Here is a 115,791-nt window from a genome sequence, read left to right as displayed (position 1 = left end):
GACTTATCTGACTTTTTGTCCAATTATGACATGGTTTGGAGACTTTCCTCATATTTTACTCTCATCATTAGTTATTCTGTTGTATATATATATATATATATATATATATATATATATATATATATATATATATATATATATATATATATAAAATGTATTTGAGTCTCTGACATCAAAAATCCAAAGATTTCAAAATGAGTTGTTTTTACAATTTTGTTTCAATAGATGGTCTTTTTGAAATAAGGAGAAAGTTTTGAATTCTGAAAGTACTGCATGTCTTCATAGCACAATGAAACAGTTTTATTTAAAAAGATCAAGGACAACTTGATTTCTCATGATATGACCCCCTTAAGAATGTAAAGCAAGTCTTCATCGCCAAGATAGTACAGACTAAAGAGCCTCATTACTGTATAATAATGAAAAATCTTAATGCTTAGTGTCCATTATGGTGTCATACAAGTGCTTGTTAGTGCAACTTAGTTACTTTAAAATGCCTTGCATGACTATATTTATTGTCAACAGTTTAATTCAGCATGCATTCACTTCCAATATGGTACAGTACACAATTGAAGATGTTAAAGTTTGGTGGCAGGCGTTATGTACAGTAAATCACTCCTTTACAACAGAATGCCTAAACCTTTTCTGGCATCGAAAAACTTCGGCAATCCCCCTGTGGGGAGTATGGACTGGAATTAAATATGTGCCTCTTAGGCAGCTCTCCAGCAGGTCATTAGGTAGCACAGACTGGCTTGTGAAAGAGCTTTGCTTAACATCTCCTGTTTCCATCCTTGTCTCCTCCTCTTCCACTCTTCTGTCTTTATCAAAAACTGTCTGAGGGGTGGAAAGAAGGTCCTCAAGAACATTCAAGGACCTGAGCATCCCATCCATAGCTAAGAAGCTATTAAAATGCCCATGGATCACAAGAATGCTGGTAAAATCCCAACCGAAGTCATGAAGCACAAGTGATGGAGACACCAGCAAAGGAAATTGGTCGTCCTCCTCCTCCGCCTTTACCACTTCTTCTGTAGTCTCTTCTTCCATTTTCAGTTAAATATTCAATAACTGAGGTTTATAAGGACAATCTATATCAATTTGCACAACCACTGGTGTTTCTGTGACATCCTCATGAAGCACAGTTGGATAAGAGTCTTGCCTCTCCCAAGATAGAATAACTTCCTCAATGGGAGTTAAGGGGGAGTCATTGTTCTCAGCGAGAGGTCCCCAGTTACCATAGCTGTTGTCCTAAGAGCAAAAGAAAAAAAGCTGTTAGCAAAATTAGCTGAAGTGTGAAGAAGTTCTAGTCTAGCAATTCAACATTTAAAGAAATAAAATTAAAATGCTGTCATCATTAGAATGAATGAATGAATGAATGAATGGATGGTAACAATCCCAATCTCCTTTTCTGTTCCACGGAAGGAAAAAAAAGAAGCCTACGGTCTTAGAACAACATGGGTGCGTAAATGATGACAGAATCTTTATTTTTAGATTAACTAACCCTTTAAGGTTGCAATATAATAAAAAAGCAAAACAAATATACAGTACAGTATATAGAGTGTGATCAAGCGTGTTAACTCTCTAGATGGAAGTATTTGAACCCTTTTATCTTTACAAACTGCTTTAAAGGAATAGTTTACTAATTTAAATTCTCTCATCATTTACTCACCCTCATGCCATCCCAGATGTATATGACTTTCTTTCTTCTGCAGAACACAATGAAGATTTTAAGAAGAATTTTTCAGCTCTGTAGGTCAAAACTTTGAAGTTCAAAAAGCATGTAAAGGCAGCATTAAAGTAATCCAAATGACTCCAGTGGTTTAATCCATGTCATCAGAAGTAATATGATAGGTTTTGAAACAGATAAAAATTTAAGTCCTTTTTTTTTTTTTTTAAAACTATAAATCTCCACTTTGAAACAGCCCTCCTAAAGTGCTCTTCTCTCATTAGAGTTCTGTTTTTGTATTTGGTGATTCACATCGTTAGCACATATCACCACCTACAGGGCAGGGAGGAAAATTTATTGTAAACAAGGACTTAAATATGGAACCTTTTCACACTTCCGGTATTTGGAACTCAGAGGTAAACGACTGGAGGGTAAACTTCGATAGTGGTGAATGGGAGTGAATGGGAGACCAATGCAAATATAATTTTTGCTTACACATTTGCTCCAAGATAATAATAATAAAAAAAACTCCACTATAACTTTTTTACAACTTCCCAAATGAAGAAAAAATTAGAGAACGATGCATTACGACATTCAGAAGAGAGAAGATGGCAAATTTACTGTTACTCTCTCAGCAGCTGTGTTAGAAACCTCACTGCATCTGTGGTAACTCGTTTTTTAAAACTCATTTCAAGGTAGTATAAAATTAAGTTTAATGTTATAAAGTTACAATAAGTAATTTTAAAATTGCAAATATAAAAAAGTTTGCTAGATTTACGTTGCTAAATAAGGTGGAAATGTGTCATCATCACAGTCTGTGAAGAGGATCCATTGATCTGTTTCTCACCCACATCTACCATATCGCTTCTGAAGATATGGATTTAACAACTGGAGTCGTATGGATTACCTTTATGCTGCCTTTATGTGCTTTTTGGAGCTTCAGAGTTTTGGAGCTTCGTTTGTGACAGAAGGCAAAACTGCAAAACTCTTTTCCAGATCTTTTTTCACAATGACAAATATAACAAAGCTGCCAGAGAGGTACACATTTGTTGCTGATTTGTTTTTTCTGCTTCAGCTATTGTAGATAGGGGTTAGAGTCATGCTTGAGTAAGCCATTTTTAGGTTGATTTCATCCAAAAGTGTAACACTTTTCGATGTCCCTAGACTCAGCACGGCCACGACATGGTGTGGCACCTTGAGCTCCACCCCGCCGCGAGGCCCCACCTGCCAGTACGTCTGACGAGATTGTCCTTTTGGTCCCCCTCGCGTGGAGCTTGGATGCATGGCTTGTGCTTTCCAATCCGTCGCGATGGCTGATCCGGACCGTCCGACTTGGCTACGCGATTCAGTTCTCCAGGCATCCGCCCAGGTTCAGTGGTATCCACTTCGCCTTGGTGAAGGACGAAAACACTGCTACCTTGCGTGCGGAGATCGCCACCCTCCTACAGAAGGGTGCGATAGAACCTGTCCCTCCGGCTGAGATGAAGAAGGGGTTTTACAGCCCCTACTTCATCGTACCGAAAAAAGGCGGTGGGTTGCGGCCAATCTTGGACCTGCGAGTACTGAACTGGGCTTTACACAGACTTCCGTTCAAGATGCTGACGCAAAAACGCATGCTGGCGAGTGTCCAGCATCAAGATTGGTTCGCGGTGGTAGACCTGAAGGACGTGTACTTTCACGTCTCGATTCTACCTCGACACAGACCCTTCCTGCGGTTTGCATTCGAGGGTCAGGCGTATCAGAACAAGGTCCTCCCTTTCGGTCTGTCCTTGTCCCCTCGTGTCTTCACGAAGGTCGCAGAGGCAGCTCTTGCCCCGTTAAGGGAGGTGGGCATTCGCATTCTCAACTATCTCGACAACTGGCTAATCCTAGCTCACTCTCGGGACATGTTGTGTGCACACAGGGACTTGGTGCTCTCGCAACTCAGCCGATTAGGGCTTCAGGTCAACTGGGAAAAGAGCAAGCTCCTCCTGGTTCAGAGCATCTCTTTTCTCGGTTTGGAGTTGGACTCAGTCTCATTGACAGCGCGCCTCAAGAACGAGTGCGCACAGTCAGTGCTGGCCTGTTTGAAGGCATTCAAACAGAAAACAGCGGTTCCACTGAAACTCTTTCAGAGGCTCTTGGGGCATATGGCATCCTCAGCAGTGGCCACCCCGCTCGGGTTGATGCATACGAGACCGCAACAGCACTGGCTTCAGACTCGAGTCCCGAGATGGGCATGGCGCCGCGGGACACATGGCGTGGTCATCACACCGGTCTGTCACTGCCTCTTCAGCCCTTGGACCAACCTCACATTTCTACAGGCAGGTGTTCCCCTAGAGCAGGTCTCCAGGCACGTCGTGGTCATGACAGACGCCTCCAAGATGGGCTGGGGCGCCGTTTGCAATGGGCACACAGCCGCTGCCTTGTGGATGGGCCCGCAGCTGCATTGGCACATCAACTGCCTCAAGTTGCTGGCAATTCTGCTTGCCCTGTGGAGGTTCTGGCCATTGATCCAGGGCAAGCACCTGTTAGTTCGGACAGACAACACGGCAACGGTAGCATATGTCAACCACCAAGGCGGTCTGCGCTCTCATTGTATGTCACAACTCGCCCGCCGTCTCCTCCTTTGGAGTCAGCAGCACCTCAAGTCGCTGCGAGCCACTCACATCCCGGGTGACCTCAACACTCCAGTGGACGCGCTGTCACGGCAGGTTACCCTCAGGGGAGAGTGGAGACTCCACCCTCAGGTGGTCCAGCTGATCTGGAGTCAATTTGGACAGGCACAGGTAGACCTGTTCGCTTCCCAAGAATCCTCCCACTGCCCGCTCTGGCACGCCCTGACCGAGGCACCTCTCGGTATAGATGTCCTAGCACACAGCTGGCCCCCAGGCCTGCACAAATATGCGTTTCCCCCAGTGAGCCTACTTGCATAGACTCTGTACAAGGTCAAGGAGGATGAGGAGCAGGTCATCCTGGTAACACCCTACTGGCCCACCCAGAAGTGGTTCTCGGACCTCACGCTCCTCGCGACAGCCCCCCCCCCCCGGTGAATTCCCCTGAGGAAGGACCTTCTTTCTCAGGGATGGGGCACCATCTGGCACCTGCGACCAGACCTCTGGAATCTCCATGTCTGGCCCCTGGACGGGACACGGAAGACCTAAGCAGTCTACCACCCACAGTGGTAGACATGATCACTCAGGCTAGGGCCCCCTCCATGAGATGCCTGTATGCCTTTAAGTGGCGTCTGTTCCCGACGGGAAGACCCCCGGGGATGCGAAGTCAAATCGGTGCTTTCCTTCCTGCAGGAGAGGTTGGAAGGGTGGCTGTCCCCTTCCACCTTGAAGGTGTACGTAGCCGCTATAGCGGCACACCACGACACAGTGGATGGTAAGTCCTTAGGGAAGCACAACCTGATCATCAGGTTCCTGAGAGGTGCCAGGAGGCTGAACCCCTCCAGACTGTGCCTCGTTCCCTCATGGGACCTCTCTGTAGTTCTTCAGGGTCTACAGAGCGCCCCCTTTGAGCCTTTGCAGTCAGCTGAGCTTAAGGCACTCTCCTTGAAGACTGCCCTCCTGACTGCGCTCACCTCCATCAAGAGGGTAGGAGACCTGCAAGCGTTCTCTGTCAGCGAAACATGCCTGGAGTTCAGTCCAGGCTACTCTCACGTGATCTTGAGACTCCGACCGGGCTGTGTGCCCAAGGTTCCCATGACCCCTTTTAGGGACCAGGTGGTGAACCTGCGAGCACTGCCCCAGGAGGAGGCAGACCCAACCCTGTCGTTGCTGTGTCCGGTGCGCGCTTTACACATCTATTTGGATCACACGCAGAGCTTTAGGATCTCTGAGCAGCTCTTTGTCTGCTTTGGTGCACAGCGGAAAGGAAGCACTGTCTCCAAGCAGAGGATCGCCCACTGGCTCATTGACGCCATAGCTATGGCATATCACACCCAGGACGTGCCGCCCCCGGTAGGGCTATGAGCCCATTCTACTAGGGGTGTAGCGGCCTCCTGGGCCGTGGCCAGGGGTGCCTCTCTAACAGACATTTGCAGAGCAGCGGGCTGGGCAACACCCAACACCTTTGCGAGGTTCTACAACCTCTAGGTGGAACCGGTTTCATCCCGGGTAGTGGCACGCAATACAAGCGGATAAGCCCGGGATAACCGGCCGGGTGTATCGCTTGTACATAACACCTTTCACCTCCTCTGAGCTGAAGACGTGTGCCATTAACTCCCAGTAGTGTTCACAAACTATGTTCCCTGGTTGACTTCCTCCGAGCCCTGTGGCAGTTGAGTTTTCGGAGAGACTCACTACCGGCCCAGTACAAGTGCTAACTAAGAGCCCTGTTCTGAGGTAGGTGCTGTGCATGTGGTGGTTCCCTGTATGTAACCCCATGCGATGTATATCTTCCGCTAATTCGTTTCCCTGTTGGCAAACTGCGTCTTCCTTGGGCAGAGGCCACTCTGCCACAGTCTCCATGTTTGTAGTCTCCATGTTTGTAGTAGGATCTACCATAAGACTTCTCCACATGACATACTTCCGACATAGTTCGGCAAGACCATGTGACGTATTTTCCACTTAAATATCCCCCCCTCTCTCTAGGTGAGGTGTGGTCTCCGCGGTTCCCCCTTTTGGGTAGTCGACTTGTCCCCATAGGGCCGTTCGACACTCATAACTATGTTGGGGGAGGTTACGTATCGGCCTGGTGCGCTGGCTACAAGGCACAAAGTTGTCTGCCTGTCACACACCGCCAGTTCACGTGACACAGTACAGCCAGTTGTGGCCTTTCGTATAGGGACCCCTAGTGTCACTACATCGACACAACGTCGAGTGAGTGACAGATAGGGAACGTCATGGTTACTTGTGTAACCTCCGTTCCCTGATGGAGGGAACGAGACTTTGTGTCCCTCCTGCCACAATGCTGAACTACCCGCTGAAATGGCCGGACCTTGTCTCGGCTCCTCAGCATAAAACCTGAATGAGTGGTTGCACGCCAGCTCCTTTTATAGCCGTATGTCCGGGGGAGTGGCATGCAAATACCACTTGCCAATTTTCAGTAGCCTTTTATCAAAGACCAGAGGTGTCTCGGGCTCCCAGGAGTGACCCCTAGTGTCACTACATCGACACAACGTCTCGTTCCCTCCATCAGGATAATTTTGTTAAAGGGTTCCATTGTCAGCATGTGTCCGCAGTGCAGATCACTTAGGTGGTTCTTGGCAAACTGTAGTAATGTTGAAATGTTCTTGTAGAGAGCTATGGTTTCTTCCTAGGCATACTTGTTCAGGGTGTTCCTCTGTGGATTCTTGGACTCTGATTTTAGCCAACAGAATCAATACCTGTAGATCTTTAGCTGTAATGTTGGTGTTCACAGTGATTTCCTATAAAGTCCAGAAATGTTAGTTGAATGACATCTCCAGAAGATTGATAATGGATGAATATCCAACCTTGTGGTCACCAGCAACTCTTTTTTGTGGTCTCAAATCTTCTGAAATCACGGCATGATTCACTTAATAACCTTATGTCAAAATAAGCATTATCCAAGATAATAAAAGACATTGATTGCAATAGACAAAAGCCCCAAAATCACACCTTTTTTATGTTGATTGCACTAAATTAGATCATTTTGAATAAAATATTCCTTTATAGATATATATATATTTTTACCTTCAGAAGTTTTATAGCATTGCTATTGTCAAATTTAGGTACATTTACGAAAAGCCAAGTGACTCCCATCAACATACACATCTTCATCATTCTGTAAAGAGATTTTTTTTTTTAGTTATACAGAAATTCAATATGTTCAATATATTCAAGGTTATATTATTTGGTATTTATTATCCGTAAAATAAAATGCCATTTTACCACCTTACAACAGGTTGATAATTCAGAACGCTTTGCATACACTTTGACATTACATTATGACTGACTGTAACATCATGAAACACTGCAGACATAAACCACATTATGAAACTGTCAGCACAAATGAAAGTGCAAAGTGTTTTACACTTAGTAAAATCATAACCCCCTTGTTCAGCGCTTCACCTTTGCCGCATGCATTTGAGGTACATCAGATTGGAAACAATCACCATTAGAACAGCAGCTGCCAAACAAAGTCCAGCTACCATTCCATCTGGAAAGAACACAATAACACAAGTGTCAGTAAATACTGAATTTACTCTGCCTAATATCAGTGTAATTACTTTGTAAGTGCATAAATACATATAAATAATGCATTGTGTATGCACTCTGAATGCAAAATTAACCACAATGAACTAGTTCTAAGTGGCCTAACGCTTAAAATTAGTTTGTTGGTGTAACCTAATGTAGTCCGGTTGATTCAGATGTGTATTTTTGACTTGAATCAAACCAGTTAATTTAGATGTCACCACATGAAGCACATTTTTTAGGTTAACATTTCTTTCAGTGTAGTCTAACACCATAACATTTAATCTACAGGTTACTATATTGTTGTTAAAATGTGCACAGCTAGAACCAAATGCCTATATGCTGGTAATAGAATACTGTAACCTTTATGAAAACATATAAATGCACAACTTATTCCTATAAAAATGTATTACATTCCCACTATTTTCTTTTTGGTTTAGCCAAATATTGTACTTCCAAACCCTCTTGCTCTGTAGTACAGCTTAAAAAAAAAAAAAAATTCCAGATCCATATGTCTGTTTGTGGTCAAACTGATGTAATTGTCTCAAGGCAAGGAGCTCTACTATCTCATGGAGCTCTACTGTCTCCCATAAATGTTCTTTATTGCACACGAAGGCAAGGCACCTGTCGTGTTGTCTGGAAGAGGTTGATATGTTTTAGCTATATCCCCACACATCAAGCTTTTTTGACAGTAGCAGTTGGCAGCTTTTCCTTTGGGCCCTTCGCGGAGGTGTCCCTTTGGTTCCACGTGGAGATCAGGACATCAAAACTTTTCTGTGGACCCAGCAGTTCCCAGCTGAAAGATCTAGAAAAATTGTGAGGCACAGTTTCTGCAAGCAGAAAACACACAAAATATAAACAGATGATTGGTGTTTCATCAATTATCAAGAATTCTTTATAAAACATGTATTTGCTTAATTTACACTCTGTTTAGTCTACTTTAGCAAACAAGTTTGACAACTGTTTGATTGACAGTTTCTATTTAAATCATGCTCTGTGCATACTGCATAAGTCTTGATGTGAATGCTATTAAATAAAAAACATGGTTTCATGCTTAAGTGTCCGATAACTTAGAATAACTGAAAAATTAAAAAGTAGCATTTATTGCTTCACATGGCTCTTCGGAGCAGCAGCAGTACATAAGTCTTGGTGATAGATCTGCTTGGCGTTGTGTGGTTGTGTTCGTGTGTTATGCGTTTTGTGCAGCTCCCCTGCTTTGTTGGGGGATTGTTTGTGTGTCGATTTGTGCAGCAGCATGTCCTACGTGCTTAATGCAGCATGTCTTGCATTTTGTCTAATTGTGTGGGAGCAGGTACATGTCCACATGCTTAACTCAGTATGTCTGTGTATTTTCTAGCAGTACCAAGTCTCAGTATTTGCTCTGCAGCAGCACCACCAGCATCAGCAGCAGCATAGCACACCTAGTCCACCAAGACCAATATCCTATCAATATGTCATAACCACATTAACATGTCAAATCTTTTCAAAAGTTGTCATGACTAAAATGACAATAGTTCAGCCATGAAACTCTATGGGCCCAATTTTAAGAGTGCTAGCGCTAAGCGCAGTACTATGCCATAAGTCATAAGCACAAAGTCAGTGGGCATGGCCATGAATTTTTGGTATTTTCGGGCAAGCATATGTTAAATCTAGGTGCATGTGGGTTTGGTGAAATAAGGCATGCAACGCACTAATGGGTTGGGCCAAGTGCAAATAAATTCTGAGGTTCTTTTCTGGTTATTGCATCATCTGCATTCCAATTATATAGTCCACTCCCTGTCAAGCACTAGTGATATAAACAAAGACAGCACATTCATAAGAAGTTTGTAGTGTAAATGGACTGTATCCAATGAATCAGAAGAATTGAAAATTAAGTTCTTTTGTGTATTAACTGTGTCCTTGATCAATGTCAGGCATATTTCTATGACAGTGACCCCCTTCTGTGGAAAATTTGATTCTGGTCAGTATTTGCATGTACGCTCCATTAAATTATAAAAAAAGTTAAGTATTATGAATATTTTTTTTATCTACTGACACACAAATCACGGCTAATATTAACAGTGATTGTATCGGCACGCACTTCACTTCTACCCATCGATTTTGATTTTGAAAATTTTAATTCATTTATTGAAACACAATTTTGTTTAACCAAAAATATTTCTAAATTCAAATTACACTTCAACCGAGACCAAAATATAATCAAAATAACAAAGTCGTCAAATAAATCATACCAAATCCAAACATTTTACCTTTTCCAACTTCTTTCACCAGCCCCATTTGCAGTGACTTAAAAATCACTCTATGACAACAGGTGGAAAAATACCAATACAAATTAGATCATAAATACAATTGTAAATATAAACATAATAATAATAATTGAAATATAAACCATGACCTATAGATAGTTTAACACAAATCTTATTCAATTTTGTTTCATAAAACGACTACGACAGTGATTGTCAGGGACTTAATTTGATGTCCCACTATATTTTCAGAGTTTGGACATTAACTTATTCTTTATCACCTACTGGTGAACCTCCAAACTGCAAATGTAGGAACTGAGTTTGGATTTTGCACTGAAAACAGACGTGGTATTGAAACATCTTAGCGCAATTACCTATTTCTCAGGAAATTAGCAAACTGTGATTTGCGGCACTTCATTAACATACAATACACCCACAGTTTGCTCACATTCACCTTCAGGCAGCGCAAACACTCCCACCCACAGCCACTTGTGCTGGCACGAAAATTGTGCTTAGAACTAGAGCTCTCACGAAAACTGAATAAGATATAGCGCCCAGTCGTTGCACATAGTGCTGTGCTTTGCGTGCTAACGAAAATAGAGCCCTATTTGGTGCAAGCTGAAATGTTTTTTTGAACTTGCTATCTGTTAGCCAATTGACTCGTTCACGTGTGAAATTTTAAGCCAATCGGCTCGCATGGTGTAAGCTGATTGGTCCTTTGAAATGCAATTAGGTAGCAAATCAATTTGGGTCTCTCTCTTTGTCTAACATTTAAATTGCTCAGTTTTGCAGATAAGCCAGTTTTACTGTAGTATGCTGCAAGAGTTTTTCTCTGAAACCAACCTCTACCCAGATCTGCTACATGTCTAGATGTGCTACATGGGCCTTGTTTGTATATCTGTTTGTGCAGTAGCATGTCCTACATGCTTGATGCAGTATGTCTTGCGCTTTGTCTAATTGTGCAGCAGCAGCATGTCCACATGCTTTATATCTGTGTGTTTTCTAGCCGTAGCAACAGCAGCAGCAGCAGCCAAAACCAATATCCTATGAATATGTCATACCCACATTCACATGCCAAATCTTTCCAAGAGTTGTCATGGCTCTAATTCTGTCATCATTCTCTAGCCCTTATGTTGTTCCAAAAACTTGTATGATCGCAAAATGAGATGTTAGGCAAAACAGACACCATTCACTTTAATTGGAAAAAAGATGCAATGAAACTGAAAGGTGAGTCTAACATTCTGTCTCTTTTTATGTTCCACAGCAGAAAGAAAGCCATAAAGTTTGGAACAATATTTTAGTCAAAGAAAATATGAAAGTCAATTTTATTTTTGGGTGAACTATCCCTTTAATGTTAAACAGTCCCATAGCACTGCTCTTTTAACACCAGGAGGGTGGAGATATATAACACTGGTTAAAAACTGTTATGGTGACTACTTTTTTTGGTTCTTCATCGTTTTTACTGTTGTTACACCACATGATAATAACAGACATTTTCTGGCCACGTTCTAACCAAGTTACAAGTAACTAATGTCTGTTTCACAGCTTGGTTAGAGTAGCTTTACGTTGGAAGAGACAGAAACATTTGCACATAGCCGAATCTTCCGCTGTTGCCTGTACTTCCTGTCATGCCTCAAGCCACAAGTTAAGAATAGCTGTAGGGTCGCATTTGTCCCAGCCTGATCTGTAGCTCTAAGAAGGTACGTAAATAACATAGAAGACAGAGGACATTCATTTTTTCACTCTAGTAACAAACACATTGGCTAGCCTAGTCCATTCTTAAAATCATTTAGACAATGACACTGATCTACGCTGTCACTAGAATGTGTGACTACAATGATGTGCCAAGCAGGTCTAGGCAGGTCATAAACACGCCCGCTCATATAAAATCCACAGTTTACTCTCTAATAATTTTGTGCCACCACAAGTTTTTTTTTTTATAAAATTAGAAATCTAAAGTTATTGTCATCTATTGTAGTCCTGTGAATGTGGGGCCCATCAATGAATAGTTTTCAGTTTCAGCTTAGTCTGACATGTGGGCCTGTCCCTTTGAGTGTGATATCTTTTTTCCACCACCCATATGTTTTGTTTTGGAATAGTAAAATCTAAGAACAATCTAAATCAAACTGTGCTGTGGAACAAGTTAAATTCAAACGGATTTTCAAGGAAACATCTTGTTGAGAACATGAGCTTATTTATATACGCATAGTTATTCTGACCTAAAATAAATGCAATAGTACATTATTTGGGGATTTTCAATTATCTGTATGCAACAAGATATGAATCTGGGCCCAGTTGCATGCCTTAAAGGGATAGCTCACCCAAAAATAAAAAATAATTTACTCACCCTCATGTTGTTCCAAACCTGTGTGATTTTCTTTCTTCCATGAAACACCTAAAAAAAGATGTTAGGCAATATGTAAAGCCCAAAGTATACTTTGATTTTGACACGAACACTCGGTGTCTGCATACAGTCGAACGCGAACCTGTCAAAGTGTACTCCATCTGACTGTGCTACACAGGCTGTTGTTACATGCATGCTACGACTGTACAAGACACCAGATTATTTCTCTTCAGGAGTTTAGACCCATAAAGATGTCCTTATAGTCCTTCAGACTCGAGTTATATAAATGCAGGTATCTCCTGACCTCCTCACACACGTGTTCTTGACGTGCACATCCACTGTTGACGTTTTTACCTTCGTCTCCTGTTGCTTTCTGGCGATTTCATCTTCTTCTAGCGCATCTTCATGACAACAAAGACTCAAATGTGAGTGTTGCCACCTTTTGGACCCACTAATTAGTGCAAATAATTCCAGGCACATGAGCATTCTGCATGTTCAAAGACGCACTGTTAAAAAAATTGGGCTGCGCGCGTTCAGTGCTCGAGCACTCTGTTGATGACGAGAACTGCATTGTGCGTCCTGTACGGCATGCGGACGCTCAGCGTTCGTGTATGACAGAAGTATACTTTGGGCTTTAGTCTGTCTGACTGAGTCTGTCATTTTGCCTAACATTTCATTTTGTGATTCACAGAAGCAATTACAACATGATCACAGGAAATCAACATGCTGCTTCTGAATATTTATGTACCGTAAAATCAACCCCATACTGCCGAATTACAGACAGGCGCCATCCCACATCAGGCATCAGTTCAAATGTGTTCACCTTACCCTGTGGCGCTACCAATGTTGGGTAAGTAACTGTAATCTGACAAGAATATAAAAACGAATTGCCTAGCATGAATTGGCTAAAAAGTAATTTGATGACAGTAACTAATTACTTTGTAATTGGAATATACCCAACAATGATAGGACTATGCGTGCAATCCATACAATATTAGTTCTTATCCCAGGGAAAGAAGGAGGTAATCACATTCACTCCAAGGGCGAATTCCAATCGAAAGATATCATCCCTATGCCCTCACTCCAAAGGACAAAGCTCCTGACGTGGGCACAAAGGAGCATTGCATTACTGTGTGAATGTACCCTTCGCAAAAAAAAAATGTTTCTTACTTTTGTTTGGAACAACACTTTGAGTGGCGTTCCCTTTCCCACAGTGCCCTTCAAGGGCGCAAAAATGCTGTTTGGAAAACGCCCCAAGACAACAGGAAACGAGGAAGTAATCATTTTCACATAAACAACTAACTTGCTTTTGGTGCCACCCTGTGAACATTTCACCTTAACAACATTTCTAGCTTCAGCCACTGAGGGCAGTGGTTTGAATTTCAATAAGTACTGACCGATTTTAGCAACAGAACATTTAACCTCCTGCTGCCAAATTCACAGTGTGATCAGCCTGGAAAGAAATGTTTTTTTTTTTTTCTTTTTTAAAGTTAAGAAACCCTTAGTTATAATTGCAATGGTTTGGACACTAAGGGTTTGCTGCTGAAACATAAAAAAAAAAAATTGGTTCCCATTGTCTTTAACAATTTGACAGACTTTTTAAATAATAAAAATTTTGCAGTGTAAGCTCAGAACAAGCTCTCGAAATCATTTTCAGACTAGTGATGTAGACGTGTAGGGGAGTGGGGTTACTGGAAGAGGATGTGAAGTAAATGGTGGAAAACCCTGCTGTCAAACTGTGGGTATGACAGTGATGAGTGTCAGCCAAAGACAGGTAGAGTCTTTCCACAGAACTAAATGCATAAAGGTGCAATGCATCACTTGTGGGATGAGGTTAAAGACACCTGAATTGTTGTGAAGTGAAACCAATCCTGCTTGAGAGAGTGATGTTAATGAACAAACAAAAGTTGTGATTCTGTGTGCACAAACCATGAACTGCATCGCTCTCCTCACCCCAGTCGCACACACAGATATTTACAGACACAAACCACAAGCTCTATACAATTACAAACAACCGTTTTACTCACTGTTCTCAGTAAGTCTCTTGTCTCAGTGTCTCTGAATGTAGATGGTATAATTTGCAATAAATCCTCTCTGTTTTCCTTGGTCATGCTGTTCCCATTGGATCAGAATTTGCTTTTCCCCAACAATGGTAATTGATACATCTGGACCAGTCAGTGCACCTGAAAAAAAAATAAAAAATATCGGATTGAGGGCCCTTCAGTCACTGACCAGGAAAATGCTGAACAATTAAAAACTGCTTGATAATAACCTTAACTGCTACTGTATTAACTTCTTAAATAGACATGCAAATTCCCTAGTGGCAACTTAACACCAATCCATCTGCACTCTTTATTCACTCTATAAAATGATCTGCCCCCTTGTGGTAACTTACTAAACTTAACAGGATACAACGGGGCTAAAGGCACACCCTAAGGAAAATTAGCTTTTTTTCTGGTCACAATGTGTATCAAGATTCAAGAAATAAATTTATTTGTATTGAATATTGATGGAGCAACATAATTTCTGTGAAAATTAATAACAACAGAAGGTTGTTTTGAATAAAATTAAAAAGGGGTAAAAGGCTCTCTCACAGGCACGTGCACACATAGACATCAACGGGGCTTGAGCACCTGCCCTTTTTCTTCCTCAAGAGAAAGTGCCCTTTTTTCTGGGGTGCTTTTTTAATTTTTTTTATAAATGAATATATATATATATATATATATATATATATATATATATATATATATATATATATATATATATATATTCCTGTTTGCGCACAGCTTCCCTGTCAAACAAATATATTTATTGAATAAAAAATCAGAATATCAGGTCTGGAGATGAGACTTTGTCGAGTTCCGATGCCCGCCCACCCTCCCTCCCTCTCTCTCTCTCTCTCTCTCTCTCTCTCTCTCTCTCTCTCTCTCTCTCTCTCTCTCTCTCTCTCCCTCCCTCTCAATTTTCAATTTCAATTTTAAAGTACTTTATTGGCATGATTTTGTTTACATACAATATTGCCAAAGCATTAATACACAAAACAGATAATGACAAGACAAATAATAATAATAAAACAGTAACAAATAACAATAAAAATAGAATGAAAATAAGGTGTCAGGTTTAACAAGACATTATGAACATAAAAAAATAAAAATACTGTGACTGAAGTACATTAAGGTAGTGATTGGTTTCTGAGGGTGTGCATCTCAAAAATGAATTTAGCTGCAACTGATGCATGATTGTCCTCTCCAAGTAACACCTGCATTTGATCTGTTTCTGCTGAACTGGATAACTGTGGCATGAGGTTTGAGAGTTTGTCAAAGTATTTCTCTCTCACCTCTGTAAATTTCTCACAGTGAAGGAGAAAGTGAGTCTCTGTCTTGACCTCATCAGTGTCACAGTGAGCACAGACTCGTTCTTCCTTTGGAAGCCATGTTTGTCTGTGTCTGCCTTTTTCTATGGCCAGACTGTGATCACTGAGTGTGTATTTGGTGAGGATCTGTCTGTCTTGGATCTCTTACCGTGTGGAGATATTCTGCCAGATTATACATTCTGTTTAGGGTCCGATAACATTCCAATTTGCTTTGGTTTTTACTTTCATTTTCCCGATGGTCCAAATAGGAATTTTTGCTTTCTTTTATGATTTGGTTTGTTGTGATTTGGTTTTGTTCAGCAGTGCTGGTCTGAAACTGGTGTTTGTTAGTTGTTAGTGGGTTTGTGAATTTCACAGCCAGCTGACAAAGGGGACTGGTTTTAGGCTTCAGCTCTTGGGTTTTAAGGGTTTCATGTTGCAGTGTGTTAGGGGAACTTGAATTTAGGTGTGTCCAAACTTTGAAGGATCGTTTTTCAATATGTTTAATTAGGTGGTATCTTCCTAGTTCGGCCTGGCATGCATTAGTATGTGTTCTTCTCTGAACTCTTAGAATGCTTCTACAGAATTCTGCATGCAGGGATTCTATGGGGTGTTTGTCCCATCTAGAGTAATCTGCCAGACAGAGTGGACCCCAAACCTCACATCCGTACAGAGCAATAGGCATAATAATACTATCAAAGATTTTACTCCAAATTGTTACAGGAATGTCTATTTGGGTAAATTTGCCCTTAATAGCATAGAATGCTCTTCTAGCTTTCTCTTTTAGTGCATTCACTCCCAGACCAAAACCCCCTGAAGCACTGATTTTAAGACCGAGGTAGTCGTAGTGTAGGGTGTGTTCTACTGCAATGTTTCCCAGAGTGAATGTGTATCTGGTTCCCTATTTGTCACTCACTCGACGTTGTGTCGATGTAGTGACACTAGGGGTCACTCTTGGGAGCCCCAAACACCTTGAAAAAAGGCCAATGAGAATTGGCGAGTGGAATTTGCATGCCACTCCCTGGACATACGGGTATAAAAGGAGCTGGTATGCAACCACTCATTCAGATTTTCTCTTCGGAGCCGAGCGGTTCTATTCATTGAGTTGAATTCACCTCTCTCTGCTGGATTTTACGGCGCATTTCAAGATCGTGAGAGGCACCTTTTACTGCCCAGTCCTGGTCTTTCAGCTCCCCCGCTCTTGCTACCCTCGATGTCGGAGCAGCCAGGGGGTATTCGGTGATCCCCCAGGTGGACAACGCGCTTGCAGTGCACTTGTGTCCGCAGAGCAGTGCCACCTGGCGCGGGCGCCCGAAGCTCCTGTCTGAGGCCTGTAGGTTTACGTCATCCCTGACGGCTAGAGCCTACGGTGCCACTGGACAAGCCGCCTCCGCCCTGCATGCCATGGCTCTCCTGCAAGTACACCAAGCGAAGGCGCTAAAGGAACTGCACGAGGGTAGTTCTGACCCGAGATTGATGCAGGAACTGCGCTCGGCGACCGACCTCGCTCTCTGGGCGATGAAGGTCATGCCGCGGTCTCTCGGGCAGGCGATGTCCACCCTGGTGGTCCAGGAGTGCCACCTTTGGCTCAACTTGGTCGAGATGGGAGAAGCAGACAAGGCACGGTTCCTTGATGCCCCCATTTCCCAGGCTGGCCTGTTTGGCGATGCCGTCGAGAACTTTGCCCAGCAGTTCTTGGCGGTGAAGAAGCAGACGGAGGTTTTTCAACATATCCTGCCCCGGCACGGCTTAAGACCCCGCACCCTGTCTGCTCGTCGGCAAATGCGTCCTCCTGCAGCAACAACACCGGCTTCGCCGCAGCCCGCCCCCATGGCTCGGCTCCAGCATGGAGCCCTCCGCAGGAAGCAGACGCCACCCGTCTCACGGCCGGCCGCTAATAATCCGAGGAAGGCTTCGAAGCGCCCCCAAGATGGGTGACACAGGGGCGAGGAGATCCACTTCTCTGGGGCTGATCGACAGACCAATCCATCCGCCGGTGGAGGGCCGGGAGGAGAATCTTTTGTCAACGCATGCCCAGGAGGCTGCGGCACCCAAAAGCCTGACAAAAGAATGGTTCCCTTGTCTCCTGGGTCACATATATGGTGCGCACGGCCGTTGTCACGTCCACATCCCATTTTGGCAGGTATGGCACTCCAGCGGCGGACCCCCCGCCCCTGTACACCCAGCTGTGGCACAAACACGCCCACACAGGATTGGTTCCAGTGGACTACGGGGACGAGATTCCTCCTACTCCCTCCTCGACCAATCTTATGGTGGGCGGCAGGAGCCAGGTAAGTGCTTCGATGTCCCTGGACTCAGCACGGCCACAGGGCTCGAGTCCCCTCGACGAGTTGAACTTAGCTCACTCTCGAGAGTTGCTATGCGCACACAGGGACCTCGTGTTCTGGCACCTCAGCCGACTGGGGCTTCGGGTCAACTGGGAAAAGAGCAAGCTCTCCCCGGTTCAGAGCATCTCTTTTCTTGGTCTGGAGTTGGACTCAGTCTCGATGACAGCGCGCCTCACAAACGAGCGCGCACAGTCAGTGCTGAACTGTCTGAAGGAGTTCAGATGGAGAACAGTGGTTCCACTGAAACACTTTCAGAGGCTCCTGGGGCATATGACATCCTCAGTGGTGACCACACCACTCGGGTTGATGCATTTGAGACCGCTTCAGTACTGGCTTCGGACTCGAGTTCCGAGATGGGCATGGCACCACGGGACACATCGCTTGACTATCACGCCGGTCTGTCGCCGCCTCTTCAGCCCTTGGACCGACCTGGCATTTCTACGAGCAGGGGTTCCCCTAGAGCAGGTCTCCAGGCACGTTTGGTTACAACAGATGCCTCCAAGACGGGCTGGGGCACTGTATGCAATGGGCACACAGCTGCCAGTTCTTGGACTGGCCCGCAGCTGTGTTGGTACATCAACTGCCTAGAGTTGTTGGCAGTACTGCTCGCCTTGCGGAGGTTTCAGCCGTTGATCCAGGGCAAGCATGTGTTGGTCCGGACGGACAACACAACGATGGTAGCTTACATCAACTGCCAAGGTGGTCTACGCTCCCATTGCATGTCACAACTCACAATTGTCTCCTCCTCTGGAGTCAGCAGCGCCTAAAGTCGCTACGAGCCACTCACATCCCAGGCGACCTCAACACCGCAGCGGACGCGCTGTCACATCAGGTTACCCTCAAGTGGTCCAGCTGATTTGGAGTCAATTCGGTCGAGCACAGGTAGACCTGTTTGCTTCCCAGGATTCTTCCCACTGCCCGCTTTGGTACGCCCTGACCGAGGTACCTCTCGGCCCACCCAGACACGATTCTCAGATCTCATGATCCTCGTGACAGCCCCCCCTCCCCGGTGAATTCCCCTGAGGAAGGACCTTCTTTCTCAGTGATGGGGCACCATCTGGCACCCGCGACCAGACCTCTTGAATCTTTGCATCTGGCCCTTGGACGGGACGTGGATGACTTAAGTGGCCTACCGCCCGTGGTGGTAGACACGATCACTCAGGATAGGGCTCCCTCCACGAGGTGCCTGTATGCCTTGAAGTGGCGTCTGTTCGTTAAGTGGTGTTCTTCCCGACGTGAAGTCCCCCAGAGATGCGCAGTCGGATAGGTGCTTTCCTACCTGAAGGAGAGGTTGGAGGGGCGGCTGTCCCCCTCCACCTTGAAGGTGTATGTAGCCGCTATTTCGGCTCATCACGATGCAGTAGATGGTAAGTACTTGGGGAAGCACGACTTGATCATCAGGTTCCTGAGAGGTGCTAGGAGGTTGAACCCCTCTAGACCGCGCCTTGTTCCCCCGTGGGACCACTCTGTAGTCCTTCACAGTCTACGGGGAGCTCCCTTTGAGCCCTTGGAGTCAGCTGAGCTTAAGGCACTCTCTTTCAAGACTGCCCTCCTGACTGCGCTCACTTCCATCAAGAGGGTAGGGGACCTGCAAGCGTTCTCTGTCAGCGAATCGTGCTTGGAGTTCGGTCCGGGTTACTCTCACGTGATCCTGAGACCCCGACCGGGCTATGTGCCCAAGGTTCCCACGACCCCTTTTAGGGATCAGGTGGAGAACCTGCAAGCGCTGCCCCAGGAGGAGGCAGACCCAGCCTTGGCATTGCTGTGTCCAGTGTGAGCTATACGCATCTATTTGGATTGCACGTAGAACTTTAGAAGCTCCGAGCAGCTCTTTGTCTGCTTTGGTGGACAGCGGAAACAAAGCGCTGTCTCCAAACAGAGGATCGCCCACTGGGTCATTGACGCTATTGCTATGGCATATCAAGCTCAGGACGTATCACCCCCTACAGGGTTACGAGCCCACTCTACCAGGAGTATGGCGGCCTCCTGAGCCCTGGCCAGTTGGGCAACACCCAACACCTTTGCAAGGTTCTACAATCTCCGGGTTGAGTCAGTTTCATCCTGTGAAGTAGCAGGCACAAGCAGGTAAGTTCCGGGACAGCTGGCTGGGTGTACCATTTGCACATAGCGCCATTCCCCTCCCTTGAGGGGAAGACGTGCGCTCTTGACTCCCAGTAGTGTTCACAGACTGTGATCCCTGGATAACTTCCTCCTTAGCCCTGTGGCAGACGAGTTTGTGGAGAAACTCGCTTCTGGCTCAGTAAGTGCGCTGGTAAGGCCCTTTTTAAGAAAAAAGAGGGAAAAGAGGCCTCGGCTGGGCTAGCCTGTCCCTATAATTGGGAAGTCGACTTGTTCCTGATGGACCATTCGACGCTCATAAGAGCATTGGGGGAGGTTACGTGACGGCCTGGTGCACTGGCTACGAGACACACAGCAGTCTGCCCATCACACACCGCCAGTTCACGCAACACAGTTCAGCTAGTTGTGGCATTTTGTATAGGGACCCCTAGTGTAACTACATCGACACAAGGTCGAGTGAGTGACAGATAGGGAACGTCCTGGTTACTTTCGTAACCTCTGTTCCCTGATGGAGGGAACGAGACGTTGTGTCCCTCTTGCCACAATGCTGAACTGGCTGGGACCTGGTCTCGGCTCCTCAGCACAAAATCTGAATGAGTGGTTGCATACCAGCTCCTTTTATACCGTATGTCCGGGAGAGTGGCATGCAAATTCCACTCACCAATTCTCATTGGCCTTTTTTAAAAAAGCAGAGGTGTTTGGGGCTCCCAAGAGTGACCCCTAGTGTCACTACATCGACACAACATCTCGTTCCCTCCATCAGGGAACGGAGGTTACAAAAGTAACCAGGACGTTTCCTGTAATCTGGCTTTTTTTCTGAAAAAAAAACCTAAAATCATCATTTTAGTTTTTTTTCAAATTGACTGTCAGGGCCCAGTTCTGACAGTAGTTCTCCAGCAGGTCTAGGTGCTGCTGTAGCCCTTGTGCAGTAGCTGACAGCTGCACCAGATCATCTGCATAGAGAAGAAATTTAACTTCAGAATTATTTAGAGTAAGACCAGGTGTTGCAGATTGTTCCAGTAGCACTGCTAACTCATTAATGTAAAAGTTGAACAGAGCTGGACTCAAACTGCAGCCCTGTCTCACTCCACGCCCTTGAGTGAAGAATTCTGTTCTTTTATTGCCAATTTTAACTCAGCATCTGTTGTCCGAATCCCCCTCTCTCTCTCCCTCCGTGTCTCTGCGCAGCAGTGCAGCACACATCGGCACATCAGACACACAGAAAGGCAAGCAGCAGCCCCTCCCAGCTCCTATCCCAGTTGTGTTTTTCTTGGCTTGTGTGGAGGTGAGTGGTAATGAACAAGAGACTAAGCTACCAGTGCCTCGACTCTACAGTTAATTAACCAAAAGACAAAAGACAAATATAGTGTGTCTTGCTAACATGCATGACTTATGAGCTACTAATGTAATAAGTTAGCTAAAGTTTAGCTAAGGCAATATATCATGGCCATACAGGCTAATGTACTGTACTTAATGGAGACACTACAGGTGAATACAGTAAAAATTTTGTCTAATAACGTCATCACAATCGCTACATTGATATGCAAAGTAGGCGTTAACTAATTAAAATGTGCTAATTTGCATACATTTGACAAGGCACTGCAGGTGAATAGGATAAACAAAATAACTAAAGCATATCACCAGTTAAGCTGTCCCAGTTAATGACTGTTTAGAAATTTGTTGAGTATGAAACAATTACGTGAGTGTGAGGGAATTAAAATAAATTGGTAAGGAAGTCAGAGTTGTGTTAATATATATAATGTTTTGTTTAAAAAACATTTTTTTTTAATAAATATGAGAAGTGCCCTTTTTTTCCACTTGAGCCCCTGCCCCCCAAAATCTCTGTGCACGTCCCTGCTCCCTCACTTGGGGTAAAAGGCCCCCCGGGGGTTTATAGTGATACCTTGTAGATACTGGGGCAATAGTAATAAAGGCACAATTTGTCAACTTATGCAAATACTTTTGAGACAGCAAGATGCTCTTCTGAGTAACAAATTTACATATTGCTTATTTAAAACAACCACTTCTTTCCTAATTTCCTGTTCATTTCAATTGCACTTGACATTTCATTACATCTTAAGTATTATATTAACAAAATAATCTCCATTGTGATTGGATCAGTCAATGGGAGCCCAATTTGAAAAAACTTTTATGGCAAATCAATTCCCCCTGTGGCGGGGTGAGCAAGAGACAGACACAGTGGGTGTTTCGTCAAGCCTCGGAGAGGCATTTATTGGAAATAATAAGTCAAATGTCCATAAAAGGGGAAAATAAAGTGTCCAGGGGGAAGTGTTCGTAATAAAGGGGGTATCTGGCATCCTCGCGGTGAGACGGGGCTCCATGAAGGGCGGGGTAGTGTCTATGGAATGGCCCAGGCATGAGCTGAGTCCGTCGGCCGCACACGCTCCCCTCCAGGGTCCACGGCATGAGGGGCGGTGGCATCCTTGGTGGCCTGACTTCCCAGGCCCACGGTGAGAGGAGAAGGTGGCCCGGCTTCTAGCCTGTCGGCCGCGATGTGTGCTGTTCTCCCCCGGCAACACATTAATCCGTCCGGGGGTATGAGGAGTGGGTCCGACGGAGGATCCAACTCGTCCGACTGGTCCAAACTCTGGTCCTGGGCGTGCGAGGATCCCAGTGTGCACACATGGAGATTTGAAGCCAGCTCCCCAAGAAGAGGTGCACTCCGTGTTTTAAAGACAGCAGTGATGAAGCATTACTCACATCAGGTTCATCCACTGCTGTCAGAACGAGGCTTATTAATTATGTACCTCTTTTCGCTCTCCCGTCCAACTCCCGTCGTAAGCCTGGCTGAAGGACAGCCCTAAGAAGCGGGGCGACGATGATGAGAAGGAGGGGCGGATCATTCTGCCACACCCCCATTAAGAAAATAATGGGTTTAATAAGGGCCTTTGGCCCCTGCAACAGTTATTTAAATGTTTTATATAATCACCTTAAACAAAATTGAAAATGACAAATTAGTAATTTTGACTAAAAGAATATTCATTAGCTACATAAATTTGCAATATTTAAAAATTTTTGCAGTGTATAGTGACAAACAGGTGTTTATGAAAGTATTGTGGTAGTGGGAGAAAATAAAATCAAAGGAGCCTTTTACCCCAGGGAGCCTTTAGCCCCGTTGCACCCTATCACTACTAATAACAACAACAACAACAACAACAACAACAACAATAATAATAATATCAACCACATAAAAATAATGATCATCAGCATCATCACAAATCTATACACAAAGTATGAGATGAGAAAGACAAACACCACAAATATACTGGAAGTAAACTAGACTTACTCTCTTCTTTTGCATAATCTTGATGAGAAGCAGGGACAGAAACTCCACTGGCTTCCTCAGTGTATATTGAAATGTTGCTTCAAACCTGAAAGTACAAGTTCAAAATAGTTTAATGACTTTACAATTAAACTTATTTTGGATAATGGACATCATCATATAACCTCATTCCAGATGATACATACTTGTTTTGTATCCTTTCTTCCAATATATTATATTATTCAGATCTGTTAATTACATCTGTGATGGATTTGTTGAATACTATGTTTTACCTTTCAGGAATGCAGAATTGTAGTCTTTTCCTAATCACTGGGCTCTGTTGCCATTGAACTACAAAACCCAGAACTCCTATCAAAGCCTCATTGTAATAAGGCAAGTCCCAGGCTAGATACACACTGTTTCCTGCTTCTGGAGTTAAACATGTTATAATGGGGGCCGGTTTACCTGTGATGCACAAAAAGGAAACAAGGCTCTTATGTATTGTAAGTCACAAGTCAAAAGTTTGGACACATCCACTCATTATTACTATTTTCTACATTAAAATAATAGTCAAGTCATCAAAACTATGAAATGACACAAATGGAAGTATGAAGAATTATGTAGTGTAAGGCTGGCACCGGAATGTCTACAACCAAAAGGCGCCATTTCCGGTAAAAGTCAAAGAACTCTGTGAGAATCAACGTCATAGAACTCTCTCACAAAAGCTGAAATCTACACCTGAATATCACCACGTGTGATAAATTGCAAATCGCCTTTTGCTGAAATCTTCACCTGAATATCACCACAGTGTGATAAATTGCAAATCACCTTGCTGCCCCCCCTTCTCTCTCCCCCTTCTCCCCTTCAACAGCTCTGGACCAACACAAAGACATAAGATTTATATGTAAAAATATAACAAATACCATGAAAACAAAGAATGCAACTGTATGTGTTTGATATCATTTAAGTGGTCTCTGTGCGACTGGTATAATGGTCTCTTTCCCATGTTGATAAAACTAATTGTAACAAATTTATAAGGTCTTTGCCAAATACTGCATAATTCTGGAGGTCTATCCCCCTCCTTGACCTACAATTGAAATGATCTCCTATATGTTAACAAGGTTAAACCCCAGGAAGTCAAGAACCCATTCACCCCCAAATTCTCATTGTTCAAAGGATAATACCATTTGGTACTCAATGTTTATTCTGTCTAGATATTTAAGGAAAGTTGGCAGGAAGCTCTGGGGATCTGTAAGCAGATCTCCCATGCTGTACCGCTGCATGTAGTTTTGTCAGGTATGTTTCTTTGACTTGTCTTTTATTTTTAGTAATGCTTGTTTATTCTGATCATGTGAAAATGGCTTTGATTTGAATTTCTGCAACAATGTTTTATATCCTACCTGACAAATAAATTGTTATTATTTGATTTATTCTGAATTCTTCTGAAATCATTACTGGAGCTTTAATATAGGAGGAAGCCATTTAAAGACTCTCAGTTTGAATTTAAACCACTCAGGACAACCAGGTAAGACAACCACCTAGGACAGCCAGGTAGGATTTGAATTTCATTAGACCAGGGTAGACCATACTGGAGCTTTAATATAGGAGAAACCACTCAGGACAACCGGGTAGGAGAAAGCCATTTAAAGACTCTCAGTCACTGCTCACCGCCCGTCTTAGCAAGTTGTATGTACGTGACTAAGCGGCAATATCGTCTGGTTATGAGACAAGCCAAACCAGACAATATTAGTTAACTCTACAACCACTGACTAAGAACGGAACTGGCTATCCATTTTCGGGAGGTTTACGTAATTTAATAACGGCCGGCATAAGTCTCCAAAGATCAAAAGGACAATGAATAGAAGAGGATTTAGAGTAATCAATAACCTAAAAATGTTAAATTAAAAGAATGATCAGAAATTAATTAGAGCTTAAATATAAAATAGAGGTCAATTTAAAATTGGAGTCAGATTAATGTAAAATTGGAGTCAGATAAAGTGAATAACGGAATCAAATGTGTGAATTAACAATAATTGCTTTACTTCAGCGTTCAGAAAAGACAGAACAACGCAGAGACCTTCAAGGGCAATTTATTGAAGTTCCACTCCGGAACGGATAGAAAATTATCCTCTTTTTACAGTAGCAATCAAATTTGTAAATAAAAAATTAAAGATATGTTCTATTTTAGCTTCTTCAAAGTAGCCAACCTTTGCCTATTACAGCTCTGCACATTCAGAAGTGTTCTCATGTATGTATATTTTTCTCAATTTAAATTTGTTTATAATTTCATGATTTTAAGCTTGAGCCATTAGATCATTTTTGCAACACTAGCGTAACCAAAAGGAATTGCAAAAATAAACATTGTTTTCAAACTGATTTCCGAATACACCCTGCATCTGACATTGGTCGAAAAAACATATAGTCCTGCCCCAAGCCAAGGTGTGGTGATGTGGGCGTGGCCGAGCGACGTCTGTGGAGAGTGAGGCCGAGAGATGAAGAATGGTAAGGATTGACACCTGTGGGAAATTATCTCTAACAGCTGTTTGTGTTTGCAGGGATTGCTGGGAGGGATAAAAGGGCTGTCCAAACCGCCGGAGGAGAGAGAGAGAGAGAGAGACGCATGCAGAAGAGTCTGGGGTGTGTGTTGCTGAAATGCAAACAGTGTGTGATACTGCAAAGTACTGTGAAAATAAAGAGACTTATGTGGATTGTTATCCAGCTCCTGCTTCCTCCTCCAGACAGAGTTACAGAACTTTGTCACAGTGGTGCTGAAACCCAGGAATTAGGAGGAAGGAACAGTTCATGGCCTGGCTACTGAAAGGAATGGAGTGGGTCCAGTGCCACCATCTGGCGTCGCTGGATGAGGCGGTCAAGCTGGCTGAGGACCATATGGCGGCGTATTCAGGGGCCGACGAGCCCTCTTCTTCTCTCTCTCCCTGTCTCTTTCCTCCATCCCCCTCTCCTTCCCCTTGTCCTGGTCCTGTTCCCCGGAAACGGGGAATTCCTACCCCAAAACCGGTTCCCTGGTTCCGTGGGCATTTCCAGGACCGATGCCCCATGATGGAGGTGGAGACATTGGTCCATCTGGTTCCCTGACACACCACAGGCCCCCACCAACCCGTACCGGATGCCTGTGAGTAATAATGGGGGTACATATCAAGCCTTGTTGGATTCAGGTTAAAAACAAACCTCCAATCACCAAAGCTTTGTTCAATCCGAGGCTTTGGTGATTGGATTCAGGTTGTAAACAAACCTTCAATCACCAAAGGTTGATTCAGTCCGAGGCTTTGGATACAAGCCGTTGGGTGAAGGTAAGGTGTGTGCTCGGGGATATCCAAAATTACCCTGTAGTGACGGCCATTATTCAATTTCGGGGACAAAAACATAGTGTAGAGGCTGCGCTTAATTCCCGCCTCACCCACCCACTAATCTTGGGAACGAATTGGCTGGCGTTTACTACCTTATTAAGGTGAATGTGTGTGGATGGGTCCTGCAACAAAGCATATTGGAGTGTGGTGTGTGACTCGCTGGCTGGGGAGTTACAGCCAGGGCCGTCTACGTCAGCTCCACGTCAGGAGGACGTGAGGGAGGGGAAAGTCTTGGCTTCCCCACCCCTTAGAGGATTCCCTGCTGGGGATTTCCCTCTGGAGCAGATGTGAGATGAGACCCTTAGGCACGCCTTTGCTCAAGTGAAAGTGATTGATGGTCAATGCCTCCAGCCAGATGTTGCACTCGCATATCCGTATTTTTCAATTATTAAGGATCAGTTGAATCGAGTGACACAGGATGCTCAGACAAAGGAGGATACAACCCAATTGTTAGTACCGAAGAGCTGTAGGGAAATGTTGTTCCAGGCAGCTCATTATAAACCAATGGCAGGTCACTTAGGACAGGAAAAAACACATGACCATCTGATGGCCCATTTCTATTGGCCAGGCATTCGCTGGGATGTTCGCAGATGGTGTGAGGCATGCCGTGAATGTCAGTTGGTGAATCACGCAGCCACCTCAAAAGCGCCATTGTGCCCCCTTCCATTGATCGAGGTCCCCTTCAAAAGAATTTCATGGACCTCGTCGGGCCATTAGAATGGACAGCACCCGGGCATTGCTTTGTGTTGGTTCTGGTGGACTATACAATGTTATATCCGGAAGCAGTGCCTCTGCGCAACATCTCAGCACATAGTGTTGGCACTCTTCAGAATTATCTCCTGAGTCGGGATTCCGAAAGAAATCCTCACGGATCAGGGCACAACATTTATGTCATGTACACTACGTGAACTGTACGAATTACTGGGGATTAAATAGATTCAGACCAGCGTTTACCACCCCCAAATGGACAGCTTGGTCGAATGATTTAATCAGACACTAAAAAATAGGATTCGTAATTTCGTGCATGAAGACGCTCAAAATTGGGACAAGTGGCTGGAGCCCCTATTATCTGCAGTACGAGAGGTCCTGCAAGCTTCCATGGGGTTCTCCCCATTTGAATTATTGTACGGGCGTCGACTACGAAGTGTGCTCAATGTCCTACAGGAAAATTGGGAGGAGGGACCTTCAAACAGCAAAAAAGAAATTCAATACGTTCTTGACCTGAGAGCAAAACTCCACACACTGGGGCAATTAACACAGGAGAGTTTGCTCGCTCCAGGCTCAAGAACATCAAAGCCAGCTGGTTAACAGGGGTACTCGGCTACAGGAATTTACACCGAATGATAAAGTCCTTGTATTGCTCCCCACATCGAGCTCTAAATTACTCGCCAAGTGGCAAGGACCATTTGGGTCACACGGCGAGTTGGGGAAATTGATTATGAGGTTAAATTAATGGACAGAGGCTGAGCATGTCAGATTTACCACCTCAATCTCCTAAAACTGTGGAGAGAGGCAGTCCCTGTGACTTTGGTGTTGGTGGTTCCAGAGATGGAGGAGCTCGGACCGGAGGTGAACTTAAAAGCCACCGATCGAGTCACCCCGGTCACTTGCAGAGACCACCTCTCACCATAACAAGTTACGGAGGTCGCCAGGTTGCAAAGAGAATTCTCTGACATGTTCTTGCCTCTTCCTGGTTGTATGAATCTCATAGAGCACCATATCGAAATGACCCCAGGGGTAGTGGTACGCAGTCGTCCCTACCGACTACCCGAAAACAAAAAAAAGTGGTTCGGGAAAAATTACAGGCCATGCTAGATATGGGGGTAATAGAAGAATCCCACAGTGACTGGGCCAGCCCGGTGGTGTTGGTTATGAAGCGCGATGGCCCAGTCCGGTTCTGTGTGGATTATAGAAAAGTCAATGAGGAGTCTAAATTTGATGCGTATCCGATGCCTCGGATTTATGAACTGCTCAATCGGTTAGGTGCGGCTTGCTTTATGACACTGGATTTAACAAAGGGATATTGGCAGATCCCCTTAACTCCCATGTCCCATGAAAAGATGGCATTTTCAACACCATTCGGATTACATCAATTCGTGACACTTCCGGTCGGTTTGTTCGGCACCCCGGCTAAGTTTCAGCAGCTCATGGACAGAATCCTCCGACCGCACGCTGCCTATTTGGATGATATCATTATTTACAGTAATGATTGGCAGCGGCACCTGCAGCATCTGAGGGCTGTCCTGAGGTCGTTGAGATGAGTGGGACTCATGACAAACCCAAAGAAGTGCGCAATTGGGTGGGTGGAAGTATGGTATCTGGGCTTCCACTTGGGTCATGAGCAGGTGCGGCCCCAAATTGATAAGACCGTAGTGATTGCAGCCTGTCCGAGACCGAAGACCAAAAAGGAGGTGAGACAGTTCCTGGGGCTGGCTGGCTATTATCGTAGGTTTGTGTAATTATTTGACCGTCACCAGCCCGCTGACTGATCTGGCTAAAAAGGGGGCACCAGATCTGGTCCAGTGGACGGAGCCATGTCAGCAGGCATTCACACGGGTGAAAACTGCACTTTGCAGCAGGCCATTATTGCACTCTCTTGACTTCTCTCTCCCTTTTTTATTGCAGACGGACGCATCGGACAAGGGGTTGAGAGCGGGAATGTCCCAGATGGTGGAGGGGGAGGAGTACCTCGTGCTGTACATTAGTCGCAAACTCTTACTGAGGGAGACGAGGTACAGCACGATAGAGAAGGAGTGTTTGGCTATCAAGTGGGTGGTCCTCACCCTCCGATACTATCTGTTTGGGCATGCTTTCACCCTCTGTTCGGACCACGCCTTGCTCCAGTGACTCCATTGCATGAAGGATACCAATACACGGATCACCCGTTGGTATCTAGCTCTCCAGCCTTTTAAGTTCGAGGTGGTCCACAGGCCGGGGGCGCAGATGGCTGTTGCGGATTTCCTCTCCAGAATGTGGGGTGGGGGGGGTAAATAAGTGACAGGCCAGATGGAGCCCCAGCCTGAGTCGGGCGATGGGGGTATGTGGTGATGTGGACGTGGCCGATCGACGTCTGTGGAGAGCGAGGCCGAGAGATGAAGAATGGTAAGGATTGACACCTGTGGGAAATTATATCTAACAATGAGAGCTGGGAGGGATAAAAGGGCTGTCCGAACCACCGGAGGAGAGGGAGAGAGACGCACGCAGCAGAATCTGGTGTGTGTGTTGCTCAAAAGCAAACAGTGTGTGATACTGCAAAGTATTGTGAAAATAAAGAGACTTACATGGATTGTTATCCAGCTCCTGTTTTCTCCTTCGAAGAGAGTTACAGAACTTTGTCACGGCCCAAACTCACGGCATGTTGAGCCGATGTTGCTGTGTCAAGCTGGCCGGGCCGCCCCAACAAACAGAGCAATTTTGGAAAGTGCTACAGAGTCACAGTGTTTACACTTTTCGGGGAAATCAACCAACTTACTTGTTATCTCTACATGTTAAGATAGGATAGGAGAAAGTATTTTTGCATTGATAAAACTACACACACATCAGCTTTAAAGGAATGTTCCTTAATACAAGTTAAGCTTAATCAACAGCATTTGTGGCATAATGTTGATTACCACAAAAACTACTTTAGACTCGCTCCTCATTTATTCAGTTATGAGTGGCCCCATTCATTAAGTGAATGGGGCCAGTCCGTAAATGCTACAGTACACATAATTTCAAAAGTATAGCCGCGTGATGTAAACAAAATACATGTTTGCATGATTTTAGTGTTATAAAATCACGTACTAACCTTATCTGTGTAAATTTATATCCAATACCGGGATTGCAGGGTTTCAATGTCATGACAAGGTGTAATTTTGAAATAACTATATAGTTATTTCCAAAATTACACCTTGTCATGACATTATATGTATATAATGTGTGTGTGTATATATATATACAGTGGTGTGAAAAAGTGTTTGCCCCCTTCCTGATTTCTTATTTTTTTGCATGTTTGTCACACTTAAATGTTTCAGATCATCAAACAAGTTTAAATATTAGTCAAAGATAACACAAGTAAACACAAAATGCAGTTTTTAAATGAAGGTTGTTATTATTAAGGGAAAACAAAATCCAAACCTACATGGCCCTGTGTGAAAAAGTGTTTGCCCTACCTGTTAAAACATAACTTAACTGTGGTTTATCACACCTGAGTTCAGTTTCTCTAGCCACACCCAGGCCTGATTACTGCCACACCTGTTCTCAATCAAGAAATCATTTAAATAGGACCTGCCTGACAAAGTGAAGTAGACCAAAAGATATTCAAAAGCTAGACATCATGCCGAGATCCAAAGAAATTCAGGAACAAATGAGAAAGAAAGTAATTGAGATCTATCAGTCTGGAAAAGGTTATAAAACCATTTCTAAAGCTTTGGGACTCCAGAGAACCACAGTGAGAGCCATTATCCACAAATGGCGAAAACATGGAACAGTGGTGAACCTTCCCAGGAGTGGCCGGCCGACCAAAATTACCCCAAGAGCGCAGCGACGACTCATCCAAGAGGTCACAAAAGACCCCACAACAACATCCAAAGAACTGCAGGCCTCACTTGCCTCAGTTAAGGTCAGTGTTCATGACTCCACCATAAGAAAGAGACTGGGCAAAAATGGCCTGCATGGCAGAGTTCCAAGACGAAAACCACTGCTGAGCAAAAAGAACATTAAGGCTTGTCTCATTTTTGCCAGAAAACATCTTGATGATCCCCAAGACTTTTGGGAAAATACTCTGTGGACTGACGAGACAAAAGTTGAACTTTTTGGAAGGTGTGTGTCCCATTACATCTGGTGTAAAAGTAACACCGCATTTCAGAAAAAGAACATCATACCAACAGTAAAATATGGTGGTGGTAGTGTGATGGTCTGGGGCTGTTTTGCTGCTTCAGGACCTGGAAGACTTGCTGTGATAAATGGAACCATGAATTCTGCTGTCTACCAAAAAATCCTGAAGGAGAATGTCCGGCCATCTGTTTGTGACCTCAAGCTGAAGCGAACTTGGGTTCTGCAGCAGGACAATGATCCAAAACACACCAGCAAGTCCACCTCTGAATGGCTGAAGAAAAACAAAATGAAGACTTTGGAGTGGCCTAGTCAAAGTCCTGAGCTGAATCCTATTGAGATGCTGTGGCATGACCTGTTCATGCTTGAAAACCCTCCAATGTGGCTGAATTACAACAATTCTGCAAAGATGAGTGGGCCAAAATTCCTCCACAGCGCTGTAAAAGACTCATTGCAAGTTATTGCAAATGCTTGATTGCAGTTGTTGCTGCTAAGGGTGGCCCAACCAGTTATTAGGTTTAGGGGGCAATCACTTTTTCACACAGGGCCATGTAGGTTTGGATTTTGTTTTCCCTTAATAATAACAACCTTCATTTAAAAACTGCATTTTGTGTTTACTTGTGTTATCTTTGACTAATATTTAAACTTGTTTGATGATCTGAAACATTTAAGTGTGACAAACATGCAAAAAAATAAGAAATCAGGAAGGGGGCAAACACTTTTTCACACCACTGTATATATATATATATATATATATATATATATATATATATATATATATATATATATATATATATATATTACCGGTCAAAAGTTTTGAAACACTTACTCATTCTTAATTTTAATTTTATTTCACATATTAGAATAATAGTAAAGTCATCAAAACTATGGAATAACATAAATGGAACTATGGGAATTATGTTGTGACTAAACAAAATCCAAAATAAATTATAACTGTGTTATATTTTAGCATCTTCAAAGTAGTCACCCTTTGCCTAGAATTTGCAGACATGTACTCTTGACATTTTCTCAACCAACTTCTTGAGGTATCACCCTGGGATGCTTTTTAAACAGTATTGAAGGAGTTTCCATCTATGTTGGGCACTTATTGGCTGCTTTATTTTATTATTTGGTCAAAGTCATCAATTTCAAAAACCTTTTTTTTTATATTAAATTTTAGTTTTATAATGAAATAAATTAATATGTTGGCACAATTATATTTTTGTCTACAAAACTAAATTCAAACATTTAAACATACGCCTAAAGAGCAAAAGATTTTTAAGATCATGAGAAACATTTCAGTCAAGTGTTTCAAAAGCTTTGACCGTTAGTGTGTGTGTGTGTGTGTATATATATATATATATATATATATATATATATATATATATATATATATATATATATATATATATATATATACAGTATATATAGGAATAACATAATCTTCACTTGAGAATTCAGAGCATAAGTTCTCACCTGTATATATCAAGCTCACAGGTGCAGGTGGGGAAGACACAGCTGATGTAACAGCACTGACATTAATCTTTGCAACCCCCAAGGGCAGCTGCAGTGTATGATGAGTGGCATGGGCTGAACCCTTCACTTCATGGATCTTGCAATCTTCTTTATAAGTTAACTTATATTCTATCAAATTGCCACTGTAATCTTCTAATGTGTAAGGCTGAAAGATGCAGCAAAAGTAAATAGTCACTGATGTTTAAAGGATTGTTCAAACTGGGTAAATCCCTTTGATAATGTTCTATATGACATAATAAATATAATATACAGATAAATGTACCATACTTATCATATCACCCCTGACTCAGTCACTGTTTTAGAGCAAGGGCACTGATAGTGAAAATCTTTAAAAGTGCACTTAATCATTTGATTTCCTTTCAAGTCAGAAAGTTAATTATATAGTTTCTCCATTAGGTGGCTCCGTTGGTCTTTTTAAATAGGACGAAATATGTCATCTTGGCTCTGTAGGCACATACAATGAAAGCAGTGGTGTAAAAAGTACTCAGAAATTATACTTGAAAGTGAAAGTATGGATACTGAGTGAAAATTTTACTCAATTTAAAAGTCCAAGTATCTAACCAAAAATATACTTGAGTGAAAGTAAAAAAAGTATTCACATTAAATTGTACTTAAGTATTAAAAAAGTAAAAAGTAACTTTTTTCCTAGCTACAATGAAATCAAGAAAGGAGATTACGTGAGAAAGGATGCTGTTAAATTGGTTTGAAAGTCACCTTTTTACTGTCTCTTACGACTGTCATATTTCTCCCCCAGTGGCATTCGCAACATGGTCAAAGTATCATGTTACAATAACACAATTTTTGGAAAATGATTTTTATGTGGCCTGTTGTACGTAATGGCAATTTCCTGGTGGAATGAACACTAGAGGCGCTAAAACAATGACTTTTATCCCCTTTCACTCAAATCACGAGTAAAATGACAGATTATCAGTTCATAAACACTTTTCGCTATGTTCCTCACATAATGCAATCTTATGACATATAACACATTAACTATAGTGCATGACTCATTGTTTAAATGTGATCAAACTGAGTGGTAGCCCAACTGACAGAGTGTTGCATAGGCAATACAAAGGACCGAGGTATGAGTCCTGAAGAGCACATGGTTGATGTGGTTGCTTCAGAAACTTTATTTTTCATCTCACATTTGCTTTTTATGACACTATCAGTTAGGCTTAGGTTTAAGGTTTAGGGTACCACCCCTACATAAAAAAAATAAAATAAAAAATAAAAAGAGTAAAAAGTATTGTTGATAGAACATTAATCTTAACCTCATCTCTTCAGGAAATCTTGATAGAACATTAACCTTAACCTCATCTCTTCAGGAGAACATTTCACTCCCTTTAAGTGCCACACAGTGGACATTTCACTTCGGAACTGCCGTGATACATGTAATGAACCACATAATTTTATTTAGCAAAAATGTTGTCACAGTCACGCAATGTTCGTTGCATGGGAGAAGACATTCACGAACTGTGATGTCAGAGCACCCATCCCCTTGAGACACAAAAAAATAATCAAAATAAGCTTTGGAGAAAGTTAGTAATGTTGTTGGTTTTGTGAATTGTTTTCTGAGGTTTGCTACCAAACCTTGCTGTTGAGCAGATGGATGAATTCAATAAAATTCATATTTAATATTTACTCAGATTCCATTCTTTTTATTATCATTATTATCATCATTATCATTGCCAGCTATTATTATAATTAATAGTTGCCTAACATCAACAATAATAATTTGGCAAATAGGAAGTCAAAATTCATAGATATGATTTAAATAAAGAAATTGTAGAAATAAATAACATGTACACAATTAATTACAAAAGCCTTTTGCTTTTTTATATATATTTGCAACGTGAATTATCATTTCTGACTTCATAACTGTCCAATCTGTAGAAGTAGCAGATGTTTAGAATAAAGTTTAGGACAAAAACTGTCAGTTTTTCTCACTTTGTGCTCATAGTTTTGAATGAATTCATCACATTCAGTCGGGCGGTCACATATGGTCTAGTCGCACAAATATTTCAATGTATCAGAAGCTCAAATCAGATACGAAATTCCGCCTCTGCAAATGGTCAGAACTCCACTCAGCCGCCATGCGACACTGCCGTTTGTCAATCTGTCATTTGTCGGATGCAGTGAAAAGGCGGCTTCAGTCCAAATATTGGCATCCTTGATGACTCGTCACACATCAAGTTTGTACGAAGGTGCTTGGGCACATTATGAGATAATCAATTACTATTAGATAAATGTCAAAACCTTTGCAAGTGAAAGACTGAATGACCTACTTATAACCTATTATATCTATGAAAAAATAAATAAATAAATAAAACATTCACAAATAAACAAATAAAAAAACTTTGAGATATTGTGCTGCTTATGTGCACTTATGTTGTGATCTTAAGCTAAGGAACTCCCAGTTGCTATTATGAATTATTTATGATAAGAAATGTAAAAACCGACCGTACCTATTCCAGGGCTGGTTGCATTGTAGGGATGGCTCCACATGCTGCAGTTCACTGAAGTAACACACACTCTTAACTCAAACTGATAGGGCATCAATGGATTTAAGACGTCCTGCATCAGCATGCTTCCAACTTGGAACTCCATTACTGTTCCCATTTCCTTTTCCTATTTCAGAAACAAAACTCTCTAAATTCTATCGGACAACATGCTTTTGATCAACACACATTTTTCCCACCAATTCAGAATGTTCAGAATATTTCTGTCTTTTTTATTAGGGATTAGACAAATAAACATCTGACTCTCACCCAGTCCTGTGTATCATGTGCTCTTCTGAATCTTAGGCTTGGTTTCAGTGAATCTTCTGAGCTCTTCCAGTATATTGTGGGAGAAAGGGAGCTCTTTTCAAATGCAATCTTTGTAATCTCTGGAGTGCTTGGAATCACTGAACAAGAACAATATTTCATATGTCATAAAATGATACATAAAGTGGTACAAAAAAGTATTTGGACACTTAAGGCACAGTTCAAATTGTATGAATATCTTAGCATTAGATAACAAAATGATAAAAGCAAAGATGTGTATTTTTAAGAAATACTGTATATAGCAAACACATTTCAAGCCAAATATTTTACAAAGAAAGCTTGTTCAGTGTCAAATGACAAAATTGGACTGTTATTGAATTTGACAAAACATTTTTGCACACTTTGGTTGTCAAATTTTGTGGAACGTGTCTATATAGTTAATGTGCTGCACTACAGCTGTGGTTACTCTGCCTTGAGCACCTGTATGAATTTGAGGGGTACTAACTTCACACATCCATTAAAAATGACACCAGTTGGTTACAAGTAATTGGAAAAATGGTAAAGGTTCGCTCTGAGAAAAGCACTAGCATCATTTGTGCCACATATGCCGATTTGATATTTTGTATCAAATGCAATGACATTCAGGTATCTTTTAGTGTCACTAATGTGTCCAAATAAGACAAAACAAATGCATTTGTAAAAGTTAGTTCCAGTAAAAGAAAAACATTCATGCAGTTTTACTATTTAATCAGACCATATTAAATGCAATGACGGGTCAATGACTGTAATAAGAGACAAAATCTCATCATGAGAAATTTTGTCTTTCGGGTTCAAAGGCAACCAAAGTGATTCAGAAATGACTAAATGTGTGAAGTTCTCTCACCGCTATCCCAAACCGAGAAGGTGAAAGTAGAGTTAGACTCTCCTAGTGTATTACACCCTCTTACATGGACTTGGTAGGTCACAGTCTCATCAAACACAGATCGCGGAATAGAGACATGACCATCCTTCGGCATTTCATATCGGAGGGACTGAGATGTGCTTTTGCTTTGTGAGGAAGAAAGATATGGCAAAACAAGCAAGATAAGGCAACAAAAAGCAAGATAGTTACATGCACTATTGAAATGACAAAATATACAACATGAACCCCTTGATGATCTTAAAATGTTTGGTTACAGGAATTCATTTTTAAATGAACAGTTCAGAAATGCACATTTGAATAAGGCATATTTACTCCTTAAATGTCACTGTGTAGTTTGTGTCTAAATGCGTCTCAATTGTTACTGTCAGAAGACAGTTCACATACTCTGAATGTGTGTGTCACACAGTTGAATTTCAATTTACCTGGAGGGTCTAAAGCATGAAGTTAATTTGAACCACAGTTCTATCAGCAGCAAAAAAATCACCATAACACTTTCAGTAATAACATTTTTATTACCATTAATAAAAAAAGTATGTTTACATCTATAAAAAATTTTTTTAACCTTTCTTATATTTTCATACAGAAAATATATTCTTCTTTATATTCTAATACACTGTATACTGAAGAATATTCATTATACTGTATATATACAGTATATATATATATATATATATATATATATATATATATATATATATATATATATATATATATATATATACACTGTATATATTCATTTATGAAGAATATTCTTATATTCTTCATTATATTCTTATTATATTTTTATTCATATTTATATCTGAATCTTTCAATGACAACTAATCTGTCATCTTAATTAAATGCTCTCACTATCATTTTATAGTAAAAAGTGATTACAAATCTATATTGTAAATATTGACTTATTTTACCTTAGGGTATATATTGAGCTTCTTGAACTATTTCTACCTGACCTGACCCTTAAAAAACAAAATGTTTTGGTGTAACTTAATGTAGTGAGGTCAATGCAGTGACACACAAAGTTGTTAATTATTATTATTATTATTTCAATATCAGTTACAAGTGCATGTCCAACATTACTATCACAACCCACCCCAACATCCATCCCTTTGCACAGATTTCTCATACCTTGATATAAAGATATTATAAGAACTGTATGTAACAATGAGTTTGTCTATTTACTTAAAATGTAGCACTATAAATACAGAATACCTACAGCCAGCCTTGAGATCCCGGCCGCAAACAATGTGCCATCTGTCATCCTCCTTTACCTTGCAGAGGACCAAAAATATGGTCTGGTTGATGGCTATCTGTGTTTGTACCGTGGAGCAATTAGTTGTTTCAAAAACGGTCTATCCATTGAAGTCAAGCGTCTGCCACAGCACTGAATGCTTGACTTACAGTGTACTGTCAAGTTGGAGCCAAAGTGAATTATGTCAGAGTCTACTGTCAACTTTCCAGCACAAACAATTCCGTAGCAGCCTAAACAGAGAGTGCCGCTAGACCAAAACATCATGACATACGTAATGTAAAGTGGTTGCTCCAAAAACGTAACTAATAAATGGGATTGAAGAAACTGAACGATCAAAGCAGCTTCAGAATTTCGACACAATAACTTAACTCACTGCAGAATTTGCAGTTGAAATGAAGAAGGAAGACCACTTGCCAGACTCGACTGACAAAAATCCATTTCATGCTTTTCTTGGTCTGAGCCTCTTTAATGATGAGTGAATAATATGTCAGGTCATTTTTTTATATTTCATGCCTAGTTCTAGTCTTCTCACATGCACATGTGTGAACAGTCCAATGAAAACATGCAAGCAGAATAAAAAAGTGGGTTGCTTTTTACACAGTCGTCCATTTTAAAGACATTCACATCATAAAAGTGTCACATATCTTGCTGCAAACCTGTCTGTATCATAGACTGTAAAAAAAACACAAAGTACTGATTGTTTCCAGAAAAGTAAATGCATGATTGTGACCTGTTTAAATAGTCAGCATTCTCTTGAGCAATACTTCATTTTTTTATGTCAACCTTGTTTTCTCAGAGTTGCATTGCTCTTTCAAGGGGCAATGACCTAGATTTGTGGTATATAAAATGCCTGTTCTGAAACTCCGAGCGTCTGTTTCAACAGATGCATCCTACTTATTAAACCGCTTTTCTAGTCATCACTGATCATTAAATTAACTTCATGAACTGCTCTTAAACATTCAGAAATTAATACTGTACAAATCACAATATGATGATATAGTACATTAACATTACCAGTTAAGTCATGCAACAAAAAAAATGATGTTGATCCAAACCTAAAGACTTGACAAAATGAAATGTTAATATATGTGCAAAAGAAAAGTGTTAAACTGTAATTGCTACCTTAAGGACCTGTTTCTACTTGATTTAACCCTTAAAATTAGTTTTGTTAGTGTAAACTAATGTATTCATGTTGATTCAGTAATGTTAAATTATATTTTGGAGTTGACTAAAACTAGTTAATTTAGATGTTCCCACATAAAGCACATTTTTAGTTTAACAGTTTTTCACCAGTGTAATTCAGAAGGTCATGACACCAAATGGCAGTAGTAAAAATGGCATATGTTCTATAGATGTAAAAAGACATTCATACCTTTAATATTCCACTTAGGAGAGTGATTTCTTCTCAAACTCCATTTGGACTCCTTTTCTGTTACCATCATAGATGCTCATGAGTGTGATCAAGAGGGCTGACCACTACACGAGTCACAGATTTTGTTATGAGAATTGAAAAACCAGTGTAGGAAGAGAACATGTTATATAAGACATATTATTTAATATGACTAATCTTTCTCATAAAAGCCATGCTTTTATCTGTCAGTACAGCAAGCAGTTAATATGCCTTTAATCATTAGTTTCACATACAAATGTTATTCAAAAACACCTGTAACAATATTATCTTATGCTGTAATGTTACTGGTACTAAAGACAGAATAAAATATGAGGCTGTGGAATATCAATATAAGAACAAATTACCCATGTCCTCCTCACATGTTACCTCTCACAAGTACTTTGCAAGTGAGAACAACACCACAGAAGTCAGCCTTCCTGTCTGCCCCAGATCTTTGAACTTTTTTACACTTAGTTTCCATCTTCATCTTCAAAGAGCTTCTGGGGAAACCCCATGTCAGAAAATGTGAATTTGAGATTCAGTGTAATAAAAAAAAAAAAAAAAAAGAAAGTGCTAATATTTAATAAGCAGATGTGTTTGTTAGAATAAGAAATATAATTAATAAACTCCTCATAAACTGTGGGAGCAACTGCCTTGTTATTTACTGTAAAGGCATGGAAACTGAGAATGTAAAAAACTATAAGGCATATGCCAGTCCCCCAGTTATAGTTTGTGTGAAACTGGCACATATAAACCACAAGGAAAGAAAGAAAGAAAGAAAGAAAAAAAGACATTTAATTAAACTTTATCTATTATATTTGTGTGATCAATTATTGTGACATATTTCTGATACAATGTTTAGTCTCTCAGGAGCCTCTCATTAAATATCTAAATAAATAGAGCGTGTTGCATGCCAATCTTAAAAATTATTTTATAACAATGAAGAGATTCACATAGATATTCACTAGCAAGTCCTTTTAATTAAAAGTCTGGTTCTTAAATTTCATAATATTATTAGTGAACCACAGATGTTCTGCAAAAGACTTAAAGTATACTTGGTTTCATTTCTGTGGCTATTAATAATTCAAATGTGACATTTTACTTTTTAAAAATAGCTTAAATTTTTTCCTTTTTTCTTTTGTAAATGCAAAGAGATCCATAAAATCTCTGGGGATTTTCTAAAGGAATGCACTTTTTAGATTTACAATAGCGACAAAACTTCTGGCAATAACTACTCATATCCTTTGTCATTTTCACTTCAAAGTATGGTTGTAGACATTGATCGATGTTACAATTTTATAGCTATCTCAGCAGTCCTCTGTTTTTAAAGACCTGTTAGACTATCTATTTCTGGACATTTTGAAATGCTGTGAACATTTGTATCCTATAATATGCATATCAGTTACATTAATAATAATAATAATAAAGTGAAGAAGTAAACAAGTAAACAAGAGTCCAAAAAGCAACCAAACCATTTCTCTGTCCACATTTTGTAACACAACTAACTACATCAAGTGGGCAAAATGTGTGGTCTTTTGACCTTGATGTTTCAGGAAAACAGTCAGCATCTGCTTCACTGAACTGCAAGTGTACCTAGAAGTGGGTCTAAATTCGGTTTAAAGTAGGCTAACTAAAGGTCAATCTAAAAACTCAAACTTTTTTTTATTGAATTGAATTGAGATTTCATAACTTTATTAAAGGTCTCTAAGGTGTGCCATCCAGAGAATAAAATTCTCATTAAAAGCTGAAATTTATGAAAAAATAAATTTTGATACAAGTAGTTTGGACTGAAATAATGTTTTTTTATTATTATTATTATTTTAAATAAACAGTGAAACAATTTTGTTTTATTTTTTTTTTTGTATATTATACATAAAAATAAATAAATAAATAAAAAACATTTGTCCACCAAATCAAAATCAGGTGGTGTGACCACCATGCAGGAAGCCATTCTGTTGTCATGTGAAGAAACCCATAAAACAGATAGGACCCTTTTCGACCTTCATGAATGTGTGAGAAGTTTTTAAAAAATATCAGATTTTGACATTTTTATGAACAGGCACAATTTGTTAAGGCCAAATGGAGTAACCCTTCGAAAATATCTTGATATTTGTGACTCAAAATTTCATGATATTTGTAATTAGATTTTTTTTAATATAAATATTTAATGCCTTTTACGTATTTTTTTTACATACAGGTGCATCTCAATAAATTAGAATATCGTGGAAAAGTTCATTTATTTCAGTAATTCAACTCAAATTGTGAAACTTGTGTATTAAATAAATTCAGTGCACACAGACTGAAGTAGTTTAAGTCTTTGGTTCTTTTAATTGTGATGATTTTGGCTCACATTTAACAAAAACCCACCAATTCACTATCTCAACAAATTAGAATACATCATAAGACCAATAAAAAAAAACATTTTTAGTGAATTGTTGGCCTTCTGGAAAGTATGTTCATTTACTGTATATGTACTCAATACTTGGTAGGGGCTCCTTTTGCTTTAATTACTGCCTCAATTCGGCGTGGCATGGAGGTGATCAGTTTGTGGCACTGCTGAGGTGGTATGGAAGCCCAGGTTTCTTTGACAGTGGCCTTCAGCTCATCTGCATTTTTTGGTCTCTTGTTTCTCATTTTCCTCTTGACAATACCCCATAGATTCTCTATGGGGTTCAGGTCTGGTGAGTTTGCTGGCCAGTCAAGCACACCAACACCATGGTCATTTAACCAACTTTTGGTGCTTTTGGCAGTGTGGGCAGGTGCCAAATCCTGCTGGAAAATGAAATCAGCATCTTTAAAAAGCTGGTCAGCAGAAGGAAGCATGAAGTGCTCCAAAATTTCTTGGTAAACGGGTGCAGTGACTTTGGTTTTCAAAAAACACAATGGACCAACACCAGCAGATGACATTGCACCCCAAATCATCACAGACTGTGGAAACTTAACACTGGACTTCAAGCAACTTGGGCTATGAGCTTCTCCACCCTTCCTCCAGACTCTAGGACCTTGGTTTCCAAATGAAATACAAAACTTGCTCTCATCTGAAAAGAGGACTTTGGAACACTGGGCAACAGTCCAGTTCTTCTTCTCCTTAGCCCAGGTAAGATGCCTCTGACGTTGTCTGTGGTTCAGGAGTGGCTTAACAAGAGGAATACGACAACTGTAGCCAAATTCCTTGACATGTCTGTGTGTGCTGGCTCTTGATGCCTTGACCCCAGCCTCAGTCCATTCCTTGTGAAGTTCACCCAAATTCTTGAATCGATTTTGCTTGACAATCCTCATAAGGCTGCGGTTCTCTCGGTTGGTTGTGCATCTTTTTCTTCCACACTTTTTCCTTCCACTCAACTATCTGTTAACATGCTTGGATACAGCACTCTGTGAACAGCCAGCTTCTTTGGCAATGAATGTTTGTGGCTTACCCTCCTTGTGAATGGTGTCAATGATTGTCTTCTGGACAACTGTCAGATCAGCAGTCTTCCCCATGATTGTGTAGCCTAGTGAACCAAACTGAGAGACCATTTTGAAGGCTCAGGAAACCTTTGCAGGTGTTTTGAGTTGATTAGCTGATTGGCATGTCACCATATTCTAATTTTTTGAGATAGTGAATTGGTGGGTTTTTGTTAAATGTGAGCCAAAATCATCACAATTAAAAGAACAAAAGACTTAAACTACTTCAGTCTGTGTGCATTGAATTTATTTAATACACGAGTTTCACAATTTGAGTTGAATTACTGAAATAAATGAACTTTTCCACGACATTCTAATTTATTGAGATGCACCTGTATATATAAAATGTTATAACTGTTTTTCAAAAATGTGTGACACCAACATGTACACAAATTTAACATTTCTACAAACTTAAAACTTGTTTTAAACTATATTTTTAAAAGATTTAAAATTTGTATAATCTCGGACAACCTAATTTGTCAAACCCTAACCCTTACGACCCACATTAAAAAACAAAACAAAATAATTGAATAATATAATAATAAAAAGAGTAACAGAAAAAGTAAATAATAATAATAAAAAAACTATTTTACCTAGCCTGTGGACAACAATGAATTGTATAACTTTGGTGTTTGAATTCACCTGACTACTAGGTTTGTCAGAGTGCGCTGTTACTATTGTTACGCACTGACGCTTTCTGAAGAGCAGTTTGTAGCAGCTACAGCAAATATAGCAGAGTGCCAGTGGATAATTATGCAACTAATTACTTTTTAAAGGACTGTAACACAGCTCAACCGAATATGAAGTGATACCAGTTTAGAAGCAAGCCCTGAGTTTTGAAGAGAAGCTCCTGTACTGAAGTTTTTGGTTCTCTTTCATCATCTCATGTTCGAGGTCCACCTATGGGAAGGGCATATGCACCTGACCTCTGCAGAAGCATCCAGTTGCACCAAGTCTGGCTTGATAGACAGGAACGTGTGTCCAATGCTGCTGTAAGGCCCCACCCTTATCTGAGGACATAAAAGGACCTGTACGCGCTAATTTCCTCAGTTGGCATTCGCTTCTCGCGACCTCTATGCGGAATACTCACAGCTCGACTGGTTTTCACATTTGGCTCTCACTCAACAGTGTGTAGAAGGACACATCCTTGGATCAGCCTTCGCCAGGCATGACTGCCAAAGGAGTTCTAGTCAGTTTGCTGTTTTATTCAGCCTGCAAGCCACCCACGCTTGCTGGCCTTCGTGTTTCTTTACAGCTGCCCACCTTTCCTCGTTGCCATTTTCCCTGCCCAGGCCCCAACTTCCGAGCATTTTTACCAAAACACTGCCCGACCTAAACCCAACAACAAGCAGAAACAAGCAGCAATTTCACTCTGTCCCAGAATGTACACTACCGTTCAAAAATCTTGAAAAACGTACTCATTCTTTATTATAATTTTTTTTTTTTCACATTTTAGAATAATAGTAAAGTCATCAAAACTATGGAATAACATAAATGGATTTATGGGAATTATATTGTGACTAAACTAAATCCAAAATAAATTATAACTGTGTTATATTTTAGCATCTTCAAAGTAGTCACCCTGGGATGTTTTTAAACAGTATTGAAGCAGTTCCCATCTATGATGGGCAATTATTGGCTACTTTTCTTTACTATTAGGTCCAAGTCATCAATTTAAAAAAAATTTTTTTATTTTTTATTAAAGTTGAGTTTTATAATGAAATAAATTAATATGGTGGCACAATTATATTTTTGTCCATAAAACTAATTTCAAACATTTAAGCATTCGCCTTCAGATCAAAATATTTTTAAGCTCATGAGAAACATTTCAGTCAAGTGTTTCAAAACTTTTGACCGGTAGTGTAACTTTTCTGGGACTGGAGACGAATTCCTCATCTGTCAGAAGAGTGCATTCTATCTCTAATGAATTGTCTCTCACAGTTCAAAGAGGGAGTAAGTGTGCAGTATCGCATTTGCCTCAGACTACAGGGCCTTATGGCATCAGCCATCCAGATTGTGCCCTTGGGGCTTTTGATAATGAGAGCTTTCATGAAATGGATTTTGTTTCTTCATCTCAGCCCCCTACGTGATCTCCGTCGAAACGTTACAGTGACCCACACTTGCACATCAGCATTGCGCCACTGGATGAGCACAGAGTTTTATACACACAGGATTCCTCTAGGGGCAGTCATGTTATGAAAAGTCGTATCGACAGACGCTTCCCTGACCGTGTGAGGTGCCACCAAGGGGGCAAGACAATGAATGGGATGTGGCCGACCGAACTATGCTCAACTCACATAAATTATCTAAAGCTCCTCACCATTTGGAGCACTTCAGGGACATCATGTCCTGGTACTCTGCGACAATACTACAGCCGTAGCGCACATCAATCGCCAAGGAGGGATGTGCTCCCCTCAGCTTCACTGCCTAGCCCACAAAATTTTGGTATGGAGCAGTCAGCACTTCCTGTCATTACGTGCAACTCATGTCCCTGGTGCTTTAAACTCGGGTGCGGATCTCCTGTTGAGGGGGACCCTCTCTACAGAGAGTGGCGACTCCACCCTCAAATAGTGGGCATGATATGGGAGAGGTTCGGTCGGGCTTCCTTCGATCTCTTCACTTTGCGCGAAAACACCCATTGTCCTATGTTCTTCACGCTAAAGGACAAGGACACTTCCCTCGGTGTAGACGCAGTAGCGCACACATGGCCCAATGTGCTGCTCTATGCCTTTCCCCCACTCAGCTTGATTTTTCCCACTCTAGCCAGAGTGAGGGAGCAGAGCTTGACATAAATTCTCATAGCGCCCAGATGGCCAAAAGCACCGTGGCTGGCAGAGATGATTCCTCTCATTTGCGCCCAGCCGTGTCTGCTCCTGTTGCGCACTGACCTCTTGTCTCAGGTGAACAGAGAAATATACCACCCTCACCCGGACAGGGTGGCACTATGGGCCTGGCCCGTGAGAGGTCCAAACATTGGGGCTTCCCCCTGGGGTGGTCACCACCATACAAAATGCCAGGGTCTCGTCCACGAGGTCTTTGTATGACTGTAAGTGGCAAGTGTTTGAGAAATGGTGTAATACATGTAGTATCTCATGGGCAGAAGAAAATATTAATTTCCACACTGAAGGAACTTAATAAAAAAAAGAAGCAAATTTACACAAAGATGGCCAAAGAGAAAATTCAGCTTGGAGCCATTAAGTCTATGGCCATGACATCTGCTGAGTGTCAACCTCTTGGAAAAAATGAGAGCTCTGTGGACCACCGAGATCCTTTCCTCACACATGTTGTAAATCAGGAAATACCCCCACATTTAATGATCATTGCCTGACACTGCTATCAAGACCATCTCTGTAAAGAGACCCTAAGGGAAGAGGTGATGGGCAATAAAAGACAGAGTTAAACAAGTTTCCCTTGTGAGATCCTCTTAAATTACCATGTACAAAACAACGCCAATTCTATGACTCTTTATTCTGGACAATAACCAATTTTCTAGGCTCCAAATTAGTCATGATATCCTCGTGATAATTATTCTGCAAACAGCAGCTAAAAAGGAATCCATGAACATTTCACACAAAGTCCCGGTACTTGTGATTTAACCCTCTAAAATGTACAGAATGCATTTGGACCCAAAATGTACACAATACCTAGCCTTGCTAGATAATTCTGAAAATGACTTAATGACCTGTGGTCACTTTTATAACTGACAAATTAATGATTATAGCCTGATGTACCTTTTAAAATATGTGTAGTGATTTGTAATCACTTATAACTGTCAAATCGATGATTATAATCTTTAATCTTGTGTTATTCATGTAATTCTTACTAAGAATGGTAACTATTCAGGATAAAACACCTCATGTTTACTATTTTTGAAATTCTTTCTAAATTTCAGGAATATTTATGTTAATTAATTTTTTATGTATTTAGTTGTATCCAAGATATAAAAGTTAATGATTAAACATGCACTATTTTGAGCGGGAAATTTGTAAGAACCCTTTACACAAAGGATTGTAAATCAACTTTGAAAAGGACAGATCTGTTGACCATGTGACTCTGAAAAGCCACATCTGATTGTCTCAGGACACCTTTGGGGTGTGGCCAATTTCAGCTCAAAAGTTTCCTACCAAAGAAGTCTTCGGTGGTCACCTCTCTTCTTCAGCTCTCTTGCTCCTTCCACTTCCTCTGCAGCTCCTCATTCCTCCATGCTCTTGCCCTCATGGCTTGCAGCTTACGTGCCATGCAGAGTCCAAGGAATCTTGGGACACGAAGTCCTGAGGAAGCCTCTCACTCTCTGATCTACGGTTCACACACGTGACAGGAGTCGTGAGTCTTCCTTGCGGAAGGCCTCGCTTCAAAGCCCGCCTCATCATCCATCGACACAACAGACATCCACGATCTAACAGAGTCCAAAACATAGACGGAACAAACTTTCTTCAAACGTCAAAGAACTAAGCAACACAAGGAAAAGCAATGACACGCAAGTACATCTCCAGACATTTGATGAAAATGCTGGTGTATTATTTAAATGCTTTGGGTAATCCGATTGCAAATCGATTTAGACTCAAAGAAGGATAAATGGTTCTTAAGGCATTGTCTACAGACTCCATAAAGTTCATTTTCTCTGTATTGATCATTCCTTTCATATTCTGTCACTATACTCACCAACCTGTTTCATGTTTTATGTGTTAGATTAGTTTAATGTTTAGAATAGCAATAAAGTTTGATGTATTCAAATATAACTTGACTATGGTATATTATGATAAATAGTCTCGTCACTTGATTTTAAAAGATCTTGCTTTAAAGCACAAACCGAAAATATGTGTGATATTATTCACAATAAGCCATAAGAATAGTATTACTCCAATAAGTGAATTAATCATAATTCCCTTATTAAAGCTAATTCCTTACAATAGAAATTGTGAGCGGATACAACGAGACGTTGTATTATGATTTTAATGGTGGAGAATTTTATTCAGACAAATAATCACATTATTTGTCATTTATCTTTCTTATAATGGTTGTCGAACAGGACTAATTCCATTATAAATTTCCCTATATAATAATGACGTAGAATGCGGAGAGTTTAATTTAATTGCTAACACACATACTGTTCCTACATACACATCATTTGGTGTCATATCAGTGTTCAGTCACTGACATACTATGCTTTCTACAAAACCTTCTAGACAAGGACAAATCCTTCTCTACCATCAAGGTTTACGTGGCAGCCATTTCTACTTGCCACATTGGCTTTAGTGACGCAACAGTGGGACAGCACCCTCTCATTCGTAGATACATGAAGGGTGCTTGCCGTTCTGTGCCAGTTACTAGAAAGCTTGTTCCTGAGTGGGACCTCTCCATGGTGCTGGAGGCTCTGTCACAGCAGCCTTTTGAGCCCTTGGAGAATATTTCTTTAAAGTTGCTATAAAACAGCTTTACTCCTGGCGCTGGCATCAGCCAAACCTGTCAGTGATCTGCATGCCTTATCCGTTCATTCTTCTTGTACAACATTTTCCTCGGGCATGGAGAAGGTTTCTCTAAGACCCAATCCAGCCTTTATGCATAAGTGCTTCCCTAAATTCACAGGGGAGGTATTAGAGCTCAGCACTTTCCACCCACCTCCTTTCACCTCTCTGGAACATGAGAGGTGGAATGCTTTGTGTCCTGTGTGTGCGCTCCACACGTATTTACGTAGGACTGAGAATATCAGAAAGAGCGATCAGCTCTTTGTCTCATGGGCTTCCCCCTACACGGGTAAACCTATATCAAAACAATGCCTTTGCCATTGGCTTGTGGAAGCAATATCTATGGCATTTAGCTCTAAGGGGCTCCAGCCCCCCTTAGGCCTTAGGGCCCACTCCACGAGAGGCATGGCTGCTTCCTGGGCCCTGTTTCAGGGAGTCTCTCTGCAAGACATTTGTTCAGCTGCATGTTGGGCTTCCCCCCACACTTTTGTCAGGTACTACTGACTTGACGTCAGAATCCCAGTAGCACATGCAGTTTTGGGTGTGGGTTCTTCATAATGGGTTCACCCATAACCCTTTCCCTCTCTCACTGTGTACGTGTCACCCCATAGGTTTCACATCAAGCACTTTGCATGGCCTCTTCTCCCTTTTTTGTAATGCTTATGGGTTATAGAGCCTGCTAATATTATATAGGATGTGTCAGGCACCACATTTTAATTAGGAGACCATCCTTTATGGCTGACAGCATCTCCCTGTGAGTGTATAGGGCATTTGGGGAGTTGTCCATATCTTCATATAGGTGGATCTCAAACATGAGATGATGAAAGAGAATGATAGTTTACCTATTCTTTAACCCCAGTTTTCTGAAACATCGAGTGGAGAAATCCACCAAGCTTGCCCCGCTTGCTTCATAAGAAGCAAATATGCTTACTGAGGAAAGTAGCACATACAGGTCCTTTTATGCCCTCAGGTAAGGGCGGAGCCTTACAGCAGCATTGGACACGTGCTCCTGTCTGTCAAGCCAGACTTGGTTCAATTGGATGCTTCTGCAGAGGTCAGGTGCATATGCCCTTCCCATAGGTGGATCTCCCCACTCGATGTTTCCGAGAACTGGGGCAAAAGAATAGGTAACCTATTGTTTGTTTATGATGAGAGAAGAAAAATCAGCATGTATCATTAAAAGATTTTTTTGCTTCTTCAAATTCAACAGCGATGTGAAATTTTTATTTCCACTTAATTTCTGGTTGCTCGTGAGCTAAAAGCTAAAAGATGAAGACATGACTTCTTGAGTCCTTTAATCTTTTGGACAGACACTCCAAAATATTGTTTAAAAAACATGCAAGGGAAGAGGCTGTTGTTTAACGTATCATGTCTTATATGATAAAGTATTTATGTGAAGAAGGAAGGTGCAATGATTTTCATGCAAAAAATTGTTTTCTGGAGATTTCAGGATAGTCATCAACTAAACCGTGTAACATCATTGCTTGAGTTCGACTTTGCCAATGACACAAGAGTACCTGTCTCTAAACCCAAAACTAAAATACCATTTGTCAACGAAGAGAAAATTCCCCTACACAAAATCTTAAGATAAAGTATTCAGCTCCAGCACGTCATTGCTCTTATTAAATTTCTCTTAAAATGTTTTAGACTCCAAAGCGACAGTCTGTTTGCATATTTAAACAATATTTACATTTAGTGCTTCTTCAGCTCTCAGCAAGAAGAAAGTTCCAACATCACAAGCAAAGTCAGCATTCATCCATTCAGGAGCCCTGAGGCTAAAGATGAGTCCTCGACAGTCAGAGCATCTACTGCTTCTAGAGGAACTGGATATTACTCCAGTCCAGTGCATTAAACCAAAATGAATGTTAAAATATTGCAACACTAGGCATGGAATGGCAGATGTAAAAAATAAATAAATAAATAAAAAAGTAGTAGTCTAAGTAGTCTTTGTGTGCCACAAACTTATATAAAAGTTAAAAATGTATGTAAAAATGTATAAATAAAATATTTTTCCATGCATTTGCTTCTTAGTATATTAAATGTTTTGAGTTCGACAAGATATGCTAATATTTTGCTGCCCTGTCCTTTAACGAACTCATTTCAATCTCACTATTATTACACTTTTGTTCATAGTCAAAATGGAGAACAAGGAAGGTGTAACAGTTAATGTTAACAGTTAATACGGGCAAGGAGGAGGCGGGAACCAGCTGAACAGCAAACACAACGGCCAACGACAAAACACAAACGAACACACATGCAACACGGCCACGTGCGTCTCTCTCTCTCTCGAACTGCTGCCTCCGGCTAGTCTTTATCCTCCTCCCGGCTGATTAGCCCGGTTCAGGGCCAGCCATGTGTCCTCACACGGGGAAACCCCCGGAATGACGCACTCCCCTCCCCTCTCTTCCTTGGAGGGGGGGCGTTGCCCTTCAGGCCGTGCCTGCCGGCAGGTCTTCCCCGACTTTCTGGAGCCCTGGGAATGACGAGGAGAGGGAAAGAGCAAGGCAGGGCGACAGAGAGAGAGAGAGAGAGAGAGAGAGAGAGAGAGGAGAGAGGGAAAAACTTGCTCGCCGGCTCCCGGACACGCTGTCGCCTGGCCCTTAACCGCTCCTCCGCCCTCTGGCGGATGCCAGCTCTCTCCTTCCCCGGTGGGTGGCAGTGAGTCCACCGGCCCCTGGGGGACAGAACCACTCCTCCCCTTCTTCGGCAGATGGCAGCGGTTTCTCTGGCTCTCTGTGGTCGGCAGTGACCCCTCCGTCCCCAGGCAGATGGTCGTGGCTGCTCCCCTGGTGGATGGCAGTGGCGAGGACTCCGTGACAGCACATCCCTCCTCCCTCCCAGGTTTCGGCATCACTGTAACATTTCAAGTACGGGCAAGGAGGAGGCAGGAACTGGCTGAAGAGCACAATGCCCAATGACAAAACACAACACAAACGAACACACATGCAATGTGACCACGTGCATCTCTCTCTCGAACTGGTGCCTCTGACTAGTCTTTATCCCCCTCCCAGCTGATTTGCCCGATTCAGGGCCGGCCGTGTGTCCTCACAGCCTGGCCCCACCCTCCTCCTCATCACCGATGGTTTCATGACAATGTCTTTAAAGAAGCCATGGTCCCTTCGACATTACAAACCAACCGTTCACTGGCTGAAGTGGTCAAGAGACATGCTGTATTCAGAATCAGAGGTTTATTGCCAAGTATGCTTACACATACAAGGAATTTGTCTTGGTGACAGGAGATTCCAGTACACACAATACAAAAACAGCAACAAGACTTTTAAAAAATAGTTAAAATTGAATAAAAAAAATAGATAAATATTGACAAGAAAAAAGTATATATAGAATACACAATAGTTCCTCTGGCTCTCTGTACATATACACATACATACATACATACATACATATATATACACTACCGGTCAAAAGTTTTGAAACACTTCATTCTTTATTATATATTTTTTTTTTCCACATTTTAAAATAATAGTATAGTCATCAAAACTTGGAATAACAAATGGAACTAGGGGAATTATGTTGTGACTAAACAAAATCCAAAATAAATCAAAACTGTTTTGTATTTTAGCATCTTCAGAGTAGTCACCTTTTGCCTAGAATTTGCAGACATGTACTCTTGACATTTTCTCAACCAATTGCTTGAGGTATCACCCTGGGATGCTTTTTAAACAGTACTGAAGGAGTTCCCATCTATGTTGGGCACTTATTGGCTGCTTGTCTTTATTATTTGGTCCAAGTCATCAATTACAAAAACTTTTTTTAATTAAATTGTAGTTTTATAATGAAATAAATTAATATGGTGGCACACTTATATTTTTGTCTACAAGACTAACTTCAAACATTTAAGCATACGCCTTCAGATCAAAAGATTATTAAGATCATGAGAAACATTTCAGTCAAGTGTTTCAAAACCTTTGACCGGTAGTGTACATATATATATATATATATATATATATATATATATATATATGTGTGTGTATATACATGTGTGTATGTATATATATATATACAGGTGCATCTCAATAAATTAGAATGTCGTGGAAAAGTTCATTTATTTCAGTAATTCAACTCAAATTGTGAAACTCGTGTATTAAATAAATTCAATGCACACAGACTGAAGTAGTTTAAGTCTTTTGTTCTTTTAATTGTGATGATTTTGGCTCACATTTAACAAAAACCCACCAATTCACTATCTCTAAAAATTAGAATACATCATAAGACCAATAAAAAAAACATTTTTAGTGAATTGTTGGCCTTCTTGAAATTATGTTCATTTACTGTATACGTACTCAATACTTGGTAGGGGCTCCTTTTGCTTTAATTACTGCCTCAATTCGGCGTGGCATGGAGGTGATCAGTTTGTGGCACTGCTGAGGTGGTATGGAAGCCCAGGTTTCTTTGACAGTGGCCTTCAGCTCATCTACATTTTTTGGTCTCTTGTTTCTCATTTTCCTCTTGACAATACCCCATAGATTCTCTATGGGGTTCAGGTCTGGTGAGTTTGCTGGCCAGTCAAGCACACCAACACCATGGTTATTTAACCAACTTTTGGTGCTTTTGGCAGTGTGGGCAGGTGCCAAATCCTGCTGGAAAATGAAATCAGCATCTTTAAAAAGCTGGTCAGCAGAAGGAAGCATGAAGTGCTCCAAAATTTCTTGGTAAATGGGTGCAGTGACTTTGGTTTTCAAAAAACACAATGGACCAACACAAGCAGATGACATTGCACCCCAAATCATCACAGACTGTGGAAACTTAACACTGGACTTCAAGCAACTTGGGCTATGAGCTTCTCCACCCTTCCTCCAGACTCTAGGACCTTGGTTTCCAAATGAAATACAAAACTTGCTCTCATCTGAAAAGAGGACTTTGGAACACTGGGCAACAGTCCAGTTCTTCTTCTCCTTAGCCCAGGTAAGATGCCTCTGACGTTGTCTGTGGTTCAGGAGTGGCTTAACAAGAGGAATACGACAACTGTAGCCAAATTCCTTGACATGTCTGTGTGTGCTGGCTCTTGATGCCTTGACCCCAGCCTCAGTCCATTCCTTGTGAAGTTCACCCAAATTCTTGAATCGATTTTGCTTGACAATCATAAGGCTGTGGTTCTCTCGGTTGGTTGTGCATCTTTTTCTTCCACACTTTTTCCTTCCACTCAACTTTCTGTTAACATGCTTGGATACAGCACTCTGTGAACAGCCAGCTTCTTTGGCAATGAATGTTTGTGGCTTACCCTCCTTGTGAAGGGTGTCAATGATTGTCTTCTGGACAACTGTCAGATCAGCAGTCTTCCCCATGATTGTGTAGCCTAGTGAACCAAACTAAGAGACCATTTTGAAAGCTCAGGAAACCTTTGCAGGTGTTTTGAGTTGATTAGCTGATTGGCATGTCACCATATTCGAATTTTTTGAGATAGTGAATTGGTGGGTTTTTGTTAAATGTGAGCCAAAATCATCACAATTAAAAGAACCAAAGACTTAAACTACTTCAGTCTGTGTGCATTGAATTTATTTAATACACGAGTTTCACAATTTGAGTTGAATTACTGAAATAAATGAACTTTTCCACGACATTCTAATTTATTGAGATGCACCTGTATATATATATATATATATATATATATATATATATATATATATATATATATAATATATACACACACACATACATATACACACACATGCATATACATACACATATACACATATATGAATATATATATATACATACATACATACACACATACACATACGTAGTGCAAATCTAAATACAAATCGGTTATGTACAGTGCAAGGGAATGTAATGGCAGAAGAGGTAGGATGTGTTGGATAATATAAAAAGACTAAGCTGTGTATTGCACATTAATTATTGCTCAAAGGGGCAGTTTTAACTGTTCATGAGATGGATAGCCTGGGGGAAAAAAACTGTTCCAGTGCCTGACGGTTCTGGTGCTCAGAGCTCTGAAGCGTCGGCCAGAAGGCAACAGTTCAGAAATGTAGTGGGCAGGGTGAGTGGGGTCCAGAGTGATTTTTCCAGCCTTTTTCCTCACTCTGGAAGTGTATAGTTCTTGAAAGGGGGGGGGGGGGGTGGGGTCAGGGGGCAACCGAAAATCCTCTCAACAGTCCAAACTGTCCTTTGTAGTCTTCTGATGTCTGATTTCGTAGCTGAACCAAACCAGACAGTTATTGAAGTGCAGAGGACAGACTCAATGACCGCTGAGTAGAACTGTATCAGCAGCGCCTGTGGCAGGTTGAACTTCCTCAACTGGTGAAGGAAGTACAACCTCTGCTGGGCCTTTTTCGCAATGGAGTCAATGTGGGTCTCCCACTTCAGGTCCTGTGAGATGGTAGTGCTCAGGAACCTGAATGACTCCACTGCTGCCACAGTGCTGTTTAGAATGGTGAGGGGGACAGTGTTGGGGAGTTCCTCCTAATGTCCACAATCATTTCCACCGTTTTGAGCGTGTTCACCTCAAGGTTGTTTTGATTGCACAAGACAGCCAGCTGTTTAACCTCCCTTCTGTATGCAGACTCATCATCATCTCGGATCAGGCCGATGACAGTGGTGTCATCTGCAAACTTCAGGAGCTTGACAGAGGGGTCCTTGGCAATGCAGTCACTGGTGTAGAGGGAGAAGAGTAGTGGGGAGAGCACACATCCCTGGGGGGCACCAGTGCTGATTGTACAGGTGCTAGAAGTGAATTTACCCTGTCTCACAAGCTGCTGCCTGTCTTTCAGAAAGCTGGTAATCCACTGACAGATAGATGTGGGAACAGAGAGTTGCCGTAATTTAGTTTGGAGAATAGCTGGGATGATGGTGTTGAAAGCCAAACTGAAGTCCACAAAAAGGATCCTTGCATATGTCCCTGGTCTGTCCAGATGTTGCAGGATATGATGCAATCCCATGTTGACTGCATCATCCACAGACCTGTTTGCTCGATTAGCAAATTGAAGGGGATCTAGAAAGGGTCCAGTGATGTCCTTCAGGTTGGCCAACACCAGTCTCTCAAATGACTTCATGACCACAGACGTCAGGGCGACAGGTCTGTAGTCATTAAGTCCTGTGATTTTTGGTTTCTTTGGGATAGGGATGACAGTGGCATCTATTGAAGATCTGTGTGAATATGGGGGCCAGCTGGTTAGCACAGGATCGAAAGACGCGGCTCACATCATCTTCACAGATCTTAAGTGCAGGTTGAGTAGCAGGAGGGGGGAGGAGGGGTGCAGGAGGTGTTGGTGTTTGTTTGAAGTGAAGGTCAGAGTGGGTGTGGGGTGTGAGATAGTGCCTTTCAAATCTACAGTAGAACACATTCAGGTCATCAGCCAGTTGTTGGTCCACCACAGGATTGGGGGTAAGAGTCCTGTAATTCGTAAGTTGTTTCATGCCACTCCACACTGATGCAGGGTCGTTAGCTGAAAACTTGTTTTTCAGCTTCTCAGAGTATCTTCTTTTAGCCACTCTGATTCCCTTATTCAGTGTGTTCCTGGCCTGATTGTACAAGACTTTATCCCCAACTCTGTAAGCATCCTCTTTGACCTGACGAAGCTGCCTGAGTTCCACTGTAAACCATGGTTTGTCGTTGTTAAATGTTAAATAAGTCCTAGTAGGAATGCACATATCCTCACAGAAACTGATATATGATGTAACAGTATCTGTGAGCTTGTCCAGGTCTGTGGCTGCAGCCTCAAAAACACTCCAATCAGTGCAGTCAAAGCAGGCTTGTAGTTCCAGCTCTGCTTCGTTGGTCTATCTCTTTACAGTCCTTACTACAGGCTTAGCTGATTTTAGTTTCTGTCTGTAGGTTGGAAGAAGATGAACCAGACAGTGATCAGATAGTCCCAAAGCTGCTCTAAGAACAGAGCGATATGCATCCTTTATTGTTGTGTAGCAGTGATCCAGTATATTTCTGTCTCTGGATGGGCATGTAATATGCTGTTTGTATTTGGGCAGTTCACGTGTGAGGTTTGCTTTGTTAAAATCCCCAAGAATAATAATAACTGAGGGGTATTGTTGTTCCGTGTCTTTGATTTGATCAGCCAGCTGTTGCAGCACGGCATTCGATATACACACTCACCAGAATAAACAAGGAAAACTCCCGTGTTGAGCAGAAAGGCTTACAGTTAATAAAGAGTGCCTCCAAATTAGGACAGCACATCTTCTTTAATGTTGTTACATCTGTACACCAACTTTCATTGATGTAAAAGCATGTTCCACCGCCTCTCGTTTTCCCCGTTAACTCCGCGATGCGATCCGCTCTGAACAGCTGAAGCCTGGCCAGGTTTCTGTGAAGCACAAGGCAGCAGAGGTTGAAAAGTCCTTGTTTGTGTGGGTGAGGAGATGAAGTTCGTCCATTTTGTTAGGGAGAGAGCGGAGATTTGCTAGATGAATGCTCGGCAGCATTGTTTGAAAGCCCCGCCGACGGAGTTTGACCAGCGCGCCTGCTCGTCTCCCTCACCTGCGTCTCATAGTGCGTTTTTACAACACAGCCGCACCTCCGACTAAAATGTCAAACAAAACGTCCGAATATTCAAAATCCGGGAAAAGATTGACTGGTATATGCTGTCGAATGTTCAGCAGTTTGTCTCTGGTAAAGAGGACTGGAAAAAGATTACTAAACACAGGACAAACAAACAAAAACAACAAAACAATAGAAGCACTCCACACCGAGGCAGCCATCCGCAGCACCATCATGACGTATTGTATGCAGAGAGACTAAATAAATGCAATGTTCTTAATTTTGCTCAACACTGCTCATTTAGATGCATAGCTCTGCATGATTTTCAAATGCAAAACAAAAAAAGCAAAGTTTACATTCTGTTTCCTCAACTATTATCTCTGATGATGATGATGATAGTTCCTCCATGCTTCCTTTATATTTATAAGTAATAAAGATTTAATGATCAGTTAACTGTTAAACTATTTTACTGCAATGTAAAGTGTTTTCTGATCATGCTAAGAATTCTTACTTTGCTGCAGTGCAGGAACTTTGTTCTTAATTAAAGCAGACAAGAAACTGTCAACCACCAAAATTAGTGCAGTGACTTTGAATATATTTTAAAATCAAGTAGGGACAGTGTAACCATAATGTCACCAACCACTTTATTAGGTACACCTGTACACCTACTTATTCATGCGATTATCTAATCAGCCAATCGTGTGGAAGCAGTGTAATGTATCAAATCAAGCAGATACGGATCAGGAGCTTTAGTTAATGTTCACATCAACCATCAGAATGGGGGGAAAATGTGACCTCAGTGAAATAATTTCAGATGGAGAAGGTGCCTCCTCTAGATATATTGAACAAAGACTGCAGCAAGGCCTTGATAGGTGGCACCCTTACTTACACATCTCACTGGTCCTCTTGCTCATCAAATAACAGTGGTAACATGCTCCTCAGTGCAATCAAAGGTGAGCCAGGATATTCTTAATTTAAAGATATCAAACAGGGATATTTTTTGTGTGTGTGTACTGAGTGGTAAACTATTTATCTACCCTCTGTATTTTCTGGGTAATCCATGTGTGCTCTGTTCTATTAACTTGAAGCTAAATGATATCTTCACACTGCTTTAAGGTGTATGTATGTGTCTTACAGAGGACACTGAGCCCTTACATCAGGAGTCAGTTGGAACGGTCATTGGTCAGCAGCTTCATCATAGGATTTCTGTCAGAATTTGTACTAGTGGGTCTTATGAAATAAAAAGGAAGAGGAATCCTCTTACACACACTTTGGCCCTGTTTACACCTGGTATTGAAGGTACAGTTCACCTAAAGATTAACATTCTGCCATCATTTGCTCTCTTTCATGTCGTTCCAAACCCATTTGACTTTCTTCCAATGAAGAAATTTCCCATCAGACCTTTTTACATCAGTTCAAGTATGTTTACCTTCTCGTGGTGCAACTGAATGTGTGCTGGGTCAGCAGCGGCACAGACCTGGGATTGTGTACCATGTTGAAACCAGGAAGTAATTACATTATTCCCACAATCAATGAGTGCCATTTGGAGGTTCCATTTTTTTTTTTTTTTTTTTTTTTCCCTCTAAGAGAACATTTTTACTCCACTGATGTTAGGTTTAGGGTTTGGATTAGGGGGTAGAGTTAATAAAATATGCATTCTTCTTCACTTTATTACATCATTGACAACCAAAAACAACATGCTTTACAACTCGCTTTTGCCACCCCTCTGTGAACGTTTCACCCAGAAACTTTAGCTCACATGTGCCCTTACGTTCAAAAAACTCTCCCTGCGTCAGCCACTGGGGGAAGTAGTTAGAATTTTCAGTTTGCACAGACCAACTGACACTTCGCCAAGCCCTGCTTTAAAAGCGTTTCTGACCAATCATGTTTTAGCAAGCAACTGTTGCTCTGCCGCCATTTCTCTGACAAGCATTTGCCTTTTTATAATGAGAGCCTATGGAAGTATGTTTGAGTCGTTTTAAGCGTTATTTTATCGAAATTATCCCCCCCCCCCAAAAAAAGAATAATAATAATAATAATAATAATAATAATAATTGTTGCTGCTTCCTCTGTAACGGTGACATGAGGTACATCGACAGGATACATGCAGTGTTTTTTCATTCTTTAAAAAAAAATCTTTGTTGAGAAGAGCATGCTATGGATTAAAGTGTGCCATTCCTCATTTACAAATGAGCATGTATAACATCAGTGATGACACCTACATTTCCTCCAAGGTAAATTAAAGCAAACAACTTAACATTAGTTTATTTACGTATTGATTCAGGTCTTAGTAAATGTGATAGTAAACAAAGAGTTCACAACATCAAAATGAGTGTGTTATGAAATGTTATAAGCAGTTCTTTTCACTTACACTAATGTTATGAGGTTTGTAATTGCTATCAAGTGACACTTTTCCCTTTTTATGTGACTGTGATGATCATTTGCCACAATTCCTTCTGGACAGTTTTCAATCAAATTACTGTGTAATTTCCTGATTTATTTTACAAAAAACGGCAGATAAATATGCTTTACAATGTCACTCTTCATTCCAGCCCACGTAATTATTAAATTAAAAATTATTAACTGGAATTTACCACAAATATTATCTATTCCGTTTATGAGAATATTTTGCCAAAAAATGCAGCAGCAATCTCCCATTCATTCCAATTGACCTTATTCACGCAAACGCCATCTTTGATTTTTAATGGGAATGACAACGAGGCTGTGAGGAATAGGCTTACCATCTCTTTAACGGCACGAACTGTATAAAGCTCCTAGATCACATCTGATTTTCCACAACTGGTGCTGTCTTGAATTCTTTGTATACTGAATGTTCTTGGACAGATATTTTATCAATGTTAATTAATGTTAATGTCCGCGGAACGATCCAAAAACACTTTAAACTGCAGTTCAGCCCATTGAAGAGACTGTACGTCCATCCCTCACAACCTTGTTGTCATTCCCATTAAAACTCAAATATGGCGCTGGCGTGAATAAGGTCTGAATGTGGAGTTCTGTCGAGCTTGTCAAAGCGAGCGACTGTAACCAAGAGGGGCGGAGCTTAGCGAAGGGTCAATTCCCACTACTGGTTGTAAACGTAGCGCAATCAAGTGCCGAAAGGTGGCGACAAAGTGCATTCAAATAGATATGACGTCACACATTATACGTCTCTTGGTAAACATGGCGGAAGTCCAGAGGCGTCAACGTGGGGTGGAAGAAAGGCGCCGCATACAGAATGAAGCTATGTGAGCAGAGAAATGAAGCAGCGGCGGGGATGGCGAACCAAACGCTAACGGTACTCTTGAAGTTTTTAGCCGCAGGCTTTTACGGAATAAGCTCGTTCTTTATAGTTGTGGTGAATAAGAGCGTCCTGACCAATTACAGGTAAGAAGACTTTTGACTGATTTTACTAGTGCCTGACTGTCTATAGAGCAAGAATCCTTTAAATAGTTGGCAACTTAGTTTGCAGCAGTAACAGTGTGGTACGGGAGGACAGTGATTTCAGGGAGCTTGTGTGGCACTTTTTGAAATGGGAGGCTGAGACTGTTTCAGTACTTAACTGACAAAAAGTACCCAGACATTTCATAGTATTATAATGTTTTTATAACATGGTACTATGGTAAAGCCATAGTTTGGAATACGATTTTAACAACATGGTACGTTACCATTTAGCCATTTTCTACCATGGTATACACAAATATTTAATAAATATATATTAAAATCAGATGGTAACACCATTGTACGCCATCACTGACTGTGCCATCATGGAGCTGCATACCAGACAACCTTTTTTTTTTTTCTAGCTTTGAACCATTTAAGAGAAGAATTATGTAAAATATAAGTGTGTACTGCTCTGAAGTTTTCTTTCTTTAAGTTGACTGCAGATGGATAAACAATGTTTATACTAGGCGACATGACTCTGTGGTGTAGGATAATAATGATATAGAATGATCAGGTTTGCACATGTCAAGGTTTGTTTTATAAATAACAATCAGAACCAGTAAGGTTAAAAAAAAAAAAAAGAATTGCAATAAAAAAAAAGTTCTTTTTTTTTAAATAGGTTCCCATCTTCAATATGTCTTGGCATTGGTCAGGTGGGTGTATAAAACATTTTCTTTATACTTTATTAAATAGTTTCGTGTAGCATATATAGACAGTGTGAATTTATTCTGCAGATGCTGGTAACAGTTGTTGTGTTATGGGTGGGAAAGGCACTCCGGGTGATCACCTTCCCTGAGTTTGATAGTAGCATACCTAGAAAGGTAAGGAGTCCTGCCTCAAACATAAAAATAAAAATCTCAGATAATCATAACTTGTGCATATTGTCACGTTTTTTTTTTTGTTTTGTTTTTTCCTCTCCAAGCTAGCTCTACAGACTCTGTATACGAGTTATTGACATAAGTTTGTCTGAAGTGTTAAAAATAAGTAATCTTTTAAAAATCTATTTTAAAACACTTGTTTCAAGTTCTTAGAAATTTAATCTTTGTGTCCAATTTGGTCCAATGAGCGTCACGTCGTTGACCCATACACAGAAAGTTATCTCAGGTTTATGTTGCGTGTTTAGTTTCCTCAGTGGAAAACAGTGTTGCTTTGTTAATGTAGTTCTGTTGGGGATTGAGATTGTGTCCTGACATTTTCATCTTCCTTGTTGATCTGCTTGCTCAATATCTACTACTTTGTTTGTTGCAGACATTTCCACTACCTTTTCTGTATGTAGGGAATCAAATAACGGGACTCTTTGGAACAAAAAGGCTTAAGTATGTTACACTACACAAGCGTGTTAAAATTTACAGAAAGAATGTTAATTAATACATGTTTGCCTTTTTGCTTTTTTGGGGAATATTTTATGTTAAATCTTATATAATTGTCATTGGATAAAAGTAGAATGTTATATTTGTATGTTGTATATTGATATCTAAACTTTTTTTTCTGTTTCAGCCTGCCAATGTTTACAGTACTGAGGAGGTTTTCTATTCTTTTTACTATGCTTGCAGAGGGATTCTTGTTAAAGTGAGTTCATTTATTGGCAACATTCCATAAATCTTACATCTGATTAATTTGAGGTTGTGGTGATAATAGTAATTTTTTTTTTTTTTTTCTCCTTTTTTTAAAGAAAGAAGTTCTCCCGGTCAGTTCAGCTAAGTGTATTTACAGTGATTCTAGGGGCCTTTGTAGCTGCAAGGTAAATATTTCCAAATGAAAACCGATTGCTCACCTGCATTCCTAAAGTTTTAACAGTGATTCATGATTTAACCACCAGAGTTTAACCCTACCTAGGACATTGCAGGATAAACATGTCTCTTTTTTTTAAATTATTATTATTATTTCATCATCAGCTTGATTTACACCATTTTTCTTTCATGAGGATGGTTGTTTTTTTTTTTTTTTCTCGAAGTTTCCAAGAATTGCTCAATTATTTACTGCTACACTCAGGAAATATGTTGTTTGCCAAATCTGCAAGATGTTAATACATCAAAAGTTCAGCACAAGGAGGACTTGACCACTAACCATGTCCACACATTGAATAACATTAATTTTGTTCAATATCTTTCATTGCTCTTTTATTCCTTGTGTAGTGCTGATCTGGCCTTTGACCTGCAAGGGTACCTGTACATTTTAATGAACGATGTCTTAACTGCTGCCAATGGGGCTTTTGTTAAACAGAAACTTGACTCCAAGGTAAGAATGGTGCTCAAAATTACCTTGAGTGCTCTCATATAAAGCAGCTGTAGTAGTTTGTAGAAGTACTTAGTCTTTTATTTAGATACTTCTTTCCTATATTCACTCCAAATAAAGCAACTCTTGATGCAGTGCGATTTATCTTATTGACCTGGTTTTTAACAACTGATTATTTTTTAGTGTCATAAAAATATTGGTGGTTGATTCATCATTAACGGGTTCTATTCTGTCCACTATGATCATTTTGAATGAAAAATGCTTTCAGAAAGCTCATTCTCAAATTATTCTAGTTTTGAAGGATAAATTATATTATCTTCAAACTTTTTTTTGTGTTGTCGCTCTAACTACTTTTCCTCATTTGTAAAAGTGTTAAGACAGTACATTTGGTAGATTTTCTGTATTTGGCTTGTCCCAATCAAGTCTTTAATTTTCCCCCTACAATACATATATAAAAAGTGGTCTGATCTTCATCCAAGTCACAATTATAGACAAACACAGTCTGAATAAACTAGTAACAAGCAGTTGTAATTTTCACATTTTTATTGAAGACATTGAGTAATCATTCACAGTGCATGCTGGAAAAGTAAGTGAACCCTTGAATTTAATAACTTGTAGATCGTCCTTTAGCAGCAACAGCCTCCACCAAATGTTTCCTGTAGCTGCTTATAAGACTAGCGCAACATTGAGGATGGATTTTGGACCATTCCTTCCAACAAATCTGTTTCAGTTCATCAGTATTTCTGGGTTGTCTTGATTGCACGGCCTTGTTTAGGCCATACCACATGACTCTGACTTGGCCATTCCAAAACAAAAATCTCCTTCAGCCATTTTTTTGTTGCATTACCCAACTTCTCTTAAGCTTGAGGTCATGGACTGCTGCCCTGACATTTTCCTGTAAAATGTCTTGATACACTTTTGATTTCATTGTTCCCTCAATGTTTGCAAGGCATCCAGGTCCTGAGGCAGCAAGGCAGCCCCACATCATGATGCTCCCTTCACCATGTTTCACAGTTGGGATGAAGTTTTGGTGTTGATGTTTAGTGCCCTTTTTCCTCCCTCCACACATTGTGTTGTGCATTATTGCCAAAAAGTTCAAATTTATCTCATCTGTCCATGGAACATTTTCCAAGAAAACTTAAGACATGCAGCTTTTTTTTTTTTTTTGGACTAGTGTTTTCCTTTTTGTGGTGTCCTTCCATGATCAACATTCTTGTTCAGTGTTTTCTAATAGTGGACACATGATCAAAGACTTTCACAGTTTATATTTTCTGGAGGTCTTTTGCTGTTACCCTTGGGTTCTTACCTGTACCTCTTTCAGGATTGCCCATTGTGCTCTTGGAGTTTTTTGTTTTTTTTGCAGGATGGCCACTCCTTGGAACGTAGCAACAGTCCTGAATTTTCTCCATTTGTAGACAGTTTGTCTTATCATGGTTTGAACACTTTGGTCTTTTGCAATGCTTTTGTAGCCTTTTCCAGCTTCCCGCATCTCTATAATGCGTCCTCTAAAGCCCTGTGAAAGTTGTTGGGATTGAGGCATGGTTCACACTAACCAATCTTTCTTGTATGTGTATATACAGGTGCATCTCAATAAATGAGAATGTCGTGGAAAAGTTCATTTATTTCAGTAATTCAACTCAAATTGTGAAACTCGTGTATTAAATAAATTCAATGCACACAGACTGAAGTAGTTTAAGTCTTTGGTTCTTTTAATTGTGATGATTTTGGCCCAAAAACCCACCAATTCACTATCTCAACAAATTAGAATACATCATAAGACCAATAAAAAAAAACATTTTTAGTGAATTGTTGGCCTTCTGGAAAGTATGTTCATTTACTGTATATGTACTCAATACTTGGTAGGTGCTCCTTTTTGCTTTAATGCCTACTTCGGCGTGGCATGGAGGTGATCAGTTTGTGGCACTGCTGAGGTGGTATGGAAGCCCAGGTTTCTTTGACAGTGGCCTTCAGCTCATCTGCATTTTTTGGTCTCTTGTTTCTCATTTTCCTCTTGACAATACCCCATAGATTCTCTATGGGGTTCAGGTCTGGTGAGTTTGCTGGCCAGTCAAGCACACCAACACCATGGTCATTTAACCAACTTCTGGTGCTTTTGGCAGTGTGGGCAGGTGCCAAATCCTGCTGGAAAATGAAATCAGCATCTTTAAAAAGCTGGTCAGTAGAAGGAAGCATGAAGTGCTCCAGAATTTCTTGGTAAACGGGTGCAGTGACTTTGGTTTTCAAAAAACACAATGGACCAACACCAGCAGATGACATTGCACCCCAAATCATCACAGACTGTGGAAACTTAACACTGGACTTCAAGCAACTTGGGCTATGAGCTTCTCCACCCTTCCTCCAGACTCTAGGACTTTGGTTTCCAAATGAAATACAAAACTTGCGCTCATCTGAAAAGAGGACTTTGGACCACTGGGCAACAGTCCAGTTCTTCTCCTTAGCCCAGGTAAGACGCCTCTGACGTTGTCTGTGGTTCAGGAGTGGCTTAACAAGAGGAATACGACAACTGTAGCCAAATTCCTTGACACGTCTGTGTGTGGTGGCTCTTGATGCCTTGACCCCAGCCTCAGTCCATTCCTTGAAGTTCACCCAAATTCTTGAATCGATTTTGCTGGACAATCCTCATAAGGCTGCGGTTCTCTCGGTTGGTTGTGCATCTTTTTCTTCCACATTTTTTCCTTCCACTCAACTTTCTGTTAATATGCTTGGATACAGCACTCTGTGAACAGCCAGCTTCTTTGGCAATGAATGTTTGTGGCTTACCCTCCTTGTGAAGGGTGTCAATGATTGTCTTCTGGACAACTGTCAGATCAGCAGTCTTCCCCATGATTGTGTAGCCTAGTGAACCAAACTGAGAGACCATTTTGAAGGCTCAGGAAACCTTTGCAGGTGTTTTGAGTTGATTAGCTGATTGGCATGTCACCATATTCTAATTTGTTGAGATAGTGAATTGGTGGGTTTTTGTTAAATGTGAGCCAAAATCATCACAATTAAAAGAACCAAAGACTTAAACTACTTCAGTCTGTGTGCACTGAATTTATTTAATACGAGTTTCACAATTTGAGTTGAATTACTGAAATAAATGAACTTTTCCACGACATTCTAATTTATTGAGATGCACCTGTATATAACTAATTTATCAGTAAACTGACTTTGTGTGCCTTTTATCAAAGGGCAAGGCACCTGTGTAAACCACACATCCAGTCTCATAATTTTCTAATAACTCCTTAATTGAAACATCTGACTCAAAATAGCTTTTGGCGAATTTGTTAATAGAGGTTCACTTACTTTTTCCAGCCTGTACTGTGAATGATTACTCAAAGACTTCAATACAGTTTTGAAAAGTAATAACACACAAAGAGTTGTTAGTTTAGTCAGATTGTGTTTGTATATAACTGTGACTAAGATGAAGATCAGACCACATTTTTGAGTAATCAATGCAGCAATCCAGAATTCCAAAAGGTTCACAAATGTTTTCTTGCAACTGTATGTACAATATTCTCAGACTATGATGATACATTTCTGGCTTAAGCAGCTTAAATCTAGCAAACCTTTTTAATTTTTCATTATTTATTGTAAATTTCTACTATTCTAGTTATATTATCCTGCCATTTGTTTAAAAAAAAAAAAAAAAAAAAAAAATAGTGAATACTGCTGTGATTGGAAAATTAATACTCGTACTGGTCTCCCATGTACCTCTATAGAAGTTTAACTCACTGTAGTTTACTTCCGTGTTCCAAACCCGGAAGCACGCCCTGGATTCAAACTCGCGACTCCAGGGGTGGTTGTCAGTGTCAATACTCTGAGCTACCCAGGCCCCCCCAGATATGCCTGTGCTTAAATTTATGTAAAGGCGAAAATCCTTGGCTGCTAACTAATTTGGTGTGGCTACATGAGTAGCATTTATTGCATTACCCTTCCGACTTGGACTGAAATAATAGGTTAAGTGTGCTCTATTTGAAGCGTGCTGAAAGAGTACTTTTCAGACCATTCCAGATTTAATATTTTATGAAAGTAAACTGTTACCATGCTTGGTGAAATATAGATTTACCTAAAGCAGTGGCAACTTGAACAATAGGAGCCAAACGTTACAACCTGTTAAGACTATTGCACAATCCTTTTAAGTTAGATGTTTGGCTTCATACAGCTGTTTGCATGCCAGCTGGTTGTGATCTTAGAGCAGCTAGTGAAGTGGGTGTTAGACAAGAGGGCAATTATGATGTAGCTGTTTTGTTCCTGAAAATCTGTCGTCTTTTCTTTGTCATTTAGGAGCTTGGAAAGTATGGCCTGCTCTATTACAATGCTTTATTTATGATTCTCCCAACTCTGCTGTTGGCACATGTCACAGGAGACATTGATAAGGTAAGAGGCTTATGCATGATGATATGGAAGTAAAACAAAGAATATCTAAATATACCAACTTCTGTGTCATGTTTTATAATGCCTATTTACTCCTTTACCAGTGTAACGCAATAATGTCTTTTGAATCATTTACAACGATCAGCCACAACATTAAAACCACCTGCCTAACATTGTGTAGGTCCCCCTCGTGCTGCCAAAACAGCACCAACGCACATCTCAGAATAGCATTCTTAGATGCTATTCTTCTTGCCACAATTGTACAGAGCAGTTTTTCTGAGTTACCGTTGACTTTGTCAGTTCGAACCAGTCTGGCCATTCTGACCTCTCTCATCAACAAGGCGTTTCCTTCCTCAGAACTGCTGCTCACTGGATGTTTTTTGTTTTTGGCACAATTCTGAGTAAATTGTAGAGACTGTTGTGTGTTTGAAAATCCCAGGAGATCAGCAGTTACAGAAATACTCAAACCTGCCTGTCTGGCACCAACAATCATCCATTTGATTATCTAGTCAGCCAATTGTGTGGCTGCAGTGCATAAAATCACATAGATACGGGACAGGAGATTCAGTTAATGTTCACATAAACCATCAGAATAGGGAAAAAATGTGATCTCAGTGATTTGGACCATGGCATGATTGTTGGTGCCAGATGCGCTGTTTTTTTTATTTTTATTTTTTTATTATCCCCTTTTCTCCCAAATTGGAATACCCAATTCCCACTACTTAGTAAGTCCTCGTGGTGGCACGGTTACTCGCCTCAATCCGGGTGGCAGAGGACAAGTCTCAGTTGCCTCCGCTTCTGAGACCGTCAATCTGCGCATCTTATCACGTGGCTCATCGTGCATGACACCGCGGAGACTCCGCATGTGGAGGCTCAAGCTACTCTCTGCGTTCCACGCACAACTTACCATGTGCCCCATTTAGAGCGAGAACCACTAATCGCGACCACGAGGAGGTTACCCTATGTGACTCTACCCTCCCTAGCAACCGGGCCAATTTGGTTGCTTAGGAGACCAAGCTGGAGTCACTCAGCATGCCCTGGATTTGAACTCGTGACTCCAGGGGTGGTAGTCTGCATCAATACCCGCTGAGCTGCCCAGGCCCCTACCAGATGGGCTGATTTGAATATTTCTGTAACTGCTGATCTCCTGGGATTTTCACGCACAACAGTCTCTAGAATTTACTCCGAATGGTGCCAAATACAAAAAACATCCAGTGAGCGGCAGTTCTGTGGATGGAAACGCCTTGTTAGAATATAGTCTCAGAATGCTATTCTGAGATGCGGGTTAGCGGCACGAGGGGGACCTACACAATGTTAGGCAGGTGGTTTTAATGCTGTGGCTGATCAGTGTATATTTAAGGACTTTATATGGCAGATATTGTCTATATATGTGACTAATTGGCATTGCATGTAACTAATTTGGTAAAGTTTTATTGATCACAGCCATAGCTTTAAAACCTATTATGACCATTTAGCAAGAGACCAGGTAGTTTGGTACCAGTCATAAATCAGATCTTGTTTCTGAATACCAGACCTTAAATTACCCCAGGACATGAGTGTCTCCTAAGAGAAGTCTGTATCTCAACAAGATCTCATACCCATAGATGATCTGACAACTACAAATCCACCATCTGCTCAGCTGCAATGAGCTCACATTGCCAGAGAGCGAATACACACACTCTATTAGTTGATCTGAACGACTGTGCGCGGTTGTCAAATTCTCTTGAATCATAGCTGACTGACAATTTCATCATGTCTGAATACTTTTCCCTTGTAGAAATAACCGTGCAATTTTTCAAGAACAAAAACCCTGTGTGCTACGTCCTGGTCTTTTTGAGAAAGCCGTATGAGCACAAGGCTCAGTTGTTTGGAAGGTTAGGATGACATGGCTCTGCTCCATGAAAGCCTCATTTTATTAAGCTCAGTGTGTTCACAGGGAGGCCTCACTTTATTTGGCAAGCGCTGCGTGAGGAAGGAGTGAGCACAGAAAGTGTGTCTCTTGCACAATGCCGCCATTATGCCAGACCTCGTAACCGACACATTGAATATAGCAGCTCATGAAGTTATGCTTGAAATAAGGTGTGGGTATGCTAGGTGAGTTATTCACCTGTTTTTAAACAGGTTGTGTGGTTTTAAAGGGGTAGTTCACCTAAAAAATGAAAAAGAATCAAATAACTTGCCCTCATGTTTTTCCAAAATCGAATAGCTTTCTTCTGTGGAACACGAAAAGATGTTAGTCAGGCTCAGACATCATTCACGTTATTTTTTTGGGGAAAAAAGATTCAAAGTAAATGGTGATGAAAGTCGTGCAGGTTTGGAACAACACAAGGGTTAGTAAAGGGTTAGTTAGTAACCAAGTTGTTTTCTCCACACTATGTGAATACATTTTTGCATTTGCAGTTTTGCAAGTGCACCCATACCACAGCAACTGAAAAATTTGGTTTAGCTTTTAAAGGGTTAGTTCATCCAAAAATAAATTTCTCTCATTTACTCATCCTCATGCCATCCCTGACGTGTGTGACTTTCTTTGCTCTGCAGAACACATTGTGATTTTTAGAAGAATATTTTAGCTCTCTAGCTCCATACAGTGCAAGTGAAATGGGTGCCAAATTTTTGAAACTCAAAGCACAAAGGCATCATAAAAGTAATCCATATGACTCCAGTGTTTTAATCCATTTTGTCGGAAGTGATGTGATGGGTGTGGGTGAGAAACAGAATAATTTGTCCTTTTTTGCTTAATACTTCTCCCAGCCCAGTAGGGGGCGGTATACACTAAGAATATGAATCACCAAAAAAACAAGAAGGTAAAAGTGATCTGTTTCTCACCCACACCTATCATATCGCTTCTGAAGGTATAGATTTAACCACTGGAGTCATATGGATTACTTTTATGCACCCATTCACTTGCATTGTATGGACCAAAAGAGCTGAGACATTCTTCTAAAAGTCTTCATTTGAGTTCAGCAGATGAAAAAGTCATAGACATCTGGGATGGCATAAGGGTGAGTAAATGATGTGAGAATTCTTTTTTTGAGTGAACTATTCCTTTAATACTTGGAAAATCCTCCCTGTCTTTTCAGTACAAGTGCTATGTGACATTTTGACCTACATGCTGCCTTACAAACATATCTGTAACTGTCATATTTAATGATTAACTATGTTAATTATATTTTTGATTGAAACACTATGCTTTTCTTATAAGTGGGCCATAGTTTCCTATGTATCACTACTGGTCTGGTTTTTGCTTGTCTGTTTATTGCCTGTAGTCTTTATTGATGTTTCCCCTCTTTTTTTCTCCCCCCCCCCCCGTAGGCTTTTGATTATGAAGGTTGGTCAGACGTGCTTTTTATAGGTCAATTCATCCTTTCTTGTATAATGGGGTGAGTGGAAATGAAAACTTTGTAACTGATAAAAACACAAATGTATTCATGCTAATGTTTTTACGTTTAGGCCTGAAACATAATCTATGCCAAAATACATATTTCGTGAGTCTTTAAGTTCCGAAATGTATCACAGTGCAATTCATATTGCAACGCAAGTACATGTTGCAGTCTTTTGCTATTTTTGGGGTTTTTTTTTTGTGATTTTTATAATTTTCATACAGGTCATATAATGACGAAATGTTCTAAATTAGAAAAAAAAAACTCTGAAATGGCATTTCTCAGTTCAGAGTCGCATACTGGGTGTTTCTTCAACTTTGGGCAATTTCATATACCAGGGGTTGAATTTTATTAAAACAAACTGTTAAAAAAAGGTGGTTAATTAAGGTAATGTTTAAACTGATTTAAAAACTTTTTACCAGGCCTTCATTTATTTTTGGTAGTTTTCCAATGCCTTACTGTATATGTACAGATTTTACTGTTTAAGCCTTTCAATATAACACAACGAAAATCCATTATAAAAACAAATTATTACATGTCATTTAACTATGATTATCTAAACGGTGTGAAATAAACCATTTCAGTATTTATTGTGGGAGATTTCTTTACGTTTTTCAAAAATGACCAACACGGTCCCAGAGTATTTGCATTTCCACCACACAAAACAATTTTGTCCCTTACAATGTTTTTTCAGAAGGTAGTTTACTTGTAAATAAAGTAGACAAATTTGTCAATGAAGAGCATGCGTGACTTTCAAGACAAATATTATTTGAAGAAAACAAAGAAAATTCAAGGTAAATGTCGTTTGTGAGCAGATTATTTTATTGGGCTTCATTTCCAATCAAGCTGTAAGTTTGCCAAATTGTGTGAAAATATTGGTTTAATTATTTTTATATATATATTAGGATACACACAAAGTTAGCTTTGAGATTAGCCTCAGCAAGACAAAGTTTATTCCAAAAACTTTTAAAATGTAATTTCCATCACTGTCATTTGCACCCCAGTATTCTACTTTCTGCTGGTGAATTTGTCCTGTACTGATGGATCTCCCAGCATGAGTTCTTTAATGCACACTGTAATTAAAACATATCTTGCATTACACTTCATAGCAGATGCACTGGAGGACAGATTATATATTATCAAACATGTAATGGGTTTTTTAGATGTTTATAATGATTATGATAGATAAGATGCGATCGTGAATGCACTTGCTGGTGTTATGGAACAACTGGGGATCATGTTAACTGGGGATGTGCATGTGAATAATTTTACTTGCCTTTTCAGCAGATTCGTTCAGTGCGAACTATCAGTGAGTAAAGAAAAGACGTTTTGCACATTATAAAAAATGTTGGTATCATTATTAAACGGCTGTTTCATTGATGTCTGTTCTAATGAATTTGACTTTTTTTTTTTTTATGGTTTCACGATAACATCTGGTTTCCCATGTTGACGTGGGACATTGGTTTGAATGGGAACTGGCAATTACACTTGTCAAGAGCTGTAAATCGCAAGTGGGATTCTTTTATATACAACACTAAAGCATCATAGGCTGATGTTCAATAATATACTTTCAGTTGCATTTTTCTTTATAATGAATAATGGCTTAATTAAGCATGATTGAGTAACTTTCTTCTACCATTGAAAATGAACAAAGTGATCCTTTGATTAGAGTTGGGATGCTGGTTCAGTGGTAAGTCACACTGCTACATCACTCAGTGACCTGGGTTCAAATCCTGGTTCATCAAGTGCAATTGTATCTTTGCTGCAGGTTATGATGTACTTTTAATAGGTCTATTGAAAACTATTTGGTAAAACGCAGACACAAGTTATTATTGTTTTAAACAAATCTATCAAAATCTCAACCGCATCTGACAGCCAGTAATCACAGTATAACCTACTGAATTTTCTGAGAATTATGAACTACGCTGTCTATAGTTTATAGGCTTTTTTTAAATTGTCAAACAATCATTGTTTCTGAAGAACTTTCTCATGCTTTCTTAGAGTATCGTTTATCATTGGTCAGTTTGGCCTTTGGCTCCAGTTTCCACACACAATCAAAATTGCACTTCTGAAAGATCATATTTGGCAGTGTCATGGGTAATCATAAATATAAATAACATAATTTTCTTACATTTTTTAATAAATGGAAGTAATTTAAGAGTATATTCCTATTATTGACCCATTTCATTCTATGATGCTTTAGTGTTTCAAATTAAAGTGTTCCACTTACGTTCTGACAAGTGTAATCACTCCGACGGTAATGCTTTATACTTTTTAGTGATTGTTTTTAAGTTTGTAAAATATAAAAATGAAGATATTGTAATGTTGAAAAGACTATTTGAGCAGCTGGTTCATTATGACAACCACTTCAGTCTTTGACAACCGATTTTGCTGGTAAACAGCAGCATGAATGCAGCTCACACTGGTTTGATCGTATGTGTCTGAGCCCAGCCTAGTGTAATCACACCAGTTTGATCGTACTTGCAAAAGGGTTAAATGCAAAATTACAGCATTTGAGATATGGTGGAAATGACACTGGTGAGTATTTATGACTTTCAGAAAAAATGACAAGAATTACATTAATCTTCTGTGATGCATTTACATACACTGTTGGACATTGTTACAAATAAAATAATAATTGTGCGAGTGTGAAGTGTTATGAGACTTTACCTTCTAAAGGTCCGCAGTGCTAAAGTGCCCAAAGTTGAGGAAACAACCACGAGCAATCTAACTAGACAAATGTGAATGCATTGGACAATCATTTGCATTTGATGTATTGTGCTTACAGAGTGTTTCTGGCCTTCGTTTTCTCTTGAACAAGCATAAAATTTATGCTTTGAGACTGCAACCAAAATGACATTTACATTGAGACAATGGTCATATCCTCATCATTCATTCTAATTTGTTTTTACATTTGTAGGTTTGTTTTAATGTACTCCACAGTGCTTTGCACTCAGTATAACTCTGCGCTAACTACTACCATCGTCGGCTGCCTAAAAGTACTTTTTCTTGTTTTCCCTTTACTTTAACATGCCAGGACAGATTGTGCTGCCTTTATTAACCATGACTATTCTGTCTCTTTAGAATATATTAGTGACATATATTGGAATGGTGTTTGGAGGGGATTACATTTTCTCATGGACTAACTTCATTGGTCTAAACATCAGGTATGCTGTTAGCTTTTCCCAAAAGGAAACGGGTGGTATGGGTGGATGTAGTTTGCTGCTAATGATCTCAATGCCCATACTTTTCAGTATTGCTGGAAGTCTGGTGTACTCCTATGTTACCTTCACAGAGGAGCAGACCACCAAACAGAGTGACAATGCCAACAAACTGGAGGTCAAAGGGAAAGTGGCCGTATGACCACCAGTGTTTGGACACTTGGTCGGCATGCACAGAGTCGGCATGACTTTGGGTTTTTGCATTTGTTGCAAGAACAAGTAGTCAGTGAAGTCACTCTGGGGATGTCTTTAAGTGTCATGAAGATATTGACTGTAAAAGGTACCGCAGGTGCAGACAGGACATAGTCTCAAATGAAAGCCGAGTCGAAACTTATTGCTGGAATGTGTTGTTTCAGAGTGAAACGGTCATAATAACATCAGTAAATATTTAGCTGTTAATTGTTTGTGTTAGAAATGGGACTGTTTGTGCCCTGAAATAAACCGTTTTCCAGGGCATGTTGTACTTTGGCTGCTATTGCCGTAAAGTGGAATTGATGATTGTCATTAATGTTGAAACACCTGTTGTGTTGCCTGTTAAAGTGCTTTACAGATGCGTTTAAACTAGTCAGTAAGGCTATTTATTTTTATGAGACTGACAATTTTACATTATTTTAATTGTAAAAAAGGAGTTATTTTTTTTACATTGTTAAATAGTCTTACGACAGTTCTGTTACCCTGTTACAATACAAACTGAACCATAGTTTATCTCCAGAGGTTACTGGAATGTTCTTTCATAGCCTGAATGATAAATGGGGAAGTGTGTGTTTTAAGTGTTTAAATCTATAAGGTACGTGTGTGCAACAAAGTGGATGTTTGATTTGAATCTTTTTAAACAAGTTTTAAAGAGAGATTTTCTGTTTAAGAGTTCAGAATGTCTAGCAGTCATTTCACCTGATATTCTAAACTGCTTTTCTAATTTTTTTTTTTGTACTTTGGAATGGGATGCAGTAACACTTGATTTATATTGTACTGATGGAATCATGCTTTGTTTATTATTGGATAAATGGTGTAGTGGTTGCACTTTAACAGTTTACAGGTTCTCAATTATCAGAGATTTTAAATATTTGTCAGTAGATTTTGCAAAGACATTATAATACAAGGTTCAAGAATATCAGTATTTATTTCAGAATTTCATTATTTTGATTTGTCTTTGTCAAATGTGGCTACATTAAAGATATGGCAGAAAGAGAATTAAGAATGCTACTTTTTATGTCTGATGGTGCTTTTTTTTTTTTTTCTTTTTTTTTTTTGACAAATCCTAACAATGTATTTTGAGCTTATTGAATGAATGTCCATTCACATGCATGTGTTTGACATCCATTCTATGCAATATCACAGGTTTCTCAATTATTTTTTTGTTCTATAAATGGATAAAACAACTGGAAAAATGTGATGTATTCAAGGGGTTACTGATTGAATGTCTGTTCACATGACTCTATGCCATTTATTTAACATTTAGTCTGACCATAGCTTTGAAATTCTGTTATTTTACAGATAATAGATGCATTTTTTGGGCACTGACTTCAAAGACCTACTGTTGCTGCAAATGTTTTTAATTTCATGATAATTACATTTTTATTCAAATTTTTCTTTTTGTATATATTTTTTAAAATTCAGTAAAAACAGAAAACACTTGTCAAATTGAACCATTATACTTATGTCAAGATGTCAGCAAATGCTCTTATTTTAGCAATGAGAAGCGGGGTGTGTGTGTGTGTGACATTTAAAATACCTCAACGCAAGATGTATTTTGTTAATTTAAGTTCATAAAAGAATGAATGTTTTTCTTTTGAACATTCTTTTTACTTTTTTTGTGTTTGGCAATAAAGTTTTATACACACAAGGAGGTCTGTATATTGTAGGAAAATTCACATACTGTGGTTGCAAAGATAAACTAGAGATTGCACCCAGTCAACCTAAAGTTAAAAACTGAAACTTGAGTCTGAAAGGAATGTATATTCATCCAAAAGAAAATAAAAATAAATGACTTTAAAACAAGTGTTTTAGTTCTTCTACATATGAACAACAGTCAACAACATTAGTTCAGTGATTACTATGTTTGATATGTTTATTTTATTTACTTGCTGTATATTGCAACTATATTGTAAAATGCAAAGTCTCTCCGAAATTGATGAGAAGACAAAGAGAAAACTGGTCAGGGAGGCTGTCAAGAGTATTACAGCAACATTAAAGGAGCTGCAGCTCTTTCTGGCAAGTAATGGTTGCTCCCTACGTGTGACCACTATCTCCCGTATTCTTCATCTTTCTGGGCTATAGGGCAGAGTTGTAAGACCAAGCCTTTTTTGATGAAAAAAGAAAAAAAAACATCCAAGCATGGCAAAAACCTATATCCAGTCTCCCAAAACCATGTTGAAAAATGTGTTAGGGTCTGATGAGACCAAGATTGAACTTTTTGCCCAAAATTGTAAAAGGTATATTTGGCGCAAAAACGACACCACACATCAGCAAAAGAACACCATACCCACGGTGAAGCATGGTGGTGGCAGCATCATGCTTTGGGGCTTCTTTTCTTCAGCTGGAACTGGGGCTTTAGTGAAGGTGGAGGGAATCATGAATATCTCCAAGTACCAGTCAGTTCTGGCACAGAAACTTCTGGTGTCTGCTAGAAAGCTGAAAATGAAGAGAACTTTCACCTTTCAGCATAACAATGATCCAAAGCACACATCCAAATCAACAAAAGAATGGCTTCATCAAAAAGAGATTAATGTTTTGGAATGGCCCAGCCAGAGCCCAGATCTGAATCCTATAGAAAATCTGTGTGGGGACCTGTAGAGGGCTGTACCCAGGTGATGGATCTGGAATGGTTTTGCAAAGAAGAGTGGGAAAATATTCCCAAGTCAAGATGTGCCAAGCTAATAGACTCCTATCCAAACAGACTGAGTGCTGTAATAAAATCAAAGGGTGCTTCAACTAAGTATTAGTTCAGGGATGTTCACATTTATGCAGTTAGGTTATTCTAAGTTTTGTATTTTATTTTATTTTGTCTCTGAAATGTGCCACTTTGGTTTTCAGTGGCATTGCATAAGTTGTAATTTTTACATTAAAGGTGCAAAAATTCTGATATGATTTCTTTAATTTTTGACATCACAAAAACCTGCTGTTTTAACAGTGGTGTGTAGACTTTTTATATCCACTGTACATGAGGACATTTGCTGATGCTGATAGTCTCATACACTTTGGTGTCCCATTACTTTTTTAAAAAAAAGCATTAATGTGGCATGAATTTTGTTGTGTGAGCTATTAGATATCAGACAAACTATTATCTTAAATAAAATAAACCTTGTATGAAAAGTAGCTAGTTTTAAAAGCATGTCTATCTCACCCTTTAAATGGGGATTTTTGTCTGTCCTACCTCAGGGGTCTTGACCTTCTCGACTGTATTCAACAGTTAAAATCAACGTCACAATTTTGACAATCTACTGGATTGAAATTTAATTGTAGAAACATTTTAATGTAGTAGTATTATATTTATTTTTATTGTTTAGTCCTATTTTTACAGCCATTATATAAGTGTTACCCATTCTGGTTGTTCATTTTATTTATTTTTACTTAACATTGTCTGTTTAATTTTGTTCTTTAATGTTTCTGCACATAAATCAGGGTTTTAACGTCAGTTAATTAAACATAATTTAAACCGCACATATAATATTTAGGTTTTTAAAGCTTCAAGTCCTGTTTTGTGTCCAATGGACCCTTTTCACACTTCTGGGTTTTGGAATGCAGAAATAAACGATTGGGTAAACCTCGTCAGCGGTGAATGGTAGTGTATGGAAGACCACGGCAAATATCCACCGTATTCCTACACCCCGTGATGCTTTGCGCGAAATGTGGGAGTTACTTCCGCTAAGAAGTAAACAGTTGTAGTTGCATGGTACATTCATTGATTTTTTTGTTGCAGTGTTGATCATTCATACTTCTAAATGTGTGAGCACAGCCTGATGGAGCTTAATACTCACTAAGATCTTGTTTATAGCTGGTATTTGTTTTGTTTAATGATTCAAAATAAAATGACTCACTTTTTGACTCACATCTCAACATGTCCCTGTTTATTGACTGATTGCACATTACATGTTGGTCTTGTACATTTGTTTCTCAAACCATTTGTAACATTTGCTGTAACACAGTTCCATGTACTGGATTCTTGAACTACAATTGGTATTGGTAATTAATGCACATCATCACAGTAATAAGATGTATCTCGGGTGATCCGATCACATGTGGTCAGACGAGACACATCGCTGTTGGTCACACAAATGCATCTCCTGTGAACACTTCATGATGGCATATATCATCACTACATCATAAATTAATAAACCGGAAAAATTTAACAAAAGACAAAGCATGGAAAAATGACGCACCAGGTACAGCTCAAATTTCATCTACTGTAAGTGCACACGAAGACACTGAAGAAGATCTGTAAAGATCTCGAACATGTATATGTAAGCTATTTTTCCGATCGGACAGTTATTTCGTTTTAAAGTCACGTGTCACCAGAGTCACGAGCAGTTGAAACTCTTGATTTAGCGCATGATTGACAGATAAGGAGTGGCAATTCACTGCATCCTGGACAGTGTTTACAGTGTTTCAAATGCGTTTTTGACTACCGCCATATGTGTTTTTTTGTGATTCGATCACAAAAGGTTTTGCACCCCATTTACAACTGTATATAGTGCTGATCACTTGTCATCGGATCACATCCTAATACTAGCTGAAAACGGGGTCTAAATGACTGCTGCTTATATTAGCGAATGCTTAAAATGTGCTTTTTGTAACATTGAAATTGAAAGCATTGTACACCTCTTTTTTGACTATATCTATACAAAAATGTTCTGGTGTGATTTAGAATATTTTATTAAGATGAATACGGGTATTGATATGCATTTAAAGAAAGAGGATGTTTTGTTTTATTTTGATAGTAAAATTGAACATAAAGCATGGTATATTATACATTTATTGTTGATTTATGGATTTTTTTTATTATTCATAAATGTAAATGGGCTTCACAGAAACCACATTTCACACACTTCAAAATAGAAGTATTACTTTACTGTTTTTTACTCCTGTTAACATATTAAAGCGCTAAAGAGTATTTACTTTTATAAAGCCTTGAATATCCCTTTTTGTATCTTTATGTTATGTGCATTGTATATTGTATGATTTATTGCCTTTTGTATTCGGTATATTGTCAATATACCTTTTTTAAAGAATATATATATATATATATATATATATATATATATATATATATATATATATATATATATATATATATATATATATATATTTAAAAGTTTATTTCTTATGCTTTCAGTTGGTTTGACTGTCATGTTATACTGATTAAAGCAATAAAAATAAAAAATTAAATACATTAGCGAATACTACAGAACGTCTTCCGGTAGAAGTTCCCATATCCCATATCCGTTTCCCCAGGAAGACCCCCAGGAATAAGGTTGAACATTTTTGCTTGTTCATTTGCTCCAACATCAAAACAAAAAACGGCAATATTACATTTCTACAACTCTTCAAAATAAAGAAAAAACCTGGAGCGTTGGAATACGACAGTCAGAACAGCGAAGATCACTACCTTAGCAGCTGTTATAGAAACCTCATCGCAAATGTGGTAACTCTTTTTTTTTATTACTAATTCCAGGGTAATATAATACAAAGTACAATGTTATACATTTGCAGTAAATCATAAAAAAATGCAAATATATATAAAAAAGTTTGCTAGATTTGCGCCGGAAAGCTCAATCTGTGATATTTATACTGCTTATCACCTTCCCAGTCCATGGTGAGGGACAAGACTTTTATTTTGTAGAACATTCAAAAATAGTGAAGCTCATGTTCAGAGTTGAGAATGAAATACACTTAATATCGCTAGCTTCACAGAGACTCAAGCAACTATGGCGGAGGTGAGAGAAACGTTACAGTTTACAGCAAATAACGCACTTAAGCAGCCAGCGCAGCATTTAAATAAATGTAACTTTCTGAGGAAATTTTAAATGTTTTCACGATGATGTGTCTTTAAACATTCAGCTCTGAATAATGAGCAAGCAGGTCAGCGCGCCCAATTTGAATGTTAGCAGCTAGCAGCTAACTTGTTGCCTGAGCGCCAAATTCATTTGTTTGTGACGACACAGTAAACACAGCTTTATCTGATATTAACTGCGCTTCTTGCTATTTTTTGTTTTCATTTGAATCAGTTTAAACTCGATTATATGTTGTTAGCAGCTTTGGCTCTAACTGTAGATGATCATTAATAATCAGGTCATAATATCAGCCTTTCCCTTATGATGTTTATGTTCTGAAAGTTTGACATATTGATTTGTTTCTAAAGCTAATCATTCTTTTTAAATTTATTTCAGCCCTCCCTAAGTGGCCCAGGCGCAGGAGGTAAATATTTCATTTTTATTTATTTTAGAAAGAGTTGCAAAATAGACGTAGGCTCCTCACATTTGATAGTAAGAGTCAAAAGTTGGACACGCCTACTCGTTTTACAATAAAAATAAAACAATAAAACTACTTATAATAAAAAATGAAAACACAAATGGGAGAATGGAAATTATGTAGTGGCCATAAAAAGGTAATAAATCAAAACGATTAAATTTTTTTTTTATTTTTTTATTTTTATTTTTTTTAATATATTTTAAAAATTTTCTATTTCTTATTTAAGCTTTATAATAGATGCCCTTGGGCTAGAATTCTCTCAACCAACTTCATGATGCTTTATATATATATATATATATATATATATATATATATATATATATATATATAAATAAAACACTGTTGGAGTTCCTATGTATGCTGCAATTGTTGGCTACTTTTTTTTTTTTTTTTTTTTTTTTTACTTTGCCAAATTCAGCCACTATTAAACGTTTTGCAAAGAAATTCACAAGTAGGAACAATTTATTTTTATGTACAAAACAAAACCAATTTAAAGCATTTATGCTTATGCCTTTAGATCCAAAGGTCAGAGCAAGATTATGAGCAACATTTTGGTCAAGTGTGTCCAGACCTTTGCTAGTCTTTACATTAGTACTGCAGTTAAAGTATAACTGTCATGGCTGCACAACTATTTGTATTTACCACCAAAAAACAGCCTGTGAGTAACTGGCTTAAATCCTGGTTCTGTCTATGTTGAGAAGAAGTTACAGGGGTCCAGGATGAGGATGGGGACTTTGATCCTTCAGCAGATATGCTCGTACATGACTTTGATGATGAGCAGACTCTGGAGGAAGAGGAGAAACTTGAAGGAGAGACCGATGTCAGTGCTGAAATTGATGACCTCGCACGAGTATGGTCCACCTGTTCTCAAATTCATTTACTAAATCTAAATCATTTACTAAAGAGTTTCTCATACTATTTTAGACCAAGGACCCAAACTGAAACCACTTCTACTGTAAGCATAATTTCAGATCATATAAATGCTGGCTTTAAGAGCAGTGAAAATTGTTTTCATGCACCAACAATTGCTATTCATAACATGTAAATACTATCAAAGTAATCCAAACTTCATAAACTTTGTTGATGTGAACTTTGTCGAAACTTTATCGTTATTATATAGCTGGTACCGTGTGCAATGTAGATGTAAAAATACTATGAATAATCATGAGTATTTTTCATTGATCATGAGTAATTTAATAGCAGGAAATTACTGAATGGGATGGACGTGCACAGATAAAGTAATTTTAATTTGGCCTTTAACATTCTACAAATGAATCACGGATTTGAGAGTTTGCAAATTGCCTGGCTGAGCTCTGGCATAAGAACAAGGACCATTTTGGTGAAAAGGGGTAAAAACAGAGCTTGTCTGGAACTTGCAAGAATTTAATGCATTTATACTTGGCGGTCAATGATGTAAAGTCAACAGTGGTTGGTGTAAAAAAAAATAAAATAAAAAAATCAACAATTTTATAGTGTATCGCCAATACTGATTTAGCTCAGTATTGCTTGCCATAGTTTTCAGTGAGACTTTTAACAATTCAAGAATGTTCTTGCAGACCCCCTGGCTATTTTAGACAAGCTCCCAGTTTGAGAAATGCTCCACTAACTTTGAGAGATCCAAATGCATCGTTTTACAGATTTATGTTTTTGCAGGAGGGTGAGATGCCCATCCATGAGCTTCTGAAGTTGTACGGCTACAGCACTGGCGGCTCTCCTGATGAAGAGGATGGAGATGTTCAAGAGGAAGACTCGGAGAATACCTGCAGCAGTCATAGTAAACTCAAAGTAAACATCTATTTGAAAAACAAGCACGACTCTTTCACCTATATAGATGCTTGTTTTAGTTGGAGTGACTATACTTTGTGAATCCTCATTCATGTCTGTCAGGAGGAGGGGAGGCATGAGCTTTCAGACCATGATGAGGACACGCAGTCATCTGGTGATGAGACTCCATCCTGCAGCGTATCTCACAGCACAGCTCAACTCATCTGCTCTCAACCATGCAACTACTTGGAAGGTTTGATAAAAATAAAAAAACTTACTTTACATTATGCAAGAAATTAATTGCTGTGTTGTTGTGCTGCAGTATGTGGACCTATCCTGTATTAGGCTAGATATATATCACAATTTAATACAATATCACTTCATTTGCATAACAGGCTTAGCAAATTGTAACTACCATATAAGTATTTTTAATGAGTAATTGCCATATATGGTATCTTAATTGGTTTATATATTAGGGCTGCACTGATTTAATCAGATACAGATATATTGTTTCTTTTTCTCATACATTGCATCAATACTTTAGAATCTTGTCTTGAGGGTTTTGTTTATTTATGTGTGCATTTGTGTTATTTCTTACAGTTAAATTAAACTGTGAAGCTATGAAAAGCAAAATTCCTCAGAGCGGCCAGAGCCGCATCTATGAGGTGGTATACTGGATAAAAGTGAAGCAAACTCTGTGTTTGACACTTATAATATTGTTATACATCACAATTAATTGAGTTGTGTGGTAATTGGTGATGCACTACACTGTTATATGTTAGTTTAAAGAAATCCAACATATATACACTTGCACCTGTTTTTTTTCCCCCATAGTAAACACCTAGTACCATGTAGAACCAGCAGATGGTGATCTATATTCAGAGTCTGCAGAGACTCTGACTTTATGATTTGTGCAAGATAGATTGGGTTCCATATGACTCGCTTTGCATTTTATAGGTAATGAAGAATCTGAAGATGAAGAGTATATTCCATCTGAACACTGGAAGAAGGTATTATTGTAATTGTAGATTTTAGGCCATGTCCACAGTAATAGGTTTTCATTTGAAAACTCATTACTTTTGCTAGGTTTACACCTCTCATCCACACTAGAAAAGCGTTTTTCTCCACCAAAACGGAGCATTTCGAAAACGCTCTCCATTACCACATACTTAGGAAAATTATGACGTTTGCAGATGTTTATAAAAAAGGATATTCCGGGTTCAATACAAGTTAAGCTCAATCAGCAGTATTTGTTGCATACTATTGATTACCACAAAAATTAATTCTGACTTGCCCCTTCTTTTCTTTAAAAAAAGCAAAAATCTGGGTTACAGTGAAGCACTGAGACTGAGGAAAGCCATAAGGCCGAAACGTCATGTAAAGAAATTGTGAAAAAGGAGTGTGGATCATTTTGTTTTTGTTACAGTGAGGCACTTACAGTGGAAATGAATGGGGGCCAATTTTTGAGCAATAAAATACTCGCAGTTTCAAAAGTGTAGCCACAAGACATAAACAGTATGCGTGTATACATGATTTTAGTGTGAAAAAATCACTAACTAACCTTTTCTGTGTAAAGTTATAACCAATTTTACAACTTCGTTGCCATGCCCATGTAATGTCAGCAAACCCTAAAATGACTGTAAAAATTACAGTTTAAACTGTAGATATACATATGTAGATGTCGGCTGGTCTGGATACGTCAAACATGGCGCCATCTTGGAATGGTCATCAAGGAGAGCTGTTTGAATGCAGGTGAATGGAGAAGAAGCCTCAGACTGCTGCAGAAACTGCTTTTGTGTGGATTTCATGTAATTAATTGAGAGACTGGGTGCTACTTTTCAGTATGTTTGCCATGATATATTCATTTGAAGAGTACTTTATTTGCAGTTTGCTACAAAAAAACCCCAACAACCCTGTTTTAGAAGTGAAGTCAGGAATTTTTATATCAACTAAAATATTTCTCAATATTTTTTGGAAAATCAGGTAATCTGAAAGTGGGCTGGAAATGAATCTAGACTTTTACAGACCCTACCTGCAATTTACTTTCATGTGTTGACAGACGGCTTTTGACATTTCCAATATGGCGGACGCGCCGACGTACCGTGGCTCATAGGAACAGCTGCTAATAAGGTATCTGCGTCTAGATCTCTATGATTTAAACAACTTAAATTTAAAGTAAGTTGTTAAATTAAACAAGCTCAAATAAGGGGGCCTGGGTAGCTCAGCGAGTATTGACGCTGACTACCACCCCTGGAGACGTGAGTTCGAGTCCAGGGCGTGCTGAGTGACTCCAGCCAGGTCTCCAAAGCAACCAAATTGGCCCGGTTGCTAGGGAGGGTAGAGTCACATGAGGTAACCTCCTCTGTTCGCGATTAAGGGTTCTCACTCTCAATGGGGTGTGTGGTAAGTTGTGTGTGGATCGCTGAGAGTAGCATGAGCCTCCCGTGCTGCAAGTCTCCGCGTGTCATGCAAAGCGAGCCACGTGATAAGATGCTTGGATTGACTGTCTCAGAAGCAGAGGCAACTGAGACTTGTCCTCCGTCACCCAGATTGAGGTGAGTAACCGCGCAAGCACGAGGACCTACTAAATAGTGGGAATTGGGCATTCCAAATTGGGAGAAAAAGGAGACAAAAAAACCCAACAAAAAACAAGCCCAAATAATACATGAGTTTTTACAGAAGTGCTTTTTATAAAATTATAAGCTTCACATTTCTGCCTTTAAACCCTCCAAAAATTGGCCACATACACTTCCATTGTAAGTGCCTCACTGTAACCATAATTTTTGCTTTTTTGTAAAGGAGGGATAAATCAAAAGCAATTTTTGTGGTAATCAACATTATGCCACACATGCTGTCGATTGAGCTTGACTTGTATTGAACCCGGAATATTCCTTAAACGAAAAGACATTTGGATTGATCGTCTTCTGTCATTCACAGGAGATCATGGTTGGTTCAATGTATCAAGCAGAGACTCCTGTTGGACTGTGCACATATAAGGACAATGAAAAAGGTGACAGCATTATATTCTTATGTAGCTTGTTTGTGAAGTTTCTCAAATTTTTTTTACATGTAATTTAATATATGCAATATACATAAAACATAATATACATCCATGCTTTTCATCATCCACATGTCTCCTACAAATGTAGCATATGAGAATGATGATCAGCTTTTGTGGAATCCGGAGTTACTTCCAGAGGAAAAGGTGGTGGAGTTTTTAGCCGAGGCCTCTAAACGCACTGGAGAAGAGACTGGTGTCCATGCCATTCCAGAAGGATCTCATGTCAAAGACAATGAACAGGCAGGTCACCATCCAATGGCACATTTGTTTAGATCTTGCTGCCGAGACCTTTTTGACCTTTTGTCACATTATGGCAATTTCTTTGTTTCAAATTTCAGGCTCTTTTTGAATTGGTGAAGTGCAATTTCAATGCACAAGAAGCTTTAAGAAGATTGAAATTTAACGTGAAGGCAGCCAAAGGTGGGTGAGTGTGTGTGTAACAAAGCCAGACGTCAGGAGAGGCTGTGTTGCAGTGTTTTTACCATGGTAAAATCATTATAATGCATAGAATCGAGTAGGTTATTGTTTTTATTAAATGACAGCAACATGATAAAAGACACCAAAGTTTAATGAACCATTACAATTTATTAATAATGATCTGAAAAATCAATTCTTCCGCAAAGTGTTATAGTTCATTATCCTGTCTGTAGGCGGTTTGCAGATGCCAACCAGTTTTATGAAAGTAGTTTGGCTTCTTCATGAAGTTTCCAACAACAGCATATTCTTCTCACATCCTTGACTTCAATCAAGTAGTGTTTTTCAGAATGTTATTTTGGGAGTTTAAAATCCTCCCTGCTCAAGTGCAAAATGCATCCGCACTTGTGATAAAGAAGCCCGCAGCATGTCAGTCAGGATTGTCTGAATGTATCACCTTAACTAAAATCTCTCTTTCACTCTCAGAGGAGATGTCAGCGTGGACGGAAGAAGAGTGTAGAGGTTTTGAACAAGGACTCAAAGCTTATGGGAAAGATTTCAGCTCAATTCAAGCAAATAAGGTTAGTGTTCAGTCACATACTCTACCTTGTTCCAAAACTTGCATAGATTATGATGGCTACACAAGTTTTAGAGTTTAACTAAGGAATGATTTACTTTAGAGTAATCACTTGAACTTTTCTGTTGTTCTTTTTATTACTTAATTAAACTTTTCCAGGTGAGAACTAGATCTGTAGGGGAATGTGTGGCCTTTTATTACATGTGGAAGAAATCTGAGCGTTATGATTTCTTTGCACAGCAAACCAAGATTGGGAAAAGAAAACACAGCTTTCGTCCTGGAGTATCGTAAGTCAGCCGTCAATACCATGTGGCACATTAAAGATCACCAGTCGGAGCCCTCTCATTTAACTAGGTGTATATAAAGAATCGGATGCAATTTGAAGTGTTTGTTTGGCATTACAGGGATTATATGGAGCGTCTTCTGGATGAGAAGGAGAGCTCTGAGTCCAGTGGATCTGCCTCTCCTCTGCCCTCGACCTCTAACAACAGTAAACACCCATCGGAGACCGAAAGTGTCACAAACACTCAGAATGGTCAGTCCTTTCAGACTCGCATACAATCACTGTAACACTCAGCGGCAACAACAGTATGATAAGACACCAATGTTCACCCAGAAATGAGTTGCTGTGTGTGAGTTTTCATTTAATTGATATCATGTCATTAAAACTAGCATGTTTATCACTTTCACAGGTGTAGGGAGTCATTCAACACAAGAGCCCCTTGTCTGTGAAGATGAGATGTCTCAGACGAATGGCTCTACCGTGTGTCCAGATATTTCCAGCTCAAACACCCCCCCCAATCCTAACCCTGACACCATCAGCCCTAGCATAGAAGTCATAGACATCACAGTCAAACAGAGAGAGGAGGATAAACACTCTGAAAGACCGCTGAAAAGGCTTAGAACTGACACAGATGCCAACAGGGAAGGATCTCTCCCACACAGTGAAATAGCAACTGTCTGACTCACTAGAAAAAGCCCAGAGAAAAGACTGGAAAAGCAAAGCGCAGCCATCTAACCCCTGACTTGGCATGAGCGTTTAAAACAGATCAACATGTACTCTGTTTTAGTGTGAAGATAGCTGAGATGTGTCTCTCAATTTCAGGGATGCAAATGAAGCACATGTGCAAAAAGTATTTGGACTCATAATCCATACTTAAAAATGTATGGATGTCTTTGCATTTTACAACTAAATATCAAACCCAGTCGCATTTAACTTAAAGAAAAGTTCTGAGAAAATGTCAAGCGTCATTTGTCTGCAGTTGCCACTTGTTTTGATATTTGAATCTAATGCAGTGATATTCAGACATTTGTGAGTGACTTAAAGCATAGTTCACCCAAAACTGAAAATGTTGTCATCATTCACTCATCATGTTGTTCCAAACCCATATGACTCTGCTTCAATGGAACACAAAGGGAGATCAGTAAAATGTTAGGCAGAATGTTAGTCTCAGTCACCATTAACTTTTATTGCATCTTTTTGTCCATGCAGTGAAAGTGAATAGGTACTGAGGCTGTCTAACATCTCCTTTTGTGTTTCATGGAAGAAAGAATTTTGGGGCTACTGTATGTCCTCTCACATAACTGCCACACGTTTAGTTGATGTTATGGAAGGCTCAACCGCTATCTTCTCTGTAGCATTATTTATGAATATAGGTTAACATGATCAACGTTATTGTGCTTGCTTTAGGTAGTTTGAAAGCCAGTATGAAAGCATCATCTGGTATCTGACTGAATTTTATTGTGAAACTTTTATCATAAGCTGTGCATAACATTGTTCTAGCTGCACACTGAGTAAACTGACAAAAGAATTTTGGCGATGACTATTGTAAAAAGGTTATGTGACCAAGGGCGTAGATTTGGCTTGAACTTTGGGGGGATTGCAGCTTGAAGTATTTACATGTTTCCATTGATCATCTTAAAAATAATGGGGTGTAGATCCCCCCATAATCTACCCCCCCCCCCCCCCCAAACTACACCCCTGTATGTGATACTTTGTAAAATTCCATCCTTTTCATTCCTGAATTTCCACTTTGACCAAAGTGAAATGTTGATATCTTTTAACACTTACTGAAAAGCTTTTTTCAGAAGATATTTCTTCTTTATATGAAATAATGTCTTATTTTTGTATTTGATAGCTATTTATTTTTTTTAATCAGATATTGGTGATGCATGAGGCCAGTATACAGAGTATAATTGTATAGACTGGAGTGAGTAGTGTTGAATTAAAATGGCAGCCGACTGAATGGTGCTATTTATTGTTTTCCTCCATTTTACTTACTGTGAGAATGTCCACCCATCCTTAAGAATATTTTTGTGAAGTTATTTTGTACGACCTCAGTTCTGTTAGAAATGCCAGAGGAAACTGTAAACTACATTCTCAAATTGGTGGTTCACATTTGTAATCCATGTCTGCCTTGGCTCTGGAAAGTGTAGAAACAACTTTTTCCATGTTTACATGTAGTAGTGTATGTAAAAAAAAAAAAAAAGAAAATCAGTTTAATTTAGTGAACTACTCATGTATTAAAACCAGTCTATTTACTCAGATTCATATTTTGTCTTTTATTACTAAAATGTATGTCTTCCAGAGAAAGATTTTTGTCACCGCATTACAACTCTTTATCTGAGTGCGTTTTATGATGAATAAAGCTCTTAAAGGAATAGTTCACCCAAAAATGAAAATTCTCTCATTTACTCACCCTTATGCTGTCCCAGATATTTATGACTTTCTATCTTTTGCAGAACAAAGATTTTTAGAAAAATATTTCAGCTCTGTTGATCCATACAATGCAAGTGAATATTGGCCAGAACTTTGAAGCTTTTAAAAGCATATAAAGGGAGCATAAACGTAATCCACATGACCCCAGGGGTTAAATCCATTTCTTCAGAAGCGATGTGATAGGTGTGGGTGAGAAACATGCTTTTAGGGGCTGCAAAGTTCTGGCCACCATTCATGCATTGAATGGACCAACAGAGCTGAGACTTCTAAAGATCTTGGTTTTCTATAGAAGATAGAAAGTCATAAACATTTGGGATAGCAAAAGGGTGAGTAAATGATGAGAGAATTTTCATTTTTGAGAGAACTATTCCTTGAAAGGAATATTCCGAGTTCAATACAAGTTGAGCTCAATCTACAGCATTTGTGGCGTAATGTTGATTACCACAAAAAATAATTTTGACTCGTCCCTTTTCTTTAAAAAAAAAGAAGAAGAAAAAAAAAAGGCAACAACCTTGATTCCAGTGAGGCACTTAAAATGGAAGTAAATTGGGGCTTATCTGTTTGAAAAGTATAGCTACGAGACATAAACAATATGCATGTTAACATGATTTTGGTGTAATAAAATCACTTACTAACCCTCTCTGTGTAAAGTTATAGCCAATTTTACAACTTCGTTGCCATGACAATGTAATGTCAACAAATGTAAAAAATGACAATTTAAGCAACTTTACAGATCAATTAATACAAGTTTTGACAGAAGATTTAAAGTAATTTTATAAGATTATAAGCTTCACATTTCCACTTTTAAACCCTCCATTCACCTTCATTGTAAGTCTCACGGTAACCTCGTTTTTTTTTTTTTTTTTTTTTTTTAAGAAAAGGAGTGATGAGTCGAAATTAATTTTTGTGTTAATCAAAATTATGCCATAAATGCTGTCGATTGAGCTTAACTTGTATTGAACCTGGAATATTCCTTTAAGCAGTTTTTATTTGAGAGAATTTGTAGTTGCTTTTTTGTTCATCTATGATCCTGTCTGTCACAGGTCTGACTGCGTTCGCACCAAGCGAACTGACCTTGTTTTAGAGATTATTGAAGGGGTCATTTGAGCTCTGGGCTTTTGTTTGATTGTAGCGTCTATTCATACAGTTGGACAGCAGATGTCAGTGTTGTTCTTCACTAAACAGGAACAAAATATAAGTACCAACATACCAAGTACAATTGATTACTTATTTAGCACAGTGGTTATAAACCAGGGGGTCGGGCCCACTAGGGGGCCTCAGCACACTTCCAGGGGGGCCTCAAGATCTCTTAAAATTATTGAAAATATGATCGATTATTATCATTTTTATATTATAATTCAACTTACTGAAAATGCTAAAAAAATATGTAATAACTCCCTTCAACAGCTTGCTTTTAATGAAGACTATACAGTTCTAGACATTTCTGGAATCACAAGTTTTAAGGAAATATCTTATAAATATCTAATAGCCTACACGGGGGGCCTTCGAATATTTTCTCCGACAACGGGGGGCCTTGGAGTCAAAAAGGTTGAGCAGATGTGTTTGATCCACTGCAGCTTAGACCACATTACATTGCACAGAACAGGGTAATCAGGGGTTAAGTGCCTTAAGCAAAGCTTAATGGTGATGGTGAGTTCTCTGGGGAAACTGCAGTCTTGGTATTACCATCTCAAATTCTTTAAGGAATAGTTCTCCCAAAAATGAAAATGCTGTCATTTGTTCACCCCCACGTAGTTGTAAACCTGTTTTACTTCCTTTCGTGGAACACTAATTTTGATGAATGTTCACGCTGCTCTATTCCATACAATGAAAGCATACTGTGACCAGGTGTTGAAAACGACACAAATCACAACAAAGGTTGTCTATTCATCTCGAGTGCTATATTTAAAGACTTTTCTAGCATTGTGTGTGAGACTAAAATTCAGGTCGTTATTGACTAAAAACCTAGCCTTCCGCTGTAGCTCTCGAATCTCATTTGAGCTTGCACATATTTGCTGCGTCAAAAGTGGTGTTTCAAGGTTGATATCACTTACTGACACCAAATAGCGTTCGTGACACTGATAATGACGCATAAGGTTTCACTGCTGCTAGCTGATTCACTGAGTGTGTTTACATGCACGATCTAACACCAAGTATGCTTAAATCGTGTAAGGTCATACATACTTTTATCAGTGTTAGATCAAATATTTTAAACAAACCGATTTTTGCCCATTTCGTGATGCATGTTAACACCTTTACCTTTGTTCTTACCAGCTTAACCAATGTGCGCAAGTGTTCTGCGCATGTCTGTTTACGTTTTGACGTCAAAAGCATAGAATAATTCAAGTCATTTCAAGTCTCATGTAAACACTGTTTACTTGCATTGTCGGATGTTTTGAATAAGCTGATATTTGGTTGTGATCAGTGTGATGGTGTGCAAGTAAACACACTCATTGATTATTTATGTCTTTGAATAACTTACTTGGCTAATCTTATTTACTGCAAAGACTCAAAGCTTCCTTCCATTTTTTAAATTTTAAAGTGCATTGTGTACATGTAACCCCTAGAATATAGTTTTTCTCTCATTTTGAATGAACTTTTACTCACCTCTGCTTACTTTTTTACATTTTTCTCTGAGCTAATATCTTCTATAAGCCACACAGGAAAACTAACGTATTATCAAGTTGAGCCTCAGATTTACTTTGAGCCTCAGTCTCAGTATATCAAGAGTAGACCAGAGGCGAAACATGAGTGTGCTGTAAGTACAGACCATGGCTAAAATGTTCCCAGAATACTAAATGCAAAATTTACCGTTTGGCTTCACAAAAGCAATGCAGCTTTGCTCAACAGAGGTGTCTGTCTGATGCTCTATGGGGAGCACTTGTTGTTGGAGATCCCTCTACTGCTGGCTGCACTCACACTAGAAGGGTATAATTTGTAACAAAAGAGAGAAAAAAACAGGATAGCCGCCACATGTCTGAAATGTGAAGCACGGATGAGCAGAAATAAAAGACGTGAATTAGAACAGAGAAGTCATTCTCAACTGATTTTGCTACAGGATGTAGATATTACATTAAATAAACAAGAAATTCATTCATTTTTATAAGAAGTTAATATATTGTAGACTAATTATAATAAACACAACATTAGCGGAATAGGAAATTGTACTAGTTTTTGTTTGGTTTCTAAATGTCTAAATTTTGATGGTTTAATTCCATTAGCAGCCAGGGTTGGGGAGCAACAGAATACATGTAATGGGATTACATATTTAAAATAAAAAATATAAGTAACTGTATTCCACTACAGTTACCATTTAAATCGTTGGTAATCAGAATACAGTTACATTTAAAAAGTATTTTGATTACTGAAGAGATTACTTTGCCTTTTATTGTCATTTGCTTCATTTCATATTTAATCTAATCAGTTGGAAATCTTTTATCCATATAAATGATGCGATCCGAGGATCTTTTAAACAGTGATGAAACACTTTATTAAGAATTGGTTCATTCATGAGTGCTTTCACACTGTTGTGAGTGAAAAGGTGGATAATGACGTCACTGAGGAACTTTCCCTAGAGGAGTTACATCATGTTTCTACAGCTTAACAAAATACAGTTAGAAACGCTTTAACAGATGAAACAAATCCAATAAATACATGATTACATGCCTTATCTATGTTTTTAGATGCAGTTAGAGTATTTTTACAAGAAATGCTAACCAATGTAGCCTTTAACATCGTACAGAAATCTACAAATAATATATTTTCTGCCTCTATTCTATTAACAGAATCCACATACTATAAGAAAAGGATGTAGTTGCATTCTCTGTGGGGATTTGAAGTTTGGAACCTTGTGCAAACAAGTCTTTTGAACATTTAGCTTTAAGCTAAAATGCTATTTCTTGCCTTTACATGCATCTGTTACCAGGCCAATTATATTTTATAATGAATTCTATGAAGAAAATTCACGTTAGAGCATACATTTCACAAAGATCGTATTCTTGTTGAAATCAAATATTGTTTTCTTGTAAAAATATCAAAAAATCTTTAAAACAAGATAAATTTACTTTAGTAGTGAAACTGCAAAAGATATTTAGGCTTTTTTTCAGAGAACGTATTTTTAGTGAACTGTTTTTTCTTACTTTATTTACTTGTTTATAGTTAACAAACAAGTGAAAAAATCTACCAGTGCTGAAGAAGTAATCCAAAGTATTTAGAATATGTTACCAACCTTGAGTAATCTAACAGAATACGTTACAAATTACATTTTACAGCATGTATTCTGTAATCTGTAGTGAATACTTTTAAAAGTAACCCTCCCAACCCTGTTATCAGCCAGTGGACCCTTTTCACAGACTGTGAAGACACATTTCTGCCACAGCAGTATAACTTCAGCAATCTTTTTTTATATTTGCAATCTTTTTATTATTTAGTGTAAATTTATGACATTATACTTTGGATTATATTACCCTGGAAAAAGTGAAAATAAAATAAATTACTAGTTACCACAGCTGCAAAGGGAGTGACAGAAAATGTGGCCTCTTTCTCTCTTCTGACTGCTGTAATCCACCGCTCTCAAATGTTTCTTATTTTTGTAAACTGTAAAAGCATAATAGTGGATTTTTTTCTTTTTCTGTCAGAGCAAACGCTATAGTTTACGTCCTCATGTAAATAGGGTCCATGATTCAGTGCACAAAAAGACAATGAGCGCATTTACATGCACATTCCTACACTGATTATGCTTAATAAGCCGACAGCATGCATGGCCATGTAAACGCATTAAACAGCTTTCCTATATTGGTGAAAGGTCATAACCGGCTTTAGAATAAACCGATCGACAAAGGTAGAATTCTGCCCATTACCCTGATTTTGTGTTGCATGTAAACACCATTACAGGCATTCTTACGGGCTTATCCAATGTATGCAAGTCTTTTATTTAAATAAATTGGTTATTTAAAATCTTATGTAAACACGGTTTTCTTGCTGTCTTAATTTTTAAATAAGCAGATTTTTTGGAGCAAATTGGTGTGCATGTAAGCAGGCTCAATGTGCGCATTTACATACAGTACACTTTCTTACACTTATGATTATGCTTAATAAGCCAACACTATGTGTGCTCATGTGAAGGTCTTTAACAGGATCATTTACAGTTTAAACAAAAAAAAAATTCGGCACAGGTAGATTTTTGCCCAGTACCCCAATTTTGCGTTGCATGTAAACATCTTTACCGTTTTTTTTTTTTTTACAGATTATCCAATGTGCTAAGTATTGTGCACATACCTGTTTACTTTTTGATAGTCTCAGCCTCAGATGGCACGGCCACAGACCACCCACAGTTTTAGTCAAAATTCTGGCCATGTGAGATGTCTATTGATGTCAAAAGCGGAGAAAAATCTGCTGATTTCAAATCTCATGTAAACGTGGATTTCTTGCTTAAGCTGATTTTTGGTAGTTATCAGCATGTCGGTGTGCATGTAATCACACTCATTGTACTCGAAACAATTCATGTTTATTCTCATTCCAAATGAACTTGTATGTGTAGTTTGAGCAACCCACCAGTTGGGAACCAATCAACTAGATCAGTGGTTCCCAACCCTGTTTCTGGAGGCCCCCCAAGACTACACATTTTGGGTATCTCCCTAATCAAACACACCTGATTCAACTCATCAGCTCGTTAGTGGAGACTCTATGACCTGAATTGGATGTTTCAGATAAGGGAGATATACAAAATGTGCAGTGTTGGGAACCCTCCAGGAACAGGGTTGGGAACCACTGAACTAGAAGAAACATTTCCAAACAATACAAAACTGTATTAATTTAGGTGAAAAAAAAATAAATAAAAAAAAAACTACATATATGACCAGTAGGCTACAGAATGCTACATTATTTATTACTACTGGATAAATATGAGATGGTGATAGCAATTTAACACACACACAAAAAGAGAAAAAGAACAAGACAAAAAAAGAAGAAGAAAGCAGGATGAGCCACCACACTGGGTTATAATCCTAGACACTACCCCTTATTTCCCCATCCTAATTGGTATTGCCTTCATGCCTCCAGTGCCCTTTCTCTGGATCCTTGTTTATTTGCGAACAACGTATTCCCTGGTACAATTTTTTTTTTTTTTTTTGCAGTAATTAAGACTTAATAGCTTTTTGCAAATGCTCTGTCCCCCATCACCCAGACAGATGACACAGGCACACCCAGCTCCCTTTGCCAAAGTTGGACTGGCTGCAAATTATTGGATGTTCACCCAGTAGGAGGGAGTGCTAAATGTCATCCGCCATGCTTAAATAGAGCTACGAAAGAGGAAGGAAATAACTATATTGGTGAAAATCTCCTTTTTCATATCTGGATAGAGCAGCGATTAGAGATTAGGAAGAAATTCATCTTTCATAGACAAGAATAACAAGATTAAAATGCTTTTGAAAGAAAGACCTCACACTGTTGTTCCTGAGCCACAATGGCAAAGAAACCAAAGCTGCCATAGAGAATGATAAACAGGTTTGGCTAAGTAGATAGGAACTAGGGTGCCGGATGATTGTTGGTTCCCTACAGTAGGACATATCCGCTTGTGGAAGAGAGCTGAATTTTATTGAGAAACTTGAGCTATGTCAAAGCAGTGGTCCTCAACTGGTTTTACTTCAGGACCCATATTTCACATTGGACAGCAAATGGCAACCCAACAGAGTACTAATATTTCAGAATTAAATTGTGTTTAGGGACCATGTTTATTACTCACTGCAAGTAATACCATATTTAATGTAGGCTGAGTTGTATTGTATTTTCTTTTCGCATACTATCTTTGTTGGCATCTGATTCATTTGGCTAGATAGCTTCCTTCTTGACAGATAAATTAGCACTAAAAACACAATTTTACAAGTATTATTGTAAGACAACAGATATGGCATCAACAATAAAAGGTATGGGAAGCATTTTTATTTTGCTATCCAAACTATGCACAATTACAAATTCCGACATAAATATATAATGTATACGTAGATACCGCATTCGGCTGGTTGCAATAGGTCAGCCACGCTGCTATCTTGGAACGGTCAACAAGGACACCTGTTTTAATGTAAGTCAACAGAGGAGATGCCTCAGAATGATGTATAAGCTGCTTTAGTGTGGAAACAGTACATATATAAAAATGGACTGCCTGAGTGCTAATCTTCAGTATGTTTGCCATCATGTATTGATCATCATATATATCATAAAAATGGCTGTTTTAGAAGAGAAGAATTAAATTTAGCATAAAGTAGGATTTATTTACAGTACTAAGTATTGAAAATCTCTGAAAGCATTTTCATATCTTTGTTTATCCTAACCAGAAATCAAAAGACTGGCTAGCTTATTGTAAATCATGAATACTGGTTGCACTGTCATTATTTAATATTTGTGTAATACAAGTTGACTTGATGGTAATATAGATGTACATTAGACTATAAGCTGCACTGCAATTATTTATTATTTTCATAAGTCTACTTAACATAGTTTAACAACCCAGGTTATGATGCATAATATATATGTACAGAACTTACTACCGTATGTGTATGATTGGTGCTATATGATTTAATAACAGATTTAAATAAAATGATGTTTTTGGAGCTAGATTAATTGATGGTTATGACCTATCAATCCTGTTGCATTTATGATCACTAGTCCCACTGCTTTTATTGGAAAATGAAAGCATCAGGCAGTGGTCTGATTAGCAACATGATTTATAAGAGCATTTTACCATTACCATTTAATTTTGAATTTTTATACCAATCAATACGGCAAAACAAATCTTGTGAAAATTGTCAGTAAAAGACTCCAGATTGTTGCAGAACACATCTGTCAGTTCACTTTCATGTGTTGACAGACAGCTCATAATAAAATGGTGGCTCAGCAACGCCAACATATAACGTCCATAGAAACAGCTGCAAAAGAGGGATCTTCAAATATATAGAAGGCTTTCCGTGACTCTATAAGAGCAGAATTGAAACCCATTGTTGGGTTGTGATCCACCAGTTGAGAATCTCTGCTCTAAAGGTTCACAGTACAGAGATAGAGATCTGCATTCCTTAATATCATCAGGTCTTTAGACTATGCCATGGCGAGGCCACAAGCACACGTCAAACAAAGAGCAACAACAGGGACACACCCTGCCCTTAATACCATGGCAACCTGGTAAAAATCCCATCCATCAAATCGACCTGCTCTCAGACGGGCGGCTACTGGGAGTTGGGCAGTTTCCCCATTTTATTTAGGTCTCCTCGGAGGCTAATACTCACCATAGACATTAGCAAAATCACAGTGAGACATGGTGGGGAGAATTCTTCTTTCCTAGGCTCACAGCCACCATCTCCTCTGGGGAGCCAGACATAACAGCTGTGTCAACATACTGGCAAGAATCAAGAGCTGGTTTGTAGAGTAGGGGACAAAAGATGAGTGAGAACTCTAAATCATTTTTATTAATTAAAGGTACAAATGAGAGTGCTGGACATGTGGATGTTTTGCTTAAGCCAATTAAAATGCTGATGAATGAAATAAGACAAGGACCCAAAGGCAAAGAAACAGGATTTTTAACAATTTAATATATAAATATAGATATTTATCAACAGCTTGAATTTCATAGAAACGTGAGTGAGACCATTTTGGCATACAGTACAGATATTCCATGTAAGTACAGTTTTGCTAACAAATGTTAAAACCCCCTCGCTTTTCCCAACACCTCCAACCCACAGACACAGACACGAGAGAAACAAACCAAAAATAACATTACTGGAAAATATACATGAACACAAACAAGGCACCAATAAATTAAAATGTAACAATCTCTTGCAAAACTGAGTGTAATAATCTATTAAATAGAATTACAATTTAATGTATCTATTAAATAATGTACAAACACGAATTAAACACTCTATTTCTGCAACATTACGGTTAAAAAGCAAAAAATACAATTAAAACCAGCAATAAAATGAAAACACTTTGGCAGATTATTAATTTTAGTTTAAATCAAGTAGTAAAGAAATCCAGTGCTTCTGAGAACAAATAAATTCATGTATGGTCTACACTCTTTTTCGTCCAGGAGACTAATATACAGTATACATCTTCTTTTTACAAGAAATGTTTAAAACCTTATCAAAAGTTTTGCTGTATGAAAACCTATTTACAAAACATGATTCGAACTGTCACCCCTCCCCCCATGCTATGTAATCATTTACACAGTGCAGAAGGCTTCTTGAAAAGTTTGTGCAACAAACAGCGTACAAAATGTCTCCAATACAACTACGGAATGACCAGAAAACTACATTTCCCCAAATAAAAGGAATGTTAACGACTCCTTACCCTCTCCAGAAGTTTAAAACCTACATAAAAAAGAGAAAAATTCTTCAAGTAATATACATCATGTCAACATGATCTCGTAGGGGGAAATCAGAATAGATGTCATCTTTTCCACAGGTCACAAAAAGAACAATCAGGAATGTCACCAGGGATGTGGAGGACCAGACTCATCCATTTAGAGTCCTCAAACTGCGGTCCAACTCTACAAGTCCACCAAACTAAAAAGCACTATATTCCAGGAGCGGTTCCAGTTCATTTGTCCAGTGTGAGAGAAAGTTAGCCCTTTCAAAAGCAATGTCCTACTTGTTGGGCTTATGACAATGAAAGCAGACAGTGATGAGGAGAAGTTACGGACATTACATATGTTAGTCACAGTGGAGTGAGGTGAAGGAGCAGCGTGGTGAGTCCATGCAGTGCTATAGGAAGGCAGGACTCACCGGTACATATGCATAGAGTAAGAATCATGGACAATGGTCAAAAAGCACTGCTTGTTTACATCTACAGAGAGGTGGAGAATCAGTTTCCAAAGGGTCTAAAAGCCTGTTCTAGAACCTCCTGTGACCGCACCGTTTTCAGGACATGTGTTTATCGAACATGTTCCACGCATAGTAAATTAATAACACAAAGATACTAGAGATCAGTTTGTAGGAACCTCCCATAAAAATGGTTTAAGCTAACTCTAGAGCAGCACCTGATATCAATGATGATGTTGGGGTCAGAAAAAACACTGAACAATGAAGAAGGCAAACCAAGAGTGATCAAAGAACAATTCATGTGTTCACACCGCAGTCTGAAAAAGAAGCAGTGTTTACCCTGTATTGCTAGTCTGAGATTCTTTGAATCAAAAACTTAAGTGTTTCACATATTCAGAACTGGTACATACTGAAGGTATGTCAAATGTTATTAATGACATGAAAAAATCTAGAAAATTGTTTGATCAATTATACTTTCCATACTTTTTACACAGATCAACATCACTAACACCATGTCTACACTGGCTGCGAATAGCGTGTCACTTCAAAACCTAATCGCTCCCATAATAGTCAATGGAGCTGTCTATACTGTAGCACCCGTTGGGATTCAGTGACCATGTTTTCGTGCTAAAAAACTAGACAGCGCAACAAATGGAACAGAATGCAAGTGTCTTGAGATGCGTTTTAAAAAGTTTGAGTTCTTTTTACTTGAAATTGAGTCTTAAAAATGCGCCGTTCCTGAGCAACAAATTAAGATGTACTGCAATAGTCAAAGACCGCCTAGCACCTGTTTACATAGATTTTTTTTTTTCCAAAACAGCGCAGATGGACACTTTGTGAACTGCCCTTTAGTGATCATTCTAATAGGACGTGCAGGTTTGACGCTTCCAGTGTAGTTTCAAATCACTGCAACGTGACACGTCTTTGGACTCTTCTAGTGTAGACATAGTATGACGATGATGACAGTAAGCCTGTGATTTCCAAACCAGCTGTTGAAAATAATTCAGTAAAGACATCTAAAGCACAGCCACATATCCCAGTTGTTTACAAAATGAACTACAAGTACACTGTCCTCACTTAACTGCCACATAAGCAACAAGACTCCCACACTGTCTCTCTTCCAAATGGAAAACATACAGTGACATATTGGAGGATTTTTTGAAATTTGGAGGTATGTTTTACTAGCGGTGTGCACTAGATGCCACACAGCGGAGAGGAGCAAAGGTGGCAGGAACAAAGAGCCACTCCAGATGTAAGACCACCCACATGCTGGGCAGAACCAAACACATACAGTATAGGGTATGTCTCAGGTAGACCTTGGCATACCCAACCTTCCCAATCAGCAGTCTCCAATGCAGGGCCAATCACAATACTAGTTCTTCAAAGTTGTCACAACAATGCATCTCTGTTATAACTCCACAAACACTGCCACATGGCAAATTTTAATCTCTGCTTTAATCTGGGCCAAAGTGCCCAAAACCTGTGTAAAACCAAACAAACAGATCAGCTTAACCAGTATTTTTTTTTTTTATACCCAGCAAGCTGGAGCACTGTTCCAGGAGAGATTAGATTTAATTTGTCCAATGTATCATCCTTTGTGTGATAAAGTTTGTCTAAATTTGCTGGTCTTGACTGGTTTAATCTGGCTTCACTGGTCTCCCAGCCTGGCCAAGCTGGTGTTTAGCTGGTCTCTCACTTGAACCTACTGGTAAGTACCCAAAACCTCTCTAAAACCACCAAACAGACTAGACAAACCAGCTTTGTGGCCAACTAAAACCAGCATACCAACTAAAGCTGGTTTAAGATCATTTTCAGCAGGGATATACAGGTTGACCAAAACCTGTTTTTTACAGCTGTCCAATCAGTCAGCCAGCTTGTCCCTGTGACAGTGCTACAAAAATAACTGAGCCGTCATTCATCTTGTGGAGAGAGTTTGATTTACTTGGCTATGTACAGGAAGCCTATATATTTAGGCACTCCTCATTTCCTGTGGCTGTGAATGCGTTTAACAGATGACTGTTTAGAGGAGCAAAGCTTTGATCTATGACTGTAATCTATCACACCATTAAGACATGCAATATGGCAGGCAGTGCCTTGTCGTCACTATGCTAAATGCTTTTACCCGAGGCATGACAAGTATAGAGGAGGAGAGGACTCATCTTTGTGTGCAAACAAGAGATTTAGACTCTAGATATGAACAAACAGCTTTTTAGCCTTTATCAACCCTGACTTCCTATCTATTAGTGTATTTGTAATAACACAACCACACAGATTGTACTAGTACTGAAACTGATGCCCTGAGCTAAATTTTTTGGACAGATATGTGCCTGGGCAGGAAGATCATAGTTGGTCCATTTTTTGGCTCAAAAGTGCCTAGGAACTGAGAAACTTAATAAACATGGAAGACCCAGTGCTGGTGAAATAAAGAAATGTGGAAATATATACTGTATTGTCTCTCAAAATTAGCAGGTGAAACCCTTAATCTCAAAATACAAATGCAGATCTTTAAGAGCAGTCTGACCTAAAGGGATAGTTCACCCAAAAATGAAAATTCTGTCATTATTTACTAGGGCTGGCAAATTTAACGAGTTAATTTCTGTGATAAACAGTTTTTGCTTAATGCGTAAAAAAAAAAAAAAAAAACGCAATTAATGCAGTATCCATTTAAATGTTTTTATTTATTTATTTATTTATTTTTTTACTACAGTCCCTGTGGCTGAATTTGGCATTAATAAATTTTCAGGAGGTACATGCTTTACTCGACTGCACATTGTAGGAGCAGTGCATACTTATATTACACGCAACGCATATCCCAGGGAAAATAAATGCGGGAGCGGATTTACTGTATGGAGAATAGAGACTTCACCCGCAAGTGGTGAAGCAGGCGTGGGAAAGCTGCTGCTGTATCATTATATATGTATATATAGTAGGGCTGTCAACTGGGCAGATAAACTAAGTTTGAATTTTTACCTTAAATATTTTCAAATTCAGTCAGCTGATTTTTTAAAACTGATGTTGCTTCCTTATTCCACAAGAGAGCACATTAAATACATAAACCATACAGCACCATTATATTACTGCAAATAACATTCCTGGCTGTTAAAAAAAGAACATTCCATTTTCAACTAATGTGCATAAAATAAATAAATAAAAAGTTTACAGTATACTACCCTTGACTCAAACTTCATAATAACAGCGAAATACCACATTGTTTTTATTCAGTACAGTTGTATGTAGAGTAGAAATATTCACAGATAGCAGTGGTATTCAGCTGAACTCGTTGGTGAAGCGGCTCAGACTATGAGCCCAGGCAAGGGGCTGTTCAAACAGATGGAACACAACAGACTGGAACAGAACGCAAGAATCTCGAGACACACATTTCCAAGTTGAACTCCTTTCCTAACAAAGCATTTAAAAAACTCATTGCTTAATCTGAGAAACATTGCTTATTAAAAAAGCAAGATGCAACAGCCAAGTACCTCCACCAACTGTAAGGGGCTGTTCACACCGAACACTTTTGCAAACATCCATTTGTTTATCTATGTAAACGCGCACTAGACGAACATCTTTGTTTCACTTTGTTTTTGCTTATTCAGCCTCTCGTGCAGGAGTGCTGTTTTTTAGATGCGGTGTCTAATTAAAAAGAAATTTAAAAACATATTGAGACACCTGCATTCTGTTAAACTGTATTTTGTTGCGCTGTGTCTAGCCTTTTTTAACGCAAGAATGCGATCGATCTGAAGTCATTGTCAGTGCTTGGCACAAATCCAAAATTCAAATTCACAGTTTAGCATACGAATGTGCATTTTTTTTTCTTAAATCCGACGAATATTCGAAATTCGAATTTTAATTTGACAACCCTATTGTATAATGTCTTATAATGCATTGGCAATGTACACTTAAGTTTATCTTGCCAATAAAGTTTGATATGAATGTAATCATGTGATAATATAATTAGAAAAGCCCACTGTAAAATGCTAGAAGATTTTGCCCAACTTGTAATTACAGCATGTCCACTGATTTTATGGCATGTAAACATATACTTGCATCAAAAATTTATACCTGTAAAAATGTGTCTAAATGAATTTCTGCAAAAAAAAAAAAAAGAACGGAACATTTTAACATGTATGTGAAATTTAGACATATAAGAGGTATCTGTACTATAAAAACGTACTGTAAACTCAAAGCTTCCTCCCCAGTCTAAAAAGAGCATTTATAGTTCCCACCTTTTTGAAAAGTCTCGTTTTGAAAACTGTGTGTTCGTGATGTCACGAAAAATTGCTCAGTTGAATTTACACGTCCCACAACATTTCATCGCACCCTTGGCCGCGCCCACTGGCACTCAGTTCATATCATAAACAAAGAGGGAGAGAGACAGGCCTAATGTGACCAACTATTCCGGAACACCAAAAGGGGACCCATCTGGACTATTTTGAAGGTTTTTGTGCATATAACATGCATTACAAAGACGTCTTTGACTGTCATGTTTATTGTGCCGCTTTTAAAAGGCGTGGTGTCAGTTACAACTCAGAAAAGGAGACTCTGTTCAGCTTCATTCAGCTGCTCTGCATCTTGCACCCATCTGCGCTATTTTTAATTGTTGGTGTATGTAAACAAGCACTAGCTGGACTTCTTTGACCGTTTGGATGTTTCTGGCGATCTGCGCCTCAGTGCACCTATGTGTGTGTGTCATGTTTCCCCGTGGTATGGACTGTGAATGTGCGGCTAATATCAGTGTGGACTGCTAGTGAATCAGTCATAATACGATTCAAGCTTTGGGGCAGAATGGGGCAGTTAAAAACACTTGGACTTGACAGCAAAACTGTGAGTAAACAGTTTAATTTGTGAATATTTCATATGTTATTACTGTTTGATAGTTAGCTATTCAGATGCGATGTGTTCAATGTGCTTTGTGTGTAAACCCTGAAATTTAGTTTTATAATGTTGTGGAGAGCTTGTTTATTCTCTTCTGATTGAGATTCATATATGGCTGAATTTGAAGAGATGCACGATGTTAGCCAATCAGAACAGTGGGCATTTACATTGAAGTTTAAAGGACAAGCTGAGGCCACAACTGAGCGTTTCAGTCAGAGGGCCAGAGACAGGGTGGAAAATAATAATTTATTACTAAACTATGACAGTTTTGGTGCAAAAAACTAATGACATTATCAGTGGACCTCAGGGAAGATAATAAAATTGTAACAAATAGCATTTCATGACTCCTTTAAAATAAATGATGACTTACCAATTTCTTGCAAGTTCTTTGAGACAAAGTATAAAGTAAATATCTTTATGATTACATTTTTAAAATGCTTGTTGTAATGAATCATGTACCATGATCAATGCGATTAATCACAGAAAACTGTGCGATTAATTCCATAACATTTTAATTGATTCACAGCCCTATTATTTACTCAGCCTCATGTGTCTAAACATGTAGACTTTCCTTTCTTTCATGGAACATAAAAGGAAACGCTAGCCTCTGTTACCACTCACTTTCAATTCCATGGAAGAAAGTAAGTCGTTCAGGTTTGGAACTCCATGAAGGTGAGTAAATGATGACAGCCTTTTCATTTTTACATAAACTAATCCTTTATGTGTGTATGGAAGACATGAAGGAACAGAATGCTTGGCTCTGGAAGTATATTAGAGGATACAGTTAAGAATTCTGTAAGTCTTATTTTTTTATGGTAAATTATTTTTTCAGCTTGCATAACTGATAACTGTTTTTGAGGAGTGTGTGCAAGTTTAAGTGTATGACTGCATATATGAATTCCTCCCCATCCCCTTTCCATCCTATTTCACTATTTTAGTTATATGTCCTATGTATCTCCCATGCCAGCAGGGTGGATTACCCAATATTTTCTCCTTTGAATTCTGCCCTACTGCTTTTCTGTGTGGCATTGCCCATACAGAAGCTCTTCCTGTAACCACAGCCCAGTTCAATCCAGCTTAACTCTTAAACCAGCAATACAAATATTTCTAATTAAAAGAATTGCAGCACAGCGGGAGAGCCATAGTGTTAGCAACTACTGACATGATGAGCTATGAGGTTAGTCATCATTCAACAGCACTACCAACTACTAGTCACACAGAGCAGGGATGATACTAGTGTAAGTAATTTTAATTTCACTAGTAATGATTATTGCCCAAGTAAGACTGATTGAGAGATTATGGGCTGCAGAAGACACTACGAGTAGACAAACCCATTTTGTAGCTCTCAGCTGCCGAGAGCCAGTACTTTTGTGTCCTGTTGGCTTTCTGTGGTTGTGTGATCTCCTCAGGAGACCAAGAGGGGCACAATGATGGAAGGAAAGATGGAGGACTAAAGGACGGATGGAGAAGGAGAGAGCGAGAATCGCCCTCAGGGGAATCCGTCATCGTCCAGACTGAGCGCCACGCGCTGCAGAGAGCAGATAAAAAAAACAGTTATTCACTGTGAAAGAAAGAGGAGAATAGAAATGAATGCATAACCTTTTCATGAGTAGAGTCTAAATTCCCCTGCAGTGCCCCCTGGAGTGAATTATTTTTGCACGTGACACTGCACAGCCGGTAGAGGGGAGCTGAGTGTAGACAAGTATTTTTTTATTTTAATAAAATGTTTTATTTCTAGTCATAAAAAATGAAATAAAATACTGTATATAATATAATAAACGTGAACAAATGGGTTATGTCTGCTGTACTGTATTTATTTTATTTATTTTGTTTTTATAGCTGTAAAAACCAAATGAACAAATAATATCAGCAGTCCGGTTTGCCTATATCCACTTTGACTTCTCAGACATTGTGTGTGTGTGGATGTGACAAGCACTAATGTAAACAGACGTGGCTGTGTGCATCAGATAATCGCTCTCAATCAGCATGTTTTAACTGTGAGTATATGAGTTTTAAACTGTGGTGCTTATGTGATAGTTTGGCTGTCTGTTTCGGAAAACAAACATTATATGCCTGAAAAGACTGTTTGAGTTGCTGTTTGTGTGAATGAAAACCACATCAGCAAATAATACGCAGAAATGGCTGCACGCATGGGAAGATTGCATTTAGATATGATGGCTGTGCATATACAAGCTGTGAAGTTTTATTGTGGTACTTTGGTGACATTTTGGCTGTTTGTTAAATAAAATAAACATATTATGTGCTTGAAAAAACTCTGTGAGTAGCTGTTAGTTTGACAAATAACAATTGCTATTAATGTAAACAAATGGCAGCACTCATCGGAGGAAGATCGCGTTTGATGTATTGACTGTGCGTATAAGAGCTGTAAACTTTTTATCGTGGTACTTTGGTGATGAGTTGGATGTATGCATATAAAACAAACTTATTCTATGGTTTAAAAGACTGTATGAGCAACTGTTTGAGTGAAAATAAATTACAGATGCTTGACCAACACAGCCTGTGTCGGTGCGAAAGCCGATTTGAATCTGGCAGCTTGTAACATAACTGGCTGTTGCAGAAACACAGATGTGTGATGCTACTCTGCAGGGCCCAGTTATTAACTGTCACATATGTGTTACTTTATGTATGAAAGGGATAAATTTGAAGAGATCAAAATAAAGGGACAGAGAGAGACAGAGAGAGACAAAACCCATGGAGAAAAATATAGGGATTCAGAAACACCCAATATGCAGATCCCCACACATACTGTGAAGACTGTGATGTGCAGGGAACTGGAGAGAATCCTGTTATGCCACTGCGATGGCCTACCCCGCTGCTGCTCCTCCACTGATGACTTTATCTATGATTGTGCTTGACATGCCGACTCTCGCAAAGGAAACTTAGCTTCACCATATCACACTGTCACAATCCCTACATCTTCCTAACTGCACTTTCTTCATTAGTTTTCTTGCCTTGTTTGCCAGTAAAAATATCTGAACATCCTTAAAACAACATATATTTACTTGAAAAGCAAAATATTACTACATGATCCCACGAGAAATCGACACATGCCCTGAAATCAACTCCATTCAGCCGAATTACTGACAAGCACCATCCCCCATCCAACATTTTTGGATTTAAAACAGCATTTGTGGCATAATGTTGATTACCATAAAAACAAAAATTGAGGTTACAGTGAGGCACTGAGGGCCAATTTTTCCCTTATTCAACAGTATAGCCAAAATACATAAACAATTTGTGTGTAAACATGATTTTAGTGTGATAAAATTGCTTAAAAGCTTTTAGCAAATTTTACAGCTTTCCCTAAAATGACTGTAAAAATGACGATTTAAACAACTTTACAGCTCAAATAATACAAGTACAACACAATAATGTTAGTGCTTTTGTCAAATTAAAAGCTTAAAATTTCTGCCTTTAAACCCTCTAAAAAGTGGCCTCCACTTCCATTATAAGTGCCTCACTGTAACCTCGATTATTATTTTTCTTTTTTTTTTAAGAAAAGGAGGGACGAGTCGAAATTATTTTTTGTGGTAATCAACATTATGCCACAAATGCTGTCCATTGAGCTTAACTTGTATTTCACCCAGAATATTCCTATGTATTTCTGTTGACTGTATTATAACTTGCTTTTGGTGCCACTCTTTGGACATTTCACCTGGAAAGTGGAGCTCACACCTGTCCATATGTTCAACAACACTTCCAGATTCTGCCACTGGGGGCAGTGATTTTCAGTAGGTACAGACCTATTTCAGAAGCAAAACTTTCGACCTACTGTTGCCGAATTCACAGTGATCAGTATTATGACATGTTTTCAGATAATATATTTTGAATTAAGCTTATGCTTCTTACCACCTTGGAATTTTTGTTTAAGCATAACTAAATTTAATGAGATTTACGCTTAAAACAATCAAAACAAACTGGCAATGGGGTAAGAAAAATAAACTTAATTAAAAATATTCACAATTTTGCTTCTCAAGTAAATGTATCTTATTTTAAGGATATTTAGATATTAGATTCAACTTCATGTTCCAGCCCAGGCCTAAAATTACTAAAATAAATAAATTACATCACACTAATAAATAAACAGCTAAACACTTAAATACATACATACATGATATTATACTAAAAGATTGTCCTGTCATTTAAGGTGCTCGTTGCTCATCCCTAAAGCAATTATAAGTAATAATAATAATAATAATAATAATAAAAACATATATGGGATAATGGGAGAGCACAATTACAAAGCTTTCAAACATCGAAAGCATTTAAAGCTTTACTAAAACACAACACAAAAACCAGACTATGGAAGTGTGAACAGACAACTAACTAATCCTAAAATGGTTATCCTTATATTAATTAAAGACATGTAAATGAAAATATATGAATTATGAGTATAAATATTATGAAAAAGAGGTGGAGGATGGATGGTGGACTCATTACATGTTTGTAAAATATATAAGAGACAGCATAATGCCATTCTCTCTCTTAGTCGCACGATATGCCAGGGATCGTTGTCTTAGCCCCGCACTCCTTTTATCACTATCTAATTGCCTTCCTTCCTTTGTTCACTTTGTACTTGAAAGCATAGGTGCTCCTGAGTACCAATGAGCTTGTGGGTCTGGTATACCACCCCCCAGTGGCAGTGCAAGGTATGGCTGTCTGGCACTGCCACTCACAGCAGGATAAACGTGTCCGATCTGCTCGCTGCGGCCGATGTGGATTTCGTCATCGTCATCCTCTGTGGTCTTGCGGTAAACAGGGTTGTCGAAGTTCATGCTCTTTGTGTTCCGCCTCCTCCAGTTGCGCCACACCAGGTATCCTCCAGTACACATCAGGCCGATGACCACTGTGGCAAGGATAGGAACTGCATGCGTTTAACACACAGTCGACACACACGGCGGGGCGTTAACACAGCCAGGGGACACAGAGCGGTGCTTAATGATGCACACAAATACAAGCTCACACATACACACACACACACACACACACACACACACACACCTTAAAGGATTAGTTCAGCAAAAATGAAATTGCTGCCATGGTTTACTCAGCCTCATGTTCCAAATCTGTATGATTTTTCAAAAAGAGATGTTAGGCATAATGTAGCCACAGTCAACATTCACTTTTATTATGTGGAAAAATTTAAAAAAGGTGTGATGAAAGTGAATGGTGACTGATGCTAACATTCTGCCAAACATCTCCTTTTGTGTTCCACAGAAAGAAAGAAAGTCATTCGAGTTCGAACCAACATGAGGATGAGTAAATGATAACAGAATTTTTATTTTTGGGTGAACTATCTCTTTAATTGTGCATTGTGGCAGACCTGGCTCAAAAAGTGTTTTCAAAATAGTTTCCAATACCCAAAGTATGGTATAAATTAAATTATGTAAAGAAGCATCTCATCGCAGTCCACATAACCATCAGATTTTAAAACAATATTGGTGCAGAAACAATGGCAATGCTCAGAACAGCATACAACCATCCTATACTTGTAATATATCTGTAGTATACAATATGTATTTTGAGCACAGAATATAAATTATCTATATATGTAGGAGTGGGTGATATAAGCAAAAAATTATTTTTGTGAAAAATTCTCTAAGATTTAGAGAATAAAGTCATAATAATTTGAGAATAAAGTAAAAATTACGAGATTAAAGTCGTAATATTTAGAGAATAAAGTCAAAAGTTTGAGAAAAAAGTGGTAGTATTACGAGATTAAAGTGGTAATATTTTGAGAATAAAGTCACAATGACCAGAAACAGCGCCTCATTATCACAATGCATTATCACAACGATAGCCAGCAGCTTCATCAATGCAAGAAATGGATGTGGATGATTTAGTTAAATCATACTTTAGTTTAGGATTGAGCAAAATAGGAATCCTTTGTCATCTTTTGGCACATCAGCACAAAGTTATTATTGGGATCCGAACACTGCAGCGGTTATGTAGGAATTGAATTTATTCAGGAGAAAGAACCAGACAGACATTTGCGCAGTCCCGCTTGGCGTGGTTGATGCTTGGCTGGCTTTCCTGAAGCTCTAAGTTGAACGTTAGTAGCACTTAAATTGTACTTACTGCAGCATGTTTCCCAAAAGCATCGTTATCTAGCATTGTTAAGTAGCACGTAAAAATGCTCGTAAATTAATTAGAACTATGAATCGCTCTTAAATCCATAAATTACTACACATATTGTTCTCGCATCTTTCACAGTTTATCAGATACAAAGGGACATTTAATAAATTATATTAATATATTTTGATAATTAGAAAGCCATTGTACACAGTTTCAGAGGATAAAAAAGTGTTGATAAAATCACATTGAAATCAATAGGCAGACTCCGCAGTCTGTGCATGCAATATGAAAGGTGTAAATTAGGTCTAAAGATAGATCTATATTTACTATATTTATAGTTATAAAGTAAAGTAAATGCTTCTTTATGGGAGCTGTCCGGTCCAAATGTGCTGAAACCTTGTCTTCTCAAAATGAAAATATCATGGAAATACTGACAAACATGGAAGTTTTAACCTTGTCAAGGCATTGGAATTGACGAACTATTACAGAATTTAATTTCATAAATAATGATGGCTTTAGTAAGACAGGGTTTCAAATGTATAAATTTTCAACTTCACAGAGATTAATGAAAGTGATGCACAAAATGCATGAATCAGTAGGCTGAACTATAGACACAAAGACACGCACTTGAAGAAACACAATTATATTTTGAAGAACAGATGACAGAAATGCCGTCGATGCGCGTCTCTGATGCACTGTTTGTTCAGAGGAGTGCAGCGGGAGCGTGTCTCATGGAACACACGTAAAGCGGCAGGTTCACTTTATATAGTAGATGTGTATACAACCTAAACAAGTTCACCTAGAACCTAAATGTATTTATATTTTAATTATTATTATCATTATTATGTTTACATTTATAACTGTCTTCAGATCTTAATTTGTATTAGTAATTTTCCACCTGTTGGAGACGGATACTTGCGTGATGATGGCAAAAGGAAGGGTGCTAATATTCTTTTTTTTTTTACATTATTTACATATGAACATTTACATATGGGGGGTGTTGACGATCTAATCGGATAGGCCGATATTTTTTTTCTTCCAAAAAATATCATGAATATATTTCTTTCATATCGTCCAGCCCTACTGTGCACTTGTAGCCGTACTGCCATTATGCAGAATGCAATTTGTGACTGCCATGTAAACAGACTAGGACTATTCCTATAGTATGGAATCATCCAATGGAGGGAGGAAGAAGAGGAGGAGGAAGAGGGAGAATGAAACACTCATTGCACACTCTCACCCTCCTTTGTTAACCATATTTTAATGATTTATTTTTGACCTATTTAAGTTTTAAACTGCAGGGTCACATTACTCACATATGTCTTCTAAGCAAATCTGTTCAATAAGAACATATCTTTCTGTTGCCATTACAATTATGCTTATCAAAGAAGCCCAATAAAACGTTATACTGTATTATGTGTCATGTAAATTTAGATCTATCTTTAGACCTAATTTACACCTTTCACATCGCATGCACAGACTGCGGAGACTGCCTATTGATTTCAATGCGATTTTATCAAAATGTTTTAACCTCTGAAACTGTGTACAATGGCTTTCCAATTATCAAAATATATTAATATAATTTATTAAATGTCCCTTTGTATCTGATAAACTGTGAAAGATGCGAGAACAATATGTGTAGTAATTTATGGATTTAAGAGCGATTCATAGTTCTAATTAATTTACGAGCATTTTTACGTGCTACTTAACAATGCTAGATAACGATGCTTTTGGGAAACGTGCTGCAGTAAGTACAATTTAAGTGCTACTAACGTTCAACTTAGAGCTTCAGGAAAGCCAGCCAAGCATCACCCACGCCAAGCGGGACTGCGCGAACGTCTGTCTGGTTCTTTCTCCTGAATAAATTCAATTCCTACATAACCGCTGCAGTGTTCGGATCCCAATAATAACTTTGTGCTGATGTGCCAAAAGATGACAAAGGATTTCTTTGTTGCTAAATCCTAAACTAAAGTATGATTTAACTAAATCATCCACATCCATTTCTTGCACTGATGAAGCTGCTAGCTATCGTTGTGATAATGCATTGTGATAATGAGGCACTGTTTCTGGTCATTATGACTTTATTCTAAAAATATTACCACTTTAATCTCGTAATGCTATGACTTTATTCTCAAAATTTTAACTTTATTCTCAAAATATTACGACTCAAAAGCACATATAGCCATCATATCAGTAATCTATACAACTTCAGTGTTTTAATCCATATCTTCAGAAGTGATATGGTAGGTGTGGGTGAGAAACAGATCAATATTTAAGTCCTTTTTTTCTTAGAAATTCTTCTCCCTGCCCAGTAGGGGGCAATATGCATGAAGAATGTGAATCACCAAAAACACAAGAAGAAGAATGTGAAAGTTAAAGTGGAGATTGACTGAGGAGGAAGGAGAATCTACTGTAAAAAAGGACTTAAATATTGATCTGTTTCTCACCCACATCTACTGTATCATATCGCTTCTGAAGACATTGATTTAAGCACTGGAGTTTTATGGATTAGTTTTATGCTGACTTTTGTGATTTTTAAAGCTTCAAAATTTTGGCACCCATTCACTTGCATTGTATGGACCAAAAGAGCTGAGAAATTCTTCTAAAAATCTTCATTTCAGTTCAGCAGATGAAAGAAAGTCATCTGGGATGGCATTAGGGTGTGTAAATGATTGGAGAATTTTCATTTTTGGGTGAACTAAACATTTAAAAAGAGTCTAACCTTATCACCTTGCCAAAAGAGCTAAGTTTAAAAAGATGAATATTTAAAACAAGATTTGAACAGTTTTTAAAAAAAAAAAAAACAAACAAACAAAAATATATGAATTTGAACTAGGGCTGCCAGAGATACACCTTTCCACCCACCCCCACTCACACATAGTGGCTTAGTGAAGCATGTGGAAGGCGTGCACACATGCTGGTAAATGAGAAATCAGGGGCCAAATGGGGACCAGGAGAAATGGAATTGGACTGCGTGCATGCATACACATGCATACATGGGATTGGTTTGAGGGAGTGCATTGCTATTTAGGGGGAACTGATAACCAAGTGTGGCTTTACTGCAGTGGCTGGGTAACCTCTTGTCTAATTTAAAGATCAGCCACGACTACTCTGGTCCCCTGGAAGTTCTTCCTAATTGTTTTGTTGTCTTAGGGGCCGTGGAGACCCCCTTATGGTGTGTTTTCCTCCATCATTCAGCTTCTATTGTCACATACACATTTGCATTCTTTCTATTCAGTTTTTTTTAAAACCACACTATAAAAGACAAAGCATTTAGAAAACGTTTTAAAAGGGGTGGGCATAGAGGGACTGAAATTACACAGGGCTCTTAAAATGATTTTAAGTGAGAAGGTATTTCACTTAGTGTCTTCCATTTGAATGTGAGCACAGAAGAGGTTGTTTGACTCACTAAGCCACTCAGCAGACACAGCTCAGACAATCAATGAAGCCCATCTGGTCCTTTTGACAGAGTTTTTCTGTGAAAACTAATTCATCCTCCATCTCAAATACATATAGAATTTGGTTCATACTCAATTTGAAGTGATCTAACAGTCAAAAGGATGATGTAAAGAAATCAACTGAGAGCTATGATAACAGAATAAAAATGTATGAGTGACACATCTCTTTGAAAGATCGTAATTAACCATTTATAAAACATTACTTACATAACTCAATATAGTTTGAAACCAAAGGATGTAGGATTTGGTCATTCACAATTGTGAAATAAACACTATAACTTTAAAAGACTATTCTGGATTAAATACAATTAATGACATTTAACAGCATCTATGGCATTTTGTCCATACAGACTAAGGAAAAATGTGTGCACAGTAATGCTCTTACAAAACGTCTATGGGGCGAATATGTTTAGCACTGTGAAGAAATAAATGAAACTGTCACACTCTTACAAAAGTGAAACATATAAGCATAATATGTGTAAGCATATGACTGGTTATAATCCAATTTAAAGCACTTTTCTATGGCGAAAACCCCAACCACAGAATTTAAATTGGCAACACATCCTAAAGTTCATCCTCCTAGAGAATTAGTCCTCATCACCTCAATAGGATCATTTACTTGAACTTTACAGATCAAATTATAATATTTTTCATTAAATGATTCATGTAAGTGCTTTAACAAAACATTTCATTGCTGCTTTTAAACCTTTTGGTGTGATAACACCATTGACTTCCATTGTAAGTGCATAACTGTTCACAAGTTGTCCTTTATTCCTGTATTTTCTGGAGAAATGAGCATGCAACAGAAGCTGACGGTAGAGCTTGCGTTGTATTTATCCCAGAATATTCCTCCTATATAAGCTGTAATGGGGCAGCTTCAATTTTTATAAATGGCTAGTTAAGACTATCTTAAGTGTCTCTAAAGCAGGTAGTGCACATAAAGCTGAAGGGGAAAAGCAGTTGATCTGCTGGGTAAAAGAGACTGACTTCAAAATGCAGGATAAAATACTTAGTCAACGATGATACTCACCTATTGGAATAACTATTCCCAGGACTGCAACAGTTATATTGTTACTGAGGAGGAAATGGTCATTTCCACTTCCAGCTATAATAGTGAGAGAAGGAAGCAGAAGACAAAAGAGAAAAACCTTAACTTTTCATTTAATCACAAGCTCATTATAGCTCAACAGTTGAGTTCACTGAGAACAAGCATGACTTAAAAAATACTGAATGCACCTTTAAAAGAAAATTAACAGAGCAAGATAAAACAGTGATTGAGGGCTTATGGTATGTTCAGGTTTAGTCATGCCCATTTTCAAATAGCAAAATCCTCTCCAGTTTGTGTGGTAAGCACCCATTTATTTATACATCAGTTTACTTTGCTCTGTTACTTCCCCTCTTCTAAGTAAGGTTTCTGCTGTGTGGTAGTTTCCACCAAATAAATCCCACCTCAATCTCATAATTAGCAGCACGTAGCCCTCCATTAGTTACAGCATAATTAGTGTCTGATAATGGAGTCTGAGCTGAGTGATTAAGAGGACTAGATGGTATAGCATCTGCATACAGATACAGACAAGACAGCCTGAGGAGCAACAAAATGGGGCTTGGCTCCATAGTACCAAACAAAAGAAATGCAGTGCAGACAATACAGATTACATAAAAGGAAAAGAGTTACAAACAAAATGAGTTAAAGGAACGATGTTACTCTATGACCATGCGCTACACAGACGCATTTCGCTGTTGCGCACCTTCTCCGTGTTCACATCAGCATCTCCCGCTGAATTTAGCTTGGCTTTAATACTATGCAGGTGCATCAACTTTTATCATGTTTGTGTAATTTGAATGTAAATTTTAATTTGATACATTGGGTCAAAGATTTCCTTTCAGATCGGCCACAAAGACTTTTTATGAATGGTATGTTTTCTAATGAACAGGTCTTAAATACAGGGGCTCCTCAAGGTTGTGTACTGTCACCTATCTTGTTTTCAATACTGTACATACCAATGAGTTAAAGACTCAGAATCAAACAGCTAGATTAATCAAGTATGCTGATGATATGGTACTGTTGGAAGCTTGTATGAAGGATCAACCATTGTGTGAGCAAACATTTTAAGAATGTTAAGACCCTTGAGGAATGGTGTCAATCAAGTGCATTGCATTTAAATGTAAATAAAACTAAGGAAATGATCTTTAATGTTAAATAGCGAGTAAAGACGCTGACTACCACCGCTGGAGCTCATGAGTTCGAATTCCAGGGCATGATGAGTGACTCCAGCCAGGTCTCCTAAGCAATGGGGTGCATGGTGAGTTGTGCGTGGATGTCTCCGTGGTAATGCGCTCAACAAGCCACGTGATAAGATACACGGGTTGACGGTCTCAGACGCGGAGGCAACTGAGATTCGTCCTCCGCCACCCAGATTGAGGCACTATGCCACCATGAGGACTTAGAGTGCATTGGGAATTGGGCATTCCAAATTGAAAAAAAAAACAAAAACACTGGACCTTAACGCTTACTTAATTTACACATTTTAAACCATGATCATCACTGCACATAAATAACTAATATGGCCCCCACAGTGAGCCTGGTTTCTCCCAAGGTTATTTTTCTCCATTAACCAACATCTTATGGAGTTTTGTTCCTTGCCACAGTCGCCTTCAGCTTACTCACAGGGGTTCTAAATACAATTATTATTTAAATATTTAATTCTTATACACAATTTACAATCATATTTAATCAAACTACACAATGATGACTCTAAGACTTTATAGATATTTCAGTTAAATTTTTTTGTTAATGCATGATTTCCTGCAAAGTTGCTTTGAAACGATGTGTGTTGTGAAAAGCGCTATACAAATAAAAATGTCTTGACTTGGATCCTGACTTCCTGTCTGATTCAGTTTCGGTCTGTGTCGGGATCCAGACACTCATGCTCCATGTCTGTCTGTTATTAATGTGGGTGCATCATGCTTATGTCATCTTGGCAGCATGCACTTGCGTCAGTAGTTTATATCTGTCTCTCGTGAACACGGATGCA

At 39.1% G+C, this 115,791-nt stretch overlaps 4 protein-coding genes across 12 annotated transcripts in view; 2 read left to right on the top strand and 2 right to left on the bottom strand.

Moving 5' to 3' along the window:
- Positions 1–439: 439 nt before the first annotated feature.
- LOC127449464 (uncharacterized) lies at positions 440–39,644 on the bottom strand. 6 transcript variants are annotated; one of them, XM_051712905.1, is made up of 11 exons: positions 38,069–39,643; positions 36,817–36,980; positions 35,937–36,073; positions 35,634–35,796; positions 23,746–23,917; positions 23,477–23,561; positions 14,418–14,573; positions 8,428–8,633; positions 7,681–7,768; positions 7,303–7,393; positions 440–1,242 (listed from the first exon to the last, which is right to left on the bottom strand). In XM_051712905.1, the coding sequence occupies exons 1-7, from the start codon at positions 38,104–38,106 to the stop codon at positions 14,565–14,567; spliced, it is 768 nt and encodes a 255-aa protein (XP_051568865.1). In that variant the 5' UTR covers positions 38,107–39,643; the 3' UTR covers positions 440–1,242; positions 7,303–7,393; positions 7,681–7,768; positions 8,428–8,633; positions 14,418–14,564. The 6 variants fall into 6 exon arrangements, with proteins under 6 accessions (XP_051568865.1, XP_051568866.1, XP_051568863.1 ...); XM_051712906.1 differs by lacking the exon at positions 7,303–7,393; XM_051712903.1 differs by lacking the exons at positions 440–1,242; positions 7,303–7,393; positions 7,681–7,768; positions 8,428–8,633; positions 14,418–14,573 and adding an exon at positions 22,439–23,119 and having other exon boundaries at positions 38,069–39,644.
- Positions 39,645–60,038: 20,394 nt separating this feature from the next.
- On the top strand, positions 60,039–77,495 carry LOC127449461 (UDP-N-acetylglucosamine/UDP-glucose/GDP-mannose transporter-like). The gene is made up of 12 exons (XM_051712892.1): positions 60,039–60,248; positions 60,925–60,958; positions 61,040–61,126; positions 61,554–61,621; positions 61,803–61,874; positions 61,978–62,046; positions 62,441–62,543; positions 66,828–66,920; positions 70,230–70,297; positions 73,218–73,296; positions 73,382–73,464; positions 73,552–77,495. The coding sequence occupies exons 1-12, from the start codon at positions 60,100–60,102 to the stop codon at positions 73,658–73,660; spliced, it is 1,014 nt and encodes a 337-aa protein (XP_051568852.1). The 5' UTR covers positions 60,039–60,099; the 3' UTR covers positions 73,661–77,495.
- Positions 77,496–79,379: 1,884 nt separating this feature from the next.
- On the top strand, positions 79,380–88,492 carry LOC127449455 (mesoderm induction early response protein 1-like). 3 transcript variants are annotated; one of them, XM_051712881.1, is made up of 13 exons: positions 79,380–79,451; positions 79,905–79,932; positions 80,688–80,836; positions 81,640–81,771; positions 81,874–82,003; positions 82,708–82,760; positions 84,688–84,760; positions 84,900–85,051; positions 85,150–85,231; positions 85,712–85,806; positions 85,962–86,089; positions 86,207–86,337; positions 86,495–88,492. In XM_051712881.1, the coding sequence occupies exons 1-13, from the start codon at positions 79,443–79,445 to the stop codon at positions 86,764–86,766; spliced, it is 1,434 nt and encodes a 477-aa protein (XP_051568841.1). In that variant the 5' UTR covers positions 79,380–79,442; the 3' UTR covers positions 86,767–88,492. The 3 variants fall into 3 exon arrangements, with proteins under 3 accessions (XP_051568841.1, XP_051568840.1, XP_051568839.1); XM_051712880.1 differs by having other exon boundaries at positions 80,688–80,941; positions 86,043–86,089; XM_051712879.1 differs by having other exon boundaries at positions 80,688–80,941.
- Positions 88,493–97,078: 8,586 nt separating this feature from the next.
- LOC127449447 (low-density lipoprotein receptor-related protein 8-like) overlaps positions 97,079–115,791 on the bottom strand; it is a 279,198-nt gene continuing 260,485 nt past the window's right edge. Inside the window, exons 17-19 of one of the 2 annotated variants that reach the window (XM_051712861.1) lie at positions 113,787–113,861; positions 107,900–108,087; positions 97,079–104,730 (exon numbers count right to left, since the gene is read on the bottom strand). In XM_051712861.1, coding sequence (XP_051568821.1) covers positions 104,692–104,730; positions 107,900–108,087; positions 113,787–113,861 — 302 coding nt within the window. In that variant the 3' untranslated portion in view covers positions 97,079–104,691. Of the gene's footprint in view, positions 104,731–107,788; positions 108,088–113,786; positions 113,862–115,791 lie in introns of those variants that run through there. The other variant, XM_051712860.1, reaches the window with a different exon arrangement.

The sequence above is a fragment of the Myxocyprinus asiaticus genome, chromosome 12 (assembly GCF_019703515.2).
Source record: "Myxocyprinus asiaticus isolate MX2 ecotype Aquarium Trade chromosome 12, UBuf_Myxa_2, whole genome shotgun sequence".
Taxonomy (NCBI): Eukaryota; Metazoa; Chordata; class Actinopteri; order Cypriniformes; family Catostomidae; genus Myxocyprinus; species Myxocyprinus asiaticus.
Note: the sequence above shows the minus strand (reverse complement) of the source record. Positions and strands in the feature narration are given on the sequence as shown.

Coding starts and splice junctions, on each gene's coding strand:
- LOC127449464 (XM_051712902.1), bottom strand. CDS start 38,106: ATGGCACATTGTTTGCGGCCGGGATCTCAAGGCTGGCT. Junction 36,981..38,068: donor CCGGGATCTCAAGGCTGGCT/GTAGGTATTCTG, acceptor TTCCTCACAAAG/CAAAAGCACATCTCAGTCCC. Junction 35,797..35,936: donor CACATGATACACAGGACTGG/GTGAGAGTCAGA, acceptor TTTCTGAAATAG/GAAAAGGAAATGGGAACAGT.
- LOC127449461 (XM_051712892.1), top strand. CDS start 60,100: ATGAAGCTATGTGAGCAGAGAAATGAAGCAGCGGCGGGGATGGCGAAC. Junction 62,047..62,440: donor GGGGCCTTTGTAGCTGCAAG/GTAAATATTTCC, acceptor TTCCTTGTGTAG/TGCTGATCTGGCCTTTGACC. Junction 62,544..66,827: donor AACAGAAACTTGACTCCAAG/GTAAGAATGGTG, acceptor TTTGTCATTTAG/GAGCTTGGAAAGTATGGCCT.
- LOC127449455 (XM_051712879.1), top strand. Junction 82,761..84,687: donor CATCTGAACACTGGAAGAAG/GTATTATTGTAA, acceptor TGTCATTCACAG/GAGATCATGGTTGGTTCAAT. Junction 86,090..86,206: donor AGCTTTCGTCCTGGAGTATC/GTAAGTCAGCCG, acceptor TTGGCATTACAG/GGATTATATGGAGCGTCTTC.